This window comes from Thunnus thynnus, chromosome 24, assembly GCF_963924715.1.
Source record: "Thunnus thynnus chromosome 24, fThuThy2.1, whole genome shotgun sequence".
Taxonomy (NCBI): Eukaryota; Metazoa; Chordata; class Actinopteri; order Scombriformes; family Scombridae; genus Thunnus; species Thunnus thynnus.
The window spans coordinates 17,418,046-17,561,817 of record NC_089540.1 but is presented as its reverse complement, the minus strand read 5'-3'; the positions used below and the strand labels follow the sequence as shown (position 1 = coordinate 17,561,817).

Here is a 143,772-nt window from a genome sequence, read left to right as displayed (position 1 = left end):
CCTTCAACAAAACTCGTTCTGATAGTTGGGTTGTCTTAGGGACGAGAGAAAGCTCATCAACAGCCAGACAGGCCACTCTCCCTCTTCTTATCCACCCAAACAGTCTCAAGGCTGTGTTGTTGGACAGTCTGAAAATGCAGAAACAGATGTCCTAAAATATGTGATGAAAACCTCTAATTGATCATTTAAATTGGACAACTGGTGTTAAAAGAAGACAGACAGTAATTAGATGAATACGTACTTCAGACTGTGTAGTTGTGCTGTACGTCTAAAGAGGAGCGAGGCTTCTCTGACAGACATCTTTCTGGGTGTGAGGATGAGATTCACTTCAGAGCCACAAAGTCTGAGAACTCTCCCTGCAGACCTGCAGGTTTCACTGCCTAACTCTCCTGTTAACAGCAAGTTGAACCCCAGGAGCTGCAGCAGAGAGACCAGCTGCTGGGTCTCCTCTCTGGATCTCACATAGATGGATGAACACACACTCTGGAAGAACTCTGGATCACAGCTACAACACAATATTATGGATCAATTGTGGAAACAGCAAAGCAAACGTACAAGAGTAGAAAACAAACTGCATTACAAACCATCTGATGTCTGATGTCTTTCATCAAAGATGAAATTCAGAACAAGAACATACAGCAGGAGGAAATAGTCAGTAAATACGGTATGTTGTTAAATGATGACTGAACTGAAACTTTATTCATCTTTACCTTTTCTGAAGTAAACCATGTAGTATTTGTAAAAATACAATATTAATCTGACAAACCTGAGCTTTGAGATATAAGGCAGACACTGTAGGAAACTCCTCACTTCACTCTCTTCATCTGAGCAGCCTGTCAGCTCCACTTCTTTCTTCTCTGATTGGAGTTTCAGCACTTCCAGCTGGATGGAGGCCTTTCTCTTTGACAGGTTTATGGACCAGACTGTAGGTGACTGGAAAACTGACTGTAATGCTGGAAGGACTCTCCTGCCTGTTTTAGTTTCATAATCCTTCAGATGACAGTACAATCCCAGTAGGAAATGACCCTGATAATCCATGTATCTTTCTTTAAAAGGGAACGTTTCATAACTGCACACTGATGATAACAGCTCCAGTATCTTCTCTCCTGTCTGCTGTTCTCTCTCTGCTGCTGCACAGAACAGATTCACCAACAACCTGATTTCTTCATCAGGATCTGACCGTCGAGGAAAACTGGAACAATAAGAAAGAAACATTTTGTGAGGATTTGAGCTCAGCAACATAACTACAAACACACACTACTGATGGACTCTATCTTGTACATGGCTGTCCTGTATAAAATTAAATTAAATTAAAAACACTTAATTAATCAGGAAAGAATATAAATCATTTTTGAACTATTACTGCCTCACAACAAAAACACCAATCCTGTGTGTGAAATCACTGCATATTTGCTACCTACAGGTTATATTCACTTTGAGTAATTAAAATGTAAAATATATGCAGAATATATGAATATAAATATTGAAAAAACTAAATCTAGAGTCCACATCATGTACAATAGTTAAAATATCATCCCAGCATGCTTTACCTCTGAGATGGAAGACGTATAAATTACTGTTATGCTACATTACATCTGTCAGTGGAGACACAAAATGATAATTCATAAGTGTCTGAAATCTTCATTTACTGCTCACTATAGAGTTGGTAGAATTTACATCATAGTCAGTAAGAATAACTAATCATGAGGTAAAAATGCAATGACTGTATTTATGCAGCTGTGTAAATGTAGCAGTGCTTATTTTTCTTAATTAATGAACATTTTGTTTTTATTTATGAACAATGAACTTTTTAAGCTGCCAAGATGGCTGCCATTGTTATTCTGGGCAATATAGCCCTTATTGAAGAGACATGGTTATCCTGTCAATGTCACATATTTAACAATTCATCACATTTTCATATTTCTCTTTGTTTATTATGTGTGTAAATATTATAAATAAACTACCATATATCTGACAGAAGGTGGTTTGACTCTTTTGTGTGTGTAAATCTTTTAATATCAGAGTCCCTGAGGTTCCCAAAAACTAGGAAAGCAACTTATCTGACAACATATTTCATATACTTCCAACCCATGTTCTCTGTCAATACTACAGACGGGGGACAAATTAAAGGAAAAATCTGAATAAAAAAGTGGAGAAACATATCAAATGCAGATGCTTCTGTTCACCAGGGCTCACTGAATGCTTTGGTGAGGATGAAAATGATGTGAATAAAATGCTCGGACCTTTACAGTCACCAGATCTCAACCCAGCTCAACACCTATGGAAGATTTTGGACCAATGTGGAAGACAATGCTCTCCACCACCATCTTCATAAGACCAAATAATATTGTGTTAACTTTTAAATCTGGTAGATAAATCGGAATGAGAGGAAAACATTTTGTTATGATCCCATGTCAGTGGTACAAAGACAGCTGTGCATTAGTGATATACACTGTATCTCCTTAACATGGCGATCAAGTCATATATTAGAATAAGGGGACTCTTCTCCTAAAAAGATGGCTGAAGAATCCCTCACTTCATTGTTTGAAGGTATACAGCTATACAACCCCTTAACTGTAAGTCATGTGAAGTACCTGAGCTTTGAGATATAAGGCAGACACTGTAGGAAACTCCTCACTTCACTCTCTTCATCTGAGCAGCCTGTCAGCTCCACTTCTTTCTTCTCTGATTGGAGTTTCAGCACTTCCAGCAGGATGGAGGCCTTTCTCTCTGACAGGTTTATGGACCAGACTGTAGGTGACTGGAAAACTGACTGTAATGCTGGAAGGACTCTCCTGCCTGTTTTAGTTTCATAATCCTTCAGATGACAGTACAATCCCAGTAGGAAATGACCCTGATCATCCATGTATCTTTCTTTAAAAGGGAATGTTTCATAACTGCACAGTGATGATAACAGCTCCAGTATCTTCTCTCCTGTCTGCTCTTCTCTCTCTGCTGCTGCACAGAACAGATTCACCAAGAACCTGATTTCTTCATCATGATCTGTGCAGTAAGGATGAAAACTGGAACAATAAGAAGGAAACATTTTGTGAGGATTTGATCTCAGCTACATAACTACAAACACACACTACTGATGGACTCTATCTTGTACATGGCTGTCCTGTATAAAATTGTTAAATTAAAAACACTTCATTAAGCAGGAAATAATATAAATCATTTTTGAACTATTACTGCCTCACAACACAAACACCAATCCTGTGTGTGAAATCACTGCATATTTGCTACCTACAGGTTAAATTCACTTTAAGTAATTAAAAAATAAAATATATGTAGAGTATAGGGCTGTTTGATTAATCGAATTAAATTTTCGATTACGATTTTGGTTTCCAACGATTATGAAAACGTAACGATTATGAAAACATACTTTATTATGCTCAATGAGAATTATACAGTCCTGTATTATTCTCAATGAGAATAATACAGTAAAATCAGTCTGAAATTAAAGCAACATTGGTTTTAACAGGCTGGGCTGTATATAGATTTTAAAAAGACATTTACTGACAAAAATTCTTCACAAAATCTTAAAGCAACCAGGAAATTCAGGCAATATCACTCCTGAACCACCAGGGTGGTGGAAAGAAACACGTTACCCAAATCATTCATGAATCTATTAACTCCAAAGCCTTGAATACTGGACCACGAGTTTTAACATCCACCATTCTGTAAAACTCTATGAAACTTCATAGAGAACTAGTGTGAAATATTTAGGATGTCCAGTGGTGAACTTACCACATCCTGATGACCAGCATCACTTGAGTAAAACTCTTGTTCACTCCTCTGGATCATTCATCACTTAAACTTCATACTCAGTTACAGTTTATTTATTGGATGTATTAGAGTCAGAGTAGCCAATGAATGAGCCTCGCATCCAGCATCTATGACTGATCACATTTCATGACCAAATCTCTTTATGATTCAGTACTCCAAATGTGAACCACTTTAAAAATGTCTTAAGATGACTCATAAATCCAACATGAACACACTGAGGTACTGAGAGGGGAACTGTCATGTGTGGTTATTCTTTAATGCAGGAAACTACTGCTTCATGGCTGAGATTTGTACAATCACAGTAAAAAAGAACATCACTGGTCCTGAGAAAGAACTGATGCTCTCTGTTGTTTACATTTCTGGAGCTTGTTGGAACAAATCATTATAGCTGAGTCTCTGTTTATGTTTTACTGAGTTGATGGATGACTGATGAAAACAGCCTCAAAGTAACAAAACTGTTCATGTTAAAAACAAACTAGGAGCTGGATGGAGTAAGCGTGTCTCAGCTAGTAGTAGATGAGCAGTACTCTGTAAGAGCTTTGACTTCCTGCCTAAAGGAACTCTGGGTAATGTAGGAGTAAGTACATTGTAGGTGAGTGGAATAAAGAAGTATGACATCTCTGATCTTATACACCGTGATGTAATGTTTATGTGGACTGATCAGTGGAACACATTACCTTAACATGAAAACTAACAGTGAGTTGTCTCATTGTGAAACACAACTCCTTAAATGTTCACTAAAGTCATGTGACTTACCCGAGCTGTGAGACATAAGGAAGACACTGTAGGAAAGTCCTCACTTCACTCTCTTCATCTGAGCAGCCTGTCAGCATCACTTCTTTCTTCTCTGATTGGAGTTTCAGCACTTCCAGCAGGATGGAGGCCTCTCTCTCTGACAGGTTTATGGACCAGACTGTAGGTGAATGGAAAACTGACTGTAATGCTGGAAGGACTCTCCTGACTGTTTCAGTTTCACAGTCCTTCATCTGGAAGCACAGACCCAGTAGGAAATTACACGGATGTTCATCATCATGATAAGAATCCATGTATCTCTCATTAAAATGTAACATGTCTTCACTGCACACTGATGATAACAGCTCCAGTATCTTCTCTCCTGTCTGCTGTTCTCTCTCTGCTGCTGCACAGAACAGATTCACCAAGAACCTGATTTCTTCATCAGGATCTAAGCAGTCAGGATCAAAACTGGAACAATAAGAAGGAAACATTTTGTGAGGATTTGATCTCAGCTACATAACTACAAACACACACTACTGATGGACTCTATCTTGTACATGGATGTCCTGTATAAAATTATGAAATTAAAAACACTTCATTAATCAGGAAATTATATAAATCATTTTTGAACTATTACTGCCTCACAACACAAACACCAATCCTGTGTGTGAAATCACTGCATATTTGCTACCTATATGTTATATTCACTTTAAGTAATTAAAATGTAAAATATATGCAGAATATATAATATAAATAGTGAAAAACTAAATCTAGAGTCCACATCATGTATAATAGTTAAAATATCATCCCAGCATGCTTTACCTCTGAGATGGAAGACGTATAAATTACTGTTATGCTACATTACATCTGTCAGTGGAGACACAAAATGATCATTCATAAGTGTCTGAAATCTTAATTTGCTGCTCACTATAGAGTTGGTAGAATTTACATCATAATCAGTAAAAATAACTAATCATGAGGTAAAAAAGCAAATGACTGTATTTTTGCAGCTGTGTAAATGTAGCAGTGCAGTCAATGTCCCATATTTAACAATTCATCACATTTTCATATTTCTCTCTGTTCATTATGTGTGTAAATATTATAAATAAACTACCATATATCTGAGAGAAGGTGGTTTGACTCTTTTGTGTGTGTAAATCTTTTAATATCAGAGTCCCTGAGGTTCCCAAAAACTTGGAAAGCAACTTATCTGACAACATATTTCATATACTTCCAACCCATGTTCTCTGTCAATACTACAGACAGGGAACAAATTAAAGGAAAAACCTGAATAAAAAAGTGGAGAAACATATCAAATGCAGATGCTTCTGTTCACCAGGGCTCACTGAATTCTTTGGTGAGGATGAAAATGATGTGAATAAAATGCTCGGACCTTTACAGTCACCAGATCTCAACCCAGCTCAACACCTATGGAAGATTTTGGACCAATGTGTAAGACAATGCTCTCCACCACCATCTTCATAAGACCAAATAATATCATATTAACTTTTAAATCTGAGAGATAAATTGGAATGAGAGGAAAACATTTTGTTATGATCCCATGTCAGTGGTACAAAGACAGCTGTGTATTAGTGATATATACTGTATCTCCTTAACATGGCGATCAAGTCATATATTAGAATAAGGGGACTCTTCTCCTAAAAAGTTGGCGGAAGAATCCCTCATTTCATTGTTTGAAGGTATACAGCTATACAACTCCTTAACTGTAAGTCATGTGAAGTACCTGAGCTGTAAGATATAAGGCAGACACTGTAGGAAATTCTTCATTTCACTCTCTTCATCTGACCAGCCTGTCAGCTCCACTTCTTTCTTCTCCGATTGGAGTTTCAGCACTTCCAGCAGGATGGAGGCCTTTCTCTCTGACAGGTTTATGGGCCAGACTGGAGGTGACTGGAAAACTGACTGTAATGCTGGAAGGATTCTCCTGCCTGTTTTAGTTTCACAGTCCTTCACCTGAGAGCACAGATCCAGTAGGAAATCACACTGATGTTCCTCATCACAATAATAATCAATGTATATCCCATTAAACATTTCTTCACTGCACAGTGATGATAACAGCTTCAGTATCTTCTCTCCTGTCTGCTGTTCTCTCTCTGCTGCGGCACAGAACAGATTCACCAAGAAGCTGATTCCTTCATCAGGATCTGACCAGTCAGGATCAAAACTGAAACTATAAGAAGGAAACATTTTGTGAGGATTTGATCTCAGCTACATAACTACAAACACACACTACTGATGGACTCTATCTTGTACATGGATGTCCTGTATAAAATTAAATAAAATTAAAAACACTTCATTAATCAAGAACATTATAAATCATCTTTGAACTATTACTGCCTCACAACACAAACACCAATCCTGTGTGTGAAATCACTGCATATTTGCTACCTACAGGTTATTTTCACTTGAAGTAATTAAAGCGTAAAATATATTTAGAATTTATAAATATAGATAGTGGAACAATTAAATCTAGAGTCCACATTATGTACAGTAGTTAAAATATCATCCCAGCATGCTTTACCTCTGAGATGGAAGACGTATGAATTACTGTTATGCTACATTACATCTGTCAGTGGAGACACAAAATGATCATTCATAAGTGTCTGAAATCTTAATTTACTGCTCACTATAGAGTTGGTAGAATTTACATCATAGTCAGTAAGAATAACTAATCATGAGGTAAAAAGCAATGACTGTATTGTTGCAGCTGTGTAAATGTAGCAGTGCTTATTTTTCTTAATTAATGAACATTCGTTTTATTTTTGAACAATGAATTTTTTAAGCTGCCAAGATGGCTGCCATTACTATTCTGAGCAATTTAGCCCTCATTAAAGATACATGGTTATCCTGTCAATGTCCCATATTTAACAATTCATCACATTTTCATATTTCTCTCTTTTCATTATGTGTGTAAATATTATAAATAAACTACCATATATCTGAGAGAAGGTGGTATGACTCTTTTGTTTAAAAGGTATACAGCTATACAACTCCTTAACTGTAAGTCATGTGAAGTACCTGAGGTGTGAGATATGAGGCAGACACTGTAGGAAACTCCTCACTTCACTCTCTTCATCTGAGCAGCCTGTCAGCACCACTTCTTTCTTCTCTGATTGGAGTTTCAGCACTTCCAGCAGGATGGAGGCCTTTCTCTCTGACAGGTTTATGAACAAGACTGTAGGTGACTGTAAAACTGACTGTAATGCTGGAAGGACTCTCCTGCCTGTTTTAGTTTCACAGTCCTTCACCTGAGAGTACAGATCCAGTAGGAAATTACAATGATTTTCCTTATCATCATCATGATCATGATCATCATAATAATCCATGCATATCTCATTAAACATTTCTTCACTGCACACTGATGATAACAGCTTCAGTATCTTCTCTCCTGTCTGCTGTTCTCTCTCTGCTGCTGCACAGAACAGATTCACCAACAACCTGATTTCTTTATCAGGATCTGACCAGTCAGGATCAAAACTGGAACAATAAGAAGGAAACATTTTGTGAGGATTTGATTTCAGCTACATAACTACAAACACACACTACTGATGGACTCTATCTTGTACATGGCTGTCCTGTATAAAATTAAACTAAATTAAAAACACTTAATTAATCAGGAAAGAATATAAATCATTTTTGAACTATTACTGCCTCACAACACAAACACCAATCCTGTGTGTGAAATCACTGCATATTTGCTACCTACAGGTTATATTCACTTTAAGTAATTAAAATGTGATATATATGTAGAATTTATGAATATAAATAGTGAAACAACAAAATGTAGAGTCCACATCATGTATAATAGTTAAAATCCCATCACATAATGCCATTTTTTCAGTAGTGTTAATGTAACAGTGCTTCTTTTTGTTAATTTAGGAACATTTTGTTTTTTGAACAATGTATTTTTTAAGTTGCCAAGATGGCTGCCATTACTATAATAAGTAATTTAATCCTCCCAGTGTCCCATATTTAACAATTCATCACATTTTCATATTTCTCTTTGTTTATTATGTGTGTAAATATTTTAAATAAACTACCATATATCTAACAGAAGGTGGTTTGACTCTTTTGTGTGTGTAAATCTTTTAATATCAGAGTCACTGAGGTTCCCAAAAACTAGGAAAGCAACTTATCTGACAACATATTTCATATACTTCCAACCCATGTTCTCTGTCAATACTACAGACGGGGGAAAAATTAAAGGAAAAACCTGAATAAAAAGTGGAGAAACATATCAAATGCAGATGCTTCTGTTCACCAGGGCTCACTGAATGCTTTGGTGAGGATGAAAATGATGTGAATAAAATGCTCAGACCTTTACAGTCACCAGATCTCAACCCAGCTCAACACCTATGGAAGATTTTGGACCAATGTGGAATACAATGCTCTCCACCACCATCTTCATAAGACCAAATAATATCGTATTAACTTTTAAATCTGGGAGATAAATCGGAATGAGAGGAAAACATTTTGTTATGATCCCATGTCAGTGGTACAAAGAGATCTGTGCATTAGTGATATACACTGTATCTCTTTAACATGGCGATCAAGTCATATATTAGAATAAGGGGACTCTTCTCCTAAAAAGATGGCTGAAGAATCCCTCACTTCATTGTTTGAAGGTATACAGCTATACAACTCCTTAACTGTAAGTCATGTGAAGTACCTGAGCTGTGAGATATAAGGCAGACACTGTAGGAAACGCCTCACTTTACTCTCTTCATTTGAGCAGCCTGTCAGCATCACTTCTTTCTTCTCTGATTGGAGTTTCAGCACTTCCAGCAGGATGGAGACCTTTCTCTCTGACAGGTTTATGAACCAGACCGTACATAACTGGAAAAGTGACTGTAATGCTGGAAGGACTCTCCTGTCTGTTTTAGTTTCACAGTCCTTCACCTGAGAGTACAGATCCAGTAGGAAATTACGCTGATGTTCATCATAAAAAAAATCATCATAATCCATGTATCTCTCATTAAAATGTAACATTTCTTCACTGCACACTGATGATAACAGCTCCAGTATCTTCTCTCCTGTCTGCTGTTCTCTCTCTGCTGCTGCACAGAACAGATTCACCAAGAACCTGATTTCTTCATCATGATCTGTGCAGTAAGGATGAAAACTGGAACAATAAGAAGGAAACATTTTGTGAGGATTTGATCTCAGCTACATAACTACAAACACACACTACTGATGGACTCTATCTTGTACATGGCTGTCCTGTATAAAATTATGAAATTAAAAACACTTAATTAATCAGGAAAGAATATAAATCATTTTTGAGCTATTACTGCCTCACAACACAAACACCAATCCTGTGTGTGAAATCACTGCATATTTGCTACCTACAGGTTATATTCACTTTGAGTAATTAAAATGTAAAATATATGCAGAATATAGAAGATAAATAGTGAAAAAACTAAATGTAGAGTCCACATCATGTATAATAGTTAAAATCCCATCAAATAATGCCATTTTTTCAGTTGTGTAAATGTAACAGTGCTTCTTTTTGTTCATTTATTAACATTTTGTTTTTTGAACAATGTATTTTTTAAGCTGCCAAGATGGCTACCATTACTACTATAAGTAATTTAATCCTCCCAGTGTCCCATATTTAACAATTCATCACATTTTCATATTTCTCTCTGTTCATTATGTGTGTAAATATTATAAATAAACTACCATATATCTGACAGAAGGTGGTATGACTCTTTTGTGTGAGTAAATCCTTTAATATCAGAGTCACTGAGGTTCCCAAAAACTAGGAAAGCAACTTATCTGACAACATGTTTCATATACTTCCAACCCATGTTCTCTGTCAATACTACAGACGGGGGACAAATTAAAGGAAAAACCTGAATAAAAAGTGGAGAAACATATCAAATGCAGATGCTTCTGTTCACCAGGGCTCACTGAATGCTTTGGTGAGGATGAAAATGATGTGAATAAAATGCTCGGACCTTTACAGTCACCAGATCTCAACCCAGCTCAACACCTATGGAAGATTTTGGACCAATGTGTAAGACAATGCTCTCCACCACCATCTTCATAAGACCAAATAATATCGTGTTAATTTTTAAATCTGGGAGATAAATCGGAATGAGAGGAAAACACTTTGTTATGATCCCATGTCAGTGGTACAAAGAGATCTGTGCATTAGTGATATACACTGTATCTCTTTAACATGGCGATCAAGTCATATATTAGAATAAGGGGACTCTTCTCCTAAAAAGATGGCTGAAGAATCCCTCACTTCATTGTTTGAAGGTATACAGCTATACAACTCCTTAACTGTAAGTCATGTGAAGTACCTGAGCTTTGAGATATAAGGCAGACACTGTAGGAAACTCCTCACTTTACTCTCTTCATCTGAGCAGCCTGTCAGCTCCACTTCTTTCTTCTCCGATTGGAGTTTCAGCACTTCCAGCAGGATGGAGGCCTTTCTCTCTGACAGGTTTATGGGCCAGACTGGAGGTGACTGGAAAACTGACTGTAATGCTGGAAGGACTCTTCTGCCTGTTTTAGTTTCATAGTCCTTCACCTGAGAGTACAGATCCAGTAGGAAATCCTGATCATCATCATAATTGCACACTGATGATAACAGCTCCAGTATCTTCTCTTCTGTCTGCTGTTCTCTTTCTGCTGCTGCACAGAAGAGATTCGCCCAGAACCAGGTTTTATCTGAGGATTTAAACCTGGTAGATAAACTGGAACAAGAAGAAAACATTTTGTTATGAGCCAATGTCAGTGACACAAAGAGAGCTGTGCATTAGTGATAAACACTGTATCTCTTTAACATGGTGTTCAAGGTGATCATGATAAATTAGAATAATGAACGTCATCTTAAAAACCTAATGTTGCAGCAGACATTAAAATTGGCAAGTCCCACTGAGGACATTGTCCTGTGCTTTCACTTACCCACAACTTGAAAATAGTTTTATTGCAAAAACTATTAAGTTAATTATTAAAGCTAAGTGTAAGTGACCACAATACAGAGTGTTTCATGTGTGTACAGTTTGCAGTTAGTAAATGTATTTCTTATATTGTTTTTATCAAGTTATTTCCCAACAAGTGGCAACAATGTAGTTTAATTGTATCTATTTGTGTATAATAACTTTGAGTTCAAGTATTTGCTAACTTTCTGGTACTAATGAGTTACTAGGGGTAAGGGTGGGGGTCACTTAGGCTATAAAACAATTGTTAGGCTTCTAAAACAACTTTTAAGGCAGTATCACATACCAGGGAATAGAGAAAAGTAAAGAAAACATGTAACCTAGATGTTGATCTATTTTTAATATTGAAAAAACATTGTGTTAGCTACACAAAGGGAAGAATGAAAGCGCCATTTGGAATATACAACAGAAAAAAATCAATATTACACAAGTTAACCAAATAAAGAGGGGAGGCCAGAAATTATTGACGTATTGACTTATTAAGGTTCAAAGTTTTGACATCCTAGTTAAAAAAAACTGATATACAATACAGTTCTCTTTGATTTGTCAAAATAACAGACACTGTTAATGTGCTCTAAATATATAATATCAAAAGGCCTATCACAGTTTTACGTAGGGGTTTTTATGATCAGATGGAAACTTCTGACTCTGAGAACTCACTTTTCCTTCGAGATTATAAATAATTATCTTCTGAAGCTTCACAGATATTGATGATTTTGTTGAAAAAAGTAGGCAGATTAGTATGACTTTTGGTTTGATTCCCAAACCCCTGCTGAACTCTGTCACACAGAAACACATTCATCACCAAGAGATCAGCTGTTCATGTCTGTGGAGATACGAGCTGCAAACAGTATTGACATTTTAATCTTTTTATCCTAGGATGGAGAGGGAAAGTAAAAAGGCTCAAAGTAGCCATAGTTGGAATATTTTTTAATTTCATCTCAATAAAAAGTCTCGTCTCAATTTTAATACACAAAATCAATGTATGAACTACTTAAGGGACTTATGATTTACAGTATTTGGGCACAGACAACAATTTCGCAGCATGTTTTAAATGTAGAAATATAGTTTTCACTGACAGATCTGAGTTGATAATACAATTCATAAAGTTTTACCAATTTGCTGTTATTTCCTCTCCTTGTTCTACTTTTGTTGTTTGTTTTGTTGGTTTTTTTGCTGCTGTTTGTCTGTTGCTCATTTCAGAGCATTTCTTGTGTTTTTCTGCTCTAAAATTTACTACTTACTTTTTAAATTCTTTTTTGGCCAACTGGGGTTGTCTGTCTGAATGTTTCTCTTCAGGACAAGTTATAACGATAAAACACACAAACCCAGTTAGAAGCAGGTAGCTGTAGCATCCACAGCTAGTAGTCTGTATATATCTCGACTGATGATTCATTGCCCTGCAACTTCTTGTAGTAAGCACTATTGGAATATTAATTTGAAAACATTAAGTGGAAATGAACAAACATTTTGTTACCCACAAAGTTACAGAAGTGTATTTCAACACTGTATATTTAACATGTGTGGGGTTCATGTTGTGGTCCACCTGAAATTTAAACTCTCTTAGCCTGTAGTGAGGGTATCTAGATAACCTCTGTGAGTGTTTGGACTGTAGGCTACAGACTTGCTTTGGTAATTTAAATGTTTCCCATGCCAATAAAGCCTCTTTGAATTCAGCACGGACAGGGATAAGTTTTAAGAGGCAAAATGTGGTTAAAGTGGCTTAAAGAGAGAGACCTCAGACAGATATACTATCTGCGTTACATTACATTTAAATTAAATCCCCCCACTCCATTAATGACTCACATCTGACCAACAACATGAATGACTTCTACTTTCGATTTGAAAGATATAAAGGACAGTCCTTAAACAATCCCCCTGACTCCAGCTATCACCTCCAGCTCCCCCACCTCAGTGGGACCTGGCCACTTCTCAACCAGCCACCTCAGAGCCCCTCCTCCCCAGCCACAGCTTTGAAATGCCACATATATCTGCATTGGCTTCAATTTTCAAAATAAGCTCTGTGCCTTTATTACATAGTGTCAAGATTGTACACAAATAAAAATTGCATTTCTGATCAAAGGATATATGTTACAGTTTCTTTATATAGTAATCTAAAGTAAAGACATAAATTTGTTGTTCACTTTTTTATGTTTTAGATACTTTCTTTCAATGTGGCTGTGCAAGTAAGGATCCAAGCAGATTCTTGAGCAAGAAACTTACTTTTCCACTGTAAACACTTCACAAAATGTGTACTGATTACATTTTACAATTCACCACCAGTGATGGTTTATGGATGCCACTTACAAATAACAAAAAAGGGTTTTGGAAGATATTGCGAGAATCAGGTCTATGGGTGAATTTAAGCTATTAACTTCTACACCGTGATTCAAAGGTTGTGGCATGAAGTGGCATGAGTGAACTGCTTTGCATGACACTATTCATTTACAGCTTGGAACCCATTTGAAGTCATTTTCAGTCCACCCACAATTAGTTCACATTAGTGATGGTTCCTTACTTATTCATAGTTTGTCACACTTTTTTGTTTTTCTACTTTTTAATAGGATAGTTTTTCCCAAATGAAGGGGGAAAATATAAGAAATTCTGACTGTTTGTTCAATCCATACATCCATACAGACAGTACAGTCACTGGGTAATGACGACAAGTAAAAGTTTCTTCAGACGTAGTGGCGAGGGAGCATATGTTCGCAACGTCATTGGTCATGGCGTCAGTTCACGCCAACATTATTGGCTGCTTAGTGAGCAAAGTGTTGTCAGCTTTCACACCCCACACATGGTGACCCCTTTATTATTAATGGGGTCTCTATATTTGATAGAATGTGCAATAACACTTTTATTAGAAATCATCTTGAGCATATTACTACTCCCATACGTAAATATAGGTGGTTATATAGAAAACAATGGAACATTATCTTTGTTACCTCATGAATTTGTATTTCTAAATAGAATCAAGGACTTTCTGTTAAAGATTGTACACAGGTACTACCCTTTAAAAGCTAATATCTGTAATATTTTCCCGACTGTAAACAACAGATGCATTTTTGTGATTGTATAGGGGAAACTATTGAACATGTGTTTGTAGGCTGTTTTCATGCTGCTTCTTTTAGGTATGATTTACAGAAGAACCTTTCAAAAAATTTTGACAAAGATATAATACTAACAAAGATTGATTTTTAACAATCCCAACTTCACAGCAGATGAAAATTACATACAGAACTGGATTAATATCTTATATAATAATATAATATCCATATAATGATATATATTTTATGATTTTAAAAAATTACCCTCATTTTATATTTTTAAAGATACCAATTCTAAAAAATATTTGACTACTACTGAAAACTTAAACTCAAAAATGATTAACTGGCAAAAACTATTTAGACATCTGAAATTTACTCCAGTTGTTTAATAGACCCTGAAGGTTTTTGTTTTTGTTATGATTCTTTCTTTTCCCTACATGTTGTTGGTTTTTGTGCAATTTCATTGATTTTTGTATTATTTTTATACTTGAAGTATATTTACAACAACTTTTATGATGGAAAACTGTCTGAAACATGATAACTTTATGTATTGAATGAAATGAATCTGTCACAACTGTCTCCTTCGTTTGGATTTCCGTGGCACTATCCATCCACCATACAATGTGTGACATCACACTGGCAGAGACCAGACTCACTCTTCTAAAGTGAATTGAAGAGCGAGTCTGTTGCTAGCTAGTTGTTAGCTCTGCCTGCCCTCTCTGGCGGGTCAACCACTGAGTGCTGGAAAATGCGTCACTTACTGTGCCGCTGGTGATGTGAATGAATGGTAGTTCATAATAATCATAATAGTATAAAATCAAGGGGTTTCATCAGTGGGCCATAGGCTCATTCACTATTGTGTTACTTCATTTGGTGATAGATAGTGACTTAATAGACATTTATTTAAATGGAAACTTTCAAGATTATAACTTTAAATATAAGGATAATGGTACTGAGATTTAGGTTTTTCTTTATGTATAAACAGTGAGGATGTGAATGTAAACCAGCTGCCATCTTGGGGCTAATTGTGGTTTATAAACTCACATGGTTCAACCAAGAGAAGTAATTTAATCTTAAAATGCACTGTTTTAACATAGGATTATGCCTACAATATATCGAATGTTTTTTCAGAAAAACAAAAAATACATACCTGAGTGAGCCGATGTATGGCAAAGCCTCTAAGAGGGACTCACACAGACTTTGGCAGACCCGAGTAGCCCTGTCCCAGTGGAGGCACACATTAACCTTCATAGTAATCTTCTGCATGACTTTTACTGCTCTCCCAAACAGCTTCCTGTCACCTTCAACTGGAAGGTGCAACTGATTCCCATCCAAGCTAAGTAAGCTGATGTGGTCCATCTGCTCCTCGCTGAGAAGGAAAATCTTCCACAGCTGCCGTGGCAAAGGGTCACACCTACAATTTGAAGAATAATCAGAGACAATTTACATGTTATAAAAGTAACTAATGGTAAAGTGTCATGAAAAAAGGCTGTGTATGTAAATACTAAAACATAAGTACCATATTACTCATTTATCCTGTTCAGGGTAACACAGCTACTTAGAAAAGCTCTAATCTAAGAAGTAATTTCACACTCAAAATACATGCTCACACATACCATTGGACATTTTTAAGGCATCCAAGTAGTTGTCTCATTCCTTGTTTTGACACCACTGCGTCCTCAAGGTTCAGCCATGTTTTCCTCTCCTTTGACTGGGTGACCACATAGGACACAGCACAGCAATGGTGGGGATCAAGACTCTCTCCACTGAGATCAAGACGGTAGTCCAGTTTGTCCAGAAACTGGAGACATGCTTCAGGACACTGGGACTCGTACAAGCACTGGCATAAGAACAGTATGCCTAAATCAAGCCCAGTGTCCTCAGAATCAGCCTCATCTTGGTCACATAGACGAGGTAAAAGTGTGGTTATCACCTCCTTGAAGAACCAGGTAGATGTATTCTTAAGCTCATGAGCTGGAATCAGACACTTCATCAAAGTAGGGTTCTCCTTGTCATTCAACAATCCACACATGAAAGGGATCAGATGTTTCATGTGTTTCTTCTCCTCGGTGAGGCATTGCTGAAGAACATCCTTGATTTTCTCTGGATTCTTCAAGAGCCACAGTGCTGCAAAAAACTCCTGCATTGTGTAATGGAGAAATGCGTATCTGGTTATTTTTTCAGTACGTTTGACTTTGATGACAAGTGTTTTCAGGAAGGAATGGACACAGCTGTCTTCACAGGTTAATTCTGTCAAGTTCACAGTTTTTCCTTCAGTTGCAAGAAAAGCAACCTCAGCCAAAGACAGTATTTCCTCCCTCTTTTTGCTGATAAAGGAATTAAGATGTCTGGTTTTTGTTTTGTTGTTCATTCGAAGGCAAAAACGAACAATTTCAATGTATATTTCAGCTATAGTGCAGGGCTGTGGAGAGTCTTTTGATGTCTCTGATGAAAAGCAAGCAGCTACCATCAGAGCATACATTGGGACATGGCAAAGAGTTAACAACTCTAAGTTGCACAAAACCTTCTTCTGTTCCTCACCAAGCATTGCAGATAAGTATGTTTTTATGGTCCGTTCACTGAAGCCTTTCACTTCTACTCTGAGAAAGTCTCCAGAAAGGAAGTCTTCTTCATCATCCAGTCTGCACGTTATGATGATCTTTGCATAAGGCAGGTCCTTCTTTACAAGTTTCTGCACCACAGATGAAGAGGGGAGATCTGTGATTCCATCAAAAATGATTGTAACATTGTCAGAGTTCTTCTTTATATCCTGTAAGACCTCTTCTTTGCCTTCATCTGGTTCACTGAACACCCCGAAAAGAAGATCCTCCAGGCTCGTGGCTGCTGTGATATGGGATGTTTCTCTCATGTCAAAGTAAAACATGTAATCTAGCTCATTGTTCTGTCTTTCTGCCCAGAGTCTCAACATTTCATGACAGAGTGTTGTCTTTCCAATTCCAGGCTTTCCAATCAAGAGTATGTCTTTTTTTTCTCTCAGCAGGCCACTAGGGGAATTTTCTGGTTTGTCCTCGGGGATATATGTCTTTAACTTCTTAGGGCGAATCATCTTGCTTTTCTTGTTCTTATTTTTTTTTATTTTCAATGGGGAAATGTTTTCTTGTTTGTCCAATACAAGTGAAGTGTACGACAGATTAGGCTTGTTGTTTTCCTCAAATAGATTTCTGCTTGCCATCCAAAACTCATTTGATAAGTTTTGTGTGTTTGACTTCAACTTTTTCTGATAGTCATGGCATGACTTTGGACCTAAAATAAAAACAACAGTGAGTAAATAAATGTACAATGAAATGACTGCTGTGCACTTAGACACTATTACTAAACAATGGATAAATATTTGCACTAAGACACATTCATGTGCATTATATAAAATCAAGACATTTGTCATTAATAAAAATGTGACAATTATTGATCAGAATGCTCCTTTAAAATACCTTGTAAGTAGTTTGTATCCATTTGTGTGTCGTCTTTGAAAGAAAAGCAGCTGATCCAGTAGTGCAGGTCAAACGTTTTGGTCTCAGGGAGCGATGGTCTCCCTATGGTTCTCTTCCTCGTCATGTCAATAATCTTGAGTAACTCATAGCATGCTTCTTCTCCTTTATTTATGACTTTGTCCAGTATGTTTCTGGTTTTATCATAGTCATCAGTCCCTGCTTTTATTTTGCTGACCTCTTCATCAGTGAGAACTTTTTTCTGATACAAGTTCTCCACAATCACAGAGAGACTCGTTAATTCTCCCACAAGGTGGCATCTGGCACTCTTGACGTACTCTAAGGCAGACTGTGATGTACAAGCCATGTCTCCTTTCTTCTGTATGCTCTGCACACCAACCCACCTTCAATGATCTAGAGAACAAAATACAAGCTTAAATAAAACATTAATTAAAATAATTATTTTGCCTGCAATGTATCAACTATTATCAGTATTTCTCCTATAATTATACAGGCCTGGTGGGCCACCACGCCAATACAAACCTCCACCAGACCAAAAAAATCTTTTTTTGAATGCCAAAAATAACGCCATATATTCATTCATTCAGAAATTAATAATCAATAGCGTTTGGGAGCCTCTGTGCGACACTGTTCCAAAATGTGAATCAACCTCTGTGTCGTTGCCTGGGAAACTCTTGATGTGACGCGAGTGCCACTGCTATCAGAGTCCCTTTAAATTACTGCAGAACAAGAGCATATGGGATGCAGGTTGGCTAACATGAGCATGGTGCCGCCTAAAAAGAGAAAAAGCTCTAATGCGGGTGATAGACAAACAAATATATCAACATTTTTCTCCAAAACTCTGGAGGCATGCAAAAATACAGAAGTGGAAGAACTGAGAGGGGCAGCTTATTTTTATGCAATAAATGCAGCTTATTAAGTCATCCTCTCCTTGTGACCACTTAAAGCAAAGTGGTCACAAGGAGGGCAAACAAAAATTTGAATGCAAATATAAATTGTAGACTGCCTGCTGCGCCACCTGACCAAAGCCAACCGCGTGAATATGCCATCCCGTAGGGTTTTTTCGGTGCGTACCACCAGGCCTGAAATTCTTTTTAGGAGAAACACTGTATTATGTTGTGTTGAGTGTTTTCAGAGAAATGTTTTTGCAGGCCAGTCTAAACACCATGTAGCTTATGTTATATAAAATAGTTCAAGTTGAATTCTAACGGTGTTTATCACTTTCAAGATGGAAACCTGGTCCTTGTAAAGAATGTGCCACCCAACATGAGAGGGCAGGGAATCAAAATATTCCCCAGATCTGTCTTTTATAGTCTCATGTCTCATATTGCCAGATTTATCTCCACATTATATTTTTATTGTTTGCTGCGCAGGGGAAAGGCCTGGCTGAACCTATAGTCATTTTGAGATTGTTTAAGAAGCTCTCAGACACACCAAATTATTAAAAAAAAGATCTTATTCTCCATAAAAGGGTTAAAAATTACAGCTCTGGGTGAGTCTTTGATTTACTGAAGATTTTTTTTGTTTTGTTTGTTTGTTGTCACGAATCTCAGTTTTAACCCTCTTGTGTTCCTTGTTTCAAACTTGATACTATACTTTAATACTCCAAATTTCACTAAAAGTCTAATGCAAAAAGGCGACCCACATACATGAAAAGCTAGCCAAGTTATGTTTTGTCATACTTAGAAATAGGCAGCAGCCACCTCTGAACTGATAACACAATCTTATATTGTAATGCTCAATCTATGAGCCTGGTTAATAAACTGCAGCCTGCTTCTAACATATTTACATACATTTGAGAATATGTACCTTATTTGCAACTTTTAAAAGAAATCTGAACACATTTTTTCTCCATTTTGTATATGCATTTTCCATCTATTGTGAATCACATTATACTGCATCTTTCTATTATTAAGAAATATGCTATAATATAGTTTCATTATTATTATAAAAGTAGTTTTTCCAACTAAAAACTTAAAAGGGCAGAAAAAACCCAATTTATGTTGCATTGACAAAGAAGAAGGACAAAGAAAAGCAAGAAAAAACTATTGGCCTAGACCCTGTCGTACACAGACACATACAGACTGTATATCAGAGAAAGACACTTACACACAAGCCTCCAAGTATCCACTGATGATGGACTCCATCAGCTGCTCTGTGCCTTTGGTGTGTTATTTTCCTGATCACAACAAACAACCAAAAAACACAGAATATTGTCAAGTAAATAGTGGTAGAGATTTCCCAGACTGACTGAAAGTGGCCTTGTTAGAAATGTGATCCATTATTGCTTTAAAATTTATTTATATAATTTAGTCTCATACAAAACCAGGTCTATACTTAAAGCTGAAAATGGTTAACTTTATGGAAATGAGGCTAATGATAATAAAATATGTGGCTTGATGGTGCTTCCAAAACGACCTCCATTGTTTAGATTAGTGTTGCTTCCCAGCCGAATAAAAGAAAATGTTTCTTTAAAAAACTATATCCGAACGTCTTTGAACCAGGTCAGTTAAAGCTGGAAAGAAATAATTCTTACAAAGGAGAAAAATAAAGCAAAAAGGAACCGTTAGTTATGGTGGCGCTGACGTGCTGCTCGTCAGTTAAGCAGCATTACTTTACTGACAACACAAAGTTTACTCGTCTCATTAAAAAAAAAAAATAAAAAAAAAAAAAAAAAAATATATATATATATATATATATACATACATACATACACATATATATCTACATTATTAGTTAACTAAACGCACATTATTTCCTCTTGGACGTGAGAAAAAAAAACCCCAATATATTCAGTCTTAATTACCACCGAGCTCCGAGTTTCAGTTCAGCTTCTTTCTTTTTTTTCTGTTATTTTTCCGTTAGTGACGTCACCTCTGGGCTAGATTCACTAGCTTGTTCTTCAGCATTTCTTCTATCGGTCTTTCCAAAAAAATAAAACATGTGCCATTGGATTTTCGATACATATTCTGAGACAAATAAGATATACACACATTTGTTATATGACTTGCTATTAAAGCTTTGAACTTGGTTATCTTAGCAGTTAAAAAATGTCTAATTTGTTGGCATACAAAAGAAGAAAAACCTCAGCTCCCATGATGCACCCTGTCCGTCATTGTGAATACTTCCGCCCTTTCGTTACTTCCCTTTTTGTTACTTCCGTAACGCCCTTTTCTTAAGTTTTCATCTTTTCCCTGCAATATCTGCTTTAAAAACATCCATGTACCCGGAAACATAGCTAACTACCCAGTGTACCGCTTCGTTATGGAACATTTAGAGCCCCAAAAAAACGCCTAATAACTGTTCACCCACAGAAATTCCTTCTCAAGTTCCGGTGCAACTATAATCTACCTTTAAAGCTCTTCCTTACACTCACCTGCAGCCTGCAGCACAGCTTCTGAGTTCCTCATCACTTACTGAGGGTTAGACTTTCTCTCAGTGTGTGTTTGCTCGAAGTTTTTATAAATACAGCCGCACAGCCTCGTGTACAGCGGCTGAATGACTCCTGATCTGTCTTACTTTCACTTTTGCTGCATGACGACACATCCTGTATGAAGTCTCTGCAAAGCTTGTAGGTCCCACTGAATCCACAAGATGTCGCCATTCAATTAGAAAAGACTGAAAGATGAACTCATAACAGACTGTAAAACAACAGGAGATATCCATAGTGATACTCAAGTAAAGTACTTAAAGAGGTACTGTTCTTTATTTGAGTATTTACATGTTACTTTTCAGATTAAGGTTGTACATTAAAAGTAGCCTACATATAGATATGTACTTTATATAAAACACAATGCGGTGTTAAAGATTAAACCAGTGGTTTCCAAGCTCTTCAGCCTGTGACTTCTATAAAGCGGTGTCTACTTTCAGCTCCTTGTCATGTTTCAGATATCTATGAGTTGTTATCAGTTCACAAAGAGTGATTTCCTCTCTAAACTTATCAGATAGTTTTCACTGAAATGAATGTTAAAGGCCTAAAGAGGTCAAATTATCCAATATTTCACCAATATTTTTGATGATGTGGATCACAGAGGGCATTCTTCTGTATAACAAGCACTTTTACTTTTGATACTTAAGTTTTATGTTTGAGCGTTCAGATATGATAATTCCTCTGTGTCTCAGCCTGGTGTGAGGATTCATTACTTTGAAATGGACTCAGGACCACCAGTTCTGCTGTGTCACAGCTTCCCCGAGAGCTGGTACAGCTGGAGGTAGCAAGTACGCTGTTTATGTGTAGGACAATTTCTGCACTGTTTATACCTTTCTGCCTGAATATCCTCACCTCTCTCTCTCTCTAAACCACTAAACTCAACTAAAACAGTAAAGTTTAATTAATGCATCACTAATAGATTATATAATTTTAAAACACTCACAATGGCCAATTTTTCTGGGTGCTGATATAGTTTTATTTCTTACATTTTTTCTGCTGTATTTGTGAGTTTAAACATTGAAATAATGTTCTTATTACATTTTGAGTGATTATCACTAAACATTTATACATTTTTATAGCCACCTGTGTCAATTTTCTTCTTTTAATCTTTTTTAATTTGGGTTCCTGGAAGCTTTATACTTTGTTAAAATGATCAAATGAGAAGTTATATTATCATGTATGTGCAGTAAGGACAGTTTAAAATGCGCTAAACAAGACAAAAATGACAAGTTGGTTGTAAAAAACTGATGAACCTTTAAGGCTTTTCAGCTTTAAATTTAATTTAAATAACCACATCTTCAAGCCACCGTGAGGAAGTGGGATTTTAAATTAAATTTTTTAAAGCCTCAAAAAGCGCCTAACAACTGTTTTCACTCTCTCTGTGTGTTTGCTCAAAGTTTGTTACATCACACTCGTATCAGAGAGGCATGGCGCTGGTTTTGGATACTGGGTGTGCTGGAATCGGGATCTGGTGGCTCTGTTATGCTGTAGGGGTCATTTTGCTGGTGTGCTTTGGGTCCACTTGTCCCCCAAACTCAAATACACAGTGGGCCAAAATTTAAAACAGGGACAAAGTCGCGGGCCAACATTGATATTTATTGAAAAAAACTTCCTCCAGATATAACAGTGAACGTTTTCATATGGACCCAAACAGGTTTACGAGTTTATCCCGCGGCAGCATTTCAGTTACACATTTGGAAACCTCTTCAAAGATTTCCTTTCCTGTGGTTGTGCCATGCATTGATTTTAATCTCAAAACTTCCTCCGTAACACACAGATTTGAGTCCACTCCACGGATGAAGACTGACAGCTGGACAGTATCAGATGTGTCGCTGCTCTCATCCACAGCGAGGGAGAATGCAACGAAACCTTTTCCCTTTTCCATCAGCTGGTCATATAGATTGGTGGCAAGATCACATGTGCGATCAGCTACTGTGTTTCTGTTCAGGCTCACATTCGAAAATGCTTGCTTTTTCTCTGGGTACACGAGGTCACAATTTTTTCATTATGCACTTTTTCACAAATTCTCCCTCATTGAAGGGCCCGGCTGATTTTGCGATCTGTGCTGCCACAATAAAACTAGCCTATACAGCAGCCTCACTTTGTGAAATGGCTTTTTTGAACATAGTCTGTTGTAAAACCAAACTTCTGTTCATCTCCTCTACTTTCTGGCGCCTTTGAGTCATGTCCAGGTCTTCGTACTTGTGGTGTTTCGTTTCATAGTGTCGTCTAATGTTGTACTCCTTGGTTATAGCCACGTTGGCTCCACATACAAGACAAACAGGTCTGTCTTTTACATATGTAGACAGATATTCTGCCTCCCACCTGTCCAGAAAGCTCCTGTTTTTTGTCTTTCTTTTCGCCATTTTTGGGAGGGGTAGCACGGTGCCAGTAGTAGCATGAGGTCGCTATGACTACTGTCAACAGAGGAGAGGGTGTTTATGGGTGCTGTCCTGATTGACGCGCCAAAACACCAGCAGAGCATTCTGGGATTTGTAGTATTAGCGGTACATGCGCTGTATAATACCGGCGGGCCAGCTCTAGTAGTCAATTGGTATTGCCTCGCGGGCCAAATGTAATTATACTGTGGGCCAGAGTTTGACACCTATGCCTTAGAGGGAAGGGTCACTGCAAATCAATACAAAATTGTTCTGAGTGATCAGCTTTATCCTATGATGAAACATTTCTATCCTGATGAGAGTGGTCTCTTCCAGGATGACAATGCCCCCATCCATAGGGCACGAGGGGTCACTGAATGGTTTTATGAGTTTGAAAATGATGTGAATCATATGCTATGGCCTTCACAGTCAACAGATCTCAATGCAACTGAACACCTATGGGAGATTTTGGACTGACGTGTTATACAGCGCTCTTGACCACCATCTTCATAAGACCAAATAATATAATATAAACTTTCATCTTCAAATCTCTTTAGTGATGTTTGTGGTTGTCTCTGATGCTATATGTCCTTTTGTTATGTCTGGCTATGTTTGTTTTTCTTTCTATCTGCTGTACTCAGTTCTCTCTTGCATTCTGATCTCAATGAAATGAGCTGATTAAATAAAGGTTGTTTAAATAAATGAGGGAATATCTTGTAGAGGAATGGTGTTCATCTCTCCAATAGAGTCCACAGACTTGGAAAGGAGCACTGAAGCTGTTCAGAGACTTGTAGAATCAATGCTTAGGTGCATTGAAGCTGTTCTGGCTGCATGTGGTGGCCCAACACCTTACTATGACACTTTATGTTGGTTTTTCCTTTCATTTGTCACCCATCTGTATATTTAACATGTACTAAACTACACATGAAGCAGGAAAAAAAACATGAGAGATGTTTTCATATTTCTCCACTGGGTGTCAGACTTGCAGCAGCTCAGGCAGCTTTGTGCGCAGAGGAAACACTACAGCCAAACAGAAAATAAAAGCCTGTTTGACCTGACTGCTGCGGTTTATGATCACAGATGAGACTTTTATTTATGAAGGCCAATGGCTTAACCGGAAATCTACATTTGTGTTTTTCTGCTGCAACTTGACGCATCTCTACATGGCAACGTTTATAGGCTGATCCACGCGTCACACACCATGCACTGTTGTGTGTGTGTTAGCACATGAAGGCAGCTGCTGCGCACTTGGACACACACACACACACACATACACACACACACTCACACTGACAGATGCATGATGTGACACTCGGCAACGCGTAATTTGCGCATTGGGAGAGCGGTGCGCAAGGTAAACGCACCGCGTGGATGTGTGATGATTTGACTGTTTCTGGACGCCTGATGCTGCTGGAGTGAGTCCAGGGATGCTGCAGCTCATCTGGCTGCCGGAGTGCCGCCGCGCAACGAGGGGCTGCGCCCTCCACATCTGCTGAACGGGAGAGGCGCGGATCAGGCGTCTCTGCGCGTTTTTTCCGACCTCACGCTTTGACTCTCACCGGGGGAATCACCCGCTATGGATCCCTCCTGGGACATTTAAGCATCTCCTGCGGTGATATCGCTCGCTGCTGGGACTGTGGGAGTGCATGCTGTTCCTCCTTCCCAGCCTGCAAGATGGGGAATAGTTTCTCCAATTTGGCCGCTTTCCAGTCCTTGCACATAGTCATGCTCGGCTTGGACTCTGCAGGCAAAACCACCGTGCTGTACCGGCTGAAATTCAACGAGTTCGTCAACACGGTGCCCACCATCGGCTTTAACACGGAGAGGATCCGGTTGGGCGGCGCGGGGGCCTCCAGAGGCATCAGCTGCCACTTCTGGGACGTCGGGGGCCAGGAGAAGCTGCGGCCCCTCTGGAAGCCCTACAGCCGCTGCACGGATGGCATCGTGTACGTGGTGGACTCCGTGGACGCCGAGAGGCTGGAAGAGGCCCGCACCGAGCTGCACAAGATCACCCGGTTCTCGGAGAACCAGGGGACGCCGCTGCTGGTCATTGCCAACAAGCAGGACCTGCCCCGGGCGCTGGATGTCGGGGAGATTGAGAGGCAGCTGGCCTTGGCCGAGCTGAGCCCCTCCACCCCGTACCACGTCCAGCCGGCCTGCGCCATCATAGGAGAGGGGCTGGATGAGGGCATGGACAAGCTGTATGAGATGATAGTGAAAAGGAGGAAGTCCCTGAAGCAGAAGAAAAAGAGGCAGTGATGACAGATTTTGGAAAAGAAAGCTATAAAAGCACCTCTACTATAGAAATATTATAAGATGGAATATTCAAGGTATATTTTACAGTGATACATAGCAAATAAAAAACACAATGAAGCATAAATATCATTATTGATTACCACAGTCACATTGCAAGTCTCCATATATGATGAAAATATATTTATAGTGAAGCCACTTCAGCTAGAAAATATCAATAATGTTACATTAAACATACCATTTATCAATCTTTTTATTTGCAGAGAACAACTAAAATAGGTATGATATAATTATGAATTATATAAATTCACAAGAAAATCACAATAATCTCAAAATTATGTGAAAAAATATTGATGGCTTGCCTCGATTGGTGACTGTTTTAACCCTCTTTAAAGGCAGATAGTGTCTCCATAAACTGTGGCGCTTCCTCTAAGTCCCTGTAGGAATATTAATAGGACTGTTTCAGTGGAGATGTCTCCAGTGAAGCGGAGATGTTTTTATAAATTGTATGGATCTACTGACAGAGCTCCCTGTCGCTGCCGTGTTGTGCTGTGCACAAATGTGAGACTGTTAAGTAAATGTGATGTGGGATGCACAGACTGGTGTGTAGAGCTGTGAGTTGGTGTTACAATGAAGATGAATCCCCTGAAAAGACACAAGTCTCTCTGTCTGTCTCCTTTACAATCCTCTCTGCTACTTTGAGGTTGAAAAAATGAATTTGAAATGTAGAGACGCAGTGAATAGTTGATTTGTTGATTAATCAGCTACTATTCTGATAATTGAATAATTGGAAGCTTCTCAAATGTGAAATTTTAGGGTTTTCTTTGTCCTCTGTGATAGTAAACGTAATGTTTTTGCGTTCTGGACTGTTGGTCGGACAGAAAAAGACATTTGAAAACATCACTTTGGACTCATTTTGGCATTTTCCACTATTCTCGGACATTTTATAGACAAAATTACTTGTCAAGTAATCCAAAAAATATTCGGCAGATTAATTGCCAATGATCTTTAGTTGTGGCCCTAAGGCTGACACTGAAACCATGACTCTTTTGTTCAGAGTTCATTGAGGTCACTGAAGTCTGAACTTCATAGAAACATTTGTTGATCATGTGGGATGTAAAGGGCTCTACACAAGAGTGATGTTGCTTAAAAGAATCTCAGTTTTCTAAAAAAGAAAAAAAAAAAGTCTTGCATTTGCCAAAATTACATCTGGAAAGAATGTTAGTGTAGGAACTAGCAAATCTTGAAAGATATCTTTCTAAAAGTGGTGAATTTCACCCATTTAAGATATTTCTGAGTTCTGTGTCTTTCCTGGAGAACCATCTGTGTTTCCCCCTTCTCTGGAAGCCATATTGGAGGTTTTCAACTCTGTGAACAGCTGATTTTGTCTCCACAGAGCTCAGCAGATGTTTGATCAGATGTTTGTCTGCTTCTGCTTTGGCACTGATCATCACCGATCCATCTGATTGATTTTAACTGTTCACCTTGGATCTACAGCAGGCTTTTTTCAACTTTTCATGTACATGTAGCTCTCTATTTGTAGCCTGGGTGCAGACACAGTAGTTGTTACAACCAATTACATCCTTCAGATTTAAAGCTGCTTTGATTCGCTGCCAAATACTTGCAGACAGCACATAAAAAGCAACTTAACACCAGGCTGGAGAGCAGTTTAAAGTTTGGTGCTACAACTACACTCGCCAGTGATGTCACAGTGTACTGACACACCCTGGAGTACACTACATCACTGCAGCAAAGTGACGTTAAACCAGTGGAGGTCAGAAAAAACAAGATTTTCAGAGGGTGTTAAGTTGCTCCTAAATTATTTTTCTGATGACCAGAAACAATGTTAGATTTTTTGAATTTCATGACTATTTATATTATTTGTGCACCAGATTCCCGTTCAACATCCATAGTTTAACCAGAAACATTAGCAATACAGTCATAAATCCTCAAAACAGCTCAATATCCTTTTTCCTTGCCAGACACATTTCTTTCATTTGTTACATCTAAAATAATTCACTGTTCAGCAGTGGTGGAAGGAGTATTGAGAATTTTTACTCGAGGAAAATAGAAGTATAAAAATACTCCATTACTAGTAAAAGTCCAGCAATCAAAAGCTTACTTAAGTAAAAGTACAGAAGTATTTAATATCAGTGCTCATTATTCAGAATGGCCCAATGGAGTTATATTTATTAGATACTATACAGATATACAGTGCCTGTAAACACAAATTCTTTCAAATTTTTTCATGTTTTATTGTCTTACAATGTTGAATCAAATGGGATTTAATGTATAAATTAATTATAAATATATATATATATATCAAATATAAAATACATTAACTGTTTTACATGTAAAATATAGATCTGAAATTAATTATAGCTTTAAAATAAACGTTGTGAAGTAGAAGTATAAAGAAGCATAAAATGGAAATATTCTTGTAAAGTACAAATACCTCAAAATTGTACTTATACTATATATTACTATACTTGATTAAATGCACTGCGTTACATTCTAGAGCTGATGATTAGGCCATTAGCTGATTGACAGAAAACTAATCTGCAACTATATTTATGAATTAATAATTGTTTTAGTCATTTCTTAAGCAAAAATGTGAGGATTTGAAGCTTGTATGTGTCATACATGATATTGAACTGAATATGTTGCAATTTGGACTGTTGATCTGACAAAACGAGACATATGAAGACTTCACCTTGGGTGCTAAGGAATTATAACTGGCATTTTTCTCTATTTTCTCAAATTATATTGACAAAACAATGAATTGATGAATCATGAAAATAATCGCTAGTTGCAGCCCTATTACATTCCACCACTGCTGTTCCCTTTATAATCCACTATTGAGGCTACCAAACAAACAATGGTCATTAACAAAGTACCAACTGTTCCCATGCATTGTGCACAACCCCAAAAGTATCCAATATGTTATTTTTTCCCAACAATTTTTCTTACAACAACACAGCATCTAGTCATCTGCATACAGTGAGCAATTTGGGACAAAATCATCATTTAATCGATCCTTGAAACAGTCAGCATCATTACCATCCTGTAAAAGAAATAAGCTGTTTTCCTGTTCCCTGAAGTTGTTGAAAAGGTGTTATGAGTGCATCCCACACTACGTCGACCTGCTGGCAGCGACAGGACAGAAAGACAAGGAGCGAAGTGTCTTCCTGTAACTATGATGTAGTGAAACAAACCCGACAGGCTGGAACCTGTTCAGCTGCTTCTAAAAGTGACTTTTTTCCCTCTTATTGAGTGATATTTAATCAAACGTTTCCTCTTGTTGAATGAAACCAAAACATGCTGTGTGTGGGAGGTTTTTTAATCAAATCAGTCAACCCTTAACTCTGACAGAGTTAACATCATGCTTCACCCATTCAACTACACAAACTACACAATTGACAGCTTGCAGAATATATGAGATTAGCATTTTGTCTCTGCTTTGGTCCTAACTGACAGGACTGTTGAATGTCTCACATGGACTGTTGGCTTCATGCTGCGTTCACGTCAAAACAGAAGAAACAGGAGGAAATCTTGTTGCTGTAGCTTGATGAATACATATTAATAAAACCATAAACTGCATCATGTTACTTAAAGTTCTTAAGTAAAGTTGAATGTTTTTGAAGGTATCTCAGAAGGCTGCAAAAGGCTACATGTCATACTTGTAATTACCACCAGGAGACAGTCAGAATATAATTTTTCCGATGTTATCCAATGTGAACGTGGCATCCTCCTCCTCCAGTGATCAGTTGAGCTGTGTTCAACATTGCATGACTGCTGCACCTTCCGATGATGTAAATTACACAATATAATGTTACAGCCAAGATACAGCAAGACCAAACAATGTATTACATGCCAAAATGGAAAAAATGAAAGAAGTATTTTTGGGATTAAACTCTTTGTAATTGATCTTGTGTTCTCTGGTTTAATAATTGGTCCTCAAAGCTTTAATCATGGCGGGAAACTGCCAGCAGCTCTCTGCTAGGTACCAAACATACAGTGTGATGTGGCATTCATGTGGTGTTGGAATAATCAGAAAAATGAGTTTCCAACTGGGAAAATTCATGTGAACGCCCCCTCAAGTTGGAAAAACAGCTCAGAAAGCCAGTGCAAATTTTGGTACACAACTTGCTGAAAGTAGACATATACGCAGAAACATGGCGGACAAAAGTAAATGTTTGGTCGATGGCAGGAAGCTTTTACTAGTTCAGGTATTGCATATCATTTTTTTGCTCATGTAATTTGTAATATGTAATTAGGTTGTAACTGTTAGTTGAGTGACTTAGATTAGTTAGAAAACGTATTTATTAGCATTAACAGGTAGCATTTCAGGTAATGCAATATTTTAATGGTTTTAGGGGAATGTACTGGTGCAGCAACAAGTCTGCAATTATTATTTTATGATTTTATGCCACTCAAGCATGCTATACAAGAATATTAATGTTATTAATGTTAAAATAACCATAAACAGTATCTCAAGTCCATTAATTTAAGAGTTTTTAATAAAAACAGAAATCAGCCACTAAAAAACATCTAAAATGTTATTTAAGTGGGTTTAGATACAAACAAAAACTAATAAAAAAGTAAAATGTATGTATTAACCTTTGCCATTAACTCGACTGATCAATTCTTTTTGCATTTATTTCTGGAATTATAAAAAGAAAATGACAAGCAGACAAAAATACTGTTTCTAGGGACTTGAGTACATGCAATGTACAAAGTGCCAAATTTACCTCTCTGTAGTCATTGTTTACAGCTAAATTGTCTCCCATCAGCACAGTGATGAATGGAGTCGCCATCACGTCAAAGTTTAATCACTGATGAGAGAAATGTTGTGGAAAGATGGACTGTAAACAAAAGGTCATTGGTTCTTTTTATTCTTTAACCACAAACTTTAAAAAACATAATGGAGTAGCCACTGTGATGTCACCCATTGGTTTGTGGACTCGAGTTTGCATTTTGACTGCGGCCATCTTGAATTTTTTGAGCCAAAAGTGACCATATTTGGATGAGAGGGAGGAGCTGACCCTAACACTAGCTGCTAGCTTGGTTAGCCCGGCGAATTTACAGTTTATGGTTAAGTGTGATGATGCTAATGCTAATGCTATTTTTCACTAGCGAAAAACAGGCTTAAAACCATTAAAACAAAATGTACTTACCAGAAAAACTACACATTCAACTCCTTAGAGGGTCTTTTAGTGAAACCAAACGCTGAACAGGACTTTTTTTGCGTGACCAAAATGTTACAATTGACTTTCATGAACTGAAAACCCACTGAAATAGTTACAGCTATGGCTATACTCTTTGAATCTGGGGTCACGCTATGGTTACATTACCTTACCAACATTGTTGCCATGATAGTGACTTGCCTGTGACGGTACTCACCTGTCACTCAAAGAAGCCGAGCCCTGAATTATGTATAACTTCAAGCCTTAATCAAATTTAAATGGCTTTTGGAGCCAGCCTCAAGTGGCCATTCAAGGAACTGCAGTTTTTGTCACTTTTGCATTGGCTTCATTTGTTTACATGTATATACGAGCTGTGAGCAATTCAAAGAATGATGTTTTCTTCTCAGATCTGAAAAGATAAAAATATACAAATACCATAGTATGAAAAAACCCAACATAACATGTTTAGTAATAATGTGTTTTCTTCTTTTTCAACTTATTAATCATCTCTCGAGCCATCATCAGATTAACTTGCAACTCCTTGAAAGGTCCCAAATCTCTTTGAGTGAGTTTTGGCTCATTTATTGCAAAACAAGTATATTTTATATCTTACACATTAGCTATTTATACTGTTCATTTATCTTTTTCCTTTATCTTTTTCATCCTCCAGAGCCCAGTTTCTGTACCTAAATGTGCCACAAACTCTACTATAAAGTATATCCTCCGTTTCCTTTTCAAACCCCTGACAGAGCGTAGAGGTTTCATCTGATTCTTTGTATGCGTCTGTGGGTGGCCGTGAATGGGATTTTGTGTTTTATCTGCGTATTCTCCTGCATGATAATCCCTCACACTTCCACCCTCGCTGATCAAAATGGAGGACTGTCACGTTTCCGCTGAATATGCAGAAGCCTTGAACACTGCAGAACAAGAGCAATGTTGACATGCTTAAAAAAAAAACAGCACTAAATGTGCAGGAATGTGATTATTGTATTTTTTAAAGCAGGCTGTGTTGACAGCACAAAGCATTTTGTTTAATGGGAAGAAAATGTATTTCTGTCTAAAACAAGGAACTACAATTTGACAATCTCTGTACCTAATATCATAAGAAGAAGAAAACTATGGGACATTATGAATCAAAGATTAACCAGAGTGGGTTTGCTGAAGGCTATTATCTATTTTTTTTGTTGTGAATACCCTTAAATTTAAAAAATGTTCTTGCAAAACCAACATTTTTTAGTGTTTTTTAGCCTTTAAGACCACATTTTTTTTAGTGTATTCAGCACCTGAATGCAATATTCAGTTGAAAAAATGAAACTTCTTCAAAAAAAACAGTGTTAAAAGAAACAAGCCAATTCTGTACTTAAGTGTCATAAACTGCAGTACCACTAATGTCCACAAGATGCTGCCTCTGAAAAAAACTCATAACGCCACTGGAAAACCTCGCAAAAAATACACAAAGCCAACAAATGTTTTCCTCAAGAAAATTATCAAATTGCAACAATCAAATAGACCAAAATTAGACACTTCAACTATATTACGGTGTCCACCCTATTGCTTAATCCCAGTTTACTGTTTAATGTTGGTGAAGGCAGCTTGTGTTGAGTCAACAGAGGCTTTAAATGTTATCAGGACCCAGCTGAGAAAAAAGCTTGTTTGCATTTCTCAGACAATGAAGCTGCTCTGATTTCAGTTTTTCAAGTTTTCTCGCCCAGTTTCAGCCCCTGCTTCTGACTGTAAAAGCTCTTGTTTTGGTCTTTCCAATTCTAATTTTATTTATGTAGCCTTAATTACAAATTTGCCTCAAAGGGCTTTACAATATGTACAGAACCCCCTATCTTTAGATTTTGGTTCAGACAAGGAAATCTTTAACACCCCTTTAACTGGGAAGAAATGGAGATGTTGTGTATACAGAATAGACTGAAATAACTTTCTTAAGGCCCCTTCACACTTTGAGCTGTCTACAATGAAAGTTGACAATTGTGAGAATAACGTGGTGAAATCTTTGGTTGTTTATCCAAAACTACGTCTTAAATTTCACTGTGAGACTCGTCTACTGACGACCGATTTGAAGCTTTAGAGACCAAAGACAGCTTGAGGCAAAAATTTAAGATCACATTCTCACAATGTGACTGCTACTACGACAAACAGACCAATCAGAATATGACATGAAATGACACAGAATATGCTGGCATGACATTTCATAAGCGCAGTTTTTGGAACAAAGTTTAGGAGGATAACACACTTGTTCTCCTTAGTACATCCATGACAAATAAAAACCAAAACGAAAAAATAACCTTTCTCTGTTTACATCGTAGCGATACGATTCACCACACATTCATTGCACAATCTGACAGCCTCAAACTGACGATATCAGTTTGAGGCTGTCACTGACACAGTTTCTTATAGACATCTCCCATAATGTGACAATCAATAAACTTAAACCATCATACAGTTTAAAGGGTTTGTTTTTTCACGCTTCACTTTCTATCTTTCTAAACTCAGGTTCTCCTCTTTCTTTAGGTCATGGTCTTTCTAAGCCCTCGTCTTGGCCTTTCAGTTCTTTAGCATTGGTTTGGACTATCCAAGCTCTTGTCTCAGTCTTTCTAAAGTGTAGACTTTATGCAGTACACCCTTGTTTCTCTAGTCTTGAACTTTCTAAGCTCTCATCTCCGTCTTCCTGTACTCTAGCCCTGGTCTTTCAAAGGACTGCCTTGCTCTTTGTAAGCTCTGAATGCTCAGATTTTAGTCATACTACATTCAATCATGTTGTCTCTGGCTCTGTTACAAGCCTGTTATGATGATTTGCACTACAACACTATCCTCAAATACAAACATTAGACCTAAAATGAGGAACAGATAGAAATCAGACAGTGTTGCGTTTATTCCTACATTCAGCACTTTCTCCACTGGCATACTGAAGTCTGAATACATCACAATTTCAATTTTTCTGTTCAAAATGGATCAATAGCACTTTGGAGATGAACTCTTCCTATTAAGATGCAAATTCCACCTATGTGCTGATCGTCTCTCATTCACACACACTCTCAGCGTTGAGTGTCTTCGGGGTTTGCAGCGATGTGAGCCGGTTCAGGTGGAGGCTAATCCTGCTGTGTTTCCTCCTGCCAGCAGCGTGTCGGGGTGAACCGAGAGTCACTGCTGATGTCACGACTGAGGCTTTGTTTGAAACACGGCTCATTATCATTTTATTTACAGGCCGGGAGTCTGAGAGAGAGAGAGAATGTGAGAGTCATCAACAAGTCATTTCATGTTGAATTAGAGGTTTAAAGGTAAAATATATAACTTATATGTCTTTTGAGGCAAGACAAAGTCAAGTCCAAGTCATAAGCAAATTGCAAGTCAAGATGCTATCAGGTCTTTCAGGTCTGACCGTTAAAATTACATTTAAACATCTTACTAATCAAATAAGCTGTGTTAATTGTGTTTCTTACATAGCACCATAGTACACAAAATATTATACCTGATTTAATAAAATATTGTTATTTTAGTTATTTTATAATAAGAATTCAAAAATATGATATGGAAAACATAACATAACATAGCATAACAGCATACAGCATAGCATAACATAGTATAATATAACATTATCAATTGTGCATCCATCCCTGTTAGAGGCAACCAATACAATTTTCCAAAAAATCCTGCTATGATATTTGATGCTTAAGCATCAAAACACAAATCTCTCGTTATATTGTTCATTTTTATTGAATGTGAGTTTTGCGTCGCCTCCTTCTGTAATGAAAGAATCCTGCTCAGATGTGTTTTCTGTGTGGGTGGCGGCGACGCTCTGATTCTCTCTTATCCTGCTGTCAGAGCCAATTATTTCATATGTAGCACGCACACACACAATAAAGATATCTGAATGGCAGATACTGAGGCGAATTGGATTGTGACAGACATGAAGAATTGTCCTTCAAAATACCCCGATTGAAAAAAATTATGGGTCAGTGTAAAACCAGGCTGATTTTTTTAACAGAGCCGAGATAAACTTCCAGTGTGTTTCCTGTGCTGGTTTAATGTGGTTTAATTCGCGGTTATATTACCAATATTACTTTCTAGCAGAGATTACACAAATTTAAAATACAATCCAAGCTACAACGAAAAAACAAAGAACTTTAAAACAAAATGTTTTAGAATAATAAATGGTAATTTTATAAAATGCACAGTAATAAAGAAACATCCGTCTTGGTGCATTTTCAATCTGAGATTAAGACAGAAGAAGCAGACGGGGAGTCAAAGAGGGAGAAAAACAGAAAAAGCAGAGTAGTTTTCAGTGGCGGCAGATTTATAACCTTAATGACAGCTGTTTACTGGAGCATGTCATTAACATGTTAAATTACACAACTCATCTCTGTAATCCAGAGGGTGGGAGAGGATGCTGGGAGATCATTTGACTGAAATAAACTGACTCCACCTCAGAAACATACGTCTGTCTGTCACTATTTGCACTTTAATTTCAGAGAATCTAATTTGTCTGGACAGGATGACGTCTCTGACATCAGACTCACATCCATTTTGCAAAAACAAATACATTCACCCAACTATTGGCCATATTAGCATGAAATTTTATGACCCCCAAATGATAAATTCGAGTGATTTTTGTGGCTGCTTGAACTTTTCTCTAGCCCCACCTTTAGGACAAAACTTCCAGTTATTGCCACAAAACATAATCTGCAAGTTGCCTTAAAATTTACTGAGCACATTCATGCTCCCCAGAGGATAACACCTTGTTAGTTTGGATACCAAAAGGCCTTTACATCTGGCCAAAGTTTACAGTTTTAAAACTTTTCAAGTCAAATTTGACCCATTTTTTAATTTTGAGAGCATGAAAACACCCTAAACGCCTTTCCTTTAGCCTGAAATGTTATTATGTTTCCTAAAGTGACCCTGAATATACAAAAACCTTTTTTATTTTTTTTTTTATCAATGATACACATTTTTGTACATATAACAGAGGGTGTTCAAGGTCAAATTTGATCCGTATTTATTTAAAAATTCACTCTTCACATTCAGTATTTATTTAAATCATGATGGCTGTTATATTCTCCTGTTTTAGCTAACATAGAACCAAAATACAGAGTGATTGTGAATCTTTTTCCTTCATAAACCTAAAGGATCTAGTCTGTCTGCTCTCTGAAAGCTTCATTAAGGATTAATCAACCATTTATTTTGTCATGAATAAGGTATTTATGAATGACAAATAGATTTGAGACACAGAAGTTTGGTATAGAGACTAATTATGAATCAGTTTTTAAGGGTTAATCCCACCACTGAGGCCTAACTACTACTCCACTGTGTTTTCTTCAGAAGAAAACAAAAATGACGCACCTGGCAGCAGCTCTAAATTGCACTTGACATGGATTTTTAAAAATATTTTGCTTTGCTCTAATGTAAAATGACTTTTATTCAATATTGGTCTGATATTTTGACTCCATATAGATCACATTTAACCGTAATTTTAACCAGAGACATTCAGACTTGGTTTAAAACGTCATCCTGGCAGATGCACAGATGCTGCCTCCCCCTGAGCGCCGTCTTCCAAAATCAGAGGTTGTAAATGGGTCATGCATTCAAGTGATTTTGGTCGTAAATAATAACAAAATGAATGCCATAAAAAAAAAAGTTTTTATATGGTAGTTTGTGTTCTAGGGTATAAATGTGGAGCAAATCCACTTCAGGCATGTTAAGGTCTTAATTTGTGCCAACATAACTGCAGAGTCTCCTTTGTGTTTCATCTCTTTTAGCTCAGAAAAATGACTTCATAAGATTAAGATGGTGCTACTATACCATAAATATCACTTAGGCATAAATATTACAACATATTGTATTTAAATTCAAGTCAAGTCAGTTTTATTTATATAGCCCAATATCACAAATCACATATTTGCCTCAGGGGGCTTTTCAGTCTATGCAGCCTTACAACATTCTCTCTCCTTAGACCCTCAATTCAAATAAGGAGAAAACTCCCTAAAATAACCCGTTAACAGGCAAAATAATGGAAGAAGCCTCAGGAAGAGCAACAGAGGAGGGATCCCTCCCTGTTGTGTGCACATAATAGAACACAAATTACAAGATACAACATTGAACAGGACAACAAAATGGATTTATTATATAGATATATATATATATGTGTGTGTGTGTAGAATGTGATGAAGAGGATGCTGAGCAGCTTCTAGGTGCAACCAGAACAGAATAGGACCTGAGCCACGCGACCTCCATCACCATGGAGACCTGGCAGGAGGACAGGCTACACATGCACACAGGGGAGACTCACATCATTCACATACATAGAGGAGAAGAGACAAGAAAAGACATTATTCACACAGGAGAGAGAGAGGGATAAAGACATCATTCAGAGAGAGAGAGAGAGACATGAGGTGAGGCTGAACTCCTGCAGGATGAGGAACCAGATCCAAAACCTCAGGAAATGGCAGCGACAGCGAGGGAAGCAGAGCGGCTCCAGGATGGGTGGCGGTCCAGCAAGAGATGCCTGAGACACAAGAGAGGACAGGAACAAATAAACAGAAGGTTAGAAAGATGTAGTGGTTATCAGAACAGATGTTATAATCAATAATCTAGTCAGCAGGACAGCGCTTAGTAAATTTATTAAACAGAAACCGACCCGCCGTGCAGTACAAGGTCATAAAGTGCTCAATTAAAGGCAACTAATTGTAGGTTAAGGCAAACAATGATTCTCATTCCCATATATCATACAACTTTTTTCCAATTACTCTCAACATTTTCCCTTCACATTCTGAGTTTTAATTGCCAAGTAAGTAAATAAAAGTGGTAGTTTCCTCACTTGGCCCCATATAAACTGCACTTAAAGAGGGAAACTGTCTCCCACCGCCCATCAAATGTGGCTAAAAAATTGGCAGCGCTGCTCAGGCCTCTTGACTCTGCTCACCAATGAAAAATCAAAGAGTCTCTTGTGACACTTTGAGGCCAAAATACACGGCCTGGTCTTAGTTTACTGGTTTATATTTCAGGTATTAAAATGGAAACTGTAGAAATTGCACAAAAATCCAGAAGGAGAGAAAGATCAGAGAGGGTTAAAGAGAGTCAGACCAAAAGATCACAGAATCACATCTGCAATGGAAAGAGGAAGAGGAGGAGAGAGAGAAACATTTCAACATTAGATTGATTTATTTCAGCTGATGACAGACGATAGTCGACTGATGCATGTATGCTGGAAAAGGAAAAACAAACCCCCACATGTTCTGTTTTTTTTTTTTTAAAGCTGAAGCAACGTCAGAGCGCACAAACACACACAAACGTACGTGACAAGTTTGTTTTCTGTACTTTATGTGCAGATGTAGGAAATGATCAACTTTTTACTCCACTATATTCATCTGACAGCTGTTATACAGTAAATGAAACTGCACAAATGTATATTAAGAGTTTCAATTACTGTGGATCTTATTTTACCATTTTAATGTTAAACATGGTCGAAGAGGTTTTTATCACTGTTTTATCATCTGTATGTTATATGATATAATCATTTATTATTGTAAACTTTTATCTCCTTATGTGTTGAGTTGAATGCTTGCTCTGTTATTACAAATATGCAGAAAGACAAGTTGCATGTTCAGCTAACCTGCTGTCTATGTCTAAAAGACTTTCAAGGTACAATCAGCACAAATTGTAGTTAAAACAAGATATTTTTTTCTTTATATATATATATTTATATATCAAGAAACACGCTGCTGTAACACTTCACACCAATAGGGGGCATCTGAAGTTTAATCAGGCGGCCAGAACGTTGGGAAAACAACACATTTTGAGGATTTAGAGGCTGTTTTGCTGTTTTGTTTTCATAAATTTGCTGAATTTCGCAGACAATTTGGTCGAGTCGACCAGGAGAAACTGATCAACAAAAGAACCCCAAGTGCTTTTCACCAACTTCAAGAGAGTGTATATATATCCTTTGATCTGCACAAACCTGCTAAAATCAGTTTCCACAGTGAACAAACTGTAGGAGTCAACAGGTTGGAAAGTGTTTGAGCTTCAGTAGCCCGAGGGTGTGTCTGTGTGTGTTTTCTGTGTGACCCTTCGACCTGTCTGCTGCCATCTTAAGCCGTAAATCTGAGCAGCCAAATATGCTGTGATTTGTGTAAATAAACTGACTCTGTCTGACACTCACACGGGAGGAATGTGTTCTACTAAAACTCTGTCTGCAGCTTGCAGGAATGAAGAAAACATGCACATTAACCCTCTGAGGTCGAAGGTCACTACACACAGAAATAAAACCCTGAAATGATCATTTATGAGAAGCGCTGAGGAAAAGGAAGAGATGTTTTGTTTGTCTTTAAGGGTTTTTTCTCATCCTGAGGAATCATGCGTGGTATAATGAGTTAAAGAAACACAATCCGCTGAGAAAAGGTCGAACCGTTTATCTTTAACCTGGAACAAAAGCTGAGTAAATAAACTTGTAAGACATCAAACAGGGGCAGAGATGACTGCTGCTATTTCTCCAGGACTTTCCCACACTCACAGATATGACTCAGGTGTGCCGCTTTAGTTGGTACAATATCAACAAACAAAACTCCACATTTAGTGTAGATAAGTGTTATACCATCTGAGGAAGATGAAGGCCCAAATTTGTATCGGAAATGTCATTTACTTCCTGTTTGTGCATCAAATGTAGCCTTTGTAGTCTTTCTAACACTATATGGCGTCATTACTGGTTCATTTATTAATACTTTATAGCTCATATAGAAATCATTTATAACTTTTTGGGTGGCCAGGTTGTGGAAAATCCTCCTCCAGCATCTTTTTTAGCTATTTAGTTCATCACTGTTTAATAGCACATCAATTCTGCAGTTATAAATGATAAAGAAAGTCATAATAAATGGATTTTATAGTCCTTTTCCAGAGGTCAGGTGGTCTGCATGATCCATTAAGGAGCTAAAAAGACAAAGCAAAGTTTGATGCTGGCAACCCAATTCTTTTCTTAATAATGGGTTCTAAACTATCTACATATTAACATTAAAAAAGCCACAAATTCATGCTGATAAGCCTTTCATAAAGGGTGACTTATCAACATTTTTAACATAACATTTTTATCCTGTAAAGAGATGCTATCTGTAAAATTTATGGGTATGGGAATAACTTTGCAGAAGAAAAAAACAGGGCGAAACATGATTAGAAAAACAAAATAAACAAACAAAAAAAAAACAGTACGTGCAATCGGAGGAGAAACAAAAACAGTCGAGAGCACAAAAATGTGATTTCAGATATGACGGGGGGGGGTTTATCAGTCCAACCGTAAAGTCACATGTTGTGTCTTAATTTCCTTGTGTCAGGATTTTTCACGCCCCTGAAAGTTTCTCTTCTCTGTCATTACTGTCAAACTCAATTTTACAACATTTGTGATTCAGCAAAGTAAGGAAACATTTGCAGAAGCTCAATTAACAAAACTAAGGGGGCGAAAAAATGTGAAATTGTTATTTCCCTTAAAGAAGTTTTGAATATGTCTTTGTCGTTTTATGATATAATGTAAAGTCTGAGTTTTTTCTGTTACTATTTGTACAATTAAATGAATGTAGTACCTTGAAGGCCTGCAGTTTCAGTAGAATATGAAATGTATTTATTAGGTTTGATTGCTGTAGGATGGAGGTAATTTTAGCACAGGAGAAGAGGGAGAAAAACAAGACTTGAAAGAGGACCACAAGCTGTGACTTTGTATATGTATTTTTGTCTTGTCAAATAAATTAAAAGAAGCTGAGCTTTGAACCCTGCAGGCCTGAACTCCAGATAGTCAAAATAAAGTCACACTCATGCAGCATAAACTAGCAAAAATAACAGATGTGCATAAAATAGTGGCAAGATTTTGAATATTTGAACCATTTACAATCAGATTTATACCCAGATTATATACTCCTGCTATGATATTTTCCTCTGTTGTCTTTTCCTTTAGCTCCCTCTTGTGGAATAACTCTCCACTTGCACTTTCTTGCTGACATTAAACATCCCTGTAGTGTCGTAAACACCTTTTATTTCCATATCCTGCCCTCAGCGAGCATCAACCTTTTAACAATGCATCAAATTTTCTGTACAGGAGCAGAGCAGGTGTTGATTAATGAGAGAAATGGAGGCTGAAATGGGACAAATAATCAAATAATAGACTTTAAGCTTCCTAAAATCTCTCTTTAAAGTCACATTTCTCATGTTCTACATCATGGTAAGCAGCATCAAAATACACGTCCAGAGGTATTTCAACTTTAAAAGAACATTTTTTTCTGAGGGTAAAGTTGAGTCCTGTTGTTTTTTTTTTGATTGACTGAGATCACCCATCTTTATACTTCCAATTACTGCGACTGTATGTATATTAAAAAACAAGATTTATCTCAATATTTTTGAAGCAATCAGCCCAGCAGGAAAACATAAATGTTTTTTGTCTGATATGTATGATGTGTTGCTCTACTTATTTGTACATTAGCAAAGAATGAGAATAATGATCACAAACTGATAACTCAGCTGTTAAGATCAAAATATTTCATTTTCTCAAAGGAGCTTCAAAACACAACAGACTGAAATCAATAGACATGACACACTTTGGTCTTCACCTACTGACCAGAGTTCAGGTTAATTATTATAAAATACAACTCGTGGTTACATAACTGGCAGGAATTATTTCTTAAAATTCATCTTTTGACACTAGATTTTTCTGTTTTTAAAGTTACACTAAACCCTAAAGATGTCTGTAAGCAATGGCATAGAGAGTGTCATTATTATACTAAAATGTTTTCAGAGGTACGGTTGTGTTACTGTCCAAAATGTACAACTTAACACACAGATAACTTATTTACAGTAGTAACAGTTATATTAAATCTATTGATTTACTTCTGCCTATGGCAATGATCAATTCTGTAACTCTAAAGTGAACTAGATAATGTAATTGATGATGATTTAGCTTTAAACCTGCTCTACAAAACGTGTTTGTTCTAGTTATACAGGTCACATTAGGTTAAAGGTGAACAGTTCCAAGTCCTGCACAAGCAAACAGATGCATCAAGTCAAAGTCAAGCAGCAGGAAATCAGATGATAGTACATTAGAAAAAAAACAATATAGTTTAACTGTAGAAAAAAATAAAAAGTTGTCAGACTCAAACTTTGGTATATACATCCTGATTTTTTAAGTGGAGAATAATTTAAAATCCTAAAAAACACACAAACACTATTAAAAAAAACTCAGTTGGGTGTTTTATTTTGAAAGTCTTGACAGCAGGAAGTGTTGTAGATTCAGTAATTCCTTTTATTTTGACGGTCTGAGCAGCAGGAAGTGTAACTTCAGTGACCGTTGACGCAACTTGAAGCAACTTGACCCCTGGTGTTTGTAAAGTCGCCTCTTGCGCTTGAAAGATGTCCGCAGTAAAAGAAGGAAACACTTTGAGCCTCTTTGTAAACGGGAAGAAGGTCAGTTTAGCATTCACATCATGTATTTTACCGTTTATCGTACGGTAGCTATCGGTAATTTGAGCTGTTAGAGTTTTTTGGGGGGGCTAAAGTTAAGTCAATGTACGCCACAAATCTCGTCAGCCGTTGACCGCCAACCTATTTTGCTGGAGATAAAAGTGACAAAACATCTATTTTAACTCCTAAAACAGCGACACTGACTTCGACAGCTTAACTAGTCAACTAATTTAAACTGAAACTAGTCAAATTAGTCTCAAATGAGGTCCCGGTGTTGCACCGAAAACTGTCACCCGTCAAATACGGTGACGGGAAAAGATCTGTCCACCTGGACACCAGTTTGTGCTATTAAAGATTTTACATCTTGTGACTATATCCAGGGTGGGAAAATGGATTTCAGACACAAAATAAGCACTATTCAGTGGGTGGCTGGTGAATTTGAACATTTATCTGTCTTTTAAAAGTTAATTCCCCACCAATATCGCATAAATATGGATGACCACTGCTGAAAAAAACACAATATATGACCAAACTGTCAAAAACTTTCCCTTTTTTCAACCTTAATTATACAAGAACATCCACTGATGAAACCAAGCAGCTTCAGTAAACCTATAAGAGATTTCATAAAGCTGCAAACTCACTTTAGCAATAGTTACTTCATTTTGTGTGGGGAAAGTAAATCGGATAGGCTTGAATTAATTAAATTACATGGGTGCAGATTTCCACACAGTAAGCCCAATGACTGTTTTACATATAGTGATTAAAGGTGTAAAGTCATGTCATGTGTTAACAGTAAATTTATTGAGATATGTGTGTTTTTCTGTCTTCACTTCTAATCAATATCCTGCAGAATGATGATCAGATGATACAGTATGAAGTGAAGTGACTACTTTTATATGTATATTTTAATCAGATTCACATTTGCTTACTGTAAGATATTATGGAGGTTTTTTGCTGACCATGTTGGTAAATTATGTGTTATTATAGAGACAATAATGGTTCTGAGATCTTCATTAATCACTATAAGCGAGCTACTGACTAATAATTTTAACATTACATTGTGGTCCAAACTGGAGCTGCAATGATTATTTGATCGATTGATTAGTTAATCAGCAGAAAATTAATCAGTTTTGTCACTTTTTAAGCAAAAATATTCTGGTTCCAACTACTTCAATATAAGAAATTGAAGCTTTTCTGTGTCATATATGATAGGAAACTCAATTTATTTGTTAATAAATTTGTTATTTTGTTAATCATCACCATGAGATGTAAGAAATTATAACAGGCATTTTTCACTATTTTCCGACATCTTATTGACAAACTGATTAATCTATAACGAAAATAATTGTTTTAGAGAATTCTGGAGGAAATACCGAATACTTGTATTTCTTTCTAACCTTATGTGCCATGAAAGTGGTGAAGTTTAAGATGACAAAGAACTGTATCATCACCTCAAAGTTTATTTTGCAGCAGAACCTCGGTGTGAACTCTGGAAACTTGATTGTGGTTTTGCTTTCTGTCATAACAGATAACAGAGAACCATGCAGACCCTGAAACGATGCTGCTGTCCTTCCTCAGAGAGAAGCGTATCCTTCAAATCTGCTCTGTTTGATTTTTATATACCACAAACGATCATGTGAGCGCCTCCTAAAGGTTGCTTTTTCATCCTTTTGAGGCTGGTTTTTATTTTCCTTGACTGCGACTTCAGTGAGGTTAACTGGGACCAAATACGGCTGCGGTGGAGGAGGCTGCGGGGCGTGCACCGTCATGGTGTCGCGCTACCAACCCGCCACCAAAACCATCACGTATCCTTCACGATAGACCACATCAAATCAAAGCTGAGACTTGGCACTTTAATATAGTATACTGTCCAAATACTTACTGTCTGGACTTTAAATCCCTTTAATAGGGATTAGGATATTGTGGGTAATGTTGTAAATCAATAAGCAGCAGTGTGCATTAATGTAATGAAGTACTTTAATTTGTCTGATTCTTATTGGCTGGATTAGCCAAAAAATGACATTACTGTCTAGATATTTTATCCATTAATAGTTTCTCATTGATTGTACATAAAATACTGTATTTTATGTAAAATTACATTCACTGTGAGAAAAGATTTTAACCATATCACTCAAAATCAACTGCTGTCAATCAGCTGCAAATTGAAACGGTGCTGTTTTCTTCAAACAAAGTGAGTCTGGCATCCTAGTTAACTACTGTATGTTTAGCAAACTGTATTAAATTTGAATGGAAGACCAAAAAGTTGCTCAGTTTTCCTCCCTGATAGAGACGGCGATAAAACCACCAAGTATGGTCAGTGTTTGTTAGAATCGGATGCAACATTGACCGGAAAATCAATTTATTCAGCAATGGCAGTTGGTTAAATTCCAAAATACCAGCCACTTCCACCATTTTATTTACTAAATTAGATTATTAGAAAACAAGAGGAGGTCTGAGTGTGCGCTTGTTATCTCGCCAAAGTGGTTTGGACATCCTCTGCGAGGAGTTAACAGGATTTTTGCGGTGGTTGATGGTGATTTCCCCTCCTGGCACCAAACCATATAACATCTGTTTCACTTCCTCATGCTCCTCCAGCAGTCGATCACGAACACACACGTATCCAAATCTAAAGCAGAGCCCACAAGTCCGCTCGCTGAACGTTGCCTCTTACACACCGGTTAGAAAATAACACATTATTCGGTGTTACTGACACCTTGTGACACAAAGGAGGAGATCATTTTCAGTCAGAACATTTGAAAGCTTTTTAAAATGTTCCGATCGTAAGTTTTCAGTTGTGTGTCATGTTTTTGTGGTGCCAAAATAACATTTCTAACAGTGAATATAAATAAAAATAGTATTCTCCAATGTTTCCTCTATATTCATTTAGCAGCGGTGCCCCACCACTGCAAGAGAAAACTTAACATTAAGCCTTTATGTTATCTTAAACCAAAGTGTAGTCCAGATGCTTTAGAAGTTATGATTATATAGCAATTAAAAACATTTTTAATGCTAGAGCCTCAACTTTAAACATAACTTATGTTTGGTTACACGGAAGTCTTTTACCGGCCAACACGCCCCCTTATTGGATATCAGTTATTGATTGGACGCTGCAGCTGATCAGACTGATCTGATACATCACTGCATACCGAAGTGGAGACAGTTTACAGATTAAATTTAAGTGTATCACTCCCAGGTTTTATGTTTATTTATATATTCATCATATAGTTAAAAAACTGTAAATTGTTGGTCTGATCAACAAAAGAACCATAAACAACTTTCTTCATTTATCAGAAAGATTTTTTTCATGATCTATTATTTCCTCGATTAAACTGTTTCTTGCTGACAGACAGACTCTTCCTGACTTTAATTTGATCCATAATAACAGTTAAACACATTTATATTTTACATCATTTATCGTCATTTCCATTCAGTCACATGTGAGGCTGAAAATTCCTGAGTGTCGGGTTTGATATGAGTTAAATCATTTCCATTTGCCCTGAAACATTTAGCCTAATACATATTTTCCAGTGTTCAGAAGAAATGATCATATTCTGGGTTATTGAATGATGAATTCACTATCAGGGTTATCAAAAATACAGATGCAAATAATCAATAAATAGTATAAACGCATTATGCGAGTAGAAATGGTTTCTACAGCTGTTAAAGTCGACTGACAGCTGTTCCATCTGTGATCAGCTGTCGCCGTCATCAGAAACGGACGTCACTTCACATGACGCTTCAGAGGAGAGGACGTCTCATGTCTCTTAAAACAAATTTCCTCGTTTCCTCTCTCCTCGGTTGGTTGGAAAAGACGCCAGTGAGGGAAGCGTGGATGCAATTTAAGAGACTTGGGATGCACCCTATGATATCACTGTATACTCTCTATCAAACAATGAAAACCAGCTCAAAAGCATCAAAATTACACATTAATATGTGGACGTTTTGGCCACATATTACAGTAGAAGTAGTTGTAGTAGCAATAATAGTAAAAGTTGTACCAGTACCACCAGTAACAGTAGAAGTAGTAGTAATAGTAGCGGTTGTAGTAACAGAGTTGATAGTAGTTCAACTGAAATGTTTTCTGTAGAGTTTTACCTTCACCGCTTCATCAGTCATTACTCAGCTAACGCCTGCCTCCTGCCGCTCTGCCAGCTCCACGGAGCCGCCGTCACCACCGTGGAGGGCGTCGGCAGCACCAAGACCAGGATCCACCCGGTACAGGTGAGAGCAGGGCTACCACGCTCATCAGAGATTGGCTGTCGGTAATTGTGCGATTGACATCGGACGTTGGGACGATGTGTTTGCAGGAGCGAATAGCGAAGGCTCACGGCTCCCAGTGTGGCTTCTGCACTCCAGGGATGGTGATGTCCATGTACACTCTGCTGAGGAACAAACCTCAACCTACGATGGAGGACATCACCCAGGCTCTGGCTGGTACCACGCTCACACACCAACACACACCTGACACACATGTTTAGATTTATTCCCTAATATTTGTCTTTTTTGTAGTGGGATATGATGTAAATGGCAAGAAACTGGGACGGCAGGTGTTTGAATCTCTGGAAACAATCTGAAGATCATGGTGGTTTTTGTGGATGTTGTTGGTTGACCAGTTGTACGTTTTAAAAGATATTTAAACAGCAGCAGCCAACGACCGATTCGCTCTACGGCTGCGACTAACAATTATATTCATTATCGATAATTTTCTTTATTAGTCGATGAAACGTTTAGTCGCGTTCACAATCTCTCAGAGGCTACAGTGTTGTCTTCAGTTTGTTTGTTTTGTCTGACTAACAGTCTAAAATGTGATGATATTCAATGATCTGCCATATATGACAAAGAAAAACAGCAAGTCTTCACATTTGAGAAGCTGGAACCATCAAAGTTCTGACATTGTTGCTTGAAAAATGACTGAAACTACTTATCAATTATCAAAATATTTGCTAATTAACTTCCTGACGATTGACTAATCAATTAATCAACTAATTGTAGGGAAAGTGGATGTACCAACAGAAAGTTTGAGTGGGAAGAAATTGTAGAAATTCACTAAAATCTGAGAGAAACAAGCTTCCTTATTGAGCTTATTATTTGTGTTTTCAGTAATAGAAATGATTAGATAGCCAGTATATAATCAAATTATCGTCTGCTGTTGCTTTCCAGGTAATCTGTGTCGCTGCACTGGATATCGACCTATTATTGACGGCTGCAGGACCTTTTGTCAGGTACGTGCAAAGCTCAACGCTGCAGCCAATACAAGTTCCATGATGCAATAATGATCAGCACAACAATCAGACTGGTGATATCACAGTAGACTATAACTTTATCTATTTGTAGGGCTGTTTATTGTTTACACTGGGCCTGTAGCTGCGATGAATCCTCTTGATATGCAGATAATAACATTATGTAATAATAAGTGTAACATCACCAACAGGAAGCCGACTGCTGCAAAGCGAATGGAGCGAATTGTTGCCTGAATGAGGGAGAAAGTACAGATGAGCCTCAGCATGTGAGTTCAGCTGCTTTTTTTTGCTCTTCCTGTACTTTTTAGATCCTTTATGATAGTTGTTAATCTGTTTTTTTCTTCTCTTTTTCTAATTTTATCTTTTATCACTGGTAATTTTCTTTTTTCTAACATTTTTGTTTCACTTTTCACTTCTTTTTGTTGTTTTCCCTGTTTTGAACTTTGTCCTTTGACACACTTTTTTTTTTTTTAGTTTTCATCCTTCTCTTAACCCTTTTTTCTTAATTTTGTCTCTCTTTTCCTCATCTCTTTAACATTTTAATAATAATAACAATCCATTTTATTTGTAGAGCACTTTTTAAGGTACTCAAAGACGCTTTACACAGAAGAAGAAAGAATAAAAACTATATATAAAACACACTAAAACTACATTTTTAATCATTTTTTTCTTCCTTTCTTTGCCTTTCGTTGTCGTCTAACTTGTAACTAATACCAGTCACACCCTCCTCAGACGTTTGAGGTCAAGTTGGGAGAAACCTCAACTTCCATTTCTCTTGATGCATTTATTTCCCTTCACGCATTATTCCTTGATAAATGCGGTATCACTGCTTGTTTTCCTGTAACGCGCTCCAGGAGACGCCACAGCTGTTTGACAAGAGCGAGTTTCTGCCGTTGGACCCGACACAGGAGCTGATCTTCCCTCCAGAACTGATTGTAAGTCGTTTCACACAACGAGAGGTTAATTTATTCGGTGTTAGCGGTCAAAAAAGACCCTTGGAAAATGAATTAGAATGAACACATTTCACATTTTGTACAGCATGACGTTTAAAGTGAGTTATTTAAAAGAACAGCACTGAATTGTTGCATGATTACATCAAGCCTAAAGCTGATACATTCTTGATGCTACAAAGCACTTTTAATAGTAATTTTAATGTGAAAATGGCTCTTTTCTTCCCAGCTGATGGCGGAGACAGCGAGCCCACAGACTCTCACCTTCCGTGGGGAGAGGATGAGCTGGGTGTCCCCCGCCTCGCTGGAGGAGCTGGTCCAGCTGAAGACGAGTAACCCTAAAGCTCCGCTGGTCATGGGCAACACTAACATAGGTATCAGAATCAGAATCAGCTTTATTGGCTGAGTGTGTTTACGTGTACAAGGAATCTGACTCCGGTTTCTAGTGGCTCTCAACGTACTTGCAAGTGGGTGAAAAATATAGATATATACATATAGAAACAATCAATGGACAACAACATACATTCAGTACATATTGTTCTATTTAAAGTTTGTCACAGAGAAACAGGTCAGGATGACTTACAGCAAATTTAAAAGACCTTTTCGGTGAGATTGTTTCAGAGACAACGATAAGTCGATCGACAGAAAATTCATCTGTAATTACTTTGAGAATCGTTTTTAAGCAAAAATGCCTAAAATTTGTTGGTTGCAGCTTCTGAAATGTGAGGATTTGAATCTTTTCTGTGTCATAAACGGCGGTAAACTGATTATCTCTTTGGATTTTAGACTGTTGATCAATGTCGCTGTAGGCTTTTAGAAATTATAACGGGCGTTTTTCACTTTCTATACAAAACAAATTATGAAAATAGCCCTACTGTATAATAACAAAGCATGATAAAGCTTGTAGCATTTTCTCAACTTTAATGGCGGAACACACATGACTAAATTATTTATTATTACTGTTTCTAGCTCTAATCTCACAGACTTTTGACAACAGTAGGAAGGGTTTTTGGAAGATGCCTGTAGCCTTTTTTAGTTGTTTTTATTTTATTTATGGCGGCTTAAAACCCTGAAATGTTCGATTCCAAACTAGAAAAAACATTTGTTCTATTTTCACAAACTGTTATCAAAAAAATAAAACAAATGAACCTTTTAGTTTTGACAAATTGCTCATGGTTTTACAGACCGGATCCTTTCTGTTTTAATGATATTGATTGATGAAATCCAGATAAAATACTTTCTTCCTCTGAACAAAAGCAATGTCTACTGATAATGTACAGTTGATAATTTACTGTCAGAGTCAGGAAAAATCCCAGTTGACCCAGTTAAAGCACACTGAGCTGTCTCTGTTTTGTGTCGAAGGTCCTGATATTAAGTTCAAAGGCGTCCTGCATCCGCTGATCATATCTCCAACCAGAGTGACGGAGCTGTTCGAGGTCACTCAGACGCCACAGGGTGGGTACCCTCCACCTTCTTCACAGCAGTACTACTAACCAGTGAGATTTTCTCCCTTTGTTCTTTCCATTTTGATGTGACAGTAATTCTGCCTGCAAGTATAAAAGATATCTGGTTTTGTTTTTTTTCATTGACAAATTAGGATTTTTAGAATTCAAGGTCACAGAGCTTCATGAAACTCATGTGACACATAAGACAAGAAAAAACAAACACACTCGTGGTTAACTTGTCTCTCTGCAGGTGTTTTTGTCGGAGCGGGATGCAGTCTGTCTGAGCTCCTGTCTCTTCTGGAGAAGCTGGTCCACCAGTTTCCGGAGGAGAAGACCGAGCTGTTCAGAGCCCTGATCCAGCAGCTGAGGAACCTGGGAAGCCAACAGATCCGCAATGTTGCCGTGAGTAGACTTCACTCCAACATTACTGATGGAAATTCAATGTACACATCAGATCTGAAATGCACATATTGTGTTTTTTAAAATCTTTACTTCCTCCATATTTCCTTTTATTCTCTAATCTGTAGTTGGAAAAAGTATAATGAAGAATAAATGACATTTATACATGACGTCACATCAGTGTTTTTAGAGTAAAATGAAGAAATGCTACTGCTTTACCACCACCAGCAGCCAGCTATGAAAAATTAGGCCACATTTTTACAAGTATAATCATGAAAATTTACACTTTTTATATCATATGTTTTGCATATTAAGTCTCTTGGAGGCAACATCATGAGTGTGTACCCTAACTCAGATCTGAACCCTGTTCTGGCTGCCGGAAACTGCAAAGTGATCGTTATTTCAAGCGGTGAGTCACCAGCAATGATTCGTTTATTGATTCGTTTTAGAGGTTTAGTTGAGAGATGAGAAACCTGCGACAGCTTCTGTATCGGTAAGATCGAGGAAACATGTAGAATCGAGTTCCTGATTAACAATTCTGTTTGAATCCACCAGGAGGAAGACGAGACGTTCCTCTGAATCAAGACTTCTTTGTGAGCTTCGGAAAAACCATCCTGAAGCCAGACGAGATTGTAGTCTCTGTTTTTATTCCTTTTTCCAGAAAGGTACAAATGTTCTTCCTCAAAACTTGTCCTTCTTTACAAATTTTATATAAATTCCTTTATCACAAAGAGTCACATCATCATCATTGATCCTTTCACCAATTCAAGTCTGACATTTTACATATTTAAGGCTGTAAAAAGCTTTAAAATATCAATACAGTCGATTTTTAAATGAGAAAATCCAGAAATGGATGCAACTAAAAGATATGGTACATACATTTTTGAGAACATCATTTAATTTCCTGGTGTTATTTGCTCTTCTTCTTTTTTTTTTTATTATAAACAAAGCGAAAAGGTTTAACGTATCACATCACAGTGTTTTTAAAAGCTACTTGAAAAGGTACGTAAAAAACTAGTTCCTTGTTGGTCCTGCAGGGGGAGTTTGTTCGAGCTTTCCGTCAGGCTCCGAGGAAGGAGAGCGCCTTCGCCACGGTGACGACGGGCATGAGGGTGTTTTTCTCAGAAGGGTTCAGACTGGTGGAGGATGTCGGTATTTATTACGGAGGATTGGGACCGACCACCGTCAGTGCCGCCAAAACCTGCACAGCCATCGTCACGAGGTCGGAGTCATGATCAGTGCTCGATTTTAGATTGTTTAGTCTCATCAGTGTTTTAATTTTTTAAAATAAAGAAATAAATAATAGCTGTATTCTCTTCTTTTTCCTTCTTTATTCAGTTGTCTCATTTTATTCTGTCTTGCTTTAATCCTTCCTACTCATTTTCTTCAGCGGTTTCCTTGTTTCTGGCTCCTTTGTGTCCTTTCTTCATTATGTGTGATTTTTGTCTCGACTTCATTCCAGTTTCTTTCCTTTTCTCTCCACTTTCCTTCTTTCTTCTTGTCTGTTTCCCTTTTTTCTTCATATCACCCTCTCATCTTCCTTCTCTTCTGCCTTCTTCCTTCCTTTCTTTCGTTTTCTTTTGCTTTTGTCCTCTTTTATGTTACTCCTGTCATCCTGTCCTCTTGCTACATGTTAACCTGAAAACAAGTGAACAAGTTAACAAGTGAAAAATAAAATATGTAATCTGAAAGCCACTAAAATGAAAACCCTTTTGGCTTTTCCTCCAGACCGTGGGATGATGAGACCCTCAGTCGGGCCTACGACGTCCTCCTGGATGAGTTGGTCCTTCCTCCATCGGCTCCTGGAGGAAAAGTAGAGTTTCGTCGCTCCCTGGCTCTCAGTTTCCTCTTCAAATTCAACCTGGAGGTCCTGCAGAAGCTCACAGAACTGGTACGACTGTGCATTCATTGTAAAAAATGTCTCTCCACAAATATTCATTGTTTGTTCGTCTACTGCTCGTTTAACCACTTTTTCTTTTGGTTCACAGAATGTGATCACGGATGAGCCTCCTGAGAAGATTCATCCTTTACCCAGAGAGATCCAACCCAGCCTGCAGGAGTTCCAGGTCAGAACATATCACTCATCCAGAGTATGAAGAGGTTGTAACTAAGTCCAGAAATAAGTGTGTGTGATCAAATCTTAAGCAAGAGATGAAGTTTTTTTAATTAGTCTTGCATCTTTGCAGCCTATATTTGCTTTTGTAAACAAGTCAAAATTACAGATTTTAACTTAAATTACAGACATTCTCCCTTGTAGGTACTGAAATGAATTTTACCACCTAACAGCACCGTTTAAAACTTCAAAACCTGCATTAAATAAACTCAAATACATTTGGCTACTGAGCATTAAAGAGGGTTATTTTTCATTTCAACAATATGTCTTCAATAACTTCTTCTTCTTCAGCGCGTGTCTGAGGGCCAGAATGACCAGGACCCAGTGGGACGTCCCATCATGCACCGCTCCGCCATCAGCCAGGCCACAGGTGAGGCTGTGTACTGCGACGACCTCCCCAGAACAGACGGGGAGCTTTTCCTGGCTGTGGTCACCAGCTCTCGAGCGCATGCTAAGATCACGTAAGGAGAAGTGACAGTTTTTCTGACCCGCTTTTCTAATTTAAACCCACAGTTCATGTGTTAATCGTGTGTTTTGACTAACAGAAGTCTGGATGTGAGCGAAGCTCTGCAGCTCCCTGGTGTTGTCGACGTCATCACGGCCAAAGATATTCCTGGACAGAAAGTCCGTTCAGCGTTTGGTTACGATGAGGAGCTGCTCGCTCAGACAGAGGTAGACTGTGTGTGTGTGTGTGTGTGTGTGTTGTATGTACAGTCTTGGTGGACTGTATATAAATCCTTAAATAAACTGCTCTTATTGGCAAAAAGAAATACACATTTTATGAATAAAAGACTTCTTTAACTGATAAAATTGCCTGAAAAGTGAAATTTGGAAGGTGTATTGCAAACAGTGGAAAGCGGCAAATTGATGCAACGATTGATTGATTAATTGACTGATTGTAATTCTCTGCACTGATCAGAAAATATCCAAGAATTTGAAAAACGATTGGCTTTTTTGGAATAGAGCAAAATTGTGTTGAGATAAATATATTACTAATATGGAAAATATATACAAACATTAAATTAAATGTTAATAGAAATAAAATTATGCAGTAATAATATAGTTTTAACATGTACATTAATAATTTACATGATAGAAATCTTTCTTACACCAACAACAACAAGCTTTTGCATTGTAAAAGAATATATTGCTGATATATTATTCACTGCGTCAGCACATGAGATTTCAGTGTATAAAAACTGTTTTTCTGTTCTTTATGACAACATTAACAAGGCAGGAAGGATGAAATTAATTCCAGTCTCGTTTCATCAGTGTTAATTTTCACAGGAACCTGAAAACAAGCCGCTGAGATCATCATGTTTAGTGTCTACAGTGTATTTTTTCTTTGTTAACGTTTATCCCCAGGTGTCGTGCATCGGTCAGATGATATGTGCTGTAGTTGCTGACACGAGGGCGCACGCCAAACGAGGCGCCGCGGCCGTGAAGATCAGCTATGAAGACCTGCCAGGGCCGGTTTTTACCATAGAGGTCTGTGGAGTTCAGCTCAGTCGTTAGTGTCATCGAAACCAAATCAAGACGCCATATTTTGAATTTAAGCTCTGTGACTTGAACGATTTAAAGTAGACTTTTGTGATCTCAGACTTACAGTACAAGGTGTTTGTCGTCTCTCACTGTGACAGGAAGCCATCGAGAAGTCGTCTTTCTTTGAGCCTCAGAGGACGCTCGAGAAAGGAAACGTGACAGAGGCCTTCAAAACTGTCGATCAGGTTTATGAAGGTAAAATTCTGTTTGTGTCAGAGGAAGAAAACACACAAGATGCAACACATCAGTTTTAATAAATCTGTAAAGAATCACGAGATAAGTGACAGCCTTTAAAATGTAATTCTTGAAGCAGATTGACGAGTATTTATTACAAATTTTAATCCATATGTGACCTAAAAGATTTGGCGTAGTGGTGACCTCATTCAGTGACTGCTGCTCTTCTTTTAGATCCATTTCCTAGTGTTTTTTTTACTCATCTCACTGCGTTTGTCATTGTTTTCCTCAGGAGTTATGCGAATGGGCGGCCAGGAGCATTTCTACATGGAGACACAGAGCATGCTGGTTGTTCCTGTCGGCGAGGAGACAGAGTTCAACGTTTACGTCTCCACTCAGTGGCCGACCGCCGCTCAGGTTCATGATGTATTACTTCTTAGCAGTTTATAGCTACCATGACCGATTATACGCTGTTGATTTTCATATTTCTTATTTTTCTGGCTGTAGGAAGCAGTTGCAGAGACGTTGGACATCCCGTCCAACAGAGTCACCTGTCACGTCAAAAGGATCGGTGGAGCTTTTGGAGGCAAAGTCACAAAAACCGCCATACTGGCTTCGATCACCTCTGTAGCTGCGTGGAAGTAAGTCACAACGTAATTTAATAAATTAAGAGTCTGCAGTCCTAAAGAACACAATTATGACTCAAAAACAAATCTCAAATTCCTTTTTCAGACCAAAGAAAACAATAAATGACAAGAAAAAGGAGACTTTATAAGTATTTCTATGTTGTTTTAAGTCATTTATTTATTATCCATTCAGGACTAACCGGGCGGTCCGCTGTGTCCTGGAACGAGGTGAGGACATGCTGATCACTGGAGGGCGTCACCCTATACTCGGAAAATACAAGGTACAGCAACACACTTTGGCTTTTATTCTCAGCACGATTTCAAAGATAAGACTTCAAATAAGCGGTTTATCCACAGGATAAATCTGAGGGGTCACAAGATTATTAAAGGGATAAAAAGGGGGGAAAAATAAATCGCACAAATTTATGGTGATTTTTTCAGACACTCCCTTTTTTTTTGCATTTTTCTTGTGAAATACTGTACACTTAAACCTCGTAAAAAGGCCTCGTAAAATCCTTTAAATAAAGTAACTGAAGGAAATAATGTATCACTGATTTAAAGGATTCATACAGAAGGCGTGCTTGCAATTATTTTTTTAATGTTGTTATCTAGAGATCATGACTTAATTTATCTCGAGAAAACAAAAGGCCAGTTTCTTGAGATAACGAGATAATTTATCACAAGATTTATCACGGGTGGAGCTCATTCACGTTTGTTCATTCCTGTCTTGTCCTCTCCGTGTCTCCCTCACATGGACGGCTCAAATATTTAGATCAAGCACAAGAAGCGTTCTGGTAGCTAATAAGTTGGTTCTTGGTCCACTTTCCTTTCTCTTATTAAGTCTTTGAAAGGTAGAAAGGTATTGGAAGGTTTGATAGTTCTCCTACATGAAACATCCCATCATATTATGACCAAGTGTTAATCAACCTGCCATTTCGTTGTGACACAGATATCATTAATAAAGGTGCTGTTAATGATAATGAGTACCCCTTGATCTGACATTTTAGGCTTTAATCAGTCGCTACAGTTGTGAAGATGCTATCTATGTACGCTGGCATGGCGTCTCCTGATCTCTGATAAACATCATAAGTAAAAAGAGGAAACAACCTTTTGTTTTGTCTCGATAACAGATTGATTATCTTGCTATCTTGAGATAACAAAGCTTGTTTTCTTTAGATAACGAAATAATTGACGTGTGAGCTCGAGATAACGGCATTAAATAAAATTACTGCAAGCAAGTCGGCTTCCATAGATTAATTTCCTTGAAAAGTAGAGTTTTATATCGCAAATAAAGGATAATTTATAAATTTTAAGTGGTCAAACTGTTTGTGAAGATCCAAACATGGTGAAGTTTTGGTGTTTCTTTCAGGTCGGTTTTATGAATGATGGCAGGATCATGGCTGCTGATATCCAGTATCACACCAACGCTGGAAACGCCATCGATGAATCTCTTCTGGTGGGTAAAACCTGTCGCGTTCAGTATTTAGTACGTGTGGCTGCTCTGAGAGTAACTTTGATTCATAAACATAGTGTAAATGTGGTGTAATCATTAAAATTTCTCTCCCTTGCAGATAGTAGAGAAAGTTCTGCTTCACATGGACAACGCCTACAACTTCCCCAACCTGCGAGGCCGTGCCGCCGCCTGCAGGACCAACCTGCCCTCCAACACCGCCTTCAGGGGCTTCGGTGTTCCCCAGAGCATCATGGTTGTCGAGAACATGGTCAATGACGTGGCCATGGTGCTGGAGCGCCCTGTAGACCAGGTCGCACTCCATCTTGTCATGCCATAATACCATAATAAAACAATAAATAGGAACACCTTTCCAATAACTGGAGGTAGAAGACACTGCTCAATATCACATATTTCATCCCATTAATTAGCAAATTCTTCATCAGATTCGGGAGATCAACATGTACAAAGGGCCGTCAGTCACCCCCTACAAGTTCGAGTTCAGCCCGGAGAACATGCGTCGCTGCTGGGAGGAATGCAAAGTCAAGTCCGACTACGGCGCCCGACGCAGAGCTGTGGAGCGGTTTAACCAGCAGAACCGCTGGAAGAAGAAGGGCATGTCCATCATCCCCATTAAATACGGCATCGCATTTGCAGAGAGCTTCTTAAATCAGGTCTGTGGGAGTTTTCCAACTCATACTGGCTGATGTTTGTAAGAATCTTAGCTCACATGCACATCCAGCGTTTCAGACATTACCACATTAAAAGAGTTAAGAGTCAAAGTTCTTAAGAATTTTTGCAAATTAACATCTATGTATGAACCCAAATTTAAGTAATGGACACTTAATGAGTGGAAACTTAAAACTTCCTCTGTTTTTTCTTATAATTTGTAGCTAATTGCACCATTCTCTCTGTAAAATGTCCAAAAAATGAACCATTAAATACCTGCAAATTACTCAAAATTTCCAGGAAAATTAGTTTTTTGGTGGTTTTTTTTGAAAAATTACAACTTTATTCATGAATAATACGACCGTTTTCCTGTCATATCATGATTTAATTTTCAAAATCTCAAATTATTATTCTAACAGTGGCCCTGAAACTCTGCTGTATTTATTTATTTTATTAGTCATGTAATTATTTTCTGTCTGTCTTTGTGTAAAAGGCTGCAGCTCTGGTCCACATCTATAAAGACGGATCTGTTCTGGTCACTCATGGCGGCACGGAGATGGGTCAAGGAATCCACACCAAAATGCAACAGGTACTAAAGTCGAAACAGTATGCATATACAGTACATACAATAACCTGTACCTCTATAGTACAGGTTTATCTGTCGTTTAAATCTCTCGCCTTATCCACCCGCTGCTCCAGCACCATTAAGAACTGTCATAGACTCAAATTTACATAAATATAAACATGTACTATAATTTATTTGCTGTTCGTTGTGGTCATTTTCAAAAAGAACGCTTCAAGACAAAGTAATCCTGGTAAAATACAACTGAAACATAAAAAACAAGCAATCTGATAGTCCAACAGCGCAATAAATCCTCAGATTCATCGCAAGACTCTTAACAATCAAAATTAGTCCGCCTGTATGAAATGTATTCTTTCACCTCAGGGTTTGTTTCCTGTTTTGCTGTTAGGTGGCGAGTCGGGAGCTTCGTATCCCGCCCTCTAAGATCTACATCAGCGAGACCAGCACCAACACCGTTCCCAACACCTGCCCCTCTGGTGCCTCCTTCGGCACCGACGCCAACGGCATGGCGGTCAAGGTCGAGTCTTATTTCCTGCGTTTCTTGCTGGGTCTTCTTAAGCAATAAGTCTGTTTTATGTATTGCTACTTTTTACTGAATATTCAATACTTACGACACGACTGTCCTGGTTTTTGTTTTTGTAAAAGACTTCATATCTTTATAATAACAATATGGATAATTTTGATTTTTCTCTCTCTCTTCAGAATGCCTGCCAGACTTTGTACCAGCGACTGGAGCCAATCAGGCAGAAAAACCCCAAAGAACCATGGGAGAGTTGGGTACGATTTAATAAGAAAAGTTATAATTGACGCCAGCTAACAGACGTACAGTAAATCTGTTTCTTTCTCTTTTTTTTTTGTACTCAGGTGAGAGCAGCGTTTTTTGAGAAAATCAGTTTATCAGCTACTGGATTCCACCGGTAAGCCTGATATAAACTTAGTCTATATTTCTGTTCTATTTGTTTATTTATTTGCACAATATCAAAATAGAAGATAAAATAACTAAAAGGCTTATTGTGTGAATTCATCATCTCAACGTCGTATTTCAGGAGCAAAATATGTAAATAAAATCAACATTCATGCACTCAGCTGTGCAAAAGCGAGTAAAAGTTAACAAGGAGGAATTTCTTAATATTTTTTAAAACCCCTCTGGGGATAAGTTCATTGAGTTCTGGTTTCTAGGACCCCTGTTAGAAATCCTATATATGGCGTTTAAAGGAGACATACTGTTTGATTAAAAAGCAGGTCTAGGTGCTGTATAAATACTGTGGAAGTATCAAAACGCTCCGTCCATGGAGAAATGCACACAGTCCATATTCAGAAACTGCCTTTAAACAAGCCATTTGGTCTTGATTGATTGATTGATTTATTGACTGGGACAGTGTGCAGTTTGAAACATTGAAGATGCACTGCACCAGCGTTAGCTTGAAGCTAGTTTGCATCTGTAGTCCCCGACAAAAAACATACAACAGCACAACAACAAACAGTACAAAGCAAAAATACAAAATACAAAACTACACACAGCACATCACATAAACCCACCATGTCAATTAGAACTTTTTGTCAATTTAAATCAAGACCATAGATGGCGTTTAGACTCAATGGTCACACAGCTGATTGGTCTTAAGTAGGTTTTTTAATTTGGCCTTGAATGTATTGATTGAACTACAGTTCTTACTTCCGTAAGGCTGTGATGTCACAACTACATGCTCAGCGTTTTCCCCCCGCTCCTCCAACACGACCCTCTGCCCGTCCTGAAAGAAGCAAAATATGTTTATTTATGTTACGTACCTAATTTATGTGCACTCTGTCATTTATGGTTGCGTTAGTTTCTCTCCTAGTCGTTGGATGTCAGGAAGCAAAAGTGTCATCGCACAGCCTTCTAAAGGTTGGATAACATTATCCTCAGTGGTGGCCATCACAATTTACCAGTTAGTCCTGGTTTTACCTAGATACAGCAGGCAGCAATCCATTAGCTGTGGTTGGCCTGGGTGTACGTCACTCTGAAAACAGCCAATCAGAAGAGAGAGGCACTGATCAGACACAAAACAGCCCGTTTCAGGCCAAGTGAGACAGAGAGGCTGCATCCATGACTTGTACAGCTTTAACTAGGTGCTTTTTGACCATAAAGACATTGAGATGTTTGTAAATAGAACACAAAAGTTAAAATATTAAACTGGGAAAAAGGCATAATATGACATCTTTAAAGTTCTTTAAAATACAGCTGAAGCTTTTCCTGGTTTGATAGATGTGAAAGGTATTAAATATACTGAAATAATCATTTAAGACAAAAGGCAAAATGTTATTGAGATAACAATAAATAAATTGAACAACCTGAAGTTTATTCATTTGGAACAATGGCTCTCAAACTGGGGTCCAGGGACCCTCAGGCGTCCTTGAGGGGTTTCCAGGGGGTCTCCAGCAAAAAGGGAAATAAATTATTTTCACTATAATTCATCCATCTATAAGTAACACAATGACAGGATGTATGACTGTTTTGGTCATGGGTTTCATGCACTTTCTGTAATAAAACATCTAAAATCTTATCAGACACTGAGAAGACCAGGTCCCTGCATCCTTACACACAATACAAACATCTCATCACCGTAGTTGATAAATCTTTTGCAGTTTGTATTGTGACAATGGAACGATAAATACATAATCTAAGGCTGAAATTAAAGAAATCAAGTAACCGTGCCAGCTTCCTCTGTGTGTCCTCAGAGGTCCAGATCTTTACATGGACTGGGAGAAGATGGAGGGTCAGCCTTACGCTTACTTCACATATGGAGTGTGCTGCTGCGAGGTGGAGCTGGACTGCCTCACAGGAGACTACAGGGTCAGAACTGAACATCTTCATCTTAACTCTGAACATCAGTGGAGTGGAAATTTCACAGTTTGGGATAATAATGTTTTTCGGTCCTCGTAGACGGTGAGGACAGACATCGTGGTCGACATCGGCAGAAGTGTGAACCCCTCAGTGGACATCGGCCAGGTGATTCTCTTCTTTTCAAACTTTGCTGTCAACTATAAGACAGAAATAGAAAAATATCTGGTATGTCTTTATTTCACAGCTACTATAGCTACTAGAGCAGGGGTGTCAAATGTAATGTAATGTAAAATAAATGTAACTACTCCTTAATGTTAAATAACTCTGAATGTATTACTTTTGATACATTGGGTTATGAAACCCACATTACTCCATCAATCGACGATCAAACTATCCAAGAGAATAAAGAAAAATAACATCAAACACAAGTTATGACATTAACTTTGTTCAAAACTTTTTTTGTCATAGTTGAGAGGGGCAGAATATTTTTTTGGTGATATTTTTTGGAATATTTAGCTCCATGTTTAGTGTCAAAAAGCCAACGTAGATTGTTCTCTTTGACCACAGACGCTGCCTCATAACACAAAACACAAACTAGTTTTTTCTCCTTGAAGCACAAACATGTTTTCTCCTTTCCGTCTTTCTTGAAACTGCCTTCCGTCTGCATCAGTTTTTCTCTTTCTGGACATTTCGGGGTCATTATTTTATATTTCTCAATTCCACTTGTTGCGAAAAATCGCATTGATGTGGATACATTGCAGTCTAGTGGCGGGATATCGTCACTTCCTGGGTAACATAATCAGCATGCATTGTGGGAAATGTAGTTTTCGGGGGGGGGGGGGGGGGGTTAAGTAGAAGGGAAAAAAGAAGACAGACATTAATCCCAAAAATTTCTTGTAGTCGTTGCACAGCAGGTCACCTGAACATGTACAAATGTTCTGTGTAATTGTAAAGGCAACATGCAATTCAATCTGTCTAAAATATAAATGAATATTTACGTGGTTTAAAACAGATTTTTAAGGACATTTTCTGGAAATCAACAATTTCTGATACAATTCAGCTTCTACATTATTTTTCTTTCTTAAAAGCTCATACAAAGGATGTGTAATACTATGTGTAATATCTCAGAATATTATCTCTAATTCAGGAAACTTCCTCAGAAAATATTAAGAACTTCAACAGGATTCAGAAAAATAAGTGTTACACAAAATCCAAAAGGAATGTGAGCACATGTTCCTGCATATTTTCTTTGCTTGCTCCTCTTTTTTATGTAAAACTAAGAAGTATTTTAAGATTCTATAGAGAAAGATGCCAAATTTTTGCTTTTTTTTTTTTTTTGTTTTGTTTGCTTACTTCTCCTTCCATCCTTGTATCCTCCCTGCGTGTCTCAGATCGAAGGAGCGTTCATGCAGGGTTTGGGTCTCTACACTCTGGAGGAGTTGAAGTTTTCACCTTCGGGGCTTCTGTACACTCGAGGTCCGTCACAATATAAGATCCCCGCTGTCTGCGATGTGCCGCTCCGCTTCAACGTCTATCTGCTCTCAGACTCAAACAACCCCCACGCCATCTACTCCTCAAAGGTCAGAGGTCGCAATGTACAGATAGACACCTTTTTAATTTCCTGAATTTATGTGTTTTTGCTTCTTTATATCTTTGTTTTTTTCTGTATAATCTTGTCAGCTAGTTAAAAACAGAGAAGACAAACTTTTCAGTCTTCCCAAAGCATCTCCTGGTTTAATTTTTGTAATATTTAAAGATGAATTGTAAGTTTCTACATATGTTCATGAAGTTAGCAATTTAGTGCAAATTTGTATGAAGATTAACTCATTACCTTTACATGTTCATATGATAAAAGTACTAGAAATCGTTCATTAAACAATGCTTTTTTAAGATTAAGTCTTCAAAGAGCATCCCCTGATTCCTACTGTGTTGACATCGATCCACACAACAAGTAATGTTCCCCATGATCTGTGCAGGGTATTGGAGAACCCATCCTCTTCTTGGGCAGTTCAGTGTTCTTCGCCATCAAAGACGCTGTGGCGGCAGCTCGCTCAGAATCCGGTCTAGTCGGCCCGTTTTCCCTGGACAGCCCCGCAACGGCGGAGAGAGCCTGTCTGGCCTGTGCCTCCCCGTTCACTCAGAAGGTAAAAATACTGATCAGACAATAACCGAGGTGTTATTTGATATCTTATTGTTTTATCTTGCCTCATTGTTACCCATTTGTGAGAGTAAACCAGACTAAAGTAGCTCATTAAACTAAAGAAAACATAAAAACGTAACGTCTATTAAAGGTAGAATCAGCAATTTTAATCGAATACACTTTTTGTCAGCGAATGTCTCCTCACAGTCGCTGTCGGCGTTCGTACACAGCTATGTCTCTGTGAATGGTCATCTAAACACAGTGGCTCGGAGCAAGCTGCACAACGCTATTCCAGCTAATCAGCAGCAGGGGGCGTTGGTGCTCATGCACAGGACAGGAAGACGTCTGTCTGTGTGAGGACATGACAGTCTCCCGTCGTTGAGTGGTGGTTAGAGAGCTGGCGAACGGCCAGTTCACATAGGAAGTGTTTTCTCACAAAACAGATTCGTTTCCATTTTATTAAGTGTATCAATCCACACTGAATCTCAGTCTGTTTCTGTCACATTTAGTGAAGCGTAATCTGAGCAGACAGCTGTTTAAATCACACAAACATCCTGCTGTATATAAATATGTGTTTTCAACTTTTTAACCGTACGAATCAATAAATACAAACACTGTCGGTTTCCTCCTGAGGAGCCGACATGCCAACTATTTCGGTTCAGTAAATTTCTGCCGTCCGTCAGCCTCTTGAAGGCAGTTTGTCCGGCCGCTGTCCTCTCAGCTCCTGACAGACGACAGAGACGCTGAACGCAGGTCGAGAGAGAAGTGGGGAGGCTGCAGAGAGGCGGAGAGTGTGGATGGACTGTTGTGATAAAGTGCGAGAGGTGACTCTACAGCTGATGCATCGCTCTGGATTCCACCATATTTCTCTTTTGGTTGTTGCCATGGCAATGCGTGTCCATGAATTTAGGGAGCAGTGAAGGGAGAGTTATATTTGTTATATCGTATTAAAAATGATCAACATAAATGTATAAACTTTTGTTAATGTTTTTTTATTTCTTGTTTTATTTTGTTTGCAGATTCCAGCCGGCAAACCAGGATCTTTCAAACCGTGGGCCTTAAACATCTAAAACTGACACTGTGTACTTTAATTCAAACAAAATACAACGAGACTGAATGTGAACTGATGTATAATTAAAATGATCACTATCACACTTATTTTACTGACACTATAAAATGTCTTTATATGTCCAATTCCAAGAAAAAAGTCCTATATTGCACATTTATTCTCTTTTTCAACCATGTATGATGTGAAATTAATATCTTATGACCTCTTGAAATCACAGAACCTTTAAATGTTTTTTTGCTTGTGCGTTTGTCTTAAAATATCACTGTTTTCAATAAGGGAAGAATAAATAATGAAACTGTTTATTGTATACGTTTAATAAATCAGTGTTTACTCTGTATATGTACTGAGAAATCATATCTGTCCATCGTATCTTCTGAACAAAGACCTGAAGTGTCACAGTAGAGTCATAGCGTGTATAAACTAACGCAGATCTTTCTCCTTGTGGGCCGATCAGACATCGATGCACCACGGCGGCGAAGTCCCGTCTGTCGGAGATGAGGCCTGCAAGAGCGACGGGATGTGCTGTTAATCAGGTGTTTCACAGGAAGAGGTTTGGCTTGTTGTACAGCCATTTTATATTTTTTTATTAATGTTTATATTTGATCAGAAGCAGAAACCGATGAAATAGGCAACATGTGCAGAAGCAGGTCAGCTGTCTCAACAAAGCTGTACATACAGTTGATGGTTAATTTGTCTGGTTCTCACTAGAAACTGATTTGAATGATTTTTGCTTAAATAATTTAGTTTGTTACCTCAATTTAACGTATCTGACAGGTGGAAGCTAGCATCAAAATTGAACATCAGTGTGTTTGGAGCCTTCAAATAGTTTTCATGTGATTATAACAACTTTCATTGCATAAAAGATTCCCCTTCAACAGCAGACTTTTGTGAGACTTTGGCCTAAACAAAAGACTGTTTACTTTGCCACAGTTACCTTTACATTAGCAGACACATGAGTTTTCATCTCTTTTTGTCATCTTGTTGTTCGACATGTTATCAGTATTAACAGTTAACAGTTTCCCAATGGATGTTAAAGTATTTGTGACACTGCGAAACTCCAAACAGAGTCAAAATTTGGCATGTTTGAAGAGGCAAAATGACAGTTTTGAGAGCTGATGATTTTAAACAGCCTGTGAAAACATGCCAAATCTGACTTTGTTTGAGATATGTTACTAAACAAGGATGGCAGGCTTCGTACCATCTGAGTGAACTGGTCCTGACAGGCCATGCGGATCCTCTCAGCTGTAGCAGGGGAGCTCAGAGGGAAAGTTTCCCCGAGTCCTCTCTCTCTGCGTGCGGCAGCGATGGCCGCCTTGATGGCGAAGAAAACAGTGGAGCCGAAGAAGACTGGAGGCTCTCCGATACCCTGGAGCAACAAGACAAATTCAAGATTTTTCAGGACCTGTCTGATGAAAATGAATCAAGTGGAATACAGAACAATACCTTGGACAGGTAGATGGCGTGGGGGTTTTCTGTGTTAGCCAGCAGGTGAACGTTGAGCTGAGCCGGGACGTCGCTGAGTGCCGGCACCTTGTACTGAGACGGACCTCTGGTCATCAAGACTCCGTCCATAGAGAACTGCAGCTCCTCGATGGTGTAAAGGCCGACACCCTGAACGAAGCCTCCCTCCACCTGGTGAACACCACGCACAGATATGATTTATACATAAAAGCTATATTAAAGCTTAATTTAGCTATAAAACACATCTGCCCTTCTAAACACTTCTAAAAGATTTGACAAGCAAAGGCTTTGTTACCTCATATCTCATTAAAAGCTATAAAAATCCCCCAAAATATGTGGTAGTCAAACATCAGAATCAGATGCTTTTTAGCAGATGAAAATAGAAAAGCCAGATGGTTTTGGGGATCAACAAGTCTTCAGGTAAATAGTTTTGGATGATCTTTATTGTTTGCTTTTTACAAGGTGACAGTTTTATTCTTGGGTTGAAGGAAAAGTCACGTAAGGACATTTGAAAGCCAAGATGTTTTGCATCAAATTTGAAATGTACCTGTGTAAATGAAGTTATTTTCAAACAGAGCTTGACAGCTTGATGACTTTTGGGGTTTCACACTTGTTAGTCTGTAGGGAAATGTACTGTTAACCTGTCCAATGTCCAAAGCAGGATTGATGCTTTTCCCAACATCCATCACGATGTCCGTCCGGATGTTCTGCAACAAACAAACAGTTCACTTTGCTCGTAAAGGACAAGTTTGTCTAATTACCATCAAACAATATTTACGAGAGGTTATAAAAGTTCCTTATTTTAAAGGTTCTTATTCAGGTTAATGAGAAAGAAGCCAAATAAATCGGTTTTGTCCCAGTTCTCATCCCTTAACCTTTCCCCCTGTTTTGTAGTCGCCTTCCTCTCTTGTGTTTATCATCAGAAGCAAAGACATTGTATAAGAGAGCAGCAACAACAGTGTGAAAGGTCTTTTTCTCTCTTTTTGTGTGAAATAGCTGATAGTTTAATGTTGCAATCACTGTATTCTACTTGTGGCTTAACCATTAACTTAATCTTGTCCAGCTGGTTTCAGTATCAAGCTAGTCCACAACTATTTTTAATTTTTTCTTTATCTTGAGCCATTAACATGTTTGGATTCCTAAATACGTAGTTAAGTTTTACATTCATGTTTACAAATGATCAGAAGGAGGAATGTTGATGGCAAAGGAGAGAAGAAAAGACTCTTTTTTTAACTTACTGACATTTTTTTCCCTTCATACAGTACATCTATAATTTGTAAAGAGTAAAAGTACTTTGTGATCCCCAGTGAGACAGTCGATCTCTACTTCAGAGCAGCAGGCGCCGTAGGTGAAGTAGTAGTACGCATGACCTTCACCCTTCTCCCAGTCCACATCGGTGGGTGGTCCCCTGCAACACACACACAGCCACTACATTTACACAGACAGTCATATTTTGATATAAACACGATTAATAAGTAAATTATTCACTTTAAGAAACATAAAATATGAACTGGTAGTTGTTTGAACCAAGATGCAGGACAATAGAGGACAAAACTACATTATTATGAACAAATCTGATCTTTAAATACAGTTTACATACATGAAGAATCCAGTTGCAGATAAGCTGATCTTCTGGAAGAAAGCTTCATTAACCTGCGGGAGGAAAATCAGTCATTCTTGTTTAAAGATATTAAAACATTTATGATGAAATAAATTGTTGTTTTGATAAACGTGCAAAAAAAAAAAAAAAAACACTTACCCATTGCTTCCAGGTGTTTTGGGGATTTCTTTCCATCAGTGGCTGGAGGCGCCTCATCAGCTTCTCACAAGCATCCTGAGAGGAGAAATCAATCAATCAATCAATCATTAGTCACGCTTTATTTATAAAGCACTTTTCATACAAGTCGAATGAGAAACTGCTTCATAACTGACTGACAAACACACAGGATGGTAAATATGGACACCGAGATACAAGTAAGATACCAAAATTAAAAAAAGGTGACGGTAAAATGTAAATAGAATAAATAAACAATAATAAAAGCAAACAATAAAAGACACAAGTCAACATAAAATTATGAAATTATAAAACGCTACATAGAATAAATAGATTACAATTAAACAGTAAAATGTTAAAAAAGAAAAGCAAAATCAGACTTGTATAATAAATACAACACATCAAAATTTGTTTGGATCATGTTTATAGGATTCATTGACATTGAGGATTCAAACTAACAGAATAACATTCAGTTATTCAAATTAAGCAAGTTTGTTCCTGAATATAAATGTGAAAAATAACAATGCCTTCACATATAAGGGATTTATTTAGCTTCATCTAATTAAGTTGAATTGATAACTTCATTTATGTTGCACCTTTTGTTCAAAGATGTCACCCACAGTTCTTTACATATGGGGTTAAAATGAATAAATATCAAGCAGTAAAGCAATAAAATATATCAACAAAATATTTTAAACTCTTGTAGGATAAAGCTGCCTAAATACCCCTCTGACCAAAAACATTTCTTTAGAAAAAGGCAGATGAACCTTGACAGCCATGCCCACGGCGTCGGTACCGAAGGAAGCAGCTGACGGTGCTGCGTTGGGGACGTTTCCTGTACTCGTCTCCTTGATGAAGACGGAGGACATGGGGACCTCCAGGACTCGGCTCGCTATCTGGTAACACGAACGCAGTTGAACTGAGTTAATTTCTTTACATCAACCAAAGAAAAACAGGTGAGACTCTTGAAAACCTTAATGACCTCACCTGTATGACCTTGGTGTTGATGCCCTGACCCATCTCCGTTCCTCCATGTGTCACCAGCACCGAGCCGTCTTTGTAGATGTTCACCAGCGCTGCACCCTGGACAAAGCAAATGATCAGCATGTTCCTTAAATGATCAATCACAAGACAAGTTTCATGTGCATGAATCTCCACTTTAACTGGGTATCCAGCTCTGTAAAAGTGGTTTGTTTGTAAATACTCCTTTACAACTCCTTTATCTCTATGAATAAGCTAAATATTGATGTCTGGGTTATGAATATGGCACATTGAATGAGAATTTTTACCTACAGACTAAACCAAACTGCTCACCTGGTTGTAGAAACCTTTGGAGAAGCCGACACCGAACTTCTGCGGGACGGCGGCGATGCCTCTCTTCTTCCAGCGGTTGGAGGAGTTGAAGAGTCGGACGGCTCGGAGTCGATCCCGGTAGTCGGCCTTCTCTAGACACTCGTCCCAGCAGCGGACCATGTCGGTGGGGCAGAAGGGCTGCTTGTAGTGGGTGTAGCACTCCTCCTCCCTGTACATGTTGATATCTCTGACCTGGCGGGAAGTGACAAAGCAACCAGTTTACTGATTTTTGTGTTGATATTATGAAAGTTTCCTGTACTGCTACTGGTTGTACTGCAATTGATTTGATACCAGTTGTAAGATTTAACCTGATTGCAGTTATAAAGTTAAACTTTTATATATTTTGGAGTGTAATTTTAGCCTTGAAATATGGGTATGTTGTTTTTCTAAATGCCAGGTCCCAGTCTTATTCCTTATAATATTCACTTACTCGTTTTTCAGGAACAATAATGAACAATAATGCTTTTCAAAAAAGTGACAGGAGCTCTGGTGACTCCAAACATAAGATTGATAAACTGATTCCTCTCTTGTGTAAACACCAGAAGCCCTGTATGACATGCTGGTGACCTCTGACCTGTTCGGGAGGAAGGCCACAGCGAACAGCCACCTCGTGCAGGACGCTCTCAATCACCGTCAGACCCTGAGGTCCGCCGAAGCCCCGGAAAGCCGTGTAGGACGGCAGGTAGGTTTTACACACCACGCCGTGACCTCGCAGGTTGGGGATCTTGTAGCCATTGTCCATGTGGAGGATCGCTTTGTCCATGATCTGAAAAACATGCAGTTTACAAAGCATTCAATATATTTTTTTTCCATCTTCCCTTAATGGATATTTTGTTAGGAAAACTTTCCAACATTTGGAAAATTGGACACTTAGGCTACTCTACAAGGTCAAAGTTCAATTTATTCACCTATAAAATCATGTTAATTACTTTGCCTCCATCCTTATTGAAATTACAAACCTGATTACAAAATGTATGAATATAATGATATTGAAATAAATCTAAGAAATAAAGCTCATGATCTTAATATCTCAGATAAAAAATTTGACATCATTAAATGTCTTTTGTCTGATAATAATAAAATAATAAATATCAAAACAGAAATGCCCTTTTTTGAATGTAGCTCATCAGGCAAGGGCTAACACTAGCTACTAACTAACACGGTAAATGTTACACACCGAAGCATCTGTGATATTTCTAAGACTGTTCATGTAACAGAAACTAATGTCTCTGTTCACTTACGAATGCCGACTCGTCCAGCGTACATCCTCCGTTGCTGTAGTAAGTGATGTCTGCCGCTACAACGGTGCCGTCGTCGTTGTATCCGACCTGGAGGATACAACAACGAGGAGGACAGTTGAAATCCAGCTGCCTTATTTGTTCAAGTTACTGAGCTGCAGTTTCCTTAGGTTTCATAAATCGCTAAATAGTCCTGATTACTATTTTCAAATAACTTAATTTTCAATTAAATAAAAGCTGAAACAGAAAATCAAGTGTATACAGTGCTGTTCAAGTCTACTATTCTGCTCTATTGCACCTGTAACCACACCCACTAGTGATGTCACGATGTACCGACACACCCTGGGGTACACTTCTACATCACTGCAGCAAGGTGAGAAGTTAAACTGAAGTTGTACTTAAAGGAGGGGATTTAGAAGATGTGAGTGATTTTTGCATAAACACGACACCTTGTACTTCCCGAGGAACGGGTGTCTGCCGCCGGTGATCAGCATGTCATCTCCTCGCTCCAGACAGCAGCGTACAGCCCTCCCAGTCCTTAAAGATAAAACCGTATTTCACAAATCAGAGAGATCCCCCGATGTCGATTTGGTTTCAGTCAGAAAGCGTTTATGTTCCACATACTGATGAGACCAAACAGGCTTTGTTCTTACTTGTGTGCAGCGACTGCAGTGATAGCAGACAGAGAGGCGATCTTCATGACTTTGCCTCCGAACCCTCCGCCCAGCCTCTTCACATGGCAGGTGATCTTGTTGGAGTCGATGCCCAGCGCCATGCCGACCAGCTCCTGGTGCAGGGAAACAAAACTAGCCAATCAGTCGTTTTCCTTAAAGTGCACGGGATTGGACTAAAACCACTAGTTTAGGTCTTTCTCTGACCTGAGTGAAGGCACCGTGCTGAGTGGCGACATACAAATCCATCTCTTCGTTCTCTCCTCTGGGAACAGCGATCAGTCCCTGAGTCTCCATGTAGAAATGCTCCTGACCGCCCATATAGAGCTCATCTGCAGACAGCATAACATATGAAACTATAAAGAGCCAGAACATTTTAGCTTTATATACATTCATGTGAATGTCGTTTACCCTCCAGAATATGCTCAGCATTCTTCAAGGCCTCGTCCACGTCACCTCTCTCCACCTTCCTCTTGGGCTCAAAGTAAGACTCGTGCTTTATGGCGTCCTGGAGGATAAAAACAAGCCATTTCATTGTCTTTACAAACACCCAAAAATGAAATATTGACTGTAACTATTAGCTACTCTTTATTTCTATCCCCAGTTTGGAACCAAGAGTTTGGTCGTGGTACCTCTATGGTGAAGAAGACGGGCTGGAGGTCCTGGTAGGTGACCTGGACCTTCTCAGCTGCTCTTCTGGCCTGTTCTCTGCTCTCCGCCACCACGGCACCGATGATCTGACCGACACAAAGCACCTGCAGACACACCAGATGGCGTTAACGTAGAAACAGCAAAGAAAAAACAGATTTTTCCTCCAAAAACCCCCCAAAACAGCATTTAGATACTGCTGAAATCTACTGAAAATGATAATAAAACATGAAGACTTGTGTGGATTAGATTGAAATATTGTTTAATGGCTAACGTTGGTTTTATTTGGTGGTGGGAGTAATCCTACATTACATATATTAAGGACAATTATTTTCATAATTGATACATGTGTTGATTTTTTTTAATTAATTGAATAGATTAATCAGTTACTTAAATGTCAGAAAATTATGAAGCACCCAAATTGACCAAAATGATGAGAAACTGAAATAGCATTAATTATCAGTATTGTTGACCATTGAGTATCTCTTTATCGACTAATTGATTGAAGAAAAATCAATTAAAGTCAAGAAAAGAAAATTTGCACAGAATGTTTTTGATTCGTCACTTCAGTTTTAAAATATTGGCATCATCCTTTATGAAACATCTGATAACTTCTTCTGGACATTGCTGTGATGTTTGACCAGGAGTTTAAAATACTTCTTCTTCTGCAAACAGTTCCTCGGGGTTGTTGAACCAGAGTCTACAATTCGTCCCGGGAACGTCTCCGGCGGAGATGAAGGTGACCACGCCGGGCATCTTCAGGGCAGCTGACGCTTCAATGTTGCTGGTTTATGAGGAGAGACACAACAGCGATGGTTAGTGTCTGTCTGATGTAAGTGCTTGCTTACATCACAGTGGAAGTATTTTTAGCTGAATAAATGACCAAACTGATTAATTTTTGCCTGCCAGAGCAGAGTTAATTAATGATTGGTTGGTGGCAGCTGTTCCTCTAGCTTGTGATCCTCTAATATGGCCACCAGGGAGTGTTACATCACCTTTTATCAGAGCAGTAAAACTTCCCTGGAAACTAGTGAACTGACACTTACATGATTTTTGCATGGGCTCTGGTGCTCGTCACCATGACGATGAAGAGCTCTCCCTGGACTGGCGGCAAGTCATCGTAGTACTTGGCTTCACCAGTGGCCTGCTGGAAGGCAGACTGATGCATGCTGGGACGGCCGACCGGGTCAGCAGAGGGCTGGGCCTTTGATACGAGCTGTGGGACGGCGGAAACAACACAGTCTGACGGTCTGATTTGTTTGATCAGATAAATGAATGCCACAGAGACAGGAGTGTTACGTGGAGCTAATGAGGCACAGAGGAGTTTTTGTTGGAGTCTGTTTCAGCATCAGTTCGGCGGTTGCGAGGACACACAGGCACAGAGAAAGTGTGAAAATAGATACCACACATAATGTAGGTTACCATCCAAACCCCTGTTGGCATGACGATAGGCTGAATGCTGAATTATACTCAGTTTCAAGATAAAATGAATGATAAATGAAAGACAGACGACATGAGTTACCATCTGAAACAAAAGCTGCAAAAAGATAAGAACAAGAACACATTTTAAAACCAATTATGTGATATACTTGTTTCAGTTGAAAAAAAAAGCTGGAAATTATATTCTTCAGTTTGTCAAAAAGACAAAAATGGAAGAATTAAAATAATTATTTTAAGGAAAATACACCTATTCATCTTATGCTGAGAGTCAGACTTTTAACACCACTCTCATGTTTATATGCTAAATATAAAGCTAAAGCCAGGAGATGCTTATCTTAGCTTTGCATAAAGACTGGAAACAAGGAGACACAGCTAGCCTGCCTCTGTCAAAGGTAAAGATATTTGCCTACCAACACATCTAAAGCTCCCTAATTAACACATTATATGTTGTTTAATCTGCACAAAAACTGAAATGTAAAAATGACACGTTGTGAAAAGACATATACACCCCTCTTAAAACCACAAATTGGTTTTATACTTGGGTTTTCGTACAGTTTTGCTAGCTAAGTTAACTGTTTTTAGTGTACACATATGAGAGTGGTGGTAACTTTTCCATCTAAGTATCAGCAAGAAAGCAAATAAACTTATAAACTTCTCCTTTAAAGCATGTAGAAACATTAAATGTTTAAAGTTTACAAAACCTACCTGAAAAAAAGAACATTTTGATTTAATTGGTTTAATGATAAGATGATTTTTGGGCTAAACTGAGGTTTCTGGCCACAATGGACTCAGATTCAGCCAATAAAGTCCAAAAAAATCCTAAACTGTGTGCTTGTATAACTTATTTATGTATCATTAGACAACAGAAAAAGTCTCAAAAACAAAAATATCAAGAGAAATGACGATAGTTAAAGAGTTCTTTAATAAAAAATACTTTTAATTCTCAATACCCGGGTTCCTCTGGTCAGTTTATGTCATTTATTGAAGCTCTCCAAGATGAGCCTAGTATGAAATGCTCTATACGTGATCTGTGTAGAGATGATCTGTGGCGTGAGTGCCAACCTGGAAGGACTGATGACCCTGAGGCACTTCATTCTCAAAGGGCTTGAGCGCGCTGAGATACTCCAGAGGAAGATCAACATCCGAAACATCCTACAAAGTATTCAAATGAACAGTTACTATTGTAACAATGATCTAATAATTCATAATTGGTCAGTATTGATAGTTTGCTGACTCTGCCTCTCATCTCCAGGACGACTTGCATGTAGAACTTGAAGAAGAAGCTGATGGCGAGGGTTTTGCGGTACTCTGCCTTCCCTCCGTGGATCGTTGGGGAAACGTCCACGTCATCTTTCAGGAAGCGGCAGGCTTTAGAGAGGAGGTCCTCCCCCCACGACCTGGACAACATCAGGGTTAGATCTGTTACAGCTCTGAATGCTCTGCAGTGGATTTACTGAGGGTAGATGAGTCAAAATATCATCAGTACACAGATCTAAAGGTGTGATCACACCTAAATTTCGTTGATTTAATGGTACAAAACATAGCAGAAACATATTTGATTTGTTTAAGCTGCTTGTTCTTTGTACAAATTTGGGGAAGCCAAGTACAAAATGCTGCTGGCTACATGCAAACATCCATCGAACAAACTTAGTTACCGGCCGACAAGCTCTTGACACGTCTTTCCGGGTTTAACCAGAGTCGATCCAACTCCACCGTAGTAGATGTTGAGGGACTCCACTATGTCGGATCCCTCCCTGATGGCCACCTTCATCCCAGCGTTCACAAAGGAGAAGGCAAACTCTCTTCTCTGGGCCTGTCGATACGCCGCCACAAACTCCCACTGAGGACACAGCAGAGCCACGCATGATGAGTTTCTGACTCAAAATGTAGAATTTTTTCATCTGATTATAACATATTTCAGATGATTGTAATGGCATACATTTTTATGTATAGACAAATAGATGATTTTGGTAGCTGCATGCATTTCCTGTCTGCCCGTTTGATTTCTGATACAACCAAAAACTGGAAATTTTCAAACCTTAGACAAACTCTTTGATCCTAAATGCAAAATACTTATGAAACTCTGAAAGATCGCACTGGTGGGTTTGCATATTTTAGCCCATTAATTAGAAATTGTATATATTTAACATGATTTTTCAAAGTAAACCATAAACTAGAAACATATATGTGAAAAGTAATGCATCACAATGAACATTTTATCTCTATTACTATACTTTTTTTGTAAAAGTTATGTTATCAATGCATGTTTTTGTCCATTTTTTCCCTTTTTAGTGTGTTCAAGGGCTTTTCTGAACCTCTGACATGAGAGACTGGAAAACTGGATGCTATAGAATCTTTCATTCACAACCTGCACTGTAAAAAAACAAACAAAAAACTACATAAACATGTATATTGGGCCATGTAAATGTGCTCGATGTGCTCCAATCCATAAACTGTGGTATGCTCCTGAAAATGTCTGGTTGTAATGTAAAGTGAAGGCATATTTTATGAGCTAAAACGCTGAATTTAATCTCATTGTTGCTCCCGTTGAGTTCGGTTTTACACTGTTATTCCTCTCACGAGCATCAGCTAAGCCTGTGACTGGTGAACCGAATGTTAAAGCAGCAGGTCTCACAGGTTTGGTGGAGGGGATGTCGACCGACAGTAAGACTTCATCCGGCCTGAGGGCTGTTTTTCCAAAGTCAGTGAAGAGTTTTTCATTTAAGGGCACGTTCCTCATCCCATCTGAAGATAAACAGAAAAACATGAGAAACGTTTTCTGTGTATAACTGAAAACAGACACATAGATGAGCAGTAATAGTTTGTAATGGTTCTTTACTTTGTGATTTGACCAGCTGGCAGAGCAGTCATACAAATTTATACTAAAATTATCTTAGATTATCTAAATTTATGGGGATTTATTGTGTTTTTTTCAAACTATCTGGTGTGTTAGAGTTGAAACTAAAGAGTTTATGGTTGAAACACACAACACAAACCAAATTTTCTTTGGTCACTTGCCAGATTTGACTTTAAAACAAGATTACAACAAAAGCAAAACACAAATGCGAGAAGTTCTAAGATATAAAGAGTAGGCTTAAAACTTTCCTTTTTGATAAAGCTTATAGTTAGGGCCGACCAGGCTCACCTTGGATCAGCCCTTAGTTATGCTGCTATAGGCCTAGACTGCCTGGGTTGCAGGCCTAGCCTTCGCGGTCCTTCGTGGTCCTGTTGGCGTCCTTCCCTGGCTATTGCTACTTATTGTTATTGTTATGATTGTTGTTATTCTGTCCCCCCCCCTTTCCCTCTTTCTTTCTCTCTCTCTCTCAACCCAACCGGTCAAAGCAGATGGCCGCCCACCAAGAGCCGGGTTCTGCTTGAGTTTTTCCTTACCGCTGTCGCTAAGTAGTTTGCTCATGGGGGGAATTGTTGGGTCTCTGTAAATTAAAGAGTATGACCTAGACCTGCTCTATGTGAAAAGTGTCCTGAGATGACTTTTGTTGTGATTTGTTGTTTGTTGTGAAAATTGATTGATTGATTGATTGATTGATAAATGCATGAAAAACCAACATGTATAAGCAATTATAATCCAACCTACCCTTAGAAATGACATGCAGAGTGCAGTCCAGAGCAGCCAAAACACCGCTGAGGTCATATTTGGGATTGGCACTGAGGAGATTCCCACCAATAGTCTGCAAAGACAATAGTGGATCACTCATCACTTAATTAATGATGTTTTAATCGTTTAATGGCCTGCTATAGCTGAAAAACGATTGATACCAATATTAGCTTTGATTATTCTCAGCTGTGTTTGTGTTTTGTCAGCAGGTTGTTGTTAAGTGTTTTAAAAATGTCCTCACCGCCATGTTGCGTATCTGTTTTCCAGCCAGACACCGAAGGGTCTGCAGCAGCGCCCGATATCCTCTGGTCTTCTCCTCCTCCATCTCCGCCAACGCCCTCTCCACCTCCTCCTTCAGCATGCTGAGGCTGCAGGCAGCTCCGACTGTCACACCTGGAGGACAGGTGAGGAGACGACAGCCATGCGTATCAGTTATTTTAATCACTCTCCGGTATTTTTGGGGCATTTTATGTCTTCGTTAGCAAGTTGTCAGTAAAGAGATGACAGGAAATATGAGGAGGAAGATTGAGAATGAAGTATTGGATGTCATTTATTAAGCTAGATTGCTTTTTTAAATTTGTTTTGTTGATAAAACCTCCCACAACTTGCTGCTACAACAACCTAAAATCTCAAGAACTACAAATGACTGATATATTTTAAAGTTCCTTAAAGTTTAAAAGTTTCTTGGGTAAGCTGAGAAAATCGGAATGGGAAAAAACTTTTGGTCACTCGAGGTAAAAATGATATATTACCAAATTTTAGCGGGTGGGGATTTAAAGTTATGACCATGATCCGAGCTAAAAGGCACCAGCAAACCAACCGTTCTTCCCCCATGTCACAGCGCTGAGCTCTGAAATCCTTCCAGCGTAGATCACCAGAGGATGATGGACTCCTTTTAGAAGCATCTTTGGTCCTAATATCAATAGAAAATGACAAAATTAGAGCAAACCACAATCCATTCTTTCATTGTCCATCCAGATATGCGTCTTTGGAACAAACTGAGCATTTTTTGTGTGTGTTTTGAGGAGTTTCTGTAGATGTTTGATATGAAATCTGGTCACAATTGGAATCCATTGTTGAGTAGTAAAGTCAGTAAAGCTGTACCGATGGTTGTGTAGCCAACGATCAGTGGAGCAGCGGGGTGTTTGGCCTTCAGCTCCAGGAGGTGCGACAGCTCAAAGGGAGCGACCAAATTCACTCTCTCTCCTTGGAAATAAAGAGCATCTCCAATAAGTTTCTTCTCCATAATCTACAAAAGAAAAGAAAAAATAATTTGGGAGTTAAGATTTTTCTTTTGTGTTTTTGTCTAATGTGTTTTCACAGTTTTTATTCACTGGAAACCAAACTCCTACAACAAATAGTTCTGTGTAATTATCTTTTTTAGCTCAAATAAAAGAGTCACCATGAGCTCCGGAGGGAAGATGAGATCCTGAGAGGGATCCAGAGGTAACACATCGTCCAATGAGAAGAGTTCCTGAGAGATCTGAGAGAGAGAACAACACTTTACTTACTTTCACATCCAATATAGTAAAAAGTCAACATTACCTTTTACTAAATCAAGTGTACTCAGCAGCACAGGGATGCACGTTTAACAAATATTAGAAGTTGTAGACGACCAACATGATGTTTTGACTTACATCCCTTTCCTCGCTGTCGTTCATTTTGCTGCCGTTTGTGCAGCATTTCCCTCCGCCGCCTCCGTTTTGGCAGCAGCCAGATGACGGCTGAGAATATTGATTTCACCGTTAGTTATGTGAATACTGTGATAATTTTCTGATGCTTAAACATGAAGTTTATGGGTAAATCATCTCAGTCATGTGAGTTTTGATATCGTCAGTGGTTTGATTTTTGAATCAGAGGAAAATTATACTTTACTGGTGAAACACAGGTCTACTCAACACTTACCTCACTTCCACAGAAAGTCTTAAAGCCGTCAATGATTGGTCTGTAGCCTGTGCAGCGACAAAGATTCCCTAGAATAATAAAAATAAAGGACTGAAACAAGTGCTTGTGGCAGTTTTACAGCCTTATGAGTATCAAGGAGCACTAACAGTGCTTTTAAAAACATATGTACTTACTCATTTACATATTAAGGAAGTGTAATTAATTTATATAAGGTTACTTAAGCTAAAGGAATGCTCCAAAGATAATTGAATTTGGCATTTTTCTTACAGGTAAAACTAGATTTGTGATTAAAATATTGCCCCAAATAACTTAATATTTGCTATAATAATCAGCTAAATTTCTCTTGTCTAAAACTTTCACAAACCTTGTATTTCAGCACACTAAAGTTAATCTACATTATCTGCAACATCTAATTGCAAGTAACCAACTAGTAAGAAAGTTCTCTTCATCAATACTTCAAAAAAATCTTTGTTTTTACCTCCGAGAGCCTCCCTGATGTCCTCCATGGTTGGCTGAGGCTTGTTCCTCAGCAGAGTGTACATGGACATCACCATCCCTGGAGTGCAGAAGCCACACTGGGAGCCGTGAGCCTTCGCTATTCGCTCCTGAGTGGAAAACAACCAGATGTTACAACAGCAGATGACACCTGATGTAGTTTCAGTAAAAAAAAGGCGTGTCAGAGAGATGTGTCACCTGAACAGGGTGCAGTTTGGTTATGGTGCTGCCGACGCCTTCTACCGTCACCACAGCGGCGCTGTGCAGGGTGACGATTGGCTGCAGGCAGGCGTTGACAGTATAGTGTCTGCATGGTTCAAAGGTCATGGATACTGAACTCCTCTTTGGTTTCTGCATCTTTTAACTAAGTTTAAACTCAGGCTAGATTAAAGGAAGTCACAGTCACGCAAAGTTAGCTTGTTAAAGCACAAAAGGATACACAACTCTCTCCTGGTTGCGGTCGTATCGGGACACCATGACCGTGCAGGCGCCACATCCTCCACCTCCACAGCCGTACTTAGTACCAGTTAGACCAACTGGGAGGACGGGAGAGGAACAGACGGGTCAAATACATGTAAATGATAGATCATCCCTACAAGATGCCTCTCTACTGCAGCTTTAATTAAACACATAATCTTTTTATTTTAAATTAAACTCAATAAACAGTTCTAAAATTAAGTTATATATTACCATATATATAAATAAATCCATACTCTATGATATTATACATTTAGTTAATACGCTACTATTGTGCCTAATTTTATATGTAACCTGCAGTGAGCTTTAACACATGATTTTTATGATAATAGGTGTTTTTAGTGTTATTTGGAAAAATAGAATATAGTAGAGAAGATTAGAGTGAACCTTTTCTCCTGAGAAAGCTGAGCAGCACTTCCTCTGGATCAGCATTCCTCTCAACAACCTGGAAGAAAGACAGAAAAGGAAGTAAAGAGAACAAAACAAAGGGCAAAATAAGTGAGGAGCACAGATAAGAAGGAAAAGAAACATCACACTACTCATCAAACAGCTCATTATCACTTCTTTAGTTTCACAACAACAGCAGAAAACCATAAAAGAAGAGCTGTATGAGCATCAGCCCTCCGTCAGGTGACTTCATACATATAAGCAGAGAGGACGTTTAAATCGGTCGTGGTTAAATAACCTCTTTGTTATGCTAACTGATCAGTGTGTGTGATGTGCTGTGGATGACGGGTCACAGGTGGAGCTGCGGTCTGCTGACTCTCATGAGCCTCTTTAGCCTTTTACTGAAATATGACTAGAAATTGTCATTAATTGATATTTAATTAGACAAATGAGCATTTAATATAGCACTTCACAACAGAAATCAATTGATAGATGATGCTTATATAATCTAAGACATTTAAAAAGCAATATCTAAATAAATGGGTCAATCAATAGGTGAGTTAAGAGTAGAATTTTTAGATGATTTAATAATTTGATCTGTTCATTTGTAAAGTCTTTAAAGGCTTTTGACATTTCGAGGTATTTTGCTTTCTTTCTGAGAGTTACATGAAAGGGTTGGTACTAAACTAATCTGTCTGTATGGAGATAGATTCTGTGACCTGCAGTGGAAGAAGTACGCAGATCCTTAACCTAAGTAAAAGTAGCAATACCAAAATGGAAAAATACTCCATTACAAGTAAAAGTCTTGCATTTAAAATCCTACTTAAAAGTACTAAAGTAAAAGTACTAATTTTGCAGAAAAGCTTGATTTTCTGCAAAATTAGTACTTTTACTTTAGAAGTTTAAGTAAACTTAGCTGGTAAAACTACTACTTAAGTAGGATTTTAAATGCAGATTTTTATTGTAATAGGGTATTTTTACATTGTGGTGTTGATACTTACGTAAAGGATCTGAATACTGGATCTGAATCCAACACTGCAGTCACAGAATCTGATGGGTCACCAAATACGGTGTAACACCAGTTCGGGACGCAGGTAGTTTAGCTTAGCATAGTGACTGTAAGCAGGGGGAAACAGCTAGCCTCACTTGGTCCAAAGTTTAAAAAATCTACCAACAAGCTGCTCTAAAGCTCGCAAAGTTACACATCACATCTCATTTGTTTAATCTGTTAATCTGTACTCAAACAGGAATGCAATAACAACAATTTGCGGTTTTACAGGGAATTATAGTGCACACTGTAATTGATTCTTGGTGCACAAAAAGTAAATTAATGTAAAGTAAATGTTTCTTTAATTCTTCTGCAAGGTTCTCCATAATTAGATTCTCAAGAAAACAATAGAGAAGCTGTGCGTCTTCTATACTGATCCCATTAGTGTTTTTGTTTGTTTTGTGTTTCTTACTGTTGGAAGCTAATTTGTCTCAGAGGGTTTAATAATCTGAACAACATAGAACTGTGTTCAATGCACTACAAATTAAAGAATTTTTTTTTTGTTCTTTTTGGTCAGCTACGGTGGCGTTTGTAGGATATCGCTTACTGGAATAGAAGTAGATAAGACACAAAAGACTGTAGATAAGTTTTCTCTCATCGTCACTTTTAAGTTTCTATCATGGTAATGTGGAACATTTTGTCATCATAATAGTCAAAAACACAACATTTATTATGCAGCTTCTGTTTCAGTATGTGAATAATATATTTTACATATTTAGGCAAAACTTTTCACTACTTTCCCAAATATTTTCACTGAATATTCTTGAAGATATTTAACCTTTAACTGTCAACATGTTATTTATCATGTTTATAACTTGTGATATTACAGTAATATCCCCACAGTACAACTTACAGTACAGTGGTTACATATTTATTTATTTAAAACTATTTTTAATAACTGTCAGGTACCTGTGCTATTCACATTTCCTATAGATCTTCTGGTTTAAGCTACATGATATTTAAAATTTTACTGTTACAGTGACTCCTTCTACCTTATTTTAAATCAAATTTCACCATTGATACTAAATAGAATAATGTATGTTCTCACCTTTTTGCCATTGACAAAGAAGATCAGCTCACTAGTTGACGTCATGTTGAGGAGAGTAAACTGTCACCAGCTGACAAGCAGGTCAGTATGAAACTTTGTGTTGTCAGGTCTGTAAGTACTGAAGCTTCATGTCACATGTTTTCCTTTAGGCTGATAAATCAATCAGTTCCAGACAGTTTTTATGGCCCGACAGCACAACTGCAGGTACGTACATCCTGTCTGCTCTCATGACATCTTTCTTTATTCTTATGATCTCTTTTTTCTAAGCCCTTTCTGTTTCAGTTAAATGTCCTTTGAGACATTTGATGTGATGGCACACTCATCTGGCAACTGCCCGACCTGCCAAATCTGTGCGACCCACAGATTCGTCCATCACAGTTTCCCAGTACCAAAGGTGACATCTTCAAATATCTTGTTATGTCCAACAAACAGTCACAAAGTTTACAATCATATCAAACAGAGAAAAGAAGCAAATCCTCACATCGGAGACCAGAGAATAGTTTGAGTTTGGAGCATCACTTAATGTTGCAGATTTTCTTTCCATCAGCTAATCAGTTGTTTCATCTCTAAGCATTTGCATCGCAAAATATAATCATTTTATTGATTGATTGAAAATACAATGATTATATTTTGCAAGCAATCACACCTCAGTTATCTTCGCTCTTTATTGTGTGATTGCTGCCTCCATCACTTACATTGTAAGTGCATTATGAAGGGATCTTCTAACGGTCAGTATGAACAGGAGGAATGATTACAGCAAGAAAAACAGGTTTCACTGTTCATCTGGGTCCCTGACTGTTGTTTTGAGACAGACTTAAAAAACTGTGAACCTACCCTTTAAAGGCTGTAGGCTGAAAATTGGAACTGGTAAATACATTTTAAAAAAAAAAAATAGAAATGTCTAAAAAAAACAAAAAACATCCTTTTAATCGATCAAGTTTGTATTAAAAATTACTGAATCATACTGAATTTATTGAATATGAAATTATGTAATAAATAATTAAATTAACTATTTATATATATATTACACAGATATGGATGTAGTTGTAAAATACTGTAAATCCATACATTAAAAAATATATATAAAAATGTAATTTTTTTGTTGAACAGAAATAACTAAATCATACTTGTAAATACATATATTGTATTTATAACTATATTAATATAAAATACACATAACTTTATCTATAAATCAGTGTACCGTCTTTTTTTCTTTTTTTTTTTTTTTAATGAACGGGAAGCCCCTTTAAATCGCGCATGCGCAGCGGGCGGAGCCTGCGGAAGTCCTGACGGGAAGGTCTTTTTGTTTGGGCCGCAGATAGACTCGACACTTGGTTTCATTCCCCTGGTTATCAACCGTTTTTTATCTGCATTAATTTCGGTGAGTATTTACATTTTCACAATCTCCGCATCGCTTCACACATAAAGCTTCACTTAAAGACGCTCTAGTGTCGGATTAAAGTGTGTAAAATATCGTCTTTAAACCGGGAATTCTGCCATCATGGGCGCCGCTTGAGGGCCAATTTTAGCTTTCCTAACTACACTTTTCCAACGACTTTCACGCATTCTTTGTATACTTTTAATATTTGTATGATGACATCTCGACAACAGGTTCTGTTTAATGGCATATTTGCGCGTTGTGTTAGTTTTTTAAGCGTATATTTTATCAAACATGGTTAGCCAGCTAGCGGGCCCGGCTAACCAGCGCATGGTGAGGCCCCGAGTTAACCAGTGCTAACCTACAATCAGCCAGCTGAAGTTTGGAAAATGAATCATTATATCCGGTTCTGCACCTATCTACAGGACTTTTAAATATCTCAAACGATATGTTCTGCTGCTAGGTTAAACTTAATTTATCTGAGAAGTTTAATTAATACAACACCTGGCAGATTGCACCACCCAGCTGCATTGTACCTCCTCGTATTGTCTTTTGTCTGTTTTGTGTTTCCTTTTGTTTCTGTTTGATTAATTATTAAAAATACCTTTTCTGTCGTGTGTCTCACTGATGGGAGTTGAATCAGATGTTGAAATGACTGTGAAGGTTTTAATATCAAAGCTACGGTTTAAATTGATTTATTTTTATATTAAAGTAATTCTGCACTGTTGCAGAGAAGTTAATTAACAGCACATGAAGTCCTGCGTAGTGAGAAGAAAAAAAAAACTTTATATAGTTGTGCTAAGAACAGGCAGGTATAGTAAAATGTCTCTAATCTCCAACAGATTTCATGAAAACACAGAAACCCAACAATATGTTAGTTATCAGGGCTGCAACTAATGATGATGCTCATTATCAATCAATCTCTCACTTATTTTCTCCATTAATTGATAAGTAGTTTGGTCTATAAGCCCAAGGTGACGTCCTTCTTTTGTCCATAACTCAAAGAAATTTAATTTACTGTCATAGAAGACTAAATAAACATTAAAATATTCATATTTAAGAAGCTTAAATCAGAGAATTTGGACATTTTGTCTTCAAGAATAACTCAAAATGATTAATCGAGTAAATAGTTGCAGATTAATTGACTGATTGTAGCAGCTGAAGGTAGTAAATCTTCCAATACTTGACAATTTTCCTACCTTATCTCTCAAAAATACAGTTTAGTAAACGGTACAGCAACTTCCTAAATAGCTGAACATTATAGTTTTTTGCAAATTCTATTAAATAAATAATAAATAAATAGTGAATTTCTTGGACTGTTTTCAGATCATCTGAGGATGAATCCACATTTGGTGATCTAGTGCGTATTTCTGGAAGCAGGGAGGTGTAAGAGGGACTAAGTCCAAAAAAACATGGAGGGACATGTTACTCAGTGCAACAGTGGCAGTTACTGACGTGTTTTTAATCGTTTTTGGACAACAATGGAGCTTCATAGCACAGAGGAATAAGATATATCAGTTCCTTGTTAGTTTTTTATCTTTTCATGGGATTTGTTGATAATAAGGAATATTGTCGACTGTATCAAAGGTACATATTTAGCTGCAGGCTGTAAACTTAATTGTAAGAATTTTACTGTTGAACTCTAAAGCCAACAAAGGTTTGACATGGAACTAAACCAAGTTACACCCAAACGCTGGCAATACAAAACATAATTGAAGGGAACACGGAGTACTGCTCGCTCGTGTTTTAACGTGTATTGTGCACAAACGTCAGTAAACATTAACTCTGTGTTTTTTATCTGTTTCAGGGTGTCTTTTATGAATAATCAAAAGCAGCAAAAGCCAACGCTAACCGGCCAGCGTTTCAAAACGAGGAAAAGAGGTTGGTGTTCATCACTGCAGCTGTACATGTTTGTCTCTGATGCACAAATCATGTTTTATTCCTGGGAGGGTTTTCTTTTTCTGAATGTGACATGCGCATCTCTTTCCCACAGATGAAAAGGAGAGGTTTGACCCTACTCAGTTTCAAGAAAGTATCGTACAAGGCTTGAATCAAACTGGCACTGACTTGGAAGCGGTCGCAAAGTTCCTTGATGCCTCTGGCGCCAAGCTTGACTACCGCCGGTATGCAGAGACACTCTTTGACATCCTGGTGGCCGGCGGCATGCTGGGTGAGTGTAAAAAAAGAAGCAAGTTGATGTCTGAAACTCTTGGAAAGGCTTAAAAAAATATCTTAAATAACGGATACATTTCAAAACCTAAATGAGTTTCTAGGAGAGCACAGAAATTTAAAGTGCAGTAGATTACTATTACTCACATATAAAGTGATGTAGACAGGAATATAATCAGTAAAAAGTCATAATAAAAGCATACAGTTTGATTTTTATGTTTTTATTTTCTCTCCTACAGCCCCAGGCGGGACTCTGTCTGACGACATGACCCGTACTGAGTTCTGCCTCTTCACGGCACAAGAAGACCTGGAGACAATGCAAGCATATGCTCAGGTAGAAATCATAGCCATCTACTGTTTATAAGCATTAAATATCAGCTATCATCGATCCACATCTGATTTTGCATTCTTTCTTCTTCTGATATGAAACAAGCAAACCGTGAAAGGACATTTCTTGTCATGTCTTTTAAGTTAAGAATGTTTCTTTCCTCCCTAAACATCAGGTTTTTAACAAGCTGATCAGGCGTTACAAGTACCTGGAGAAGGGTTTCGAAGAGGAGATCAAGAAGGTGAGGAGGGGGTGTTTTTTCTTTGTATGTAACACAAGTTTTTAAATCTCAGACGTTGTTTTGAGTTTTCCAGCATTACGTTGTTAAAACAGCGAGGTTACACCTCGTCATTCTGGTTCGACGTGTGTCTGAGATGAGGTGTGTCATTTTAATGTGCAGTTAGTTTAACCGAACTGAAGCACAAACCGCTGCTTTGTTAGAGCTGACGGCTTTACAGTAATTCAGCTTGTTTTTTTTAACTGCTAGCGGTTGATTGTCTGTCTGGTTTATACCTGGAAACATGGTAAATTTATAGCTGTAATGAGACATGCAACAATGATATCCATCATTGAGTTAATCTGCTGATTCTGCATCAATTAATTGGTCAGAAAATGTGGAAAAATGCACATTGCAACTTCCCAGACCCCAAGTTGACATGTTTTTAATTGCAGATTTTGTCCGACAGAGAAAACCAGCAGTTATTTATTTATTTATTTTGGAAACAAATCATTTTTGTGATTTAGGATCAATCAATTATAAAAAAAAAAAACAGCCGGTGATTCACCATTTAAAACTGTTAAACTCTTAATTTCAGGGTTTCAGCTCTTGTAGGAACATTGGCTCAGAATAATCAGTTTCCATGTGATGTTGCAAGTTTCTTCTTTATCACCAGTTTTGTGTGTCACTGTTTGTTTATCTCAAGTATCGTGGGAAAGCATTGATAACCCGCGTCATTAAGCACATTGTTTTACAGCTGCAAGACAAATCTCTCTTCCAGGACTGTAAAGTTAAATTTGAAGCCGCACCTGCAGGGTTGTAAACAAGTTTTATTTGGGTCAAATCGAGCTTGTGGGAATAACCAACCTCAGTGACTCTTACACACAACAAACCTGTATTTGTTTTTCCCTCTCCGTCCTCTGCAGTTGCTGCTGTTTCTAAAGGGGTTCACTGAGTCTGAGCGCAACAAACTGGCCATGCTGACCGGCATCCTGCTGGCCAATGGCAACATATCAGCCTCCATCCTGAACAGCCTCTTCAATGAGAACCTCGTCAAAGAGGGTGAGGACAAATATTATAGAAAAGCCTTTCCGTGTGTCTCTGTAGGTCGTTCCAAAATGTCAGTTCTAGATTTGCAAGGGCACAAATTAGTTATTTCTGGACATTTTAAATTCAACTTGTCTTGTCGTCTCTGTCCAGGAGTATCTGCAGCCTTCGCTGTCAAGCTGTTCAAGTCATGGATCAATGAGAGGGACATCAACTCTGTTGCCGGCAGTCTCCGCAAAGTCGGCATGGACAACAGGCTGATGGTAAAAAAAACTGTCTGATCTGATTAACTATGTGAAACTGGGGAGATTTGAAACCACCTTCAGAGTTTAAACTGAAAGTATTTTGACCTACAGGAACTCTTTCCTGCCAACAAACGGAGCTGCGAGCATTTTTCTAAGTACTTCACCGACGCCGGGCTAAAGGAGCTGTCCGACTTCGCCCGCAACCAGCAGTCCATCGGCGCCCGCAAAGAGCTGCAGAAGGAGCTCCAGGAGCAGATGTCCCGCGGTGACCCGCAAAAGGAGGTGAGGCCGTTTCCTGTTTCCTCCAGGATCATAAAGCAAAGCTGCTGACAATAAGAAGTTAAATGTGCTTAAATCACCTTCTGTGTTTACATCCTTTCGGTAATCCGACATGAATTGTGTACAGATAAACCTGCAGAAGGCTGACAACATAGCAAACGCCTAACAGTAAACCTTTATTATTGCAGTAACGGTAAAGCAGCTCATCTTTAAAATATCGTTGCAACTTGTTAGAGATGTTCTTTTAGTGGGTGCAGGTGAAGTTTTAAATGTCATTTCTTCCTCTTTGCAAACATATTTTCATCCTCATTACTGGAACTTCCCCTCTTTTACCATGTTGCATAATTTTTTTTTGTTTGTGACTGACTCACTAGCAGCTCAAGCAACAACTACTGATGAGAACAGTAACAAAGGCAACAATGAGTCATGAAGTTGAATATAAATGAGCTGGATGTCAATGTTGATACAGGCAGTAACCATTTTATAAGCAGGTATAAAGCGGCCAGAAAGTTGCTGCTAAAATGGGAGCTGGGCAGGTTTTAAATGGCTTCCAATTTCAATCCAAATCCCGCGAGGTGCTCCTGATGAAACAGGAATGTGGCGATCCGGTATCAACTGTTGAGCTTGTCTACAAACGTGTTTCTTGACGTGCGACCGTGACACTGAACCCAGCGGTGTTTGTCTCCCTCTCTCGGCTCAGATTATCGCCTTCACCAAGGAGGAGATGAAGAAGGCCAACTTATCTGAGCAGGCCATGATTGGCATCATCTGGACCAGCGTGATGAGCTCTGTGGAGTGGAACAAGAAGGAAGAGCTGGTGACCGAACAAGCCATCAAACACTTGAAGGTATGCAGCGTGTCCAGGCGTCAAAATTCATGTCAAGACCTTTTTTTAAATGTTCTGAAGGGTTTTTAGCTTTAGGGTTGTTTTTTTTTCATATTGATGCACTGTCAAGTTACAAACACATGGAGAAATATTGCTTGTTTACCAAAAAGGCTGATTCAACATATTCTGAACCTTGCCTGAGTGTTTGCAGGTTCTGGCATGTTTGGAAATGTTCTGAATTTAAATCCTCAAACGTTCAGAGCAGTTTGTTTTTATCAGCAGAGGGTTTTAAATGTTCTGCTTGAAGTTCATTTTCTTCTTTTTTTACACAATAATCAGCATGTCGACAGTAGGATTGGTCTTATGTATTAACAAAAACATATTGCAAAACAGAAATGGGGAACCTTGTACTGCACTGTTGATCATTTTGGTATTTATTATCATTAAGGAAGAGCTTGCAGTCTCGAGAAGCTGCTGATTCAGACCTTGTGTTCCTCATGCCATTTAGTGCCTGTATTAGTGCACATATTGAATATATTAAGCTCTCACTCTTTTGCATCTAATGGCTTCCTTGCTTTGCACCGACCTGCTTGGGAAGCCTTTTTCCGCTTCATGTTTAAAAGATGTCTGCATATTAATGTTGTAGTCCAGTTCACACTCAGTAGAGCTCAGTGCCGACGGCTTGTGTGAACTTGTCTCGCTGCTCGAGCGGAATTTGCAGCATTTATGTGATTTGTAATGTGTGAAACTCGGCTTGAAATGGGAACAAAAATGGCAAAAAATGAAGCTGCAGCTGCTATAAAACTGAAGAACAGATACAATCAATACGCTTTAATGCACCGACAAGCTTTTATACGTACATTATAACTCCCGAGAGGGCGAGAGATGAGAGTTGCTTCATGCTGTCTCTTGTTCCCGCAGCAATACAGCCCTCTGCTGAAAGCCTTCACCTCCCAGGGTCTGTCTGAGCTCAGCCTGCTGCTGAAGATCCAGGAGTACTGCTACGACAACATCCACTTCATGAAGGCCTTTCAGAAGATCGTGGTGCTCCTCTACAAAGGTCGGTGTCCCACCCACATCGAGACACCAAACTCCTACTGACGTTTGTCTCATTTTGTTAAAAATGAAGCTACAGCTGTTTTAATGTTTACCCCTTCCTCCTCACAGCGGACGTTCTGAGCGAAGAGGCCATACTGAAGTGGTACACTGAAGCCCACGTCGCCAAGGGGAAGAGCGTTTTCCTCGAGCAAATGAAAAAATTTGTCGAGTGGCTGAAGAATGCGGAGGAAGGTAATAAAATTTTTTTAAAAAACACACACACACACACACCCTCAGGCATTTTCTCACAGATATTATGACTTGGCAGGAAATGCAGAAATAGAACTGATGATGATAATGATTGGTCCCTTCCCTTCAGGTATGCCAGCGAGCCAGCATACATGTGATGATAATCAGATATTAGACTTCAAGTGAATAATATATTACTCCTTTAGGAGGTCTATACAGTCAAACATAAGTCAAAATAAGATGTAGGGCTGCAACTTATTATCTTATCGATTAATCTGCTTATTTCTTAAATTGTTTGTTCTATAAAATGTTAGAAAATATTTAAAAATGTGTCCAAAGCACAAATATATTGAGTTTATGATCATAAAAGACCAAGAAAAACAGCAACTTTGTATTTGCTGCTACAAGTTGTGTACCACTTCTTCATGAAACAAGGAAGTGCTCTAGTATCGATTTAGGACCATTTAAGGATGAGGGAAGGACATTTCTGTCAATGTTAAAACTCTTTTAAAAGAGTGAGAGAGAAAGAGAGAGCAAGCTTGCGAGTGAATGAAGAGAGGGAGCAGCGGTAGTGAAAACAAAGCTGCTGAATGAGAAAGAGAAAATGTTACTTTCTGATTTCATGGTGATTCTGTTCAAAAGCAGAAATGAACAACCATCAAACACTCAACAGATGATTAACAGCATTTTGTCCTCCATGTGAATGCTACGTTTCATGTGGGTCAAATTTGCATGATCTACCTGGTTCCTCATATGCGGTGGAAACACAGACAGGACTGCACAACAGGGTCAAGTTTAGTTCCTGAGATCAGTCCCTCTTGTTTTAAAGCACCAGGAAGTTTTGGTGCAAACGGGGCTGTAAGCAGTTACAGTTGCCTACTGCCTCCAATCTGTAGCCTCTAACAGCCTGCAGCAGATAATCTACCTGAGATCAGCATTTCTAAGTTTAAACCACCACGTAGAGATTTCTGGCACAACTTCTCCTTCTAAGGTTCACGGAGAAGGAAGCATCAAGTTATTTGGTGCTGATAATTCATCTTCGAAGCCCCTCTGACAAGCCTCTAACAACATTTTGACAATTGAGACATTCAGTATCTCTCTGAACTTGGGCTGCAACTTAGTACTATCTTATCAGTTTGAATCATTTTTATCTAGAACCATTTTAGTCCGTTTTTAGAGCAAAAATTACAGATATTTGCTGGTTGCAGCTTCTCAACTGTGAGCTTTTGATGCTTTTCTGTGTCATACATGAGAGTAAACTGATGATCTTTTGAGTTTTGGACTGTCGATCGGACAAAAGATGACATTGGAAGACCTCACCTTGGACTTGTTACGGCCATTTTCACTCTTTTCTGGTGTTTTTATAGGCAAAACAATTAATCAAGATTAACTGATAAAGTAGTCGTTAGTTGTCTATAAAATGTCAAATAGTGAAAAATGCTTGTTTATAATTTATCAGTGCCCATTGTGACGTCTTCAGATGTCTTATTTTGTCTGATCAACAGTAAAAAATCCAAAGAACATAGGGAATATTTGGCATTTTTGCTTTAAAATGATTATTCGATTATCAAAATAATTGACTGACTAATGGCTGCAGCTCTACTCTGAACCATGAATAATAGGGCTACTTCACTACTACTACATAAACCATTAAACTTTACCTTGAAGTAATGTTCGAGCTGTTGAGACTTGACACATTTCTTTCCTCTTCTCTCCTCAGAGTCTGAATCGGACGAAGAGGAGGCGGACTAAAAACCTCCATCGCCAGATGAGCTTTTTCCTTTTTTGTTTTTTGTTTTTGTTTTTTTTTTTCTTTTTCTTTTTTTTACAAGTAGCAGCAGGAGCAGTAGAATGTCTTCACCCCTTCTTTCTCTTCTACCTCCTGTTTTACTCCCAAACACACACACACACCCTTCCACCACCACTCCAAAACATTTAAACGTTATTTAAAAGATTTTTAAAAAAAAGAAGGGCTCTGTCCTTACTCGTAACTTTATGTGTTGCGGCTCACAGTGGAAGCGGAAAATGATGAATACTCCCCCTCTTTTCCCTTTTTATTTTAATTTTTTTTTGGTATTATTGTTGTAATGCCTTCTGTAATTTGGATACAACATTCCATGTGATCTCGATGGCCGCTGCTTGTATGAATCTGAACCAAGATTTGGTAAATATTCAAGTTGGCTTTTTTGCCGTGCGACTACGAAGCCGACTAAAATGTTAAGACAATTTTGCCAAAGTTTATTATTATTATTATTATTATTATTTTTTCTTCCTCCCCGTTAATTTTTAATTTCGCCCAGCTCATGTTTTGGCTCCTGTTCGGTCTCAAACTTCGCCTTCTTTCTTGACTTTTGGGTAAAACTGTAACTGCGTGTCGAGGTCGCTCTGGTCAGTCCGTCAGAAGACACGCCCCCCCCCTGTAAGATGCCTCGCCAGCTAACTGATTATTATTGGTTTCTACTTTCTTTAATCTGATATAAACCGATTGACTTTTTTATGAAATAAAGATTATTGAAATGGTTCTTACTGTGTTCTGCGGCTTTTTATTTTCAGTTTTGTTTGTAGTTTTTGTAAATTAGATTTTTTTTTTTTTTTTTTTTTTTTTAAAAGATCTACATAATAACTGCACTCGTTAGATATGAACATGTATGTTAAAACCATCCTCAGCATTTTATAGGATTATTGCTCAAAATCAAAGTTATACCTTTTTTATAAGATTGATGCTTTTTGCCAGAAAACAAGTCTGAAACTAAAGATCAAAAATCCATTAAGTTGCATTTTGGCATTTGGAAAATACTTTGGCTTTATGTGGCACAAAACTGTCTAAACTCCTGAGATCAAAATGAAACAATCAGCTTATATCTGTGTGTGTATATAATCCAAATGATGTGAAAAGTTGTTTTATAAACTTCAGGTGTCAGGAAAAAAATCAGAAATGTACTGTATGGAGGCCCATTGTAGTCTGGAAAAGGTTTGTATGATTAATAAATATTCATGTCAAGTCAAAATTATGAGATACAGTTTTGATTCTGTATCATAATTTTGACTCACCATGAGTAGCTTTCATCATTTTTAGGCCCTGCAATGTTGGTACGCTTCAGTCCAGACTGAAATATATTGATAACTTATTGATGGATGAATTTTATACACAGTTATGACGCCCAAAGGATGCATCCTAATGACCCTGGTGATCCCCTGACCTTTCTTCTAGCGCCACCATGAGGTCACAATTTGGTTTAAGATAAAATACTCATGACATTCCCATCAGTTGTTGTTCGGTGCTACTTTGTAAATGTTAGCATAGCATTGTCACTGTGAGCATTTAGTTAAAAGCATTGCTATGCAACCTCACAGAGCTGCTAGCTAAACTTACCATCTTTGATTAACTCTTTCTTTCCCGAGGAAAACCCTGCGATGAAGATTTGCTGTTGTGTCAAGAATTTTACCAGCGTTTAAAGACACGACAGGACAATTTTCACCAAACAAGGACCTGTCGACGTTTTCTACACCTGGAAAGTCATTTCAGGTATTTGAAGATTCACCAAACAGAAATTGGCTCCAATATCTTCCATTAGTTCACTTACTTTCCAAAATAAAAGAAACATATTATCCTGAAAATTGCGACTGTAGTTAACGATGCTCCCTTTAATTGTACTTAAACACAAATTACAAACATGTTTCAACCTCTGACATGCAGTAAAAGTGGATTTCTTTAATACTGCAATCCCCGCTGAATGATGAGAAGACACCCTGATATTATACTCATTTTTATTGTACAAAAATACATTTATCGTCAAGCAGCTTCTCAGTATTTGCGATGTGCAAAGGACACAGTTATCAGGTATTCAAGTACATTATACAGTCATGTTACACATTAGATTTAGAGGTAGGCCTTTATATTTAAAACAGGTTTGAGGTAGTGTGCAACAGTTCCCAGTTTTATGTGCTGTATAATTCATATCAAATAATCCAGTTGATCGTAAAAGGATTATATCTATATATAAATTTTCCAAATTAGTGCACAAGTTAACATTATGCACTTTGCAGGCAAGGGCATCCCACATTCATGTGCACACAAAACGTCACAGTTTTGTGTTTTTAAAGTGATACAGAGATTGTGCAACAATGCAAAAAGTAAACATTTCACCACACTGCAAGTGTATATATATATATTTATCTTGACTTCAGGCCAAAATCTCAAAAAACAACAAATTGGAAACAGGCAGAACTGCATCAACGGAGCCATCAAGACGTCCTTCGCGCTCAACAGTTCTCGAATTGCAGTGCGGTAGCCTCATCGCGCTTCACGTTTATGATTCGTTAAACTGACTGAAGAAAGCATGTCAGTGCAGCTCATAAACTAAAAAAAAAAAAGATCTAGTTTGTCTAATGAGGAAAGTCTCAGGTCCTCCAAAATTTAATCACCTTAATCAGATTTATCTCCAAACCTGATGGAAAAATATCAAGAAAAAAACACAATTATGTACTTTTTTTTTGCAGATTATGTTTAAATTTAAAACACTAATTAAGTAAAAGTTTTTCTTCCTGTGCCCTTTGCAGGTCGTGATTTATTTTCACAGTGGCTGAAAAGTGACGTCAAGCCACCAAAACTAAAGCTGTCAGATTTAACTGAGCCTGATCTCACAAAAACCACATGTTTGTGTAGTGTCACTTATGGAAAATCACGATTAGTGTGAACTCAACCAGGACAAATATTTACTATTATTTCATTTTTTTTTCATAAAACTAAGAGAAATCTCCCTGACATTAACCAAAATTAATTAAACATATTCAAGTCACACCCAAATTTCCTTATATTTACTGTTAAGTAAACTCTTTGAAACTCAACCATGAGTTTTGTTTCTTTTGAGGAGGACATTTTGGGTTTCAACGGCATTAAAATAAAATAAAAAATAAAAAAAAACTACTCACCTAAAAATCAACCTGCCAGGTTTTGTGACAGTTTTGTAGTTATTTAACAAACAGAAAATTTGTAGTGGTTTGTAGTAGCAAAAAATGCATCATAATAAGGTACGATAATAACATGCATGTCATGTAGAATATCATACCAGCTAAAGCCCAGTTGATACATTTGTTTGACCAGTATTGGTGAACATTATCTGCCAATAGTAACTTAAAGTAAAGTATATCATTAAAGGGGATGTATCATACTTTTTAGAAATTTTTTTTTATTATGACGTCAGATGTCAAACGTGGTCAAAGTTCCAAAACTTGAGGTGAACATATGCAAAAACGCTCCCTGTAAGTCAAAGTTCAGGGCTTCAAACTGCTCTACCTCTACTTCCTCCTCGTGATGACGTCAGATTGTTCGCACATGCCCACCATCTTTGTAGTCTTTGTTGCTAAAGTTGTTTGCATTGTCCGCTTGCGTATTTCAGATCAGATTCGGGTTCAAACATGTACGGATGTATGTGAGAAGTTTATATTTTGAGAGAAGCCAATCAGAACAGAGTGGGCTCATTAGGAGGCAGGTCTTAAAGAGACAGGAGCTAAAACGGCCTGTTTCAGACAGAGGCTGAACTGAAGGGCTGCATAAAGGACCAGTATGAGAAAAAATAAGGAGTTTTTAACCGTAAATCACACAAAGATATTCCAGTAGAGCCCCAGAATATAAATAAATATACACCTGGAAATGTGCTCGATACGTCCCCTTTAAACACTAAATAAGTAGCAGTGACGCTATTGTCCTGCTCACTACATATCTTCATTAATATGTTTGCCAAGATATCGTTGCCAGATCATTTAAACCATCATATAAATACTGGTATCAGTCAGGCTTCAATACAAACTACATTTTGCTTGTGATCAACTCGATAAAGCTGTAAACACAACTGGAACATTTCTGATTCCTGAGATGTTATGTGATGTTTTAACAGGCGGAGAGAAAATGTGTCTCCACCGGTGTTAATTGATCAGTTAATGGCGCTTGCGATATTTCCAACAGCACTTGAAGGCAGCGTTAACACCACTCAACTGACAGCAACCGCTGCGGTAGCTGCTCTTCAGTTTGCTTCATGTGACTGAAGGTGACCAGGCTTTTTTTTTTAGGAGTCAGACATAGGGTGGGGGGTTGGGGGGTAGTTGTACTATTTGTGGGACCAAAATAGCCCCCCGTCAGGTGCAACTTTACACATCGGCTCAGGTTACAGCTCAACCAAAACACAGAGGTTCAGAAGCACACGAACGTGGACAGAAAGTGCTTTTCAGTGTTGATTCTTTCTTTGTTTTTTTTTCTAAAACTAATCCAAAAATAAATACATTTATTTATATATGTACAAAGTGGGATTTTTACACCACGTGTCTACATGTAAACGACATAAAAGTGGACTCCTCGTCTTGGCTTCACACAGCAGCTGAGTGCTTCCCTCCATCTCTGAGCTGTGGAGGCAAAGAAACGGTCATTTTTACCACAAACACAGTTCAGTGAAAGCACCATGACATGAATCCTGATAACGATAATGTCTATTTTTAACAAGTCAGTGTCCTTTTCAGCCTCCAAATCACAGTTATTAATTAGTTTGTTTTCATTGATATTCATATTTGTATATATAAATGAATATATTTCTTCCTATAATCCTTTTATTGATCGGTTAGTTATTTGCAACTAACTTTTAGTTGTTACAGTCAGAAAGATGCTAAATTAAACTTCATCCAATGACCTAATTTGTATCTTTTTACTTAATATTTGCAGACTTTATGAGAATAATACGTTTGTGCATGACACCAGAAAAAAAACTTAAATTTAGGTAACTGTGATAGCAAAAAGTGAAATACGTTTTAAAGGTAATAGTGACATAATGTTGCTGATCTTGTGCCAGATTCTAGTCTCTATTTATAACTGCAAGGTGTCCAGCCAGACACAAGTAATGTAAACACTTCTAATCCACTACTACACACGTGTATTTAGGATAAAAATCATCTTAAATATAAAACTTATGAGTACAAATTGGAAGAGAATTTCTTATCTACAGTATAACATGTTTTATAGATGCAGAATTTAACTCCACAATGGATCAAAACTACATTTTGGAGTTAAATTCTGTATCTTAAGACTTAAACTGAAGCTGCCTGCTGCCCTTTAACAACAAAATTATATATATATATTGTTTTTAAGACTTCATGCCACATTTATACACTAAGTGGTGATTATTTTTCTTTTAGGAGACGAAATGGGTCACACAGGCTACACACACACACACGCACACACAGAAGATCTAGTCTGAAACTCAGGACTTAGAAGGCTCCAGCTTCCTTTTGTGGTGTCAATCACTTTGGAGAAACAGGTGCCACTTTGACCTACACAAATCATCTTCAAAACATACCTCAACATGCATTTTAAACAAAGTCAGCAGCTGAAAAATATTATAAAGATGATGCAGTTTGCAGAAGTGACATTATCTGCTCTATTTAAAAAAAACAAACAGTTTAACCGGATGGAGAGATATTTTGTCCAGACAAGTGTAAAAGTGAGAACCTGTGCAAATCTTGAAATACAGGATTGGGCCCATTTTTTGCCTTTATTCAACCAGGATACAGGTGTAAACTCACCAGCTTCCTCTGGTTGCTGAGGCAGAAAGTGCAGATGGGCCGCAGGGACGGCGCGCTGAGCGCAGCGGAGCCGTGCAGGATGCTCTGGTAGCGGACGCATGGCTGTCCGTCCCGGCAGTCCTCCCCCAGCAGCAGCACGTTGGCCAGGTGGGAGATGTAGCTGGAGGCCAGACGCAGCGTCTCTATCTTGGAGAGCTTCCTGTCGGCGGGCTCGGTGGGAATGAGAGTGCGGAGCGCCGTGAAGGCGGTGTTCACGCTGTGCGTCCTGTCCCGCTCCCGCGCGTTGGCCGCCTGCCGCTGTTTGCTGACGCCGGGCAAATGAGCGTCTCCACCGCTTCCTCTACCTCCGCCGCTGCTCCGTCTCCGCCTTCTCCTCCGTCTCGGCGCCCCGGCACGGGAACCACCTCCGGCGGCTGCCTCCTCCCCCGGCTCTCTGCGCGGGCTGCAGCCGCCGGTGGACTTCCCATCGGAGCTGTCGCTGCCGCTGCCGCTGTCCAGGTCGTCCAGGTCGGAGGTGAAGCCGTCGGGCTGCGCGCTGCCTGTGGACTTCATCCTGGCTCTGTTCGGGTCTGACTGGAGCTGCTGGGGCCGTGCGGGCGGGCGGAGGTTGCACATCACTTTATCCTGAGGGTGAAAATAGCACCGGGGGGCCGAGCAGCTGCCGCCGATCTGGTGACGGAGGGGGGTTTGCGCCGGCCGGCCCCCCGGCGGATCGGCATACCATTACTAATGAATGACGGCTGCTTTCTGGGTCGCCAGCCCGCCGCGGAAAAGGGAAGACAGGTGGAGCCTAAAGGGAGGGGAGGAGGGGACACCTGTTGTGGTCTGGAGGATACAGGTTTAAATTAGGCTCGACCGATATGGGGCCTCCCTCAAGGCCGATACACGTCTTTACAGATCAAAAATAATGATATTTTGACTGATATTTAGAATTTTAACAAGAAATATCCAGCTTTTAAAACAGGATTAAAAGGCTATTTAGCCTTAGTAGTTCTGGATCATACTGGGATTCACTCCATACTCTGGGATGTTCTTAATTGATCAATTTATCTACAAAAATGTCACTCAAATTATGGTAAAATAAAACAAAGAAAGGCATATATGAATTTCTCCCTCATATCCTCCTATAATGGATTAACTGGCTACTGGTATCTGGATGAACGTACAAACTGCAGACTGTGTGTGTTGGGGATTATTTAATGTAGTTTTCTAAAATACATTAACACAAAAGAGGGTTCACACACCCAAATCAGTAGTTTTCTACATCAAAATTGTGCACAAACGTTTGGGTTATATCTTCTTCAGTGTGCAGTCAGTTTCATCTGAAAACCTGCGTTGCACACATGCGATATTCTTACCCTACATCATCAGAACTGTATATGTTAACGAGCTAGTTGTGCTTTCACTGGCTTACACTTGCATTTTGCTAAAAAAAAAAACTGCTGCAAGTTAAGGCCCAGATACACAGATGTGGTCATCAGGGTGGACAAAGGATGTGGTTGTGTTTATACTATACTGGGTGTCTGTGGTTTGCAGTGACGGGCACATCACAAAATTACACGAGTAGATAAAGGCTATGATTTGAGGTTAAGGCTACAAAAACGTCTGACTGGACAGATTTCAGCCATTCTTTAGTTAAAGCAGCCAATCAGGAAGCAAAGCCAGCTGTGATGCTTTCACTGGAGCTACAAAAAGTTGGAAATTGAAGAAAAAAGTGTCACATTTTCCTCATTAAACCTCTTTGATCATCTGTTTAGGGGACATTTTGACCTTCCTCAGCTGAGTTCCTTTAACTCAACAAACTATCATTCAGACTTCAGTGTTGATGAACTTCCAGTTTAGTCACTGTGGGTTACTAATAACTAGTGTGTGTGTGTTTATGTGTGTGTGTGTGTGTGTGTCCTGTCTGTTGGCGTCCAGGACGGAGGATAACTTTGCTGCCTTGGCTGGCGGCTCTGAGCTACCACTGAGTGAACAGTCCAGGTGTACCCGTACTGTCTGTGCCCACCATGATGGACATATACACCCCCCCCCCCCCCCTCCTGCTCCACCTTGCCCAGTGCCATCTTTGGGGGTGGATATAAATATCTGTGAACGGACGTTGCCTGTCGTGTGCTGCTGTAAAGGCTCGGAGCAACCTTCAAGGCAGGTTGTCAATTTCTTTCCCAATCACATCAGGAAGGGGAAATTAATTTAAGCTTATTGATGTTGTCTTGTGAATTAATTAATAATTTAAATCTCCACTCAGCTGCTTTATTTCTTGAACTCTTTATATCTTTAATTTTAGAGTTTTGTCTTTATTTCTGTGCATTTTTTATGTTCCTGATGTTATTATTATCGCCACCAGAGGGCAGTAAACCCCTTTTCTGTTGCAAAATATTGAGGATTTGCAGCCTCTAATCTTTTTGCAATAAGTAAGCAACTAAAACATAACATATGCAGTAACTGCTTGAGGTCAGAGGTCACCATACTGCAGGATTATGCCTGTAACAGGAGGGCAAAAGCGGTTAGAAGAACAGATCTAGCAGAGATATCATATAAACTTTAGGAAAAGTGAGCACCTGTGAAGGCCAGATTATAAATAGTGTACAAGGAAGCTACTAAAAACATTCAGTGATGAGAATAATAGACAGAAATATCAACAAAGGGTCAAGCTTGTTGCTCCTGCTGTGGTCTAACAAACCATCCAACTTCATCCTAATCCATTGTTTAAAACAAAAAAACAAAAAAAAAAACCCGAGGCAGAGCAGAGCCAGAGTCAGGCAGAAGCTGGCAGAGTGGAATCCTAATTGGTGCGTAGCTAATGCGGCCTCATTAATCTTTTAATCCTCATTTCCTCGCGGGCCCCCGTGGCCCCGACCCGCTGGCTGTGAACTTGTCTGGCCCCTGCAGCAAAGTCAAATGCTTCTCCGCTGCTGCTGACGACCAACTAGTGCAGGAAAAAAACCCCAGGACATTAAAAAATGCAACACACGGTGTCGTAAACAAACCATAAACACTTCTTCTTCTTATCATGTTTTACTGACTCTGTACTTTGAGGTGATGGAAAACATCTGGTGGCCATGTTGAAGGCCCTCAGCTGCATGAACAGCTGTTAATAGGTTATGGTGAAGCTGATTCTTCTTCTCACAGAAATAATGTCATATACAAGAGGTAAGATGCTATAATTTGTCTAATATAGTTATTATTGTGCATGTTTTTGATGTCTGACCTATTAGCCAAAAGGCAAAACAAGTCAAGTTTATATTAATTATTATTAACACATTTAATTTCTCTTCTCTGTGCAGTTTTTTTTTCACATTCATTTGCTGAAAATGGAAAGTTTCTCTGAGCTCACCTTAAATCTCAGTGTTTGTGACATCATCACTAGTTTGGAGCCAATCGTGATCCAGTATGCAGCTTCACACAAGTGTCATGTGGAAACTTTTATTTTATTTTATGGATTTTAATGAGACAACTGATTTTTTCTGTGTTGAAAAAACATATTGGACACAAATAATAAGTCAAAGTAGAGTATTTTAGCTACATCTTAAACATGTCTGGATTGGATCTTTGAATAGAATAAGGCAGATAAAACAGGAGAATAAAAAGCACAGTGCAGCTTCAGTGCATGATATGAATAAATAGTCCAAACTTTACTTTAATATCCTGTAAGGCAGCAAACAGGAAAGTCTTCAGACCTGCAGTTTTATGGGAGTTTGTTCAGATGTGTGGAGCAAAGAAAAAAAAAAAAAACTGCTTCAGAGAGACTCTGACGTGTCTGAGAGGTCTGAACGGTTCATAACAGCAGATTCAGCGCTTTGTAAACTCAACAGTAGTATTTTAAAAGCATTTCTTTGACAGACAGGAACCTTGTATAAAGATCTGAGAACTGGACTGATGTGATCCACTGTCTTGGTTTTATTGAGGACTTTAAATCAGCTGCAGCTGTCTGATCAACCTGTAAAGACACTGTTACATTAGGCGAGACCACTGAAGTTTTAGATATAAGTCCTTTAATTCTTGGTTTATTCTTCAGGTCTGAGTCTATGACTACACCAAGATTTATGCCTTAGTTTGTGCTTCCTTGGCTCCAAAAACATAAAACTCTGTCCAGCAGAAAAAAGCTGCTTCTAATTTGAATAATTCGACATTTCCTAATTCCTGTTCGGCTAACTTGGTCATTGTGACGTCAAAGAAACCACATTCAAAAAGACAAAGAAGTCAAAATGTTGAAAACCAAAGAATGTAAACTGCAGGTTTGATTGCAACCTTTAAAGTTTCATAAACAACAAACTAGATAACCAACATTTGAAGAAGAATATTCATTTCAGTTACCAAAAATCTGAAGAAAAATTAAACCTCAAAAGGATCTTTATTAGTTTTTCTTACAAAACAACCATTAAACAAAGCTTTAATAAGAAATAACACAGATTATACATTGACTAAGATATATACAACAAGAAATATGCGACAATATCTATGAGTGGAAATATGAGTCACTGGAAACTGAATCTGAATCATTTATATTTGAATTTGAATCACTCAACTTGGATAATTGCATTGAGGAAGAGCAATCGAGTGCAGATTCATAGAACTCCTTATCGACGATATCAGCCACCAATAGGAGCTAGATATTTCAAAAGAGTAAAGTTTTTTCTCTATTCTGTGTAAAAACTGTAGTTTTATGTCTTGCCATTTTGGAGAAAAATTACTTGAGTTTTGCAGCTGATCCGTCACCATGGCAACATTTTGGCCTGAGTGAGCTTCTGTTAATACAATCGTATTGTAAATTTCATTTCATCATTTTTGAAATTGTGTAAAAATTCCCCTCAGTTCTCTGGACATCATACATACTGAAGGCTGTCAGTTTTCAGCATATTGAAGCACAACCAATGTATATCATCTATGAATCTGTCAATCTGCACTCGATTGCTCTTCCTCAACGACCGGATGTCTCTCAGTGAGCTGAATTTGAATTGTGAGAAGCAACTAAAGTCAATTTCATAATATTATATTCAATTCAGTTCCAAACTAATACATTTTTAATGCAATAATTCAAGTTAAACAATCCAAATTCAAATATAAATGATTCAAATTCAGTTTCTGGTGACACGTATTTCTGCCCATAAATACCAAACAAACAAATAAATAAATACTCATACAGAGGTTTGAGTTCGTAGTGTAAAACCTGAACAAATAAAAAAAAAAAAGTGTCCATCTGACAGATGAACAAAATATTATACATTTATGTTTCATGTTTGTTTGGAGGTTTTGGTCAAAAAAGTAAGAAATCTGCTGTTTAAAACTTACGTAGCAGTGATTCAATACAGATAAAGTTGTGAGACTCATTTAAAGACACTGACTGACCTGAAGTAACCTAATTGTGAAATCCAGGTTGTATTTTCCTAGCTTAACATAAAGACTGGAAGCAGGTGGAAAACAGCTAGCTTAGTTAGCTCTAAAGCTGCTTTATTCACATGTTTTAGTGGTTTTTGAAGTATTTCTGGCTGCATCATAGTGGTCCAATTCTCTTACAGTATGTTTATAAAGATAAAAGCCTGATTTTCTATGTTTTATAGCGACGTGGCATCTCGTGCCATAGCTGGAGATGTTGTGCAGAGTTGCAGGACAAACAAATAAACTGTCAAAAATAGCTTCAGCTGTATGACTCATTATTCAATTTCTATTTTTTGAGCGCTATCGAGTTATTAAAAGATGCATTTTTCCCCTTCTTCCAGTTTTTGCGCTCAGCTACGAAGCACAGAGATGAAACTGATATCCTCCCTCTTATCTCTGTGAGCGAGACGGTGACCTTTAACCTTTACAGTCAGACCTTTCTGCTTTGCTTTGTTTCCAAAAAAAAAAAAGAAAAACAACTGTGTGTGATTTCCTGGAACTTTGCAGCTGAACGAGAAGCAAAGAGAGTCAGGTCACTTTGTTGTTTTGGTTTTTTTTTAGTTTTGTTCAGACGATGCTTTATTCTGATGGCTCTGGATCACGCTTTTTATCGGTTCTGATTGAACTCCAGCTGTTTGGTGTTTGCCGGTTGTTAGCTGGTGTCAGCCTTGAGCAATAGGGAGCTAGAAAAACAAGAATCAGAGGTTTTATAATGCAATAAGATAAACATTTTAAGAGCAACAACGATTTAAAAAACATCAGATATTAAGGATGCTATGTTCTATTCCTCATTCCAGGTATCTTCTGGACTTCCTAAATGAATTAGCATTAGCATTAGCATTCATGTCATGTAGAAAGTCTAAATATCAGAAAGATTTACATTCATAACTTCTTCTCGCAGTAACACACATTTATCTTTTCTTTACAGAAACTGATTTTCTCCTGCTGAAAAAGTTTCAACTTCAAACAAAAGAGCTGGACCTAAAAAAAGATAAACAGCTGGTAGGTTTTTTTTAAAAAAAAAATGTTTAATGAGCTCTCAAACTGAAACCAAGAATTTTTTTGGTATGTTTGTTTTCACAACCAGAGAGAAAAGTGCTGTCGTATTTTGCTTCGATCACTTCAAACCGTCCACCCAAACATTTGGAGTTTTGTTGCACAGCTGTTGTCATCGCCCCCCCCCTTCAATTTACATCATCTGTAACTGCTCAATTCACCTGATTTTCACGTGTTTACAGTTTTCTTTATGTGCAAGTCTTCAGACTCACATGTGGGAAAAATGTAGCAGTGAAAATATTCCTTTATGTACCTTCCTGCACATTCTTCTGAGGTGTAGCTTAAATCCAGATTGGAAAACTTATAAAAACGCAACATTTTTTGAGTTTAAGTCATTGGAGAAACACAGTTTTAGATGAGTGGTGTGGTGGTAAATCCCGGTCTCTTCCTAATAGTACTACTCACATGCTAAACCTCACTTTTCCTTTTTAAAATGACTCCCCATCTTCACTCTTTCTTACCCTCTTGGAGCAGAGAGAACCTGAGTATCCACTCCTGCAGGCGCAGACGTTTGGTCGGACACAGCGGCTGCCGTATAGACACCTCTGCTCACAGTGAGCTGAGAAATAACACATAATACAACACAATAAACTCTAAATTCATTCAGATTAAGACTATAAGTCAAACAAGTGTTTCTCCCGCTTGTGAAGAGAGTCAGATTATGTGTTTATGACTCGTTCGACAGGTCTGAACCACTCGTACGGACAGTAAATCCGTTATTGTACAGAGATTCCTGATCAGAATAAATGTCTATATGTCATATTTGGTGAACACTCACGGATCTGACACAGCATGCCTTGCCACCCCGCCGCACAATGGCAGATGTTGGGACCCACACACTCGCCTCCGTTCAGACACTTCTGCAGGCAGCTGGCTGGAAGGCAACACAAGTGTTATGTCATATTAATGATCAGCATCCTGAACTGATCGACTTGCATCTTGACTTGACAAATGAAGAGTTGGACTTGTTCCTAAGAACTTAAGAAAGAACTCCGACTTCTGACAAAAGACCTAAAAACTGTTTTCTGATGCTTATGGTACAGTGAAGTCATAAAGGGGAATAACTCGGTGGTTTTTCTGAACACACAGACATGATACACTTCCTGAAGATATCATTATTTCATGAATAAACATCCTTAAACCTGCTTAGAAAGATGCTTCAGAACCTGAGAATCATCATGTTTTTAAGTTTTCTGCAATATCAAAGTAATCCAGTGATAGTTGTCTGTGTTACCATGGTTACACTGCAAACAGGAGCTGCTAATAGCTCATTCAGCATACTTTTCATGGTGCCAGTTTACTAAAATGTGAAGAAATATAAGTCAGTGTCAGACTTTGAGAATGCACTGCCTCTAGACCATTTTAGACGATCAGGGTCGACATGAGACGAACGCCTGGTGGTGAGACTTTGTGCTCGATGAAAGGCGGTCGGAGATGTTCAGGTGTTCACGCTGATGCATCGTAACATTCAACACCTGGAAGACCACAACGGCGATGATGATGTAAACGTAAAAGCATTTTGTATCTGGACGGATCTTGTTCTTCACTCACGTTTATCACACCTCTTTCCTCGCCAACCTGACGGACAATCGCAAACATCTGGGCCCACACACCTGCCGCCGTTCATACACATGGGCTCGCAAACACCTGGAGAGAAAAAGAAAAGTTAGAATAGATGAAGAGCAGTCTGACTCCTGTTGTGAAATGATCAAACCTTGCTCACTTCCTGCAGAGTTTTGTGAAATACTGACACTCTACATTATCCAGCTATTTACCCTTTTTTTTGGGCACAAAAATGTCTCTTTTCATGTACGTTCTCATATCACAGAGTGAGATTTTTCATTAAAGATTGATTATGTCGATGACAGAATCTCTAGACTGGCTTAACAAACTGAGAACAGCAAAAGAGATTTATGTCGGGGGAGCTGTGCTGCTATTTTCTGCTGTATTTATGTATTTTAAATGACTTTGTTTGTTCATGTGGTGTCCTGTATTGCCAACTGTCGTGGTTTGTGTTGTTTTTTGGCGCTGCATGGCAAAACCTCCTCAGTAGAGAATTCATCTTATATAAGAAAATTGAAGAAAAGAGTGAGAAGGAGAGAGGATGATAAAGAAGAAGGACATCATGATGGCAAAGTAGGAAAAGGATGAAGAGAATAATGGTTAAGGAAGAAGTGAGGGAGGAAAAACTGAAAGAAGAGAATGGAGGGAAATAGTGCCAGACAACAAACAAAAGAATTGGAAATAAATTAGACTGACTGACTTTTCTCACAGCGCCTCCCGATGTATCCCTGCACGCAGGAGCAGACGTTGTTCCTCATACACAGACCGCCGTTCTTACAGGGAGGACTGCAGACGGCTGCAGAAAGAAGAGGATGCATATGTAAATTCAGCCTTTGCACTGTGCTTTAATTAAGAATGACTCAACGAATGCTTGAATACTGTTCGACTAACTGATGGACGTTTACCGTTCTGACACTGTGCGCCGTAGAAACCGTGAGGACAGTCGCAGGTGTTCGGCCGAACGCACAGACCTCCGTTCAGACAGACCGGAGAGCAAAGAGCTGGAGAGAGAGAGACGGACGTCATCAGCACTGAGAGGTCAGCACACACACACACACACACACACACACACACACACACACACATACACACTCACCTATCTCACAGGTTCGTCCAGTCCAGCCTGATGGACACATGCACTCGTCCGGTGACACACACTGGCCTCCGTTGTGACAGTGGCGGCTACACACCACTGTGATCAACAAAAAAGTAATATTTATCACAATCATGATAGTTTAGTCAGCTCAGGGGATAAAAACTCTGATATTACACACCGTTTACTCAAAAAGCACCATTTACAGGTCTACAGTCTTACACTAACTTTTGGCTTTTCTGTGTTTTTTCTTATAAATACTTCCTTTAATGTGACTTTATGAAAGACTGAAACATCATATTGAGGTTTTCTGCTCATATTCTAAGATAAATTAACATCTAATATTTTGTCCTTTGAGCTTGAATAACTACGTACAAATAAACTGGGAACTCACTGGTTTCACACCGAGGTCCAACAAAACCATAAGGACAGGAACAAGTCTGCAGTCCAACACAGGTGCCTCCGTTTTCACAAGGTAACCTGCACAGAGCTGCAGACATGCATTTCAATCAGTTTGATCATTTATAATAGTTAATTTATAAGCATATGTGCCATCGTAATTGTTGAATACTGCTATATTTTTGTTAAATGTGATAGTTTTTTATTTGATACAGTTTACTTAATACAAATTATGACAAATTTAAAAGAATAAAGATGAATATCAAAAGAAAACTAACTCAGGATGTTGTATATAGCAGTTTCTTCCATACATTTATTTGTAATGTTATGGGAACGTGCAGCTATGTTTACAGACTGATGGTAAAAACCAGTAAAAAGAGGAAGCTTTACCTTCCTGACAGGTTTCTCCATGAAAACCCCCGACACACTGACACACACCTGGAGCAATGCAAGCTCCTCCGTTCATACACTCCGGCTCACAAATTGCTACAAGAAAATATGAAAACACAAAAATTAACAAAGGAAAACAAAAAGTAAAGACTTAGAATAGATAGATAATACAAATAAATACATTTACCTGTCTGACAGTCGAATCCAGTGTAGCCCGGTTTGCAGCGACACGTATTTGGCGCCGCGCACTCCATGTTCCTCCCGCATGTATGCCTGCAAACAGCTGGAGACACAGACAGGAGGCCCAGTGGAGATGTTAAACCTGTTTAATTTATTGACTCAAAGCGCTAGCCTAAATGCTAATGGGTGAAACCATAAAGAAACTATTTTCTGGATTTTGGAAATACGGAATAAGACAAATTATCTAAATAAGTTGTCTTTGCTATTCTGATAGCAAGTCTTCAGAGTAGAGTTTGTAAAAATCCAACTATTGCAGTGGCCTTGGAGGGTTTCTGGTCAGTTTATTCAATCATTCAACTTCTGTTCTTAAAGCCTTTATGTGCAATCACACTAGTCTCTGCTAATGTCTCATTAATTTCAGTTAGATTTCTTTACTACTTATGTTAAACATATGACATTGCAGTTGTTTTTGGTGATAAGTGCAGGGCAGTTTCGTTGGACTGAAGGCGACTGTGACGGCATCGTAACAGTCTTTGTCAATCAACAACACGTCAAGCTGTTGATTGCAGACAAGGAGCTAATTAAAGGACCCTGAGCAGCCAAACATGACAAACATTCTGCACATTCCTCCGTATCATTAAATGATTGTCAATGTCAGTGGTGTTGAAGACATGGAGCTGTACCTCGACAGGCCCGTCCATCTCCGGTGTATCCAACAGGACACCTCCCACAGTGGAAACCTCCATCCATGGCTGGTTCACATTGGACGCCAGGAAAACACGGCCGGTCAGCACATGACATCATGTGTTTCTCTGCTGTTGTAGCACTCCTAACTCCTGGCTGGATGGGGGTCGCTCTCTGCAGGGGGGAGCTGTAGACCGTCTTGCCTGGCGTTGTGAGGGTCAGTGCTGGGATCACTGGCGGCAGCTCTGGATCTTCAGAACCAGGCTCTGTTTCGTCTCCATCTGCAGAGTACTCAGACTCGGACAGCGAATAAGACAGGGCGGTGAGGGCTGCTGTAAGCGGGAGGGCGGATCTTGGAGGGGTCCAGGGTTTGACCTGGGTGGACGCCAGGTGGTTGAGCTGCGGCTGAGTTGTTTTTTTGTGCTGCATCACTTCACCAGACTCAGTGGAGAGGTGAGGAGCCGGAGGAGTTACCTTGGCCGGTGTTGCACCTGTCAACGCTCCTCCAGACTGCTGGGAGATAGTCAAAGATTTGGAAGGAAGGAAGGTTACCTCATGCTGATATCCACCTACACATTTTCCTTTACGAAACATGACTGCTTTTATAATAACAATGACTCACCTTGGAGACGGTCACATGGGGAGCCGCAGACTCCCTGGAGGTGGTGATACTAGATCTGCCATATGTCCTGGCGTCTGATCTGAGGTTGGAACTTTGTCGGGTGATGTGAGTGTTTGCACTGAAATGGAGAGCGCCAACTGATGTTCTGGGAACATCTCTGGAAGTGACAGTGACCGCCTCCCTCCTCCCCGTCCCTCCTCCCCGCCCTGAAGCGGGAGCCTGGCGTGGGGCGTTATCTCGGTTCGCTCTGGTGACAGACGCCGACAGGTGTTTGATACCATGCCTGGTGGGCAAGGCGGGTAAGTGGAGCTGGGATACCTTGCTGCTGCTTCCGTGCGGGGATCTGCTTGACTTGCTTACTGTCTGCTGCTGATGAAGATGATTGGACGCTGAGGAAACACGAGACAAATTTAGCTCTACATTGAAGAAATTCTTGGAGAACAACTTTGAAAAGCCAAACCTTTTAAAATAATTTAGTGTCAAGGTTTTGTAGATTTCTATCATACGTCAGTATATATAAGTAATGTTGCTAGAAATGAGCATGCATGCAGTTCCTTCCTGGACAAAATGATAAGCGATAAATGTTACAGACACAGGAAAACAAAGATGAAGTCATCAGCCTGAGGTTTAGGGTCAACTTCAACTTCAACTTTGAACTTTTGTAAGTTATTATCAATGTATATGTTTGATAAATGTAGTGGTTCTGCTGCCACTGTAATGTAAAAGACTAAATGTTTAAATTTAGTTAATAAAGACTACAAGACTACAAAACTCCCAATGAAAGAACAAGAGCTGCAGCAATTAGTCGATTAGTCGGTTGACAGAAATTTAATCGGCAACTACTTTGATAATTGATGAATTCACTGGTTCCAAGTTCTCAAATGTGAGACTTTGCTGCTTATTCTTGACTTTACATGATAGTAAACCGAATATCTTTGAGTTTTGGACTGTTGGTTGGACAAAACAAGACATTTGAAGACGTCACATTGGAGTTTGGGAAACAGGGATGGATATTTTTCACAGTTTTATGATGTTTTAGAGACTAAACGATTAATTGATGATGAAAATAATCGTAACTCGTGGCCTCAAAGGGAACAAGAAAGAACAACAACATAGTGCTGGTTTTGTTTTCCTCATATTTTTAAAATATATTTGAAAAAATATGTAAGAGGCAATCTGAATCCATCCTCCTACTACTACGGATAAGAAGAAGAGGAAGAGGAGCAGCATTTGCAAAGTGATTTAACTGATTCCTGTCTTGTTGGAGGCTGACTGACTTGTCTGCATAAACACTTTGTGACTTTCCAGACAAACACGATCCACAGTTAAGGGATTTGAGTTGGATTGAAACTGTCTCTTCTGTGCTGTTCGGACCCCCCACTCCCCTCATGAGAAAATAAGATGAAGCAATCTTCTGTTGAAACTTTGTGGCCGAGCGCTGACAAAGTACCAAAAGGTAGTTATTACATCCAGGCCTGTTTCTAACCACTTTAGCTGATTTATCGCTGCTATAAATGACATTCCTCCAAACCAAGACAAACACATAAAACAACATCAGGGAAACCAGAACATCATAAGGATGAAATAAAAGATCTTTAAACCAGCCCGTTATGTGCTGAGCGATTTCACATTGCCGAGTGATGTTTTCATCAAATTTGAGATATTGAAAAACAACATAGAAACAATGTTTTCAGCTAATAAGAAGAAGGAAAAAGATGGATACATTGTTTAATCGCATTTTTGGTGTTGTATGCATGTTGTCAACAAAAATGTCACTATTTCAATATTTCTTAAGTAAGTCTCAGCTTGTAAATAACAAAAAAAAAATCAATGTGGTCCATCAGTTACAGGACTTAAAAAACATTTATCATAGCAAATAATAGACTCCTGAAATTCATGTCAGCTTATACCAAACACATTTGCAAACTGATTGGAGAAGTCGAGGCAAAAATATCCCTTACCTGCCTTGGCGTTCTTCATGCAGATGCGTCCGTTGCCGTAAAGGCCGGGTGGGCAGCGGCCGCAGACGTAGCCGACATGCGGTGGCCTGCGGTTGATGCATTGAACCCCGGGGAAGCAAGGCCTGCTGGCACATGTAGCTGAAACGTTGACAGCAGAAGACTGACTGGATCCTAAGAGAAACAAACTGGTCAGATTTACACAGTTCCCAAATTGCAAAGCGCTGAAAACCCAGCAGAACCATCTTACCTTCCTATTGATTGAGTTCTGAGGTTTTACTGTTGCAGATCTCAACATCTTCAATAGTGATTCAAAATTTTACAGGATTTACCAAAAAATTCTTCTAGTTTGCAAGTCGCTGCACCAAGGCTCTACAAATTAACTGCTCATGGAGCAACGTCTCAGAGATAATGATCTTACAAATCTCTGGTTGGTTTTTGCTTCATGCATTCTTGGTTTTTTTCCTGCTTCTGGATGATTTTTACTATGAAGATTGAAGAAAGGATGGAAAAAACCTTCAAATAATATGAAAAAACTGAAGATCTCCAAGGATCAGCAGCAAATAATATTGGAGTTCCATCTACTGTATAGTTTAGGGCTGCAAGTAACAATTATTTTCATTTAGATGAATCATTTGGTCCATAAAATGGTGAAAAATGTCACTCACTGTTTCCCAAAGCCTGAGATGTTGTCCTCAAATTTTCACATTTGAGAAGCAGCAATCAGAGGAACATTGCCCATTTTTTCTTAAAAAATGACTCAAAATGATTAATTAACAAAAAATTTAGCGTCTGTCGGTTAATTGACTAATCTTACAATGGCATGTTGCAAAGACGATGTGTATTTTGATTATTTTTGGATAACTTGATATCAAATTACATTATTTTTGAAGACCAGACGCTGATACATAAAATAAAATATTCTCCTGTAGAGACTCCTGTTTTTCTCACCTGCAGCTGGTCTTCTTGACGGTTGGGTTGCAGTGGAAGTTGTGGCGATAGTGTTGCTGATTTTGGACTGATCAGGCTTGACTTGGTCCGGTCTAATTCCTGAGATGTTCTTGAAAGTGTCTGTGTTAGTTGTGGAAGGATTAAGCTTTATTCCTTTAGTCTTCTTTAAAGTGTCAGTCTCAGTTTGGGACGATGCAATAGCTTTGACGCTCTTGTTAGTTTCTGCTTCAGTGAAGGAAGGGTTCAAGCTAACTTCTTGAATCCTCCTCCAAGTGGTAGTTTGTGATCGGCCGGGGTCAATTCTTGGAATTGTCTTCCCCGCCTCGGCCCTCATCTGTGGGGAGCTACCACTCGAGGTCTTCCGGAAAGTGTCTGTCTTTATTCTGGGTGGTTGCGGCCGAACATCTGGTATCTTGTAGACAGTTGTATGAGGAGCAGATGTGGGAGTGATGGTGGCTGGCCTCACGACTGCTGTATGAAGAAAGAGAAAAATTATATTTTGGATTGCCATTATCTGACACTCTTATCCAGAATTATGTCCTTTTCGATTACTAGATCACCCACATTGCAATGAACCAAAAGTCCTATGATGGTACAAAAGAACATGGTAAAAAAAAAAAAAAGCCTGAAAGGGTCAAAAATTGTGTTTAATGAGACAGAAGCACAGCAAGAGACTTTGGAACAAGTGTGTGTAAAGATCTCAATGAGGCGTGATCACCACTCGCAGCCGATCAACACATTTACAAGCCACGAGCGTAGCAGGAAGCGCTCGGTGATGGACGACGACAGACCGCAGACACGGCAGTAGCGCGGCCAATATTTCTAATACAGTGCAAAAACAATTAAATCATCATGAAGCTTTTGAGTCCAGTTTTAAAGACCTCACTGACATCTTGAGCTTGTCACTCGATTTTTCTTTCTATTTAACGAGAAACACGTTCCTCCACCCGGTCCTGCTTTGTTTATTTTATCCCCAAAGCAAACTATGTATAAAAAATTATTACTTGTTTGTGATTTGGGGCTCTGCTGTAAATAAATCAACTTGTCTTGATCCCACAAGGCCTCATCTTAACATATAATTTGTTCAGACTTGACAAGTGTGCTTTTGAGGCCTGATCTCAACAGAGGACGGCAGAAAAAAAGCGGCAAAAGAGAAATATTCATCACGGCTTGTTTTTTATCCAGGACATTTAAGATTTAGTAGCTTCATGGCGTGCCCTTGATGGCCCCTGACACACAAAGTATAAGAACAAGGAGGTCAAAGAAGTCAAACTAAAGTCTCTCGACTCGAGAAGACCACAGCACTGAAGAGTAAGCAGTAAATCAAAGGAGGAAGATGAGGAAATCCAGGGAACTGTCCTCATGCGTCTCCAGTTACACCGTTCCATAAAAATGACAAACATTATGTTACTGACAGTAATTGATGTTGTGTGCTTCGCTGTGGGCCAATTTTTCCATTAGGGGCAATAATGTCTTGAAACGTACACCTTGGTTTGATTTTTAGCCAGCTTTGAAGCCAAGTTTTGAGGTTCTTTGTTTCCTCAAAGGACAACAATGCAGCTACAAATCAGTTCACATTCAAATAGTCCCATTCTTAAAGCAAACACTGAAGATTATTTGCAAATGCTTTTTAGTGCAGGTTTTAAAGACAAACTTCAAGTACATACGGCTCAACACAAAGTGATTTCCCTATAATGAGTCAACATTTTCCGACTATGCTGTTGAAACTATTTCTGCATTGATTTGGCAAATAACTCAAAAGCAAATTTGAGGTAATTTGTTGCCTGTGATTGGAGAAATATGAAGATCACCATCACCTTGTTGAGCTTTTATGTAAACTATACTATAATCTGTTTTTGTTTTGGGGGGGATTTCTTTGCATTTATTCACCAATTTGAAGCTGTTCAAGTACTTTGGTGCATAACTGTCTTCAGTTTTAAATGATGTGTATACACAAGTGTATACATACATTATGTTTGCAGTATGTGCACATGTATGAACTGCATCTATTAATACATTAGTAGGACATAGAGTCGGTTGTCCTCTAATCAGAAGATCAGTGGTTGTGGGTAAAATGAATTTTTATCAAGCTGCAAGTCAAACATCTAATCTTTAATTTGTAGCTGCTGGAAGATGTTTACTGTGAAGCAGCTGCAGGTTATTAAATTCGTGAATATTAGCTGTTAGTTTTGATATTGAAATCTTTTGTGTTTATGTGCGGAAATTCAGCCCCGTAAACAAATGCATGCACATAAACATTAGCGATGAAGCTTAGCTGGGAGCGGAGAAAAAAAACCCCTCTTCTTTAGTTTCCCTTCCACGGCGGCAGTGTTTTCAAAGCATTAACTCCAGTTAGCAGTCGCTGAGATGCAAAGTGAGGACACTGAGGGAGGCGGCGGTATTAGCTCCCAGCAGTCATCTGGTTTCTATTCAATACAAGAGCTGAATCCTCCCTCACCTTCACATTTAGCTGATTCTGTTATCTAAAGTGATTTACTAAAGCAGAATAAGCTTTGATTTCTGCGCTGCATGCAAATAATTACAAAGGATATTGGAACAAAAACCACAACTGCCAACAAATGATTAGATATGATAGAGAAGTTTTAGGGAAATTTGATAAAATAAGTCATTTTTTTAAAATTGCGTGACACCAAAGAACGTTACAGAAAGGCGGCACAGTTTCAAAGAACAGCAGTGTCTCCTGATAAGCTCATGTTATGGCTGGTAATGCGGTCCAGATTTGGGGGTAGAAGCTACGGCATCATGTGGAAGGGGTCTCATATGTTGTCTAGTACTGTAACAAGTTCCACCTTTAGTTATTTTAACATCATGCCAGTTTTAATTGTTTTGTCTTTGTAAAAACTCATTGAAGACACCACAATGACAATGTTACAGTAGAGATCATATGACATAGGTCAAAAAACAAATGCATGGAGTGCTGCTTGGGTGTAGAAAGGTATCCCTCTAGTGCTCTGCAGTTTGAGGATCCTACTAGTTTAGAGTTATTGAAAAGATCTGAGGCATTCAAGAGGGTAATAAATTTAAAAATACTTCATGGCTACAGTGATAGTTAAAACATACCTAAGGTCTTCATCACGGCAAGATCATATGACTTTTTTGACATCTTCTTAAGAAAAGTGACGTTATCAGTGGGTGAATTAATAGTTATTAAAGAAATTGTAACAAGAATAATGTCCTATAATCCTGTAAATCTTTTGACTATTGACAGAAAATTGAGTGAAATTTCACTTTGAAGGGGATTTATGTAAGAATTTTAGTTTAAAACATTCAAAAATTAACTAAAATTATCAACAGAATGTGAAGAAATAACAGTTTTGACATCATGTCAAAGACATCTCTATATTGTGTTGCAGAGATATCTACTGAAGTTAGCATGCTAACCAGCTAGCCCTGGCCCGTCCTCTCTCGCAATACCACTTTGTACCTCAAGAGGCGATAGTGAGTCACTGTAGTGTCCAGTCCAACATGAGAGGATGAAGAAGTTGGCGCCATTACTTCTACTTCTAGGTTAGATTTATTGAAGCAAACATTTGCTCAACATTAGTACTGAATATATATTGCTGTCAATATGGTAACATTTGCCGACATAATTGCTAACATATGGTGATTATAATGCAATAAAGTGTTGGTACAACACGCACAGTATGCCCACGCTTACCCACACATGTTGTCCCATTTCCCAGCATGCCTTTAGGGCAGGGGCCGCAGCCGTAGGAGCCAAAGCTGTTGAAGCACTGGACTCCTGGAAAGCAGGGTTTCCTTTCACACTCATTGATATCTTGCAGACATGTTACACCTGCCAAAAACACACACACAAGGAACTGATTCTGCAAACATAAACCAAAACTGTGATTGATCACCTACAGCTGGAAACGTGATGCCAGAACCATCCCAACTATTTCTTGTAGTTTTTAAATATGAAGGTTTTTTGAGGCACCCATAAATTTCAAGGAATGACTCTTTTATCAACTCTTACCTCTCAGCCCTGCAGGACATTTGCATCTGTAGCTGCCAGCCGTGTTGATGCACACGCCGACCGAGCATGGAGAAGACAAACATTCGTCTACATCCTCATCACAGAGGTCACCCTGCTTCCCCTCAGGACATACACACAGGTACTTCCCACTGCCGGCGGGGAAGTTGACATCGGTCACACATGAGCCTCCATTCTGACAGCCACATGGCACCACATCGATCTGTGTTAAAGGTGGAAAAGAGACACTGCTGAGGCATGTCCTGTTTCTTATAACAGTCATCTTTTAATTAACAATTATGTCTGTGTTAATGTCTCTTAAAATTAAGACCATATTTCCCAGGAATCCTGTTGCTTCCTGTATCACACCAGGTGAAGATGAAACCATGCAGTTATTGTTGCTGCTGCTCTCTGACTGAATTACAGCTGAATTACATAAAAAAAACCTGAGAGGAAACGCAGGAAACTTGAAAAAATCCTCAAGCATTGGCAGAAGCCTTTATTCATGGTCTGACTTGGCCCTTATAATTATGTGTACTGCAGAAATCCACCTCTCGACCTGCATGCCTACATGCTTTTTTAAAACGCAACTTGAATTACAACTTCAAAACAAACACTTTCACTTTTTTGTCTTGTCAACTCTACCTGGATGACGAAGCTGCTTTGGGCGTTGCACTCGTCCGACAGCGTGAAGCGAAAGGAGCGGCTCGACTGACGTCCTTCCTGCTCAGGAAGCATTGGAACCCTCCAGATGAGGAGGCCGGCCGGGGAAAGGATAGCCCCCTTTGGTCCCTCCTCCAGCTGGAAGAGGAGCGCCGAGCCTTCGGGGTCTGATGCCGCAAACTGGAAGACAAAGTTCTCCCCGGCAAATGTCCGCAGGTCAGCCTGAGGTCGGTGGAAGGCCGGCGGCTCGTTGACTGAATGCAGAGGAGTAAAACATGAGAAAAAGGCAGGAGAGCGTTGCCAACAACACCACCATTAGCTATTTTATCATGGTTATTCCCACTTTCTCATTTACCAATACATCTCCATTTACAAGTCTTTGTGTTTTGATAAAAGATACTGTTTCCTGTCCTGAAATAAACTCTGTGAAGAAGTGCTGCTTTGGAAAAAAAACAGTCCTCCAGGCTGTTCCTGGAAGAATCATTGTCCCTGACTCGAGGGGTTTCTAGCTTTTATTTCCATTTGGAGCTCTCAACAGCCATTTCAACAAGATCATGTCGCATCCTCTACTGAGATCACACTTTTCCAACAGATGTGCCATAACAGGACAGTCATAGTCCCAGGAGACCCCTGCTTAGCATGATGGAACGGACAGGAATGGACAAGAAATCACCTGTTGATTAACAAGATTATTACCGCTCCATTACTGAGTCCCCAAACTGTCTGCATATACGCAAAAAGATTTGGCAACGCAGTGAGATAATACACTTGCTTCCAACATAAACCACTTATTTTTCAGTAAGAAAATTCCAGACTAATTGACTTATTAAGACGGTTATTTATTTCAGTGCTCAGTGTTGTTGGGTGACAGGAAGGGCGATTGTCGGTCTGTTTTGCTTTGGAAATCAACCATGTGATTTACCCCCTCTTCTGCCCTCCCCTCTCCTTAAGAATGGTTAAGCGACAGGTCAGGGCATGCTGGGAAACTTAAACCTCTGCTCCTTTGATCTGTTAATGGAGACAAACGGGACCGCAGTAGGACAACTACCAACAGACAACAGACAACCATGACCGCCACTGCACTGACACAGTAAGATGAATACTGTTTCTTCCATAGTAGAAAACACCTCCAATCTCTCAGGTTGGACATAAATGAACACAAACATGAGAAAAATGGAAGCATCTATTCTTACCAAATCAGTGATAGCACCAGGTTTAGATCCTGATGTCTTAAAACAATTCAGGCAGCAGCTAAAGATAGTAAAGCTGCAACAATTAGTCAGTTAATCAATAAGAAATTGACAGAAAATTAATCTATTTTAATGATATAACAATCTTTTTAGTCATTTTTTAAGCAAAAATGGCAAAAAAAATTGCTTGTTCCAGCTTCCCAAATGGAAGAATTTGAAGCTTCTCTGTGAATACAATTGAATTTCTTTTGGAACATGTTCACGTTTTTCACTGTTTTTTAACATTTTATTGCCGATTAATCAAGGAAATAACTGGCAGATTAATCCATAATGAAAGGAAATGTTAGTTGCAGCCGCTCTTGTGGGAAGACTTTCCACCAGATATTGGAGGCAGACTGCAGGGATTTGCTTCCATTCAGCCACAGGAGCATTAGTGATATCCAACACTGATGTTGGGCAATAAAGCTTGGAGTTCATACCAAAGGTGTTGAATGGGGCTGAGGTCCAGTTCTTTAACACCAAACTGGGAAAACCATTTCTTTATGGAGCTGGCTTTATGTACGCTGACAGTATCATGTTGAAACAGGGAAAGGCCTCCCCCGAACTGTTGCCACAAAGTCTGAAGCACCATATAAATTCTGATTTTACGCTGTAGCATTTGGGTCTCCTTTCGTTGTAACTAAAGAGCCTACACCAGAGGTTTTCAGAGTGGCAGGCGGGCCTCCAAACAGTTTCACGGGAGGCTCAGTGAATGGAAGTAAGAGAGTCAGAAACAAATAAATGCCTTAGGACAGACTTTTTTATGTATTTGGTGTAGTCTGATATTATGTCAAACAGAAATATCTGGCTATCTTGGCTCAATTGTTGAGTGTCTATGGGATCACATAACATAATAATGATCCCATAGGCGTCCAGGAATTGACCGAAACTAAGTGAGTAAACTAAGGGGGGGGTAAAGGGGCGCCTTTTTCCAAGCTTTGTCTGAGGGGAGGCCCAGAGTCTCACACTTTGAAAACCCTTGTCCTAGACCAAACCATGAACGTCAACCTCATAGGCTCAATAAGAGAGATGGTCATTTGTAAAGATGGTTGTTAGAGCTGCAACTAATGAGTATTTTCTCAATTAAATGATTGGTTGTTTGTCAGAAAATGGTGAAAAATGACGATCAATGTTTCCCAAAGTCCAAGATGCAACAAAAAATGTCCTGACCAACAGTCCACAAGCAAAAGATATTCAGTTTACTGTCACAAAGGTCTAAAGAAAATAAGAAAGAAGCTGGAGCCAGAGAGTTTTAACATTTTTTTCTTCAAAAATGACTCAGAACAATTAACCAATTATCAAAATAGTTGGCAATTAATCAACTAATCATTGCAGCTCCAATGGTTATGCAGTTAAAAGGTTGTTCTGTATTTTGTAGGCAGAGATAGAATAATAGGTTTTTTGTACCTTGGTTCACAGACCAGGTGAATTTGGAGGTGTCTGGGTCACAGAGGAGGCAAGGGCTGCTAGGATTGGAGTCTCCCTCTGCAAAACACATCCCGTCGATGTTACATGTCCGGTCCTGGCCACCGGAGACGACCAGAGAGAGAGAGTGAAAAAAGAAAAAAAAGGTTTGCTTGCACACTCATATTTACAGTGTTGTTTTAAAATGTTGACATGTTGAAGCAGCTTCCAGAAATCACATTATGAAACATCATTTTTCAAGCTGTTTGTTTTCCTTTGGAGGTTTTCTCTGGAGATGCCAGGTAAGGAACAGGAAATCAGCTTTAAATACACCATCTGCTCCATCTTTACTTAAGTTAATTCAATTTGGTTCAGCTTTTGGCAGGCACAGGCAAAACTTTTGGTGTCCCTTGTATGTGTGTGTCTTCACTGAGGTTACATGTTTTACTGTCTACACTCCCATAAAACCTACTCCAGTAACAACAGGACCCCCCTCTGTACCTTTTTAATGAATGTTAGCTTTTAAAATAGCCAGCTGCTGCATGTTGGGAGGATGGGAAACCATGCTGTCTCTGGTTTACTCATTCAAGCAGCCACCAGTTATTCAAAGCACAGGTCCTATACCCCTAAGAGAGCGTATAAAATGCTTTGCCACACTTTTCCACTAAATACCCATTGAATCACATCTGTCTTACAAATCTGTTTCCTACATTCAAATAAACAAACACTAGAGAGTCCAAGTGTTCTTAACAAGTGACCGGTTGCAATCATGTGAATAATGACTCTCTGTCATTTATTCAAACACATTAAAATGATTCTATGCCAAAGTGGGAAGATGTGTGATGTGCAGCAAAAATATAGCAAGAAATCAGGGTGGTGACTTACCAACCTACAGTTTGTTCTTTTTTCTTTTCCTCAAACAAAAACATTTAATCATCTATATTTGAAAAAAGTATCACAAGTGTGATTTCGTTCTACCTATGAGGTTAGTAAGCTATGAAGACTTGTTTCATTGATATCTGCATTTATGCTTTTATGTTATTTTGTTGGCATTTACACTGAAGCTTATGTTTTGTAATTAGTGTTAGTTGATGACTGTGACCCTGAACCTTGAAAATAATCATGACATAGTGAAAAGTGTATAAAGTGTAAACTTTAACATAAATTCTTTATCTTTGTTTCATTTTCTTACAGTCTCACAATAATCACAAACCTCAGTGCTAGCAGATAGAACTTATTAGCATTTAACAATCATGCAGTCATGAAAGGGTTTGTTTACTGAAACTGGTGGTGTGAAAGGAGAAAAACTCTGTTCACTCTTGTTTGTGAGTTACCTTTAACTTACAGAGTCCTGAGCGTGACGCCTCGCAGACCTGACAAACACCATCATAGATTGTCAGCACCTTGGCTTGGCTGTACTGGGAACCATCATTGGTCACCTGTAAGAGGAGAAGCAGGGGTTAACACTGTATACTCCCAACAAAACAGCCACTAGCCAACAAAAGACATTTTAAATCCAGCAGCAATACCTTAATCTCCCAGCGTGCGTATGGTTTGTCATCCATCATGAAGTCTTCTGTATTGACGGCTGTGTTGCTCAGGGATGGGACGGCGCAGTCTAAAGCCTTGGAGCTGAGGAAGGTGGCTTTTGTTCTCTGTTTTTCTCCTGGAACCCAAACTCCGTTCATGTACTGTGGAGGCAGATCAAGGCAATTCAGAGGGAATTTAAAAAAACAACAACAACACTGGCCTTTGACCTTACCATCCCTCACCTTCAATCTGGTGGCATGACAGCTTAGGTCAGGGGAGTCAATGAAGCCGAGGCCAAAGACCCGAACGTTGCGACAGTCGTATGATCGGATATCACACAGTCCACCATTCTCCAAATCTGTTATTTCAACTGGCTGGCCTATTTGAGGAGAGAGAAGAGGAGAGATGTATATTACAAGATAATTAAAAGATAAAAAAGCACAGAAATGTTCATAATTTCACCAGCCAATCAGCTTTAAAAAACTGTATCAGTTAATAGTCTCAACAGCAACAGTTTTTTCTTATTTACAAAGTCTAAAGTCCAACTATTTATTATAAATTATGCTTCTAACATAACTACCTCTAGAAATATGTGCTTAAAATTTTCAGCCAAAAATGATTGGTGCATTTTCCAAGACAAATTAGCAGCTAGTCATCTGCGTGTAGCAATCAATGTAGAGCTTTTTGAATCGAATTTCAGGAATTTCGTATCAAACAATCATACTAATTTACTTTACGGATAGTAGCAACTGTCCAGATACTCACTTATGGCAAGGCTGCAGTCATAGAAGCTGTAGCTGCGATGGCACTGGCAGCCCCACTCTGTACACTCTCCATTTCCGTTGCAGAAGTTGGGGCAGCGTAGCGCCGCCACCACTTCTCCAGACATTCCTGGTGAACTAGCCAGCTCCAATGCTCTCTGGGTCCGGTTTTCCAACAGCCTCCTCTCACACTCGTTCTCCAAGTATGGCAGCAATGCCTCCTCCCAGCCCAGGTCATCTTTCAGCTGCAGGTCCAGGATGCAGAGATCCACAGCCTCGTCCAGGCGGCGTCCCAACAGCCCCCGGCACACTACTCCAACAGTGGAGTTGGCTAAAGCCATCTGGCATACCTCCAGAGCTTTGGCTGAGGTCAGGCCGCTCGGCGTGGGCCACTGAGGCTGCACCTCCGGTCGGGCCTCCGCCAGGTGATCCTCAGGGAAGAAGTAGGCGAGGCTCTCCAAATCGACCTGGCTGAGGCTTTCAGTGGTGAAGACAGGCTGGAATTCAAACATTGCCTGTCTCTTCGGTCTGTCAACAGAAAGCAGAAGGTCCTCCCTGAACTCAACATCCAGTTTATCATCACTGTCAATGTGTTGCTTCTTCTCACTGTGAAACTGAAGGTTCCTCCTCTCAAGAGGATGACTGTTGAAGGAAGACATATTCAGTATGCTTTCCTCTTTTTCTGCACTCTTGATGTATTCCAGTGTTGTGTCCATATAGGGGAACACAGATGTGTAATCCACATTATCATAAGCGATGCAGTCGGAGTGAGCGGAAGGATTGTAGAGGTTCCCCATCCCTCTGCCAGCATGATGAGAAGTGCTGTATCCTTTTTGGCACTGACAGAAAGGCCGTCTGACCTCTTGCCTTGTCCCAGGAGGCGTCTTGTCAAATAAACTCTCACCAGGAGCTATCCTAACACATACACAAAAGAAGGTGAAAGCATTGACACAAATGGCTTTGTCAAAACTTGACAGAATTAACCCATGGGGCCGAATCAGGTCCCAACAAATAAAACAACAACACTTATTTTAGCCAATATTGGTCAAACTATGAATAATCTACTCGTTGGGCATCACTGACTGACCTCCAGTCCTCTATAAAGCGATGTAGTTCGTCAGGGCCATACGAGTCACCATCAGAGCCGCGGAAGTCATTGTTGCCATTGCGGTCAAAGGTGCCACAGAGGCCTTGCGTGTTGCCGTAGTCAACACTGGGTGCCCGGATGGACAGGCTCATCCCCCAATCGTCAACATCGGCCCTAACAAAGGCCCCGGAGGGAAAGATCAACTACAAGAGGAGAGTCACATCCAGCAGCTAATTAACATAATCTCCTCATGCAGCAGAAGTAAAAATTTAGAACCTGAAAGACTTGGATATCGTTAAAATCATCGGATACCTACGGTGACCTTCTTTCCCTGGTAGGTTTCGAGCACCCTGACCCGGCTGCCCTTGCTATCATCATCGCCCAGGTTCTTCAGGGTGAGCTGAGGCCTTGTTTCCTGCGGTTGACCATTGCACATGTCGAAGACAGCTACCTCATTACCCTCTCGCACCGCCATGCCACAGTTGCAGGCGACTGCATAGTGTCGGCTGCCACAGTCCCACTGGCGAGAGTGGACCTCAAACTCCCTAGTGAGGCTCTGGTAAAGTACGAAGGTACCAGTCTGATGGTTTTCATAACGCCTGCACATAACATCTAACAGTTAATCTATTGTTTTGCCATGCCAAACTGAATGATAAATTGATTAAAATTACCATTTGATGTCTGCTGACAAGCAATAAGGAAGAAAATTACCTGCCATCCAAGGTAATGACATGTGGGTCAGTCAGGGAGTAGCAGATGGAAGTAGGAACGTCCTGAACCGTGACCTGGGGGCAGAGGTTAGGAGAACAAAGATTAGGGGGGCTCCACCCTCTGACCCTGTGACCCCAGGCTTTGATGTTTTCACTAAACACAGATGGGTAAACTCCTCTGCAACAAGCTACAGAGAGACACAATGTCTGCAGGGCTGATGTCATGTCTTACATAACGTAATAGCGTGTGTGGACGCATCTAATGGCCACTTAGAGCAACACTCCTCAAACATAATGTCAAACCATCAAACAGGCACACTTTGGGCCTTAAACGCACACCCTCTCCTTTAATTTCATAAATCACTGTATAACTGTGTGTATATATAAACAGAATGACAGAGAAACCTCTAACTATAACCATCTTTTTAATACTCTCTGAAAATATATAATTATATCAAATTGCAGAAAATGTATTCTTCATTCAGCTTTGAATCCCTTGTAGACTTTAAAAAAGGACTCCTGGAGTCCCCAAGGGCCACTGGAACTTCTCAAAGACCCCTCCAACATTTTCAGAGAGTCCAGGAACCTCTGTAAGGGCCTTGTCCTATGAATTTTCATGCCACAAGATCTTAATCTTTGGAACATTTACAAATACTCCTGGATCCTCAAAGACCATTATTATCACCTCAATGACCCTGAAGAAATTATGAAAGCTCCTGAAGGTCCCCTAAATCTTCTTTAGTGACAACTTCTCAAAAACTACCAAAGTTCCCTAAGAAGCTCCACAGGGGACAATGAGTGTTTAAGTTCCTAAAGTACTCATCAGACCTACTTATGGTCCACTAAAACCTGTTAAAGGATACCTTGATGACCACTGACAACCCATTAAACCTAGCACTCCCTCGAGGAAGACTGGAACCTTCTTAGGAATCAATGGAAAACTCTCAAGGATCCCTTGAACCCCCTCAGTAACCACTCACCAGAGTTCACTACAGTTTACAAGTCTATCATGAAGGCCTGTAATTTCCTGATGGACTTCACAGTTTTTAGATGCTTTGTAGATGACTATGAATCCATTTTTCACCAATTAAATGATCTGTGATCTTTAACTAATTAGGAAACATCAAAAATATTCTTCAGCATTTAAGGTTTACTCACCTTCAGTGAAATTGGGGTGTAGGTCCTCCAGAGTCGTGGAGCACTGGGTCCGGGCAGAGCACCAATCAGGCTCGGCCGGTTCCCATCACGTGTGAAATCGGTGACGGCAGTGACAAAAAACGTTGCCTGGCCGCAGCTGCCATCACTGCAGGCAGTTGGCTGGAGCTCCACCTGGCAGGCAGACAGCACCACATTGGAGGCCTCATGTCTGAGACTGTCTGTGGATGTCAACACAACAGTGAGGTAGTGTTAACGGATGGCATACAGCTGCTTGCAGAGCTGTAATAACGTCTTCCTGTGCTGGCTTTGATGTGATGATATACAGGACAAGTCAGAGCAGAAGAACCCAAGCAGGAGACAGGAGATTGTATGGTAACAGGATCAAGGAAACTGAGGAAAGCAACTTGACCCTTTAATCATTTTTAATAACCTGACATGCTACTTTTTCAGGGCGTCTTTCGTTTGCTCTCACCTGTAATGTGCTGGCAAAGAACAGGTAGCCAATTTGGAGCCATTGTTGTTATTAGATTTCATTCACTGAGCAATTCAAGGTTATGGTGTGAACAAGCTCATGAGGATTTATGCACCAACTGGAGTTGTCTCTTCTAATCAAGGAAGCTTGTGATGATACTTGCATCTTTCAAGGATGACAGCTTCTTAACATATCCTTTTAAAGGATCTTGTATGTGTTGATAAGAAGTTAGGATCTTAATTATTAATTTCAGTTCCGTTAATTTGTGTTTTGGTCAAAAATTTTTAAAATAATATGACTAAACTAAACTAATAAGAGTATATTTGGTCAGCTGTGGTCATTGCTGCAGGCTCATCACACTCATCTCATTGCCAAAATTAGGATTTTCTGTCTCCAAACAACTTAACAAGATGATTAAATTGTAGTTAACTGCAAGCTTCATTACAGTATCTCCCAGCAGATAAGTATGGGTGACGACACATGCATCATCTCCTTGTTTTCCTACAGGTCTGACCTGGATCATGGACACTCAGAGCCAGAGGGACTCCACACTGGTGGCCGTGGTCGGGGCCGTAGCAGGGGATAGGTACAGTGCTGTGAACGGTCACTTCATGCTCCTTACTGTTCTCCGCTATGTACAGCAAATCTGGAGAAAACTGAAGAGAAATAAGGGGGGAAAGAAGTTTGTTAGTTTTCTGATATAATAAAAACAGGTGTAGTTTAGAATTAAGATATAAAACATGGATGTTTACCTTCAGTCCAGCATAGAAACTCTCACTTTCTTTCGGAGTAGATCTGCCATGGCTGGAGTTGGCTCTGAAAGTTGACACACTGCAGGAGAACTGCAAGGAAAATATTGTATAAAATTATGTGTAAATAAGTTAAAGAGAAACGTATTACGGAGTTTGTGTCTTTTTATCTTTTTATTTCCCTAAAAAACAAACCCACCCTACATAGATCAACTCTAAATTGATTTTCAAGTAAAAGTTAACATTAAGATATCACATCAACTGAAAGTTGCTCTTCTAAATGGCACAATTGGCATTATAGAGCAGGATTATTTTGCTAACAATCATTTTTAAGCACCCACATGTCTTTAACTACGGCGCCTAAAGTTTCTAAAATGTGCTGTTGTTAAAGACTAACAAGGTACAACTGACACTGTATTTGTGATTTATCAAAACATTGCCCTGTGTAGCTCACAGCATTGACTGATCCATGGCACTAAGAGCACTAACATTTAACTCACTGATGACCTTTGACCCAGACCAGCTGCAGCATCAACATGTGTTAAGAGGGGGCCTTGTGAGCGAGCCCAGCCCTCTGTAGCACGTTCCAGACACAACTAATGCAACCTTGTGTGTCCAAATATGGCAAAGCAATGGTCCACAGCTGTACGTGGGTGACCAGTAAGAATGACATCACCTCAGTTTCAAATAGCATCATGCTGAAGATCTAATAACTTAATATTTCCTGGCAACAAATAATTTGTACAGGAAATGAAAGCCTGTGCAGCAGACCGCCGACACGCTGGAAATGAGCAGTTCTCAAGTTTAATTAGAACAGTCGTTGCTCGCAATGCAGGAGAACAATCAGTGTTTCAAGTCAACTTCAGATGCAAGCAACTTAAACAATGAGCAACCAGGAGTCCCCAGCGGATGAGGAAACTTTGACGTTCAGTGAGCGTTTCACCGCTGTCATTTTCCATCAGCAGTCAGATTTCTGCGATTTCTCCAGATTTCTTTCTTGTGTTCCTGCCAATCAGATTTAGTTTCATGAGCCATAATTCAGCCTGACAAGCACAAACGTCAATTCAGCTACTCACTGTAGTCAGGACTACAAGATTGTATACAATGTTTTGGAAAGTATTGCATGTATGCTGGAAGGGTTTCTGGTCCAGTTTAAGCAGCGACCACAACAAAGTGTTAAAGCCAGAGTGGAAGTGCTCTACAGATGCAATTCCCCACCTCGCTCCTAGATCCCGGATCTAAAAGAGACTTATGGTCCTGACACACGAAGCCAACTTCAAAGTACTGACAGAAGCCAACAAATTGAATGCTTTGTATCACCTTGTGTCATCTGGTAAAACAGCCAACACACACATACAATCTACTGCTGTATGAGAGGAAATAGTTAATCAGAATTCTGTATTGATTATTGAAACCACAGAGAGAAGAAATTAAAAGGCTTTAACTTTCATCCGATGAATCTGACGAGGCAAAAAATACTTGAACGACAGTCTAATAGGTGTTTCTCTAACCAACTGCCTCTGACACTGCTTCAGGGTGATCATTTGGCTAATTGGGTGCCAGTAAGTGCTGACAAGAACAAACGGTGGTGACAGACACCCTTTAAAAAAAAGGCTGAATCACAGATTTTTGTGTCTTGTGGTAGTCTATGAATGTTATCTTTCCATGAAGATTTAATGCAGAGGTTTGCGTAGGAACAAATGTGCACAACTCCCAAATCTTAACAATTCAGTGTTCATGTTAAATGAGCAGATTAGTTGATCCAACTTCCTCTCGAGAGGAAGGCTTGAAACAGACCGCTGGAATTAAATTGGACATATTAACTTTATATACCCAAAATCTGTTTAGTTTAAAAGAAAACAGCAACACCTCTGGATGAACCCTTTGCAGTCACAAAATTTGGGGATTTTTTGGCTCCAAACAACTGACAAGAAGATTAGAAACTTACTAGATATAATGGCTGTATTTTCTATATTTCCCTTTTGGTGCTGTCTTTCAGCAAGAGCAGCTAAATCAGTGCAAGCGCTGAGTGTATAACGACACAAAAAAACAGCTTTGTGTATATGTGTGCATCTGTCCACATAAAAATGACTTCCCTAGAATTCACTGTGAAGATTTGAATGGAGAGATGTAAATGGGAAGCATGTGGAGCGGGACTTTGCTAACCTGCAACTGATTTAACTTTCCCACCCTCCTCTTGCCTTCTCTTAATGGGATATGACACACTTCGCCTCTCTCTGCCTTTGCTTTGTGAGCCCGGGCAGAGAGGGGTCAGTGTGATCCATGGCTTACATTGCCTGCTGCAGAGGTCAAACTCTCCACATGTGCTCCCCAAAAACTTTCAGCACGGTCTGGCAGGAATTACCATTTCCCCAAGCCTGAAGTGAACGCCATCCATCTCCACCAACGAGAAGGGCTTCAATGTGGATTCCTGCCTGATCTCAGCCTTCATGCTGTGGCCGATGTGTCTGGCCCAAACCACCTGGAAGCCCAGCGGCTGGCTCCACGGCGGCGGGATGAAGGAGCACCTCAAGTGGACGCTGTGGCCGATCAGCTCTGGGGTGATCACAGGCCGGGACGGCAGGGACGGCACAGCAGCTGGAAACAGAAACAGAGGAGTGAAGATGGGCTGCACGCAACAGTTGTGATAAGAATTTTGGTTTCCAGATGTTTATTCTGCAGCGAAACAGAATATTACTCCTGGGATATCACACAAAAACACATCAGCAGCAGTAGTTGTTTTCCTGTTATGGGTCAGTCTCTTACCTTTGCATCGGCCGTTGACTTCCACCTCACCGGGTGGGCAGAGTCTGGATCCCAAATCTGGAGCAACTGAAACATGACATGGATCAGATCACTTCTTCAGTAACATTAAAAGATCATCTTGACTATTTTTTAGCTTTAAATCGATATTCCAAATTAAATAAAATGCAAACAGGCTGTTAATTTACTTACTCGACTTTTGGTAACTACCAGGAAATTTTGTGGTTTTGTCAAAGTTTTTCAAAAAATAGTCTAGAGCCAAACCAATACATTGCTATGGTCAATATTATCGGCTAGTTTTAGCGGACATATTGTAATAGCGTATATGTTTGCCAATAAGTAATGAGAAATAGCACAGAAATGCCAAAGATACAGTATGTTTGAAAAAGTATCTAATATCTATTACATAGCACTGGTAAGTTTATTTTTATACTGTAAAATGTCCACAATACTATCTAAATTATTTAAAATTGTTTGTTATGTGTTGTTATTTTATGGGTTTATGCTAAAAAATGTAATATCATAATATCAGATCTCAAAAGTATTGAGTCAGCCTTAAATGTAGGGCTGCATCTAATAATTATTTTCATTTCATTCAATATCAATTAATCGGCTGATTGTTTTCTTGATTAATGGATCTATAAAATAGTGAAAATGCCGGTTATCATTTCCCAGAGTCAAAGGTTGCGTCTTAAAATGTCTTATTTTGTCCACATGACAGACCAAAACCCCAAAAATATTTTGCTTACCATAATGTATGACAAAGAAAAGCATTAACATTCGCTCAGTGAATGAAATCACATTTCTAAAGCTAAATCTAGCATATGTTTGGCATATTTGCTTAAAAATGTCTCATAATGATTAATCAGTTATCAAAGTAGCTGCAAATTAATTTTCTGTCAACCAGCCATTGCAGCTCTACTTGAATGTATTCCTGTCAATTTAAGACAATTTAAAACTGAAAAATTACTTAAACTAGAGTCAGGAGGAACTCTAATATGCAACTCTGAACTCTACTAAGACTATCAAGCAGATGAAAATGTTCATCTCAGATCTGTTTGAGGCGTCTGTCCATCCAGCATGTTCACCTTTAGCGCAGTATCCCATGCATCCCTGCGTAGGCTGCAGGTAGTAGACCAGGAACTCGCCGCAGTTTCGCACCGTGACGGGAATGCGGAAGAGGCAGCAGTCTTTGGTGCTGCCCTGGAAAAACTGCCAGGTGGCGCAGGCGGAGAGCTGGCGGACCTCACCGGGTCGAGGCAGGGAGGTGTCCTTCAGTGACAGCCACACCGGCGCCTGCGTCCCGCAGCGGTTCATCTGCAAGGGGGGTGTCAACAGAAACAGTCATTAACCAGCAGTAAAGGGGTTATTATACCCTCCACCTGGGCTGAAGGTGTTTATTATACCAGTCTACTGGATGAGTTTGCACTGGTAGAGGATGTTGGATGGTTTTTTGGAAGAGATCTGACACTCTTTTAAGTGGTTTTGACAATCAGATAATCAAAGCAGAGAGATGGAATCATGGAACAAAAGTCTGTTATACATATTTAATGAAAGACACAAGTTTATTTGACAATCCAGACAAAGCAAAACAAGTGCAATGATGTGAACACAACATGAGGAGTTGACAGAATCCTCAGGTATTTTGGCGTTCTACCTCGACGCAGGTGGTTGGCATCTCCGCCGGCTTGTTGTTGATCTTGAATCTGTACCAGCCCGGCGACAGCGAGTGGTCACAGATCAGGTCCTGGATCGCTGTGTTCTGGATCTCTGTGGAGTCAAAGTCGACGCTGCGGTAGGGATTACGCAAAGTCCGATGACCTCCCGGGAAACACTCTGGAGCTGAAGGGAGGAGAAACATAATAACAAGGACGGTGTTAAACTGTGAACTTCACACTGAACTCTGGTGCAGCTGAAAGGGGAGAGCATTGACACCAAGACAATGTGGAAAAGACTGCACTGTTGAATAGTCTGACCTCGCTATTAAATAACTGTCCGCTCCTGGAGAACTTTTATCTTTTTGGATGCTTGCCTTTGCTGGAAAATGATTTTTTTTTTTCCCGGCCTAAAATCTCTTCCTCTTACTTTGTCTTTCAGACTTCCAGATCTGTCAGTTTAATAAAGAGGAAATTAAAACTGAAGAATCTCTGGCTGTGATCAGATGACCAGGTTCAGCCTGCAGACATGTCTTTATCTTTCTTTATCTTTCACAGAGTCCTGCAGTTTGACTACGACAGACAAAACAAAGAAACTTGTGTAGTCGTGGGAAACAGCAGACAGGAGTCAGTCTGTCCTTGGCCTGAGTGAGAAGTTCTCTTTCTCTCAGTACAAGTAAAAGGCTTCATTTAAACCTGCAATAATAGATATTTTGTCCACATGGAGGCAGTGGAAGATCTAAACACAACACTGACATATTATAATCTTATATAAAGTTGATATGTTGAACTTTTTCTCTCCACCTGGTGAATGTAAGTCCACATTCTCTCTCTAACTCTTGAGGGAAATATCTGGCTTTAGCTTAGCTGCTAAACGCTCCAGTATGTTCACCAGCTAGTCTACAGCTAAATGTGTCTGCCATTTGTTGTAGGACAGGTAGTATAAAGTGGGTTTGTACAACCAAAAAAAGACCGACAACCAAAAATAATGCTTTGATAGTGAACTAAACAAGAAAAGTTGAAACAATGAGCTAAAACGCTCCATATAGCTGACAGAAAATGCAGAGTTAGGAGTCGTTTTATCCACTGTTAATATAAAAGTATTCATTACAGGCGCTTTAAGGTTTAACATGGTTTTGTTAACCTTAATATAAGAAATCAAATTAAACATTAAACCTAAATATTGACACAAAAATATCCCCTGAGCAAAGTACCAGATTTGATTTTAATGTCAGTCAAGGCAGAAGTCAACTCAGAGTTAAAGAAAGGTTTATCATTAAATTATGAAGTCTTAAAGTCACGTCTGGTTGGTGCTATCCACCCGAACCTCTTAAAACTTCAGCATAACAAGGTCAAACATCCATTCTGCCCTTGACTTTGATCAAATACTCAGTTTGAAGACTTGGATTAAGGATTTATTTGAGCATATTTTGACAATCTACCCTTTAAGTAATGGCAGAACCTCAGTGTAAAAATCATCTGATTTGATTCTTGGCTCTGTTCATGAAATATTTTCCTTTTTGCTGTAAATTTGCCTTTAGTTATATGGTATCCAGATGCATTTTTAACATGTCTGGTCTGTTTGGAATAAATTAGACAAAGACAAACTGAAAAGTGAACCATCTGCAGAAAATCAAATAAGGAAGAATAATCTCAATGTGGCTGTTTGATCTTGAAACCTCTAGATTACTTAAATAATTTGAAATCTCTTAAGAAATGTGTTTATGTAACTGTAACCATCCAAAATTTAATGGTTTGCTGCTGAAGAACTTCAAATCCAATAAGTTCAATATCAACATAGACAGCCAGAAATGGTAGAAAGGCAAAGGTGACAAAATTAAGCGTATGATTGGCTCTTTAAAGTGTCAGTTGATGTTTAGGAGGTGAGCAGGAAGGATCATTTCACCCCCAGAGGTTATCTAAATTGCTAAGAATAACAGACATTCCTGTTAGCCTCTCGCTTCTCTAAACTCGCCCCGGGAAAGGACGCTAAAGCCAATGGCGCATGACAGGCCTCTGAACACTGCCTGCGGCTGGAGGCTGAAACAACCGGGGAACTTATTTGAGCAGAACATGCAGTTTTCCACACAAGCACACTCTCAAAAGCTCTACATCTGTGAAGTGAAATGGGTCAAAGCTGTCAACAGAGGCCTTTCTTAACAAAAAAGACTTCCAGAGGACAAAACATGTTCCCTTTCCAGTTGTTTGAGTTTGATTGTGGCGGCTGAGTAAAGTCACGTCAGGGAAAACAAACACCGAGGGTATTTAGACCGTCAAAGCTTTGAATGGACTGGGTGAAGTTACAGCCAGTGATCCCAAGTCTAAACAAGGTCTTACAGGCTGGTCTTCATGTTGACAGTCCCTTGAAAGCAAATGCTCTTGTTTACATCGTCGCCCGTCTGCGTGTACACCTCGTCTGGAAGCTCCACTGACAAGACTTGAGGTCACAGGTTGTCCAAACAACCAGGTTTTCAGGCAGGAGGACAATCGACTAGACTCTGGCTGCTGGCTAAACTGCTCCAATTGGCGGCTTAATGAGTTTACAGAGCCGGAGGGGGGGCGGTGAGCTAATGAACCGGCCCCCATGGAGGGGGAGAGGGGATTGGGGGGGATCCCACTGGGAGGGAGGCCCTCAGCAGCCCAGATGTGCAGGGACTCCTCCTGTTTCTCAGGAAAGAAGATTAATTTGAGAGAGCGTGGTGTTAACACAACTGAGGTTACGGTTCTTTTTCCCAGAGGGCCTTTAACTCACCGCCAACAGAAACTACAGCCAGACCAGGACCAGAGACGGTCAGGCGTCTGAATGAGACGCTTAAATGATGCATTATTACCTCTAATGATGGCAGCTTTATGGATAACACTTAGCATTAGCTGCATTTAAGATCAAGCTTTAAACAAAGTAGGGTGTTTTAAAGCCCAATAATGATAAAAGTATGTTTGGGCTGAAGCTGTTGACGGCTTAATAACTTTAGTTTGTGTGACAAAATCAGAAAATTTCTTTCCTGTTAAGAATTTGTTGGACAGAAGTCAAACATATTAATAAAAAGAGATGACAAAATGAAAGAAGACAATAATATTTGATTGTTAGCCATGTTAGCAACGTGCCTCTACGTCAGTCGACCACTTAAAACTGAAGTATCTCAACAACTATTGGATGGATTACCATGAAATTTGGTGCAGATATTGATGTCCATTTCAGGATAATTCGCAATAAATTTGGTGACCCCTTCACTTTTCATCTAGCACCATCATCAGATCAAAATTTTAATAAGTCTTTTATGAACAAATACCTGCAGAACTTATGACACTCCCATCAGCTTCATCTTTACTCTGTGTTAAGTGCTAATTATGCTTTGGTATTAATGCTAATGGTAATTGTGCTAACTATGCTAAGGTTTTTAGATCAAGATTTTGAATCATCTCAACCTAAAAAAGAACATATGGCACACAACCATTTGCTAGCAAGTTCAAAACCACCTCAGGGGTTTGTTTTACACCCCTTAGCTACCAAATAATTGAGGTTTGCCACAATATCCTCCTTAAATTTCCCCTTCATGTACTTTCCATGTTTGATAAACCACCTTTCCACATTGCTGGACAACTTTACAAGGATATTTGCTTGTCTCAGCACATTATTAAAACTAACATTGAGTGAAACATTTCAGAAGTGCATCATTTTATTCACTTTCATCCAGGCATATTTGGCATCTCTAGAAACTTTGGGATACTGTCTGGAGTTTAGAATGAAGTTAAATGGGTCTGAGCAATATTTGGCTGCACAACATGACTTTTTATTGATGGCACCACTGAGTGTCAGCGGGGTTAAAGATGTTATAAGTGCCTGACGAAGAATTCAGAAGACTTGCAACTGTTAAACATTTCTCTCAGCAAGTTAATTCACAAATCCTTGCATGTGTCCCCTTGAGTCACAAGAGGTTGTGGTATAGACCTTATTTTGGTGCAGAAATGCCTGGTATTCTTGTTGCAGAGCTGTGCGAGGACCCACAGCGTTTCATTTTACGATGGTCTGCCTCAAAGTTTACGACTTTGTGCTTTGATCTGTTGTTAGAAGTCCCGGAGGCAAAGATATGAGCAAGATGGAAGATGGGGACTGACCCAGATGACAGCTACATGTTGTAGTCAAATAAGAGCAGCTACTTCAGTTTAATTTGGCTGAAAGTAGTTGGCAAATGTTATATTCTTAGTGCAGAGAGGTCAAAACTCCAGCAGCACTTGTACTATAGACTAACGTGTTTCGGCTTGTGGCCTTCATCCATGCTGGAGTTTTGACCTCTTCAGACTTTTTTCCCTCTCTGTGCACCTTGGAAGTAGGTGAAGTTGTGCAGGACTTCAGGCTCCGATCTATAGTAATGGTCTTTTTTAGTATGTTCTTAATTATAGTCATTCTGCCTAAATTCAGAAAACTGTCTAAGGTATGATGTGTGACTTTTTTACAGATGAGAAATCATCTGTAAGAGCATCAGAGCATCAAGATTTCTATCTGCGGTGAGAACAAAGCCTCATTCAAATAAAAAAACAAACATTATCTCACTATGTGACTGTTTGTTTTAAAATCATAAACATTTTGTGCACCTTTTTACAACCTTCTTTTAAATTTATGACCACATGTGTGATGTCAACGCTGGCAGAAAGAGAAGAGCAGGATGGGAGATGAATAAATCCTTTACAGCAGGATGATGCCATTTACTGGATTATAATGAGCATCAAGTGTATTATGTTATGTAATGAGTCATCGCAACAAGTTTTGTAAGCCTGTTTCAATTACAGCTGCATTTTTGTCAGGACCGCTCACTGATTCTGTTTACAAGTCTGTTGTTTCTTATATTTATGATCTCTTTGTTTTTACAGCATTTTACAGAGATTTTGTTAACTAGTTTGTAATTGTAATTGAGTTCAGTGTGGTGAACAATACTTCAGACACCCTGTGACTTGTTTATTGAAGTAAACATTTGTGAATGTTCTCCAAATCTTCCCTAATCACAAAAACTTCTGCATTAATTTAGACTCTCTTACACAGATTGCTTCATCTGTAGACAAACTCTGATGCTTCTATCTCTCTTTACCCTGCATTGAGTGTCATTTAGCTGAAATATCTTTGCTTTTCTTTGCGCTAAGTGTCTCAGTGTTGCTTCCTCCTCTGGTGTCTGACTTGCTTTGCTCTTATCTGTGATTTCTCGTCTGTCTCTGAAGGTCCATCCAACCTCTGGACCTGCTGAGTGATGGGAATGCAGCCACGCAGGCCAAGTCACGCAGCTCTGCACAATCTATGGAGGCAAGATCCCCAATTTACTTGCTATTTGCATTTATGTGCAAAGAGATAATGATTAGATACTGTGGATCACGTTAGACATCTGCTTTCTATTTCAGATAAGCGTGAGAGTTTTATTTATCTTAGAGGTAAAATCGTTTCCCACATGGCAGCTGGAGACCATTTGGCGTGATTTTGCATAACTCGATGGATAAGAGAGGATTTAGGATTGTCTGTTGCATTTAAACAAGCCATAATTTGGCGAAATTCACATTGTTTTACATCCACTCACCATGCTGCGCGAACGCTCCTAACTGCACAACACACAGCAGCGCGATGCGTAAATATCCAGGGAGCAACAAGCGCACCGAACCAAATGCGCAACAGTCCATGGCTGCGGCTCCGGGTTAAAAGCATGCAACAGGCTGACCTCAGTCGTCTGGTCCCATTGGAAGTGTGGAGAAAACGGTGCGAAAGTGGCGCAAGCAGTGGTTAACTCCCCGCTCTGTTTGGTAATTAGAGAAAAGAGGGTTAAATTTGCGCTGCCCTCGCTGGAGACTGCGGCTTTCCTCTGTGGAGCGCGCAAGATGACAAAAGAGAAGAGAGGAGGGAGGAGGAGGAGGCAACTGCCCAACTGAGGAGTCTGTATGCGTAGGTGGGTCCTCAATCCTCTCCATCATCATCACATGGAAATAAGTCAATAAATGATCCACTCCAACTGTCCCAATCAGAGCTGAGATCCCCTTAGCGCGGTCTCCAAGGCTTTATCACAGTTTACTTCAATATAAACACTTTGAACTTCAAGGACTGTTTAGACTGACTGCTGGAAACCATAAGACACAGATCCGTGCGTGAATATAGAATAACATCAGATCTAAAGTCACTGGGAAAACATGTGGTGCTTCCTCATTATGTAAAGCCAAGACTCATTTTTGAAATATTTAATGTATTTTACTGCAATTCTGTAAATTACTGAATAGTTTTAAAACAGAAACAATCGGGGGGTGTAAAAAAACATACCTAATGTGCAGCAGACTGTAAGTATAACTACATTGTATATACAGTACATACAGTACACTCTGCTGCAGCTGTATCTACTCAGTGCAGTTGTATAAACTCACAGCATGTCAGCAGAGGAAGTGAGTGCCCAGTCAGGCTTTATTTCAACATGAGGATAAAATGATGCACGTGAAATTAATTATTAACAGAGCAGGACATGTGTATGAAGGGCTTTATTCAAAAATATTAAAGAGCTGAATCAAAAATGCCTCTTTTTTTCAAATCCCGAGTATATTTAATATAGTAATTGTCAAATAAATTCTAAAAATAGTTACTTGGAGTGTATTCCTAAACACAACAAAGCTCAAGACTCAATGATTTTTTTTTTTTAATGACTTTGATATAACATATGACATGCAACACAGGCAGTAAATACAGATGACATAATATTTTAAAAAGTCCTAACAGAGCGTAGACTTTCACTCCCAGTCATCAACAAAAAAAGTAAAAATAAAACAAATTATTTTCCCTCAAAAAACAAACTTTTTTTTGTATTTTCTGTTTACAGATATATATTTTTTCTCCACCAAACAATACAAAAGCTCTCTTGAACACTGACCAATGAAAAAGCATTATCTGTTCTCTCAGTTCATTACCTGTTCATGTGACTGAAAACAGTTTGTGACTGAGATCATTGCACTGCAGGGGGAAGTGGGAACCTGCAGAGTTGAAACAGAGAAGGTCGGCCTTTGGAGTGTAAAGTAAATATCAGGTGCTGGAGGCTTTGGAGACAAAAAGACATACCTTTCCACTAAATAAAAGACCTGAGAGGAGCAGCAGGTGTTCAATGCTCGCCTTTTCATCCAGACCTCACTGCAACACTGTGAGAAAGTCTCAGACCTTCAGTTTTCAGACTTTTTTTCTTCTTTCTTTGCATCAAAGCAGCATGGGAACATCCATCTATTTGTTTGAATGCAGAGCTGAAAACTAAACATTTTTCTTCACATTTAGGCATTTAAAACATGAGAAAATTCTGTAAAACCAGTTTTGTACTGTGTTAGTTTAATTAGGTATGTTTACTGCCTTGCTCAAGGATATCACAACAATCAAGGGTCAAGTTTCCCTTGTCAGACTTTCCTTAATGGTTGTTGGGATTCAAACCCTCAACTTCCCTCCAGCTGAAAGTTCTCTCAAAGTAAAGCATTTGAAGCATCCTTGTGGTTAAGACTCATTTCACCTTATTTCCTGTTGCTTTTCAACTGTCTCTACACGTTCAAATTAAAAAAAAAGGGAGAGCTGACACATTTTCCCTTCTTGTTGAAGGCAAGTGGAGAAGCAGCTGAGGTCACAAAAGGGAGCATTGCATGCTATGCAACACTGCAGCAAAGTTTTGAAGCAGATTCTGCAACCTGAAGCAAAAACGGACAAAGATCACATTCCTCATCAACCCTTTCACTGCTGAATTGGATTGTTTTAAAGCCCCTTCAATGGCAGACGGAGCAGCGTCCCAGTTGGAGATGATTGAACTTTCTGAGGATGACAGACTTTAATGTGTTTTGAGAGAAGGAACCACAGAGTTTTGGAAAATTGTGCCCACAGACAGATATCCCAAATGTCAAACAGGCTGCACTCAAGTTAATGTCTATGTTTGGATCAACTTACGTCTGTAAATCAGTTTTTTCTACACTGAAACAAGTGAAGTCAAAACATCCCTCTATTCTTACAGACACAAATGTGAAAAAGTTGCACTGAGTGGCCACAACTGATTACAAGCCAGACCTGAAAAGGATTGTGGAAAACAAAGACTGCCATGTGTCCCACTGAATAAACCGAGGGAAGAAAAGACTAATGAAAACTGTTATGCATCATGTCATTAGACCTATAAGTCACTGTTGTTGTTGTAGTGTGGGCATGCATGTGTCATGCAGCTCTTTGCAATGGTGTGGGATTTTTTTAGGCTCTTTATGCTGGACTGGTTGGTCACACTGTCCTAGATGAACCTGTCAGTGCTAATGAATACGCCCCTTTTCCAAAGCCTCTATTGTCTTGTAGCTGCATTGTATTTAGGGGTCAGTCCCATAAAAAAAGAGTATGTTAGATTGTAGGGTTGTAGGGGATGTGGAATGTAACTAAGTACATTTACTCAAGTACTGTGCTTAAGTACTTAAAGGACCAGTGTGTAAGATTTAGTAGCATCTAGCAGAACAGACTTGGCAGAAATGGAATATAATATTCATAAGTATGTTTTCATTAGAGTATAATCACCTGAAAATAAGAATTTGTTGTGTTTGTGTTACCTTAGAATGAGCCCTTTAAATCTACATAGGGAGCGGGTCCTCTCCCATGGAGGCACCGCAATGTTTCTACAGTAGCCCAGAATGGACAAACCAAACACTGGCTCTAGAGAGGGTCTTTCGTGTTTTTCATGAGTTTCGCAGCCACCGTAGGTTTTCCTACACACTGAGAAGGGGAGGGGGGCTGTATTCAGTTTGTTGCAATCTGCAACCTCACTGCTAGATGCCACTAAATCTTACACACTGGTCCTTGAAGGCAAAAATTCCCTAAAATATAAAAAATCACAAATAATTTAAAATTAAAGGCTTTAATATGCTTCAAACAAATTAGTTCGTACGAAGTGTTGTCTAAACATGTCATACGGCGAAAATTTTAATAATTGTTGTTGCAAATAGACACACTTAAAAGTCCTTGAGAAAAGGTTCCACTTAAGATTGTCTCTAATTTAAAAAACAAGAGGACCCAAGAAGATTCCCTGAGGAACGCCTTTAAAAGATCATGAAATCTGGCAGTATCCTCAAACATGAGGCAGCTTTAAAGTATATTTCTGCGAGGAAGGAACCCTGGGGTGTTTATTACCTTCAGCCTGACATTAGAAACCTCGGTGGTACGTTCTGACTGTGTGTTGCATTATGGTTTTATACTTTTTGTGACTACTATTCCTCTACAGTTCCTCTTGTGTTTTAAACTATGAATGTTGCTGATAAATTCACTCTTAAAGCTTCATATGTGTTGTAAAAACAACAGCTCACCTCAGACATGACCTTCTGAAACTATTAAGAAGAAAAAGTGCTCTCGAGGTCAAGCTGATTGACTTTTGACCCCATCCACCCTGCCCTCTAAGTTTTCAGAGGCTGAATGATCATTTAAAAGTCACGATTGTTTTTCCCAAAACAAAATATGTTGGTCCTCCTCAATGTGTCTTCCACAGAGAGCTGGAAACAGTAATTGCAAATTAGCGTCATTGTAAGTTCTCTTAAACAAACTGACATAAACATGGCAACCAGTAAATATGTTTTTTTTCCCACTGCACTCTTAAAAATAATGTGTTACTTTAAACACATCAGGAAACACATGTTTGAGCCATTTTCTGACACAAGATTTGTTAAAAACATATCTAGATTGCATGTTTTGTGAAAAAACAGACACCATGTTTGGAAAAAACACAGGTTGGTGTCACATGAAGCAAGGCATGCAGACTTGTTAAAATGACTCGTGGCTTTTTAAGAGTGCAAAAACAATATGGTCGCAAGATGTTTGGGGGCATTGTAGCTGCTGATATGCCTCTTGTATGTTCTTCTCTTGTTTTTCTCACAGTAAAAGAGGATGTGTGACATCTGGAAGCGCTCAGGAGGCAGGACTGAAACTTTCCACCCACCCCCTTGTCGTTTCTCAGGGCACCAACATCAAAGGAGGCTGCAGATAATGTTTTCTCTGCCCTAAAGACGCTTCAATGAGGAGCCACCAATGCAGCCTGAAACCCAGGAGGTTCTCGAGAGTCTAATGTTTGATGATACGGTACTTCTGAACACACACAGGGCAGGTCTGAAGATGGTGAGAGTTACTGGACAAATTGAGGTTTTAGGGCAGGAACAGCAGGAAGGATGAGAGAGGATTGAGTACAAAGAATTTTTTTTATTTCTATCATCCATTTTCAGTTTGAGGTACTTTTGTCACCAAATAGTGTTGGGAAATATGACATAAACCATGGGTTTGTTTGTTTGTTTATTGATTTAAATCCCCATTAGCTGCCGTATCGTTAAACAGAGTGCTTGTCAGATTGTTGAACATTGTCTGGAATTAAATTGTTGAGAGCTGAATCTGACAATGTTCGTCGCTGTTTCAAACTTGTCTGAAGGTAAAAGTCTTTATGGCTGTTTCTGAATGGTTACACTCGAACACAGGGTGAAAAGAGTGACAAGATGACAAAGATTACAGATTTTTTAAAAACACTACACACAAATTACATCATTTTGAAGAACTATTACCAGAACTACTACTGAAAATTTAGATGCCAGAACCACAGAAGCTCACATGTAAAGGTGAATAGAAGAACTGATAATTAGAATATGCACTGCAAAAAAACTGAGAGGGGTGTCAAAGATTCAAAATAAGCCCATATTTGCTGTCAGGAATCATTAATTCATTTTAAGGAGTTCCTCAAGGTACCTTCTCGGGTCCCCTTAATGACTCCAAAAATGCAGTGAAAATATTTGACTTTTTCATGCATCCTTTTAGTCATGGAGCTTTTCCAGAGCTATATTGTCAGAAGGTGCCGGCCTCACTTTGAGTCAAAGCACAGGCTGCTGGGCCTCACTGTGAGACGGTCAAACCTCCATACTGTAAGTCAGAGTACAGTACGACCTCTAAACCTTCGGCGTTGGCTTTTCTCACTCTGTCGGGTTGGATTACGAGACATTTCCCAGACAGCGGGGTGTCAGTGATTCAGTGTCCGTTTGCTGTGGTGGAAAAAATTGTATTTTATCTAAGATGGGTAATTAAAAACACTCATCACTGTTGTACTTGGTCCCGATTGGCTGATAACCTTCTAGTCACTTACATATTTCTGTAACAACGTAAGACCCCAAAGAGATCCAACTTTGAGTAATAATACATTTTTCAGGAATCAAAACTTTATCATACATGTGATATTACTACTTAAACATAAATTCAGTTTCCTGCTTTTACAATATTCAGAATATATTTTTGTTCTAAGGAGCTTAAATTAGAAGAATTTAAGTTTTTATTTTATTTTAATAGAAGAAAAATACCAAATGACTTGCACATAATAAAACAGTACAATCACATTGTTTATTTAATGTATGGTTTTTGCAGGTTTTTTGCAGGTTCAAACACAGTTTGATGCAGTGTGGATGGAAAATATTACTTTCAGCAGGAGTAGGAGCAGCAGCTAATGTGATGGAATGAAAGCTGACGGCTTAGTGAGCTGTGAAGAGGAGATGAATAATGAGGCAGAGAAGAAAAGAAGGTGAGGAAAAAGATGAACACTAGCCATTTCTCACACTGAGACTGAATACAATAAAACTCAAATAAACTCAGAGTAGAGAAAAACAGACAAATTTAAGTCCCCAAAGTCATGTTATAGTAATATTAAGTAATTTTCTGATGAAGTTTCTTCATATTCACTCATTGTTTATTTCAGTTTACACTTCCAACACAAAATTGCAAACAAAATATACATCTAATCTTTAAAAAATGAAAAAGAGCAAAAAAAAAGAGTAAAAGAGAAAAAAGAAAATATAATTCTTATGTAATAAAACATTAAAAACCAAAAACAATCCACTAAAAATAAAAATTACTTGTGAAGTTTACATCATCCAGTTGTTAAAACACTCAAAATTGCGTCTATGATCGTCACCATCTGATGTTAAGTCATTAAAGCTCTGCAGGTGTTCAGGCAATAATTTGTTATTGGGTCTGAAAAATGCATTAAGTTCAACTAAATCTTTTTTTTTTTTTTACGTGTGACTTAATTATAGATTAACACAGATTAATTTTCTGTAGTATATAAAGTAGATTTATACATTCATTTCACACATGTTGCCCCACACTTCCAAGATTGGCGATACATTGCTGCCATCTAGTGGAGATATGAGGGGGGAAAATGGAGCACAGTGGAAAGAAAAACTGGTTATTTGCTATGAAAAACTGTGCCAAAAGCAAATTCTGACTCAAATAAAGTCACTGTCATGTCATTTTAACTTCCCACTTTAATAATCTGACATAATCTCTGGTGAATATAATTTAAATTCAAATCAACTCATTTGCACACTTAAAGTTCTTATTGTATATTTCTTGTTGAATAAATATATAGATTTAACTTCATGCACAAGAGTACATGTACACATCATTTACATGACACACAGACAAATATACGGTAAGGCCAAAAGTTTGTGGACACCCTTGACTACATACATATATGTGAGTACTTTTGGTCCAGCAGTGTTTTTCAGGTTTTCCCAGTTAAGGGAAATCTTAATATATAAGGTTCAACCATGGGACAGTTCAGTGCTGTTTATTGTTGTACAGGCATGGTGAAGACAGAGCCCAATATGTTTTATAATATGTTTTGTTTCTTTCTTTTAATTCATTCAATAATACTGTTTATTTTAAGGGTTGTACCTGAGGTCAGATACCATAATTATCATTAGTAAGTGAGGGCAAACAGAGTTATGGCAGCATTTTTTAATACTATTTTGACATAAAAAAGAACATTTTCTTGTGTTGTGTTACACTACAAGAATAGAAATATAATTGATGATCTCATGTACACATCCTGTAAGTTTATAAAATGTTATAAGGTCATATTTATTGGGCTCTACCTTATGTTTAAACTGTTTTCTACTGTAGATTTATGACTCATGTAATGTATTTTAAGCCAACAGTGTGCTTCTTTACCTTTGTGGCAAAAATCCCTTTCCTGTTTCAACATGACATTGCCCCCATGCACAAAACCAGATCCATGAAGAAATGTTTTTTTTCCAGTTTGGTGTGAAAGAACTTGACTGGCCTGCACAGAACCCTGATCTCAACCCCATCCAACACCTTTGGCATGAACTGGAACGCAGACTGCATCAGCTGTCCACATACTTTTGTCCATGAATGGATGTATGAGACATAAAGGAGCCTTTGACACCTACATAGATTCCCAAACAACTGAACCATGAAAACTGCAAACCAAATCAAAATTAAAAATGATAATATTAACAGACAACAAACTAAAACTTAAATATAAATTAACTTGATTATTTTATGCAGTGTGTGTGTGTGTGTGTGTGTGTGTTTTGTCTACATCATGTGGAACTTCACACTGTATGTTTGGATTTTCACACCCGAAAGTGAAACCATGAAAAGGAGGAACTCACCGTTACATGCAGGCGTTAAATCACAGGAATTAGTCTGATCCATGAAGGGGTTACTAAACGACATGTTCAGCTCTGGATAGATCTGAAACTTGAGGTCGGTTCATTAGAATAATGATTAACTTGAGAACAAGCGCGGCGAGGTTAAAGAGCATTTTCAGAGCAGAGGATTCACTTAGTGTGACTGTTGTCTGCGGAGAGGAAGCTTATCTGCAAACCAACTGATCCAACTGTGAGTTACAGCTTTCTGTTCACTGCAGGTTTCACTTCTTGAGAGGATTAATGACAGTGAACATGACTGATTATCAATGTAAACACAGCTGTTTTTATTTGATGTCCAATGTGAACTTAAATAATTTTAATTGAGTATTGGATAACAAGAGAATTGGATTGCTTTTGGTGTTGTTATATCTAAGTTTAACAATGTCTTACTATATATTTAGAGGTTAAAGTAGATGGCTGACATGTGTTTAAAGGTGACAGTAGACTGTTGTGATTTTTTCTCTGTTTTTTCCTCTAATTTTCAACGAAAGAATATCTTTATATGAATGGAGAGATTAGGAACATAAGAGTTTTTTAGTTGTATTAGTAAATATTAAATATTATAAATGAATAGTAATGGATTTTGACACTCCTTTCATTATTCTTTGCTTCTTGTTTTACTTCAGGGAATAATCAGGCTCCCAGTTTTGGGACTACAGTTCCCATAATGCTTTGGGGGATGTACACAGAATGTTGACATGTGAGCGATAACTTGAACCCCGTTTTTTGAGCATATATTTGTTTACGTGTTGGCAAATTGGCACTCTTAAAAGCTTGCCGAATTACCTTTCAGTAGTTTCTGTTTACATTGTACCCGTGGATGCGCAGACAACTATCTTTGGATTACTTAAATACTGAAGAACACGTAAAAACGTGACGATTCTCAGGCAAGTTCTGCAAGGCAAGTCTTTTTCCCCCTTTATTATTTCCAAGCAGTTTCTAACAAGTTTGTACGCGATGAACATCAGAGATCATCATCGGGAGGTGTAAATAACACTGAAGTAAAATATAGGTG

General features: G+C 38.8%; 9 protein-coding genes and 1 long non-coding RNA gene across 14 annotated transcripts in view; 5 read left to right on the top strand and 5 right to left on the bottom strand.

Annotated features, from left to right (window-relative positions):
• LOC137177375 (uncharacterized) overlaps window positions 1–3,006 on the bottom strand; it is a 7,691-nt gene extending 4,685 nt beyond the window's left edge. The window contains exons 1-4 of the mRNA XM_067583645.1: window positions 2,595–3,006; window positions 767–1,192; window positions 242–505; window positions 1–128 (exon numbers count right to left, since the gene is read on the bottom strand). The exon at window positions 1–128 is cut by the window's left edge and continues 124 nt beyond it. Coding sequence (XP_067439746.1) covers window positions 1–128; window positions 242–505; window positions 767–1,192; window positions 2,595–2,866 — 1,090 coding nt within the window. The 5' untranslated portion in view covers window positions 2,867–3,006. The remainder of the gene's footprint in view (window positions 129–241; window positions 506–766; window positions 1,193–2,594) is intronic.
• Window positions 1–21,874, bottom strand: part of LOC137177370 (uncharacterized) — a 173,001-nt gene extending 151,127 nt beyond the window's left edge. The window contains exons 1-2 of the mRNA XM_067583639.1: window positions 21,386–21,874; window positions 20,119–20,188 (exon numbers count right to left, since the gene is read on the bottom strand). The gene's annotated coding sequence lies outside the window, so the exon portion shown is untranslated. The remainder of the gene's footprint in view (window positions 1–20,118; window positions 20,189–21,385) is intronic.
• A 3,096-nt stretch (window positions 21,875–24,970) lies between these two features.
• On the top strand, window positions 24,971–29,997 carry arl4ca (ADP-ribosylation factor-like 4Ca). The gene has a single exon (XM_067583383.1). It carries the CDS (start codon window positions 25,492–25,494, stop codon window positions 26,074–26,076), a length of 585 nt encoding a protein of 194 aa, XP_067439484.1. The 5' UTR covers window positions 24,971–25,491; the 3' UTR covers window positions 26,077–29,997.
• A 12,561-nt stretch (window positions 29,998–42,558) lies between these two features.
• Window positions 42,559–66,770, top strand: aox6 (aldehyde oxidase 6). 3 transcript variants are annotated; one of them, XR_010925973.1, is made up of 36 exons: window positions 42,559–42,692; window positions 44,218–44,275; window positions 44,398–44,494; window positions 46,802–46,910; window positions 46,997–47,123; window positions 47,850–47,911; window positions 48,121–48,195; window positions 48,784–48,864; window positions 49,109–49,253; window positions 50,242–50,334; window positions 50,575–50,726; window positions 51,039–51,132; window positions 51,279–51,388; window positions 51,761–51,945; window positions 52,452–52,614; window positions 52,712–52,789; window positions 53,128–53,297; window positions 53,382–53,508; window positions 54,202–54,324; window positions 54,477–54,573; window positions 54,845–54,969; window positions 55,060–55,193; window positions 55,372–55,459; window positions 56,548–56,638; window positions 56,754–56,941; window positions 57,075–57,302; window positions 57,791–57,886; window positions 58,269–58,397; window positions 58,583–58,657; window positions 58,745–58,797; window positions 60,599–60,713; window positions 60,804–60,869; window positions 62,096–62,284; window positions 62,681–62,848; window positions 63,864–65,548; window positions 66,637–66,770. XR_010925973.1 is itself a non-coding variant. In XM_067583246.1 (35 exons), exons 1-35 carry the CDS (start codon window positions 42,639–42,641, stop codon window positions 63,912–63,914), a joined length of 3,996 nt encoding a protein of 1,331 aa, XP_067439347.1. In that variant the 5' UTR covers window positions 42,559–42,638; the 3' UTR covers window positions 63,915–66,770. The 3 variants fall into 3 exon arrangements, 2 of the variants coding, with proteins under 2 accessions (XP_067439347.1, XP_067439346.1); XM_067583246.1 differs by having other exon boundaries at window positions 56,548–56,634; window positions 56,750–56,941; window positions 63,864–66,770; XM_067583245.1 differs by having other exon boundaries at window positions 63,864–66,770.
• Window positions 64,325–81,519, bottom strand: aox5 (aldehyde oxidase 5). Its single transcript, XM_067582614.1, has 35 exons — window positions 81,475–81,519; window positions 79,379–79,526; window positions 78,954–79,050; window positions 78,713–78,821; window positions 78,498–78,624; window positions 78,020–78,087; window positions 77,752–77,838; window positions 77,517–77,597; window positions 77,219–77,363; window positions 76,935–77,027; window positions 76,356–76,507; window positions 76,094–76,187; window positions 75,134–75,243; window positions 74,154–74,338; window positions 73,733–73,895; window positions 73,561–73,650; window positions 72,105–72,274; window positions 71,716–71,842; window positions 71,043–71,165; window positions 70,822–70,918; window positions 70,618–70,742; window positions 70,393–70,526; window positions 70,189–70,276; window positions 69,743–69,829; window positions 69,076–69,267; window positions 68,463–68,693; window positions 68,136–68,231; window positions 67,916–68,044; window positions 67,134–67,208; window positions 66,975–67,027; window positions 66,668–66,782; window positions 66,016–66,081; window positions 65,357–65,545; window positions 65,112–65,279; window positions 64,325–64,414 (listed from the first exon to the last, which is right to left on the bottom strand). Exons 1-35 carry the CDS (start codon window positions 81,517–81,519, stop codon window positions 64,364–64,366), a joined length of 4,110 nt encoding a protein of 1,369 aa, XP_067438715.1. The 3' UTR covers window positions 64,325–64,363.
• Window positions 81,520–82,700: 1,181 nt separating this feature from the next.
• On the top strand, window positions 82,701–91,772 carry bzw1a (basic leucine zipper and W2 domains 1a). The gene is made up of 12 exons (XM_067583247.1): window positions 82,701–82,855; window positions 84,660–84,733; window positions 84,846–85,022; window positions 85,261–85,355; window positions 85,525–85,590; window positions 86,493–86,628; window positions 86,767–86,876; window positions 86,970–87,140; window positions 87,838–87,984; window positions 88,885–89,023; window positions 89,131–89,253; window positions 90,971–91,772. The coding sequence occupies exons 2-12, from the start codon at window positions 84,670–84,672 to the stop codon at window positions 91,000–91,002; spliced, it is 1,260 nt and encodes a 419-aa protein (XP_067439348.1). The 5' UTR covers window positions 82,701–82,855; window positions 84,660–84,669; the 3' UTR covers window positions 91,003–91,772.
• Window positions 91,773–93,004: 1,232 nt separating this feature from the next.
• On the bottom strand, window positions 93,005–97,592 carry si:ch211-246m6.4 (basic helix-loop-helix transcription factor scleraxis). Its single transcript, XM_067583248.1, has 2 exons — window positions 96,820–97,592; window positions 93,005–95,649 (listed from the first exon to the last, which is right to left on the bottom strand). Exons 1-2 carry the CDS (start codon window positions 97,432–97,434, stop codon window positions 95,614–95,616), a joined length of 651 nt encoding a protein of 216 aa, XP_067439349.1. The 5' UTR covers window positions 97,435–97,592; the 3' UTR covers window positions 93,005–95,613.
• A 1,881-nt stretch (window positions 97,593–99,473) lies between these two features.
• si:ch211-246m6.5 (von Willebrand factor D and EGF domain-containing protein) lies at window positions 99,474–135,030 on the bottom strand. Of its 2 annotated transcripts, none has more exons than XM_067583110.1 (33): window positions 134,831–135,030; window positions 129,272–129,456; window positions 128,703–128,931; window positions 127,618–127,683; window positions 127,217–127,449; window positions 124,855–124,944; window positions 124,617–124,758; window positions 123,631–123,848; window positions 122,474–122,547; window positions 122,079–122,361; window positions 121,763–121,965; window positions 120,680–121,590; window positions 120,157–120,293; window positions 119,914–120,075; window positions 119,719–119,823; window positions 118,388–118,502; window positions 115,734–116,005; window positions 115,092–115,311; window positions 114,774–114,911; window positions 111,095–111,565; window positions 110,147–110,317; window positions 108,186–108,574; window positions 107,563–108,076; window positions 106,887–106,982; window positions 106,700–106,795; window positions 106,305–106,400; window positions 105,914–106,009; window positions 105,723–105,818; window positions 105,518–105,613; window positions 104,806–104,901; window positions 104,033–104,128; window positions 103,716–103,813; window positions 99,474–102,881 (listed from the first exon to the last, which is right to left on the bottom strand). In XM_067583110.1, the coding sequence occupies exons 1-33, from the start codon at window positions 134,928–134,930 to the stop codon at window positions 102,861–102,863; spliced, it is 6,315 nt and encodes a 2,104-aa protein (XP_067439211.1). In that variant the 5' UTR covers window positions 134,931–135,030; the 3' UTR covers window positions 99,474–102,860. The 2 variants fall into 2 exon arrangements, with proteins under 2 accessions (XP_067439211.1, XP_067439212.1); XM_067583111.1 differs by having other exon boundaries at window positions 107,563–108,073.
• On the top strand, window positions 105,556–118,483 carry LOC137177032 (uncharacterized). Its single transcript, XR_010925935.1, has 3 exons — window positions 105,556–105,637; window positions 105,746–105,855; window positions 118,400–118,483. It is a non-coding gene; the product is annotated as an uncharacterized lncRNA (long non-coding RNA).
• A 7,668-nt stretch (window positions 135,031–142,698) lies between the features above and the next one.
• The window catches only part of kynu (kynureninase), an 11,444-nt gene continuing 10,370 nt past the window's right edge, over window positions 142,699–143,772 (top strand). The window contains exon 1 of one of the 2 annotated variants that reach the window (XM_067583272.1): window positions 142,699–142,947. The gene's annotated coding sequence lies outside the window, so the exon portion shown is untranslated. Of the gene's footprint in view, window positions 142,948–143,416; window positions 143,659–143,772 lie in introns of those variants that run through there. The other variant, XM_067583273.1, reaches the window with a different exon arrangement.

Bases quoted from the DNA above. Each gene is read 5' to 3' on its own strand.
- arl4ca (XM_067583383.1), top strand. From the start codon at position 25,492: ATGGGGAATAGTTTCTCCAATTTGGCCGCTTTCCAGTCCTTGCACATA.
- si:ch211-246m6.5 (XM_067583110.1), bottom strand. From the start codon at position 134,930: ATGGACTGTTGCGCATTTGGTTCGGTGCGCTTGTTGCTCCCTGGATAT. The intron at 124,945-127,216 runs GTAATTCCTGCC...TTTTCCTTGCAG, and splicing joins ACTTCAGGCTTGGGGAAATG to TTCTCCTGCAGTGTGTCAAC. The intron at 106,010-106,304 runs GTGAGTTCCCAG...TGTTGATCACAG, and splicing joins TGGACCTCGGTGTGAAACCA to TGGTGTGTAGCCGCCACTGT.
- aox6 (XM_067583246.1), top strand. From the start codon at position 42,639: ATGTCCGCAGTAAAAGAAGGAAACACTTTGAGCCTCTTTGTAAACGGG. The intron at 44,495-46,801 runs GTATCCTTCACG...CCGCTTCATCAG, and splicing joins CCCGCCACCAAAACCATCAC to TCATTACTCAGCTAACGCCT. The intron at 52,790-53,127 runs GTCAGAACATAT...CTTCTTCTTCAG, and splicing joins CCAGCCTGCAGGAGTTCCAG to CGCGTGTCTGAGGGCCAGAA.
- aox5 (XM_067582614.1), bottom strand. From the start codon at position 81,519: ATGACGTCAACTAGTGAGCTGATCTTCTTTGTCAATGGCAAAAAG. The intron at 77,598-77,751 runs GTAAGTCAAAAC...TCTCTCTCTCAG, and splicing joins ACGACAGCGAGGAAAGGGAT to ATCTCTCAGGAACTCTTCTC. The intron at 70,277-70,392 runs GTAAGAACAAAG...TTTATCTTTAAG, and splicing joins ACTGCAGTCGCTGCACACAA to GACTGGGAGGGCTGTACGCT.
- si:ch211-246m6.4 (XM_067583248.1), bottom strand. From the start codon at position 97,434: ATGTGCAACCTCCGCCCGCCCGCACGGCCCCAGCAGCTCCAGTCAGAC. The intron at 95,650-96,819 runs GTGAGTTTACAC...TTGCCTCCACAG, and splicing joins TCAGCAACCAGAGGAAGCTG to CTCAGAGATGGAGGGAAGCA.
- bzw1a (XM_067583247.1), top strand. From the start codon at position 84,670: ATGAATAATCAAAAGCAGCAAAAGCCAACGCTAACCGGCCAGCGTTTC. The intron at 84,734-84,845 runs GTTGGTGTTCAT...TCTTTCCCACAG, and splicing joins TTTCAAAACGAGGAAAAGAG to ATGAAAAGGAGAGGTTTGAC. The intron at 87,141-87,837 runs GTGAGGCCGTTT...CTCTCGGCTCAG, and splicing joins GCGGTGACCCGCAAAAGGAG to ATTATCGCCTTCACCAAGGA.